The 144179-nt window shown below is 41.2% G+C and overlaps 3 protein-coding genes across 5 annotated transcripts in view; 2 read left to right on the top strand and 1 right to left on the bottom strand.

Moving 5' to 3' along the window:
- Positions 1-66125: 66125 nt before the first annotated feature.
- AP1S2 (adaptor related protein complex 1 subunit sigma 2) lies at positions 66126-98609 on the top strand. Of its 2 annotated transcripts, none has more exons than XM_075727816.1 (5): positions 66126-66180; positions 67581-67759; positions 75297-75405; positions 76375-76512; positions 96644-98609. In XM_075727816.1, exons 2-5 carry the CDS (start codon positions 67581-67583, stop codon positions 96689-96691), a joined length of 474 nt encoding a protein of 157 aa, XP_075583931.1. In that variant the 5' UTR covers positions 66126-66180; the 3' UTR covers positions 96692-98609. The 2 variants fall into 2 exon arrangements, with proteins under 2 accessions (XP_075583931.1, XP_075583932.1); XM_075727817.1 differs by lacking the exon at positions 96644-98609 and adding an exon at positions 92968-93231.
- Positions 98610-98723: 114 nt separating this feature from the next.
- ZRSR2 (zinc finger CCCH-type, RNA binding motif and serine/arginine rich 2) lies at positions 98724-118833 on the bottom strand. 2 transcript variants are annotated; one of them, XM_075727814.1, is made up of 11 exons: positions 118776-118833; positions 116746-116825; positions 116492-116591; positions 116091-116199; positions 115684-115770; positions 113446-113484; positions 110820-110935; positions 107369-107582; positions 104953-105008; positions 104685-104794; positions 98724-104046 (listed from the first exon to the last, which is right to left on the bottom strand). In XM_075727814.1, the coding sequence occupies exons 1-11, from the start codon at positions 118820-118822 to the stop codon at positions 103565-103567; spliced, it is 1440 nt and encodes a 479-aa protein (XP_075583929.1). In that variant the 5' UTR covers positions 118823-118833; the 3' UTR covers positions 98724-103564. The 2 variants fall into 2 exon arrangements, with proteins under 2 accessions (XP_075583929.1, XP_075583930.1); XM_075727815.1 differs by lacking the exon at positions 113446-113484.
- A 6931-nt stretch (positions 118834-125764) lies between these two features.
- The window catches only part of CLTRN (collectrin, amino acid transport regulator), a 20191-nt gene continuing 1776 nt past the window's right edge, over positions 125765-144179 (top strand). Inside the window, exons 1-5 of the mRNA XM_009480647.2 lie at positions 125765-125831; positions 126196-126254; positions 131904-131989; positions 138638-138754; positions 141523-141717. Coding sequence (XP_009478922.1) covers positions 125765-125831; positions 126196-126254; positions 131904-131989; positions 138638-138754; positions 141523-141717 — 524 coding nt within the window. The remainder of the gene's footprint in view (positions 125832-126195; positions 126255-131903; positions 131990-138637; positions 138755-141522; positions 141718-144179) is intronic.

The raw sequence follows: 144179 nt of genomic DNA on the forward strand, positions 1-144179 counted from the left end.
CTTAAGAGAGCTTAACTCTCCTTGTTTACTTGACTGCCTTTAAGCCTGCTGCTTTTTAACTTCCAAAAAGTGTGATTCCCACGCTGCGTTACAAAAATCTGATGTAACTGCAGATGATCCTGTATTCCCTTTTGTACGTCAGCCCTTTAAAAAAGATCAAATGATGCCTGCCAAATTTTCTTCCTTGGCAGCTGTTTATTGCTTTGGGGACTGATTATCTCTGTGTACTGCTGTATGAGGCTCCTTCATGCATATTAACTGAGTGCAGTTCACAGGGAGGTAATTATTACCATCCTTCCATGTGCCGACACCCCAGGATCCATCACAGAGCAGGTGTTACACCACCTGCAGCCTGTGCACAGCCAGGCTGGTCTTTCATGGGCAGAAGGAAGAAATCCACCAACGAGGGGCTGGAGTGCCCAGCAAGGCTTTGGCAGCCTCTGGGAGCAGGGTCGGAGCTCTCCTCTTCCCACCTGGCCGTGCCCTGGTGACCTCGGGGTGGCTGCTGCTTGGGGCTGTGCATGGCCCCATGGGGGCACCTTCCCGGGGCAGGTACACGGCAGCTGCCAGCAGTGCCCTGGCACACATCCCACCCCTTTCCAACCATACTCAGGAAAGTCCCAGCCCAGACCTCCATTGCCAGCCAGGACTCATCCCAACAAATAGTAGAAAAGCATCTACTTCAAAAAGTACAGCTGCGATGTTTCGTGTCCCAGCAAGTCGTTTCTAGTTGTACATTTGTTTACCAGTGATGGTCACATTCTTGCTTTTCTGATTATATTTTGCTCACTTGGCACATGCAAAATTCATACAGCTCTGGAAGATAATGTATAAGGAAGGAACATTAATTGTTTTCCAGGGTCAGCAACACCCACAAAGCCTCCATCATTTCCAATTTCTGGATTGCTTTAGGTAGACGCAAATCACTTAAGGTACCAGAACTGCATGATGCAAACAGCAGCTGCACACAGTCTGTGGAGACTTTATTAAACACTAACAAAAATGGACAAACCAGGGAAAATGCATCACGATTTTTGGAAACAAGAAAAGTACTTAGAGGGCTGACTGCTAGCAAAATACAAGCGTTCTGCTTGTAATTTGAGTTAAGTTCTTAGAGGAGCTCTTGAGACAGAGCAAACAGAACCTCTGGGTATTATTTTTACAAAATAATCACTCTTAAATTAAAACATTTTGGACAACAATTTTACACTAACCATAAAATTGAATTGTTATGAGGAAAGGCAAAAGCAAGGTAGAACAAGGCAAAAGACAAGGCAAGGAAAGGCAAGGAAAGGACAGGGATTTGATACACTGCAATACAAGTGCAATTATCCCTCTCAGTCTGTGAGGAATTAAAAGGGAAGAAGAATCGTAAGATCTACACGCAGACAGCTGGTACTCTGGAGTATGCATGCCTTTTGTGCCTGCTCAATGCAGTCACCCAACATGCATAACTAAAACTGTCCCTGTGTCCTTTCTCCTAGCTAAAATACGTTCTTATATTGAGTCACAGCTCCCTGACTCGGGCTGACTCGGTCCTGCTGGAATCAACCAGGTTACTCAGGGAGAAAAAGTTTCAGACTTTGCTCAACTTTTAGCAAATTTTCCCTACTTGAAAATGCATTAGATTTGGTTCAAGGGATGGGAAATAGTCTGGGCCGACTTTTATCTTCTGGAGATGAGTTTATTCATCCTAGTGAAAAAAGGTGAGTCACTTCTTTCCTCCCTCAGATGATAAGCCATAGACTGTGATGAAAGTCAGCTGGAATTTAGCATCATACCCACTAACAGTAGCATAATTAAATGTGGTTTTAGTAGGAGGTAGCAGACAAATACACAGTAATAAAGCAGGGGCAGGCAAGAAAAAAATGTAAATAGAATATAAATTGCTTTTTACTTTTTAACATATGTCTTGCCATAAAAGCAAGTTATTTTTCATTAAGCGTTTTGTCTCCCAAAGCAGAAAACAGCAATAGAGTGCAGACCATGTAAATTTGTTTCAGTACACCAATTTGTGTGCCCTGGCATATGCTCAGGTATGTGCTATGTGAACAGTGCCTCAAATCTGCCCACAGAGTCTGATATCATACAGGATCTGAAGCAGAACTGTGCTTCCACGGAAGTCCTGCTATGGGAATTTTATTACTGTAGTTAAAATGTAAATATATTCTGTAACAAGCAGGCGTGTTAGATTCTCAGACGAGAGTTTCTGGGGTGAGTAGTTGAATGGTGACTTTATTTGCAGCAGAAAATGAATTCTGTTTGCCTACTGTATTCCACTGGACCTTTCACTGACAAGGTGCAGCGACTACCTAAATTCTGCAGAGCATCTGGATTTGTCACCTGCAGAAAATACCCAATGACCTTTTTTTCAGCATTAAGTTCTCCCTCACTTGGGGAAAATATCTTCTCTTTTTCTAAACAGTTTAGCCGGAAATAGCTACACAAGGACATCTTCTTATCACAGTACAACAGTCCTCAGAGCAGTTTAATCACTGAGCCCTGTATTAGGAAGCTCTATTCCTTTTTGGTAACTTGGCCTGTTTTGCTTTCTCCATCCTTCAGAAGTCCTCAAGCACCTAGGAATGAAACAGCTTGAGTATTCATTAGATCACCTGCTTTAGTGTGGGCCCTATCTTCTCTCTGAGAGTTGGAGAAGCCTCTTGGATGGGAGGAAGGTGGTTTTGCAGGCGGTGCTGGGAGAGAGTCCCACTGACACAGCAGAGCTCTCCAGGCCCTGGTGGCTCAGCCCCACCAGAAGCAGCCCACAGCTTCTCCTTCACTACTTCTGTTTTTAATACCGCTATGCATGCAAGCTAGGAAAGCTTTGATTTGTTCCTGTCCCCCAATAGCCACCAACAGCTAAAGTGAGACACACACATCTCAGCCCACAATGGCTAAATGTCACCAATTGTTTAGCCACAGATCATTTCTGTTCCTCCTTCTGGAGCTGAACATTTCTTGATCATCAGGTACTTAATTTTCACCTATTTGTTACTCAAATTCCATCTGAACTGGAAAAAAAGTTCAAAATTTTCTGCAAGCCAGAATCTGGGTGGACCTTGAAACCAATCAAAGAAGCTGAGAGAGAAGAAACGGTCCCTGCTTCCAGATACACATGACAAGATATTGCCAAAAGGCTGAGAAACTTTGCTTCCAGAACCCCAGGTCCAGACTAGACCTGCTTGGACATATGTGGTCCCCAGAGTAGAGGTGTTGGGCCCGGCAAATGGGGCAGGGGTCTTCTGGAATACTGCCAGACCTTCAGCAGAAGCTGGCCAAACCTGAGGTGTTTCAAATGACACCTTTTTGTCATTTACAGCCATCTCTAAACTGACTAGCTCAAATTATCATTGCTTCTGCACTTTATGGCTCTATCACCTATTGTCCTCCTCTCTTTTCTCTTCTCTAAAATTAGACTCCAGGTTACTTCACCATTCCTGTCATCTACTGAAAAATAGTGTATTATATATGAAGAGGCCAAATTCAATAGTCAGTTTCAGAACCATGTGGTAGCCAGAGCAGTATTTACTAAATGTGGCCTGGGAAGAGCCTTGGGTCATTCACGGGAAGTAAAGAGTGAGGAAATGAGTTGTTTGGGATGGATGGATGGATGGATGTGGAGGGCAGAGAATGGTATAGAATGCTATGAGTCACTAGCAGCCCCGAGAGAGGCATTGCAGGAAAGTCCTGATTTGCACTCATTTATGCAGGCAGGAAAACCTGCTGGTTTCTTGGGGGAGAATTCTAGTGTTACCTCCAGCCTCTGCAACAAAAGTGTTCACTGTACTCCTGGGAACAGGAGGAAATAGTTGAATTTAGCCAAACTGTAGTATATAAATGCAGTGCATAGCCTTATTCAACCACAGGTCTTAAAAGGCTAATGTACTGAACAGCTCTAGGTGTAAAAGACACTAAGCTATAGTTAAAACCACATCCCACAGTAGTGAAATTTATAGGGAAAGCGAGAATGAAAAGCACTATAAAAAATCAGTGAAGCGGCTGCGAGGAAAACAGCAGAATGGAGAGGATGTTGCTAAATCATAGAACAGTTTAGGTTGGAAAAGACCTTTAAGATCATCCAGTCCAACCATTAACCTAACACTACCAAGTCCACCACTAAACCAATTAAGGGTAGAGTATTCACACAGTACCAAGCCATGCAACAATTCCTGCAACCACAGCTGAGAAACACTGTTGGCACAGAGTGGTTTGCCCAAGTCTGACTACAAAATGCATTTTTGCATGAGTAAATCCATGCACATGCAGCCATGGCCATGACTTCCCTGCCTAAGGGAGGAACTCATAAAAGAAGGTGAGATCCAGACACTACTACCTATCCTAAGAGTGGGATGCAGGGCAAGTTTAGGCACCCAAGCCTAAGAAAGTGCTGCAGAAATCTGCTTGTCCAGCAATCACCTAGAGATGTCTGCATTTTCAATAGCAAAGGTCTTGGGGCACTTGGGAACACACAAAAACACCCTAGTCTAATGCTAGATCCTACAGAATGTCTCCTGTGATCTGGAGAAGAATTAGTGAGTCACTGAACTCTACGTCACTCCTGGGAGAGCCTTGTCCAGTAAACGTGCTTTTAAAATGCCTAATAGGCATGAATAGCAGAAGCCATGGCTGCCACGGTGACCTTCTTTCAGACAAGTGCTTGAAGGAAGGTCCCACTTTTCACGGTAGCCTAGTGGGCATATGTTGGAAGGAAAGCTCTTGCCACACCTCTGGATGAAACTAGAGCACAAGCAGAGGTGCAAGATTCAGCAAGCCAGAGGGAGACTAAGGCAGCCATTATGAAATTTCATGGTCCGTGATCCAGTCCCCAGGGCTGTTCACATTATTTGGTATATATATAATACTTTCCTTAGAAATGACATGCATGGGTCCCAATTGCCAAGCTGATTTGCTTGGGTTTTTCATTGCAATTCGTAGTCAAATAGGGGGGAAAAAAACCCAGAAGAACAACAGTCATAACTTATGATTACAAGCCAAAGTTAGCAGATTTACTTCAGACAAACTCCTCACTTGATCCAGACACTACTTCCTTCTCCATCTCAGTTCTCACTTGATTCTCTCTCTCCCCTACTCCCCAGCCTCCACACTGTTCTCCCATCCCTACGAGGCACAAGGTATTATTCCCTTTGGCCTCTTCTCAATAAGTGGTTTTGTTGATTTAAAACTAATCAGCATTTATTAGTAAACTGAATACCAGTTATCACTTACCAATCTCAGTTTGAATCCCTTCTGGCTGAAGGGGAAATTGACCATGAGTTTCATGCTTCCTGTTTGCTTACTCTAACCTAGAGGAAACTCTGCACAAAATGAGTCAGACCTTCCTAAGTAGGTACCTCATTTCAGGAAGGTGTCCATGAGCAAGACCTAAGCGTTTGCAACTCTAAGGCTCAATGCTTGGGTAAGGTGACTCCAGGAGGAGAGGGATCAAGAATCAATCATCGTACTTAGCAAATTCCATGGTAGCTCTTTGGTGAGAAGTTGAGAGCTTTGAAGGAGCTCAATGCTCACCAGGGACTGCTGAAAAGCCCTAGACATCTAAAGTCAGTTGCAGGATCCTGCTGGATCAGAGTTTGTAGCAGTTGGGCACTGCAACCCTGGGCTCAGAGGTATGCAGAATAAGCAGGTGTCCTCTTTACAGATAAGAAGGAAGAGATATCACAGGGGAGAGGAAAAAAAAAAAGGGCAAAAAACCAGAATGAAGACAGGGAAAGGAGAGGTAGAAACCTCAAGTCTTAGATCCAGTGTGGGTGGGATATTGTGCTGTATTGGTTAAAAAAGCAAATAAAAGGGAAATCTCAAAGGTGAGAGAGAACATTTTCTCTAGTGCTAGTGATAGGTTTTTAGACCTTGAAGGGCATTTTTTCCCTGGAAAGAGTGGTCTTCGAAAGAAGCTGACTGAATGGCAAGGTCCTCTTGCAGAGATTCGATGAACCACATAGCTATACGGAAACATGCAAACAGAAAGCTTTTCATAGGGAACCTGTTCAAATATAATTAAATCATGTGCAGTGAAAGACATACGCTCTCTGTAGCTGAGCAATCATCTGTTATATTATCTGAGGCCAAGAAGTTCTGCTATCTATATGCCCTTGGCAAGCATCTATGTGATTAACGGCAACTATCACCCAATTTGGAATCCACTCTTTTAATTAACTCTGTGTGGCATTTTGTCTGCATCTGATTATGTCCAAAAGAGAATCTCTTGGACCATACTAGCTCTGCTAAGCATCTTTTGACTTGTTACAAAAATGTTGCTCTGTTGTAGGAAAATTATTGCACTTGAGTGATTGTGCTCAGTTCTCCTTTCTCTAAATGAGAAATAAAAACTAGAGGGAAAAATAGATACAATCTGAGGGATCTATAATAGTAAACATGATATTTTTTCCTGATTTAAACAAAGACGTGCCTCTTACCATCTGAACTCCAAACTCACAGGACCACTCATGCTTTAGAAGTGTTCCTGGGAGTAAAAATTTTCAAAACTCCCGCCACATTTCTCTCAGTTGACAGCACGCTGAAGAGAACTTTGTTAAGGAGACCTGTATGTAAAGCTCAAGACACTCACACTGAAATGTATTTAAGCAGGTGTATAACTCTGGTATCTTGACCTAGTTTTGTTCAGTATATTATTCTCTTCAGCTGTACACATACGGAAACATGCAGAAGGGACCAGATCTGTTCTAGTTTGGCATTTCTGTTATTGAAGAAATAAGCAGGTGAAAAAGAAATCTTGAATGTGATGTTCAAAATTGTTCAAATTAAACTGTTCAAATTAAATTGTTAAAACTAAATTTCCAAAATTGGGAAACAACAACTTTGGGCTTATTCTGACAAGCTCTGTCAATGCATAATTTGTTTAACCTATACCAATATCAAGGTTTATTGATGAAAGTTTTCTCATTCAGCTAGTTCCACTTCTTATATGTAAAGTCTAATAATAAAATATACCTGCAACTCTGTATGACTTGCTAGTAAAGAAAAGAAGGGGAAAGAGACAGAGGAGAGAAGGAAGAAGGGAGGGGAGGGGCACAAGGAAGGAAGGAAGGAAGGAAGGAGGGGAGGGGAGGGAGAGAGGATAAAGGGGAAAGTAGACAGTTTATTCTGATTCTGGGTCACCTTGTCCATGAGATTTGTCTTGAAGAGTTTATGGGACACACCATGAGAAATGGACCAGGAATCATGTATTTTCCCTGATTATTAGCTGCTTTTTAACCACAGATAATAAATGCCAGGTTAGACTCAGCCTACTACATACCAGTTGAGGTCTGTGTTAGAATAATATTATTTGCAGAGAATTTAATTTTCTTTGTGTACATATTAGAGGTCAAGTACTGCACTTGCGCATAGTCCTTGTGTATGTAGTTTGAAGATAATCTATAGAATATACAATCAACCATTATGTAAAAAATACTGTATGTAGGTTATATATGGTATAACTGTTATGAGTGAAGAGACATAGGGACAACAAATGTCATAGGTGAGATGAAGTATAGCTCTCTCTACAAAAGTTTTCTGTAAGCATCTTTTGGCAAAATTGCAAATATTTAATTCTTTGTCTTTTTAAAATACATAAAACATTAATGCTCAAATAAACTTTTTTTTTCAAATATGATGTCTAATTTGCCGTTGTCATTATTATAACCAATTAAATGGTTAATCTTCCTTTATATGTCATTAAACACCAAGCTATTTCAAACATTAAAAGTATAAGCTCCTTCTCTCTAACAAACTGCCTTGATAATCCCTCCCATTTGCATTCCTAAAGCATGCACTCCCCATGCTTATACTCACACAAATATGTGTTGCACAAATGTTTTTTATCTATCCAAGTTCCATAAGGAACCTTACAACTTGCTCTTTTTTAATGCCCAAAGCATCTGTCTTGCTCCCTCTTCCTCACTACCCTGCCAAAACATTTAGCAAGGGTGACACCTTTTTCAGTCCACCTTGGCGAACTCAAGGTTGTGCGTAAGTCCCGGCTGCAAGCAGATGGCTACAGGCCCCTGCATGGCTCTGCCGGGGACCCACGCCACTTGGCGAGGAGCAGGGAGCCAGAGAAAAAGTCAGCAAAGAAGGAAGGTCTGCCGAGCAGTGAGGTGAGGGGGCCTTGCAATGGGGTAGATGGTCTAGGCATGGTGCCCACTTCCACCGCTCCTTCTGTATTTTACCCCAAGCCTTTCCATGCATAGATTTGTGCAGTGCCCGTAAAGAAGAGACCTGAACACGGGACCTCATCCATGTTGAACACCCACATCCCTGGTTACAAAGCCATGCTCCCACACATTCATTCCCTGTGAATCTTATCTTCTCTGCCCTCTCCCTCATCCTCCTTCTATGTTGTCTCTCATCTAGAAAGTGTCTTCAGCCCCACTCTGCCTTGGATGTTGCTCTCCAATTTCCCAGCAAATGCTTTGACCAAAGGGTATTATGCAAGCAATAGCTTCCTTTTCCAAGTTCTCCCTAAATTACCTGGCTTTCCAAAGGAACTACTGAACAAAATGGACCATTAATTTAATCTAAATGCACTGCCTTGAATGCAGGGAACATACGCTTTAGGTATGCATAGGAGTATGTATGAACACACACCTAACATACAAGACAACACAAGAATAACACTCAAACAATGGGCAAACCAAGAGGGGCAATGGTACAGGAAAGGTCAGGGTGATTTCAGCATCACAGGAAAAAAATCCAAATGTTTAGAAGTTTTCTCTTGTATTGTTGGCACTTAGGCTTTTTGAAAACTTGCTGCATAGATCAAATTTGTATTTAATTTAGTGACTATTTGAGACACAAAGAGTTTTATAACACCATTGCTATCAGCAATAATGGGTTAAAGCTCAGAAGATCTCATATTGTGTGTGTATTTTCCTGATGAAATTTCAGTAGAATATCCTGTCCTGTGTAGATAAGAGAGACAGTCAAAGGATGGATGTCATTAATTTCCAGGAGACCATGTTTTCCTTTCTTTTTTAATTATGACATAATTACTTTTTATTTTATGTATTTCAAAAAGCAAATAATAGCATTGAGTCAGTACCAACATAACTATGACTTAGCAACTTATTAATGTGTATCCAACACCACATGGCTTACTAGAGAGAAAATTTAAGAGTATTTCAATCTTTCCTATGTCTGTGTAATCAGATACTAGATCCTGCCTAGCTGTAGTATACTCTGTATCACACTTCATCTGTAATACATGAACCAATTACCATCCACCTTACTTGATATACTGTTAAAATTTAGGCCTCGTCTCTACTTCTTATTCTGCATTGTCTTCTTGTTGCTTCCCAGCTACAGCTTTTAAATTTATATTTCTGAACTTCACTAAAATGCCCTGAAATGGTCCTTCCATAACTTCACATCTTAAAAAAAAGTAAAAAAACCCCATAGTCATTATGCCTATAAATTAAATACATCTTATGACTTAGGATGTTAGTATTTCATATCAGCATTTTAACAGAAATGGAAAGGAGTAAGGTGGCTAAGTGTAAACCAGCAACACATCTAAATAATGGTTTTTTTTTCTTATAATGGAACAGCAGTCACATATAAAATGCATCCATGTGGAGCAGGAACAGAGCACAAGGAAAAGCCGGTCATGCAGCATCCATTTTCTGATCGCCACGAGGGGAGCCCCCAAGCTGGCAGTCCTGGACCGCTCTGCCACTGCTTTGCCGTGCTGAGCCTGTGCTGTGGCAGGGGAGAGGTGGGCGCGGCAGGCAGGGGAGGGATGCAGCGATGTGTGGGTACCAGAAACCCAGCAGAGCAAGCTGGCAGCTTGGAAGAGCTAGTGTCCAACGTGATCGTGCTAATGTTGCTTATCCACATTCAGAGTTTGCCCTGCCGGCTGGCTCCCGGCAGGTAGGAAGGGCCTTGAAAGGGCCCCTGCACCTGTGGGGCAGGGCAGGGAGCTCTGGCAGAGACCAGCAAGGAGAAGAGCAAATGGGCAGCGGGTCCTTGCAGGGCCCCGACCTGGAAAACCACTAATTACCTTGTGAGCAGGTAGGAGGGCAGGCTGTTTTATTGACAGTGAGGTATATTTTCTCTTAAAATGCTTTTCTCCTAAATGATGGTTTGCTCTAAGGAAGATCTTCAGCCACCAATTACGACTTTTCTTGTAGCTGGAGAGAACAAAATTACCAAATGGGAGCCTAAATCAGATTCACCAAGATAACCACGTTTTACCCCAGGGAGTGGCACCCTCAGAACTGACTCACAGAGCAGCAGAATCAAGTAATGCTGTTCTCAGAAAAAATGCAGAATCTGAGGGGCGAAGACCAGTGGGGTATGCCAGAGATGAGAAAGCATTGGAAGCGCTCACTTGGTGATTACAATAATTAGGTTTGGGGATATGAAGCAACCCTACATTCAGTTCATTTTCTTTGTAATTGTGGCTGCATTTTGGTGACAGAAGATGGGCAAACCATAGCATCTGGCATCGTCCTGCTGCACATAGTCCTGGGGGCCGTGGCTGCGGCTGACTGTCCGTGGATGAGATCATAGAATCATAGAATCATAGAATCGTTTAGGTTGGAAAAGACCTTTAAGATCATCCAGTCCAACCATTAGCCTACACTACCAAGTCTACTCTAAGCCAATCAAGGGTAGACTGGACTAAACCATGTCCCAAAGTGCCACATCTACCCGTTTTTTGAACACTTCCAGGGATGGGGACTCCACCACCTCTCTGGGCAGCCTGTTCCAATTCTTGACCACCCTTTCCGTAAAGAAATTTTTCCTAATTTCCAACCTAAAACTCCCCTGGCGCAGCTTGAGCCCATTTCCTCTCATCCTATCGCTAACTACATGGGAGAAGAGCCCAACACCCACCTCACTACAACCTCCTTTCAGGTAGTTGTAGAGAGCGATAAGGTCTCCCCTCAGCTCGGCCACCCAACCAGTTTTTAACCCAGCGAAGATGGGAGATGCAAAGCGGGGACAAGATGAACTTCTGCTCATTGCCCACAACTGCCCCAGCTGCTCCCCAAGGGGAGGTGGCACATCAATTTTACTCCTCCTGGCCAAATGACTATTGCAGCATACGGTTAGAGGCTCAAAATGGAAACCCGGGCAGCTGTCACGGCACCTCTGCCAAGGATTAGCCTGCCTGGGCTGTGCCATCTTAAGGTATTGCTCGAGCCTCCAAGACTGATCAGCCAGAGCAATCAGGAGAAACGTATGACCCCTTTTGTGCAATGCAGGAGGGGTGGGTGTGTATTGTGTCCGGCACCTCTGTAGCACGTTACTCTCTGTCACTTCTTACTCGGTCCTCCTACTCCCAGCCCCAGCTTAGGTCTGTACATTGAGCCATATATTAAAAATGTCCTCCCCTTCCCCCCTCCCTTTTTACCCAGCCTGTGAAAGAGCTGAAGTTGAGGTTTAAGTGCCTGCTGCTTACTGCAGGGGGGTTGGGCTCGATGATCTCTCAAGGTCCCTTCCAACCTAAAGCATTCTATGATTCTATGATTCTAATGTCACATTTGCCAAGCCTCCAAAGACTGCCAAATTTCTCAGAGGGAAGCTAGGACGTGACATGTGGTATTTGGAATGATTAAGTTGCCTTTATGCACCACAAAGGGCTCATACACCATTACGGACATGACTGATGCAATGCATTTACAAATCATTTTTTAAAACAATATTCACGAAACAGAGTGCTAACAAAACTACTTCAAAATGCGTGAAAATTACTCCAAATGAAAGCGTTGTGGGCAGATATGGTCTATGAAATCACTTAGAAGCTAAGCCCCTCTTAGGCCCATCAACAGCAGATGAGTTTAAGCAAACCAGTCATTTATCTTGGTTTTTACAGCCTTGGCACTCCATCTTAACTGCTGATGTCCAGTGTGTCTGCAGCCCTTACTGGGAAAGATTAATAGTCCTTGTCAGATGCAAAGCATTAAGTTTTTCTTTCAGGACCTAATTATTTTGTTTAATTTTAAGTTATGTATGGAATTTACTCTTAGAATCATAAAGAAATATCACATAAAGTTCAGATCATAACAATTACCTCTGGGGAAAGGAAAGCACAAAGTAAGCATCCACGAGACTGCCATTCTGCAGATATGAAGAGCTCGCTCTCAGTGACATTAAAATGCAGGAAATAGATGTTTTCAAAGATTTAAAGGTACAGAAGCCAGTCTGTGCTCCTAAACATCACCATATTCAAGGGATGCTGGTTTGCTCAGCAGTGCACCAAAGGTGCTCATCAGCCTGCAGATGTGTTGGTCTTGAGCATCCCATTAATAAATCCTTTTATGAATAAATCCCAGAGAAGAAATCTCAAGCTAGCAGGAGAATGAGCAATCTGATCTGGCTCTTTGCAACCCCAAATTTATAGAAGACCTAAATGATGTAGTTTTCCTACATACTGAAAATAAACTTAAGTTTCCCTTGCAGTTTTCTCCCTGGTATTTTGGCATGCCATTTGTAAGCAAGATAAGTGTTCCCACTAAAATGTATAGGGCTATTTCCAGACTTTTTAAATGAAAAATAGCACCAACCATTAAGAGGTTGTTAAAAACCACACTGGGTAGTAATGTGACCGTGTCAAGTCAGATTTTGATTAAGTGGTTTCTGCTCTATGAACTTCACTTACTGCAGTGAAAGTAGAGAGGGTTAAAAAGCAATCTAGGAAGACAATCAATATTTCATTTCTCCGGAGCTAAGTAACAGCCAAGATAAACATTTCTGATGAAGATATTTGTAGGACCAGTGCTTTTTACCAGCACATCCTGATGAATCCTCCCAAACTGCTGTGGGAATGGTCAAATTTATTCTCATCACTTTACAGGTAGCAGCATTGAAACACAGGCAGAATGACTGACATTTCAAATGCAGGTGTCTTAATTTAGGACTTAATCCATCTTTTGACATCTAAACAAAGGTCTGGACAGAAGTTCACTGAAGACAACTAAGTTTTCAGTGAGTATTTAACTGGGTCCAGAATAAATTCATATTGGTCATATAGCAAATGAGACATGCAAAATCCATGAACCTTTTAAGAAAATGAGCAGAGTCCTTGTGGAAATGCTGGTGTTAGAATTCAGATGTTTCTGGCTTTTGTTCCCTATTTTACATTTCTGGCATAGACAACAAAATCAAATAACACAGAGCTCAGAATCTTTTATTCTAAATAGCTACAGGAATATGCACCAAGCCCAAAACTGGTTTTAGAATTGGGTGATGTGCACAATGTTAATTGCTAATTATAATATGTTTGGTCAGAAATATTTTTATTTATTTATTTATTATTCAACCAGTTCTAAATGGTCTGCATTAAGGGAAGATCTACTGAGTACTGAAAACTAGCAAATTATTCTTCAAGACACATCTGCAGAAAAGAGTGCTGTGTTATTTAAACCCTTGAATCCTGAAGGTTCTGCTGCATCATCTGGTAAATCTGATCCCATTTCTACCAAACAGTGCAATTTAATTACAAAGGCTTGTGAGTATATCATACATAATGATATACTCACAGATGTTAAGTCAAGTCCATTGACAGCTTTCTCTGAAAATTAACAACACATAGCAATGTACCCAGGGGAAAACAGCAGGCTCACCAGTTTACTGATGTGTACACGAGTTTTTCTAAGACAACAAAGGCTTTTCTAAGATGTTAAACAATAAAACAAATTTATTCAAGCCTGTGTAAATAATAATAGGTTATAGTCTCAGATGTTGCACATCTCATTGATACTTTGAAAATTCAAAGGGTTGTTGAGCACTTAACTGTATAACCTTCAGTAACAATGATGAAAAATATGTAATTAAAATGCCATCTAATAATGACCTTTATGGCTTGTTTTAATATTTAATATTTAAATGTACGTAAACTGACAATTAATCTAGAAAATCCTTTCTGAGATAGATTTGAAAAAACACTGCTCCAGTATAAAAGACAAATATATTAACCCAGCTGAAGTGCTCATTCTTCTCCATAGTGATATGCATATTGGAGTTCAGTGACAGTTTCTTGCAATAGTTTAATTCTGCTATTAAAGGATAATTTAGAATCTGTATTTTAGAATAGTAACACCATCTCATAGTAAAAGATCTTTTCTGGTATAAGCACCGGATGTAAAACAAGCCATTTTTTATCAAAACTCTTCACTTCTGTTTTAGTATCTCAAGAAAGCGTTTGCAAATAAAACCCCATTAAATGTGTTGCAAATAAAAATGTATCCTTCAATCCCAGAATAGAAAGAGCTCAGCAATGATATTAGGAACTCCATAAATTTACAATGGCATAGAGGAGGTGAACAGAAAAATGACATAATTCAAGAACTAGCAAGAGTTTTAAAACAACCAAACAATTTTCCTGGAATCATGAATCATTAAAATGGAGAATTTAATGTTAGAGGTAATTCTGAAGGCCAAAAACTTGAGTGAATTCAAAACCAATTCAGATGAAGGAAAAAATCTGTCATCAGTAGCTCAGCATGAAGGTGCAGCTAGAACCTGTGCCTCAGGATGATCATGAACTGCTGTGAAGCTGGGAGATTATATCAGGGAAATGTTGCCCATTCTTAAAATTTAGCCTTTTTTTCTGTTGCAGACCATTATACAAATGAGGCTAGAAGGACCACTGGCTTGACTCAACAGGGTGGCACATTCTTACTGTTTGTAAAAGGTGCGCCACTGTTAAGCGGAATAACTTCAAATCATAGGCTAGCTATTTTGAGCAGTTCATTCCTTTGTGCATTCCATTGCTCTATTTTCTTGCTAACAGTTCTGGAAGACATACCTTCTCTGTTATAAATTGCATTTGCAGAGGTATTTTTTTCAGACAACAGAGGTAAACAAATGAAGATACAACAAATCATTCCAAGGAACCAGTCAGGGGTAGGAGGTCAAATTATTACGTTGACATATCCAAACTATCCAAACTGGCCAGAGAAAGGTGAATCTCTTGTGCAGACATCAGGTCATCAGAAAGATCTCCACAGCCTTCAGGATGGGCAAAGACAAGCCTTCGTACATTTACTAGAGTTTTGGTGGGTTTCATGGGCGCACAGGCTGCGTGCTGAGGTGAATGACACCCTGGGGAACTGGATGGGCTGGGTATGAACTCTCAGTCAGGTCTCCCATTTGAGGTCAATGCTTACGGCATCATTTAGATGAGGTAGAAACTGATAACCCCATGGATGCCACCAGGAACAGCAACCACCTATGCTATTTCAAATCAAGGGAAAGAAGTGGCTGCTGCACAATAACAATAATAGCAACAGCAAGAGATTAAAGCGTTGCTTGTGGTTTGGTTCAAATGTCTGCGTCTCTCCCTGGTTGGCAGCTGTGGCGTGATACCTCCCAAAGTAAGTGCTGTGGTACCAGGAGCAAACAGCTAGATAGCAGAGTTCAGTTGCATATGACAGTGTAAAAGCCTAATTCACAGTGGTTAAAACAGCTGAGAACTTTCTTCATAAACATTTTCTTCTGTGTAATCTTCTCCATGTCGGACTGGAGATACCAACAGGGTGTGCAAAGGAAAGTTTCCAAAGTAACAATGGGACATTCCAGATAACTATTGTCAGTCCAAAATGGGCATTGTGCAGAAGGACAGTAAAAAAAAACATGGGATAGCCTCCTAATTTATTAAATTATCTTAATTCTGACTGTAAGAGTGACTCACTGCTCCAGAAACTGTCTGGAAATAAAATATTTCAAGTGGATTCACTGCTGACCTATTGCCAGGTATGGCAATATTTAGGACAGAAAGAAATTACTGTGCTTATGTAAAGGGTACCTTGGAGATAGTCTGGCTGACCTTTCCTATTTTTTCCTGTCCCCGCAAATGTATCACAGTGCAAGGAGCAATGGGAGTGGCTGTGGTGACCTACTGAAAAGACCTCTTAAAAATTTTAGGTCCAACAACAGTAATCTTGCTCAAAAGTATATGATGGTAATTATTTTAACACAGTGAAATGAACAATACAAAGAAGCACTTGACAAGGCAAATTACAGTATTTGAAGTGTAAATTAGGCACTAGACCAGTAGACATGCAATTAGCCAATCAAAAAATATCACAAGTGGATTTTTGCATTCATTGTTTCTGTCTACCCGCAGTGGCTCTAAATATCCCCTGTATCTCAAAGTGGAGGTGGGAGGAATGACACTTATTAATCTATTCTCCTATTGGAAATCTCTGTGGGTACCTGTATCTATCAAGAATTTCTCACCATCTTGTAACGGGACCAGTCTTGGACTGGGGGGGGGTCACCCCTTTTTCTTTGCTGCAAAGTGACTACGCTTGCAGTGATGGAGTTTAGAGCAACCCCTACAGCTGAGGTAAATCTTTCCAAAAGGCTACGATCCGGGTCCTGAGCAGTCAAGTCAACCCACCAGCAACTACACAAGTTCAGTTTAGTTTCTCTGGCAGCCTTTTCTAGGAGAAAGACATTGTGGGGACAAGGGGACAAGATTTCCTTTTAGAGCTCTGAAAGAACCCACATATCTAACCCAGAAACCAGGAGGAGCAGTCACTGCACAAAAATTAGGCTTGCAAAGCAGGGCAAGTTCTCAAGATACTTGAAATGTAAACCTTTTTAAAGGCTTGTATAAGTAATATTCTGTAAATCCACTTAAACCCAAACCTTTTTTTTTTAATGTTAGCTCTGTTCTCAGGTGTGAGATCATCCCAGAAGCACATCTGTTCATTTAAATCTTTCTTGTAGTCCAAAGCTCCGTTAGCTGGAATTCTCTAGGTGCACTAAATCCCAAATAAGAGCAGGTACCAAGTACTTTGAGTGTCTGGTCCAGAACACTTTGTAAATTTTAATTTTTAATTAATTATGGGATGGAAAGATTGGACTGAGGTTGTGGAGGTCTATTTTAATGGGATTTTTTTTTCTTAAAGGTAGTACATAGTAAGCCAAAAATCATGTACTCGTGCATATGTCTCACAGGTTAAGACTGTGAATTGCTGAAACGTCATGTCAATTAGTAGCACTCAGTACCAGGCAAATCCTTATATAGTTTGTGATTTTAATATGGCATGTGAATTTAAGATACCCCACTGGTAGAATTCAGTGTTCACAAACACCGTAACAGCACCCACAAAATAGAATGGCAAGAAAATTATAAATTAAAATTTGCAACAAATAAATGTAAATAAGGAATCACTGTTCTCATCTTCTGGGCTCTAATTATATGTTTACTTAGGAAAAGATGGCCAAACAATATTGCAACCCATAAACGGGGTTAAGTCAGCGCTTAGCTGAAGCTCTGGCCTATAAAACCCATCTTGAAGCTGCCTGGTCCATGACTATGAATAAGGGTGAAATAGTATCTTAATTGTTAAGCCTAACGTATTGTTTAAAACTATATTTAAAATTATTAACAGCATTAAATGCTGAGAAATGTAAGCTAATGAGCATTTATCCTTGAAAAACATTACTCTGGAGGCAAATTTGTTGATGTTATAAAAAATTTTGACTACATGTTTTTAATAGATCTGTGGGTATTTAAAGTCTAATATAAAGGTATCTTAATGTATTTTTTAGTTCCTTCCTGTAAAATTTTAGTAAGGAACCACGGAATTACTCAATTCCCTGAAAATGCATAAAACCAAAATCAGACATCAAAATGGAGATGGCAAACTGCTAGTTTCCAAGCCTTCAACCAAAGCAAGTCCAAAACATTTTTTTTTTTTCCTGAGGCCTAAGAATTTTGCTTGTTCTTTTCTTATTACTTTCCCTTTCCTGGGCAAATATCATAATTCAGCCTTTCTTGGAAGGAGGCGTTCCAGGAGCACAGCAACAACAGCTCCTCAAGCAGACCTGAGATCAACATCTGCTGGTGCCTTTCTGCCGTTACTGATCGTACCGTGGCCAGGCAATGACCATTCATTCACCTGCCTTCATATCAAGTATTAGAATCATAAGACCAAACATGTCTGGTTTTCACCCTTTTCTGTTCTTGCTATCCTTTATTTCTATGTAATTTTCTCCTTATCTGATTCCAAATTATTATTGAATGTAACAGGCTTGTCATTCCTGCAGAAGTGGTATGTTGGAAGGGTATTCTAGAAGACACTTGGCAAACATAGTTAGTAATCTGACTGCTGCCCGTAGAAATATAATGTTGTAAGACTCGTTCTGATTTATTGTTGACATCATAAAAATGTCCTATGCCTGTTATGCCTTGCAGAAGAATTTTTGTTACAAGTTGTTTTGAAATAAACAGCGAAAATGCATCAATCTATACAGAATCATGGCAAAATCTTCATCATTTGCTTTCAGTTGTTGAGACAAATTAATAACAGGTGCAGACTTTGTCCATTAAGCCCTCATCCTGCAAACACTGATGTAACACACAAACAATTCACTAGAAGATTCGGTGACTACCTCCATGTTCACAAGGACTCTCAGGACGGGGACCTAGAGGTGAATAAAGGAAATGAACAGAATTACTTCACGTTGCTCAGTACACATCCCCAAGGCCAGTTCTTCTTGCCTAGCTCATGCCAAAACTCCATGTATTTGCTAAACTAACAGGGCTTAGTAAAAGCAGATTTCCCCTTGCTGGATGTGTATTCAAATCATATTAGGTAAATTCTGCAGTGCTGAGACTGCACTGGATAGCACCATTTTGCTGTCATAACTTATCCTTCCCCAGATGCTACTGCATAACCCACCTTTCAAACTCTGTCCTTTACTTAAGAATATAAGCAGAAATACTTGTAACCCATTTGTGGTTTCTCAGTTAAACCGTATTGTTGAAAGCTGTGTCAAGAGCTATTTATGTTGTTGAAACCCAAAGAGCCATCAGCCCCATATTTTTCTCAATGTAAGTACAAGCACAAAAAAAGTCCCTGCCCTAAACCAACTTACAGTCAGTATGAGGTATTACTGCAAAAACTGATTACGCTTAACTCTGAGGGCAGTACTAGGTAGTGGTGGTCCTACCATACAAACATCCTAATCCAGTGACAGGCTTTAATTGCATTCATATCTTCTAACAGACACTTTATGAAAAGTTTACACAGTTGTTTTGCTGTAACTAAGGTACACAAGAGGTCCTGGTGTATGCAGTTCATTTTCACAGAGTTTTGTTTCATTGCTTTATAATTCTTCCAGTTGGTAATATTTTCCTTGACATATACCATGGAAAAGTACAAACAGTTCTGAGTCATACTGCCAGCCCCTACCAAACTATGTTTCCCAGTCTCAGTAATTAGTACCTCTGAGATATTCCATCTTCATTTTTCTAGCTTAGTATTTTAGAGACTTACTTAAATTTTCTTTTCAAAGCTGTAGCACTTCTCTTCATCAATAACAAATGATATACACAGAAGAGCAAGAAAGCGTATTTAAAGCATTATATATAAGATGGGGTCAACACTTTCTGATAGTTCTTTTTTGAGATACTTTGAATTTTCTTCTCTAAGTCATTGTGCTTCCATTCACTGCTAGTAAGTGACATACTGTAAAGGGAGAAATGCTTTTAATGGCATCAGGTGTGAGACAGTCAAAATGTTGTAATGCTAAGGGTCAGTAAGCTCATTCATGGAAATAGTACTCAAATTAAAAAGAAAATATCTCAGCTAGTAAGTTTTATCATGGGTTTCCAGTCAGTCAAGAAAGAATTGGACATGCTGAGTAGATAAAAACTCAATAAATCATTTCCAGTCAATTCTATTTGTAATACATGTAAAACTTCCTCTCACTTTGAAGAAAGCTGGGTAGAGTATTAGAAGTGATGGCAATGGAAATGCACATTTAGCACTGCTACCAGGCTGCTAGTGAAGCAGCTTTATTTTAATTCCCTAAACCAGCAGAAAGGTGACTACGGTTTCAAAGAGATTCACTAAGGAAGCACTGAGGCACAAGTTTGATAAGAACAACAACAAAAAAATCAGAGCATTTAAAATAAAAAGTAATGGTAAATTTATGCATAAATACACTGAAGAACGTGATTTTTCTCTGTGGATGTATTTACTGAATATGATCTTCAGTTCTTTGTATTATCATTTTGAGATTTTTTTCAATGAGTGTCTAAATTAATAGAAGCTTTCAGTCTCTGAAACTACAAAAAAATATTAAGCCTCACCTGTCAAGCATTAAAATTTAGTGCACTGAATACAAATCATTCTCACTAAAGGAATGAGGCAAAAAGCTCACCTTAATTATTCACAGATTTAATATATTGAAGTATCATTAACATTCAGGACTCCATCTTCAAGTAATTAAAATGCATGAAGACTTAGGGTGGAGGTCATTTAGAAAAACACCTATACAGGGGCATGAAGAAGGAGGCTGGCTGGAAGAGAGAAGCAAGATATTTTAAGGGTAAGACAAATGCTTGTTGACTCAGAGGTCCAAAAATACCCTCAAAGAGCCTTGATTAAGGAGACATAAGGTATCTACACATTTTTATAAGGTGTTTTTTATCTGACTGCTTTGTATATAAGCTTCCTGAAACATCACCAGCGCTTTGCAGTTAGTAATGTGGTTTTTTGTACAAACCAATTCTGTCAAGCTCTCTGTGTTGTGTTTAACCTTGAACCGTGCATAAGGAAGCCATGTATCCAGCGCAGTGCCTCGAGCAGCTCGGTCTTGAGGCCTTCTGAAAGGGAGGTCTGGTTGGTAGACCTGGCTGAAAACTGGCATAAGCTTTGTTTCTGCAGCAAGTAACGCACACGCCACCTTCTTGTTTCCTCCAAATGCTGAGCATTTCTTTGAACCATTTTTTTTTTTAAACCTGGATTTCAAATTCAGTTTATTCAGGACTAAAAGTTTCATTTTATGGTCCTCTGACTCTCATCAGTTGAAATGAATACTTAGATAAATGAGAAATAATTTTCCTGCAGGACTATTTTCCTGAGATTAGAGTGATTAAAATTTCTTCAGCTAAAAAAACCCCATTAAGTACCTTATGAGCCAGTGGCAGATTTAGTGGGCACATTTGTCCCAATGCTGTATGACATAATTGTGACATCTGAAAGAACAATGTTAAGCAAAATGGTTAGTATGCAAAAAGGCTAGTGATGACAGTCCCACATAATCCACCATAGGTTTTCTCTACACTCAGCTTGTTCTTTCAAGAAAGCATTTAAATAAGTCCTCAGTATGAAAAGAAAGTATAGCCTTGTGATTAAGACATTTGATTTGCATTTCAATTTGAGTCCTGTTCCTGTCTTTTTCTTGCATCCTACTGCCCCACTTAATTTGCCTGTTCCTCATTTTTCTCTTCTATAAAGTGGAGAGAGTCAAACCTTGGTTTTCTCTATTGGGACTGGGCATTTCCAAAGAAGAAGTATGAAATGGAGGCTGATAGGGACCTCTTCTTCTGAAAAACGCTACAGAATCTCAACTGCTGAGAAGTGAAGTTTTGCTGTTCAGCCATCCCTAGTTCCACAGCTTTTGGGGCTAATTCTTGTTTCTTTTGTTAATCACATTTTTAAATTTTCTTATTCAAGGAGCTGAAGTAAACTAAATACAAGCTTTAAGTATCATGCTCTGTATTTGTTGCATAAGGCCAGGGAAAAAACACTTGAAAAATACCTCACTGGATTTACTCAGGTTCAGAAGTAGCAGATTTTGGCAGCAGGCTAAAGATAGCCGGGTACGATGAAGTGCAGCAACAGAAAAGGCTTTGATCTGCTGAAGAAAGTTGTTAGGATTAGGGCTAGAAAAGTCAGGATGCTGGTGACATTCTGAAGGACCACCCAGTGTAGGAATGACTTGCCACTCCGCCAATTAGCCCCAAGGCATTCCTGAGAGGCAGGAATTTGACTGTGACACCACCATGGAGCTGGTGAGTGAGGATAGTTTGTGGAGATGTGGATTCATGGATTCCTCAGAGCCCTGGCAGTTCATGAGTTATTGTGTACCAGCAGAGCAGATCTGCGATGCTGAAAAGGCCTCCTGTGTGCCAAAGCAAAATGTTAGCTCTTTGTAACTGACGTTCATTGACTTGGGTCAATGCCCACCCTGGCAATGCCCACCTAAAACCAAGTAATGGCATGTTTACACCACTTGGAAGTGTGTGTGATCCCGGGGTGGATCTGGGGATGATGGTCACTAAGCTTACCCCATGTGGGTGGGGATGATGGTCGCTAAGCTGGGCTCCCAGAGGAAGCATGCCTGCGCTCGTGCAAGGCTGTGCCCAGTCACTTAAACCTTGCCTTTCAGAAAGCTGTCTATCCATGCTCTTCCGGACTTTTATTGCAGCAGTCAGCACTTCACACTAAAGGTATTCGCTACAGTCTGAGTTTTTCCTGGACAAAGTGCTAAAAAAAGTTACAAAGGAAAACTGCACCACCACCCCTGGTCTGCTTGCTCTCTTGGAGTGTCACATGGACATAGCGGCTTTCTACTGTTTTGTCAGTATCTGCATCTGAACTGCAAGTTGAAATGGTCAGAAGACATTGACTCAAGTACCAGTCTAAGTGTGCAGTACAGATTTCATATCGGCACTGTTATAAAAACAACGCACGGCTCTCCTTCTCCCTCCCCTACAGCGGCACTGACTCTGGAGGGATTGAGTCCACAAAAGATAATCGCATGGACCACATAAATGGACAAAACTGAAGGTGATGCTGCTCACTCATGGGCTTGTCATCTGGGCACAAAGCTTGCCTAATTTAATAAATGCCAATTAGTACCCCATGCGGCAACGTGTCTTCAAGGGTATGTGCCCAAATACAGTGTGTATTTTTCTATCTACGCTGGCTTCACGTACCATAAAAGCCCATTCCACCTGATGCTCACGCTGCATTACAAGCGCTATGCATATACCTCCAACCTAACTGCAGCCAAGCAGTTCCCATGGTGTTGCATCGCTCTGTGCAGGTGTATCAGGTTGGACATTGAAGCAACACAGGTGGAAATTGCTAGGCAGGTTCCTCTAGCTCAGCCCAGCAGTGCAACACAGCTGTACGGCTTCTGATACCACCCGGCTCCATGCAGAAGCAGTTCAAGGGCCTCTGCACCGAGTTTGCCACTGCTCCAATTTTCAAGGTTACCTCATTTGGTATTTGAAAAAGTATTTGCAGTTACTTTGTCTTCTGTTGCTGTGATGTTAAGTGTGGTATAAAAAAACATTCGAAAGAGAATCCCAAAACATTACTCTTTGGCCAAGAACAATTTTAAGCATGCAATCCCTGTGAAATGTCTGTAGTGGTTATTTTAGGGTTATGCTCCTTTCTGGAGTCCTTTACACTTCTGTACAGAAAAGCCTTTTTGCTAGCAACCTTTGTTGCCAATTCCTGAAAGCAGGAACATGACCTTTACAAAAGATAAACACAAGTGGACCGCCAAGAGGTCTGACAGTGCTAATACCTCTCTATGAAAAACAAACTGTAATGCTAATTTACGGAGGTGAAGATCAAAAGGAGATGTATCCACGCTTAGACCATTCAAGAGTGGCAATTATTTTCAGATCTTAAACTGGAGCTTTCCCTTAAGCCAAGCTTCTATCTCCTTTCCCTCGCTGTGAGGAAGCTTTGTTGAGGACAGCTAGGCTTGTCTTGCAGAAAACGAGTCCTTTTAGCAAACAAAGGCTGAGTTTAAATCTCACACCCCTGCACACAGGGACTAATATGTCACTTCAGGGGCAGCCTCACAAGTGAGTGAGGGCAGTAGAAGTATGCTAGCCATCAGTGTTAATAACATTATTGTATTTTATGAGAGTCTTGTTCCTCCACACCTGAGTATGTTTTAAAAGTACACAAGTCAATGGAAGCTGTCTTTGTTGCAAACAGTAGGAAACATCACTAGGAGTATATCAGCTTTGGTGTAAACAGTGTGGTTTCCTCTGGTTCCATGGCAGCTAAAAGGTCTGCTCTCTAATACTAACTCCTTAAGAGTCTAATATTTCTCCTTTCTAACACAGAAGTGGACAGTGACTTCAGTGGGGAGCATGATGAATTTCACTATCTCTCTGGTTAATATGTCTTACGCTTCCAGTGTTCACACCACAGGATAAACAGCAGCTTTAAATCAATTAGTGAATGTTCGTAAAGTTCCTTACAATTTTAAAAGCTAAGTGCAAGCTATTACTGTCTTGTAATAATTTTGCTATCATTAATCATTCTGGTTTTTAGGAAGAGGACAGCTGACAACCTCCTTAAAATTTGATTAATTTGTATTAATCAGAACTATTATCCAAACCTTTCCCAGAGTGAATACATTAAATGCTGCCAAAATCTAATTGTTACATTATGCATATTATTACTCCTTTTGACCCAGTTGGTTAACCAAGTTATGGGGTCTTCTAGGTTATTTCTTTTGGGCAGACATAGATGGTAGGGTCAAATGCCCTAGAAGCAGTGTGTGAAACCCATGATTTTCCTGCACTAGGGCAATCCAACAGAAGGTGGCTATTTCTTCGCTTACAGCTACAAGCTGCTTTCAGCCAATGTTCAGCACAGAAGTCTTGGTGCACTTTTTCTGTACAGTGCTGCCCATGCTGTTTCACAGTGGGCCCAGTCTTTTCTTGATCTATTTGTCCATTTTTCTGGTGTTCCTCTTTTCTTCCTCCTTAATGAGATGCCAGGCTATTACCAGCCACTGTCCTCTATCATATTATTTCCTATCGCACACTGTTCCTGTGTGTGGTTTTGTTCAGGCCCATGCCTGGTTTTCCCCTGAGGTCCATACTTGGGTTATATTACATCTAACATACGTAGGACAACAGCAGAGACCAACTACTGAGACAAACAGAAAGCAGATAGTCAGGTCTCGGATGGGACAGTAAGAAAGACTTTTCTTAAGGACCCAGATGGGGCTGTGTGACTTTTATTACTTGAAGATGCTGGACTAAAAAGAAGAATGTAGGACTGGTGCCTCTCTTCAAGAATGGAGCAGGAAGGCAAAGATTTTTTTATAAGCCCTTTTAATTTCCGTTTTTCTGAGTTCTGCATTTTTTTTGGTTTAAGGTTGGGTTTGGTGGTTTTGTTGTTTTTTTTTTTTTTTTTTTTTCCCATAAACCTAGTTTCACATTTGATTTTTTTCCCTGCAATTTCTTACTTTAGGGAAAGGACTCATGCAGGTCCACATCAAAGCTCTGGGAAGTCTCACCACAGGTCAGTATTTATAGTGTGGTCTGGGGATGAATTTTGCAAGAAATTTGTATTCAGAAAAATTGAACAGGCACAGCACAAGACTTGGCCAGGATATAATAACTTTTCACTGTAATTATCTTAATGCCTACGCTCAATTGTCCTAGATGACTGGCTCTGAAAGGACTTTCATGAAAGAAATGAAACTGCCTTTTCTGGCAAAGCAGGATATAAACAGGAACTGAGGGAAAGGTAGGAGTGAGCATTTGGTGTGGGAGAAAAATAGATGTTCTTGCCCTCTTTGCAGACTTCATTTGAAAGCCTACTGTCACCCTGCCAGCTTGTCTGTCATCTGTCACATTTCCAATTTGCCTGTCAGCAAGACAGAAGGAAATTGCTTTGGATGAAAGTTATTGACTGTGTCTTGAGACACCTGAATTCAATCTGCATCTCTGTGCCAGGGTCTCAGGATGATACTGTGATAATCTTAAGATAGCTTCTGTAAAGGCATCCCAGGCTGCCCTCTGCTTGCCCACTCACTGAAGGGAAAGAAAACTTCACCAACCCTTTTGCTGGTGCTTTTCTCTGCTGTCACTTCAGAGGACATTGGTACATGCTGTGCTTACAGGACCTAGCAAATGCAGCCAAGTCCAATCTCCAGGGGACTTCAGGTGTTTCTGTATCACCAATAATTACTTCACAACAACTATGGAAAGTCTATATTTTCCCTCCATTTTACATGTGGACTGCAGATGGGGAATCTTTAATCTGGCAGTTTTGACAGCATGGTCTGATAGTGCCAAAATCTTTTGATATGTGCTGCATGTGACCCAACACCCATGGAGGCAGCCCACGCCATGTCCTTGGCATGGTACCTTTTGTCCTGGAGTGCAGTTAGCCCCAAAGGTGTAAACAGAGATTTAAACCAAAAAGAAATCAAAACACATGAAAGCATTAGCTGAGTCTTAAAAAAACTACAGTAGGACTCAGCAGACGCTCACTATGTTCATAGTCCTGAAGTTAAAGCCACGGGGGCCAAGTATTCAGGAGCTCTGTGCACCAGGGAACTTGTCCGTGTAGGGATGAGCTAAGACGGTGGCAAGCATGAATTTAAATGACAACTTCAGCCTTTGCAGCACTCAGGACAAAACCTGACATCAACACATGGTTGATTGTGACTGGAAAGAGTTAGGTTTCTTTCTCTCTCCACTTTTTCAAAATTAGAAAAGAGTCCTGTTGTTGAACTGGTAGGGCAGAGGCATACCAGCATCAGTCTGCCTTGCATGATATTTAACTTGGTGTTACCAAATGGCATGCAGGATATACTTGTGGTAATGCATGTCATTCCTGAGCATCTTCCCTTTACATCTCCCACTTCCACTTCTTCATACTCAAAATAATAACTTTCTGATTCACGTTATTATATTCCTATCCCCTAAAATCATATTGGCAGACTAGATCCATCTGTCTGTATATTTTCTTTAGTCTCAGAAAACTTTTTTTGAAGATTGAAGAGCTCTGAAAATACCTTCCATAATTTCTTTTTCTGGTTTCAGTTATGACATTCTCATTCCAGTGGCTTTCCTGACTGCAGATGGTGCTTACTGGATGTGCAGAAGTATGATATGTAATTTTAAAGTAAAGTAGCACCTTTAGATCCCTGGTTTCTTTTGATTTAGCTGAAAGAGGCATCTTTGAGACTTCTTAGCTCCCTTCTGGAAATTCTTAACAGTATCAGAGTGACAAGGTACTGCCATGTACAATACATGCAAATCCCTGGATCCCAGGTCTGATGAAAGCTGAGGTTATTGAGGCGGAGAAGACTCTGCCAGGAGGGGAAGGGAGCATTTTAACATCTTCCTCATCTTTTGTGAACTGCCTGGGCTCTTGTTGAAGACAGCTGATGCAGCCCACTTTTGATATAAGCACTGACCACAGTTCCAGTCTAATTACAGTGTGGTAAATTGTGTCTATATGCTTTTACAGCACTTGCCAGAATGGTATCAAAATATTTCATGGGGAACTTAGGTCTATAATGTTTCCTGATGGACATCAGGATCTTTTGATGCTTTGCTGGAGAAGCAGGCATTATTTGGCACAATCGTTGTTCTCTCTTTTCGTTTCTGCTGTATTAACCTATGGCAATCCACACCTCTTAGTAAAGACAATGGTTTTGCAAGATGCTCTGAAAAGAAGGCTAATCCAGACCCTGGTAATATCCTCTAAAAGTTTAGTCTGTAGCTCAAGAACAGTGTCTATAATTCAGACTCCTTGGTGCTGGGCTCCAGGAACTGCCCTGGTAAAGCCATGAATGAGTCATGAATGATGATGAGGCCAGTAATATAACTTTACCCAGAGCAGTGACCAACAGTCTTGGAAACTGGAACTAAGATTTTGAAATGACTGAAAAAATGGATGGAAAAATTTGAGCCCAAGAATAATGTAGTTGACAGTGGACCATGCCCCAGAGAAGGTAAAGAGCTGTATTCCACATATAGTGCAACGGTCACCTATGGTTGAAGTTTTTGCCTGTGTATGCAGTAATCTTACTAAGTACCATCTTATTTTATTAGTATGAAAGGAATTTTGGCATTGAAAGGCCTAATGAATTAAAGCCTTGTTGGGGTGCACAGTGGAAAGAGAGAAAGAGAGATTTACACTTGATGTGGACAGCGCTCTTTTTTTTCTATTTAGGGGATAGGGCAGTAAGCTTTGTAAGATGTTAATTTGTTAGAGCTAGAATGTGTTTTGACTAAGTGGAAAGAAAAGTTGCTTTAATTCTTAACATGGGTACGACATTTAATGAGACAAGTTGTTTTCATTTGAAAATATTTGATATATGTGTGAGAGATGCTATCATGAGCTAAATGCAAATGAAATTAAACCAAAACAACACAGGACACTAAGTTTACTGCCTGGTGATATATATCATCACTAGCTAATTAATAAATATGTAAATTAGGCAGGCTGAGGATAAAGAATGTGTCAAAGAATGACTTTCTGGAATGATTCCTCAAGATGATGTCATCATGGCTACCATTTATCTTGTTTCTACCACACTGAGAGTCTAAGTACGGAGAAGCTTGTCTGGTTTGGTAAAGCTATCTTGGATTTTAGCAGTAAAGACAGTTATTCCAGATTTTGTGTGACTATTTAAAGAAGCAAATCTCATACAAGATACAAACTTCATGAATTAGAAACTTGACTAAACAACAGGATTAATACATGAGAACCTTGAAGAAGATAAAGAAAATACGGGGAAAAATGTTGGAAGGAAGTATTGTTTACATCTGACTCAGAAGCTAAATGCAGAGTTCATCATCTTGAGAAGGAAGCAGCAAATGAAGCTTTCTTCCTATGGGAGAAAAAGGCAGTCCCTCAAAGTATCGCTCCCTGCTTATCAGATTTATCTCAGTCCTGCTTGGACTGAGGGAGATGCCTACATCTCAGTACCAGTCTCTCCTCAGAATGAGAACAACTTTGTATAGTAACATACTAAAAAGGAAACAGTGGTACCCAACGGTACCAGCAACCCATCACCAGCAGCAGAACTGACAGTGTCTCCTCCACTATCCGAGTAGTCTCATATTGACACTAAGGTGCAAGGGTTGAAGGTGTAGGTTTTGGGCCCTGGATGGGTAGACTCCCCGAGTAGCTTTCCCTGCATGCGAGACCCCAACCTGACATGCATGAGCCCATCACAACTAACTACGTACTAATAGAGCCACATGCAAGGGCTCAGCAGTGGTTTTTTTTTTACCAGGGGCCTCTTCCTGATGGCCTTGCCCAAGGAAAATCCTGGTTGAGCCATATGTTTATGTTCCCAAAGTAGTTCTGTTCTGCCCTGCACCTTGCCCTGCCTCAGCACTGACCTGCCATTGCTGGTGTGGGAAATGGTCTGCGCATGGAAACACGACAGCAGGGATGTTTCACTTGGGCTGGAGGGAGCTCCAGACCTGGCTGCCCTTGCCTCTAGTCAATCCCTGCTCAATAGGTGAAGCAGTAGCACAGCAGTGGGGAACCTCAATGCATGAGAAAACAGAGCAAGGCACATATTTCCCCGTCTCTCCTGTCTCTGGACTCCACCTGCTTGACCCCCTGTTTAATCAGACTGCACAGAAGAGATTCCTAAAGCTGGAGTCTGTGCCCACTGGACTTCCCTTTTCACCTTGCTTCCTATGACCTGACAGTTCCTGGTTCCAGTCCCACCTACTTCTGCAGAGGCCAAATATGTTTATTAACGTGACTGTTGGATAAAAATAGTAACAACTCCCAAACTCAGTAGTGAGAAGAGGTTGAGAGAGGACCGACTACATGTACCTGAGAGCATAATGAGAAGCAAGAAAGCCTGAGACACTCCACTCATTAGAGCACTGAAAACATACTGCCTTTCTTCACATACCTTATCAACTCCAGCCAGCTCAGAAGGAATGACTAGATCCATACTCATCCTGCAGGTGCTTAAAGTTAGGTTTGAGGAACGTGTGTGCATGTGAGCTGCCCATACTCCATGCTGAGGGGCTGCAGTGCTGTGGGCTGCTTGGGCTCACCCCAGGCACAGGTAGGGATGGGGCCGGGCACATTGGCCTTCCACCATGTGTGGAAACCTCTTGGCAGCACTTGTGCAGGGCATGCAACTCCCCTAAGTGCCTCATATAATCAGCCTCAAAACAGATAGTGACTTAGCTCCTACTCAGTCATTCTAAGTGATTTTTCTCTCAGTTAAAGTATGTTCAGAGAGTATGGCGTAGGCTGGAATAGGTAGCCCCTTTACTAACCTGTCTTAGTCCTAACAGAGCAAGATGGGTTAGCAAGGGGACTACCTATGGCAGGGCTACCTGCTCCTAATGGAGCAAGACGTATGGGGTTATTCCACTTGATCTGTGGGGCATCTGGAGTTGTGCATAGATTAGTAACCTTGTGGCTTGTGTGACATCAGACAGAGGCTGCCAGGATGAAAAGCAAGGACTCCCTGCACTTTTAATAGCACTTTTCATCTCTTTCTTTTTTATTCCATTTCCTAAAATTAATGTTTGCAGCAGATCTGAAGGAACGTCTCTCTTCCACTCCTCTCCTACAAGAAAGCGTGCAATTGTTTCCCTGGGCTTAGACATCTACAAACTTCAATGACTTTGCAATTAAGCTTTTACAAAGCTTGTTTGTTTGGTAGAAGAGCAAACCACCGCGAAACTGCCAGGGCTTGGTGGCCCTCTCCTGGCCACACTTGTGCCATGCACTTGTCCTCAGACAAACCCTGCGGCAGTGCAGTCCCAGACTGTGCACTGTGCGCTCTACCTTGCTTGGCAGCTTGCTGGCAGCAGGCAGCAGCTAAGAACACATATGCAAAATAAAGCAAGAAGTTGAATATATTTGCTTTGGCTTAAACAGGACGCCTTCATGTTTTACGTACTGGCATTTCGCCAAGTGGCATGCTCAGTATAACCAAAGCTCCTTGATATCACCTTCAACATGAGGCACTATTCATTACAAATAAATGTATAGAAGTATGTTGTTCATTACAGGCAGGATCCATCCCACCTAACTTTGGTTCCTCAGGTCTTTTGACACCTATTCTATGTTAGCGTCCTTTATAGTCATTCACTTGGCCTCTTTCAGGTCGAGATGAGATGTTTTCTAAGGATGTTAGCTCAGTTGGTTAGAGCATGGTGCTAATAACGCCAAGTTTACAGGTTCAATCCCTGCTTACTGCAGGGGGGTTGGACTCGATGATCTCTCAAGGTCCCTTCCAACCCAAAGCATTCTATGATTCTATGATGCCTATTTCTTGCCACCTCAGAGGCACATGATCAGTGCCATCCACTGGAATATAGTCAGTTAGCTTTCCTCTTTCCTTGTGAGAGCCTGGTTGTCCTCTTATTTTCATCAGGGTGGAAAACAGCTATTCCAGTGATGTCCATCACATTGCCTTGGCGTGGAAAACGGTGTAGATAAAAGCAGAACTGGGCCCCAAATCTCTTTAAGGATAAAGGGGATTTTTGCTACTACTGGAATCCTTCCCCTTCCTTCCTCTCTCCCCTTTCTTGTCCTCCCTTCCTTCCCCCATCTCTCTCAGTGGGAAAACATTCAGGGCTTATGAGCCTCCTCTTTTGTCTGGCAACATGGCAAATTCTTCCTGCCTTAATTTTAAATATTTAAGACTAAAATATTTGAAATACAGTACACTGACAACATGTCTTTCATAAAGACTGATAAGTCACTTAGCAGGAAAAAGAAATCAAAATACCCATTCATGATATATTGCTGATGGAGTTTACAGATGACAGAAAAGACTGGGCAGTGCTAATATAAAGTGTTAGATTACTGTTACGGTATAATCTGAATTGTTTGGTAAAGTGGAGAAATTTAAAGGCTTATGTTGTTATAGCACCACACATTACATGCATGTAGGAACACAGGAATTCCCATAGCATCAGGGACTCTGTCCTGAGAAGTTGTGACTGTTTCTTGCATATCTTTTCTAACCAGCTGAACTTGAGTACCCAGTGCAACCATAGAATCAAAAGCACCAACATGGCCCCAGGAGAGACAAACCGCCAGCTATGAGAAGAGACAACTGCCGCCTCCTTGGCCTGAGTAGGGGCCCGTGTACAACTCCACACCCAGTCCTGCTGCCCCGGCTCCACAGGGTGCTGGAAAAACAAAGCAGGTGTCAAAGAGGAACAAAAAACAAAATCAGAGAAGTGGAGAATGTGCTTTCCTCATGCAAAATGGAGGTATGAGTTCATATCACTTATACAACAGAGGGTTTGAAGGGTTTGAATAAAATTTCTAAGAACCCGCATGAGAACAAAACTCAGTTAAAAAGAGCTCTCAGACCTGTAGGATATAACAAGCTAGCAGGACTGGAAGCATAAGTTAAAAACATTCGTACTGAAATAAAAAGATAAATGACATGCCTGGAATAAAGAGAAGGAGATATAAAGGCATACAGTAACGTCCTACAATGAGATTGTTAAAGGCTTGTCGATATCTAAGAGCGAGAAGCAGCCTTTCTTGAGCATTTCAGAAGTGTGTGTGATGCCAAGATCTCATTAATTTGTCTCTGAAAATCCTACACTTGAAGTTAACTATGAATACATAATATAAATTGATAGCTGATCTAAACCTTTTTCAGCATAGCAATCACTGGGAAAGCCTAGCACAGAAAGAGCTTTGTGACCATTAATAAGCTGAATGTATCACTCTTATTCGCAGCAAGGTGATTACTGCCTAAAGGGTAGGCTCACGGTATGAAAAGACTGACAGCATAAACAGACCAGACTTGTCCCTGATCGAGAGCCAAGCCCCTAATCCTGGTTTGAAAAAAAAAAGATGTGCTCCCGGTGAAAGGCAATTGAGGACTGCCTTGGTAGCAGGCAGCACTGCTCGGCTGCAGGGCTGCCCCAGGCTGTGCAACCACGTCTCCATGGCTCCATCCCCTCTACAGCTCTTGACTGTAGCAGGGCACCACTGCGAAGAGCCACATCAGCTAACAGCATGCTAAGATGACTCTGCAGCACTCTGCAGCCTTGGAAAAAGAGTGTTAGGTTGGCTGATGATGGCTAGAGCCTGGTACAGGAAGATGCTTACATTTCCAATTTAGAACATTATTCTGCTGTAAATGTTTAATAGTGCTAAATCCTAACAGCCACTGTTACAATGAGCAACACGTTACAAAACTTGAACATTTATTACAATGCTTTTCTGGAAAAATTTGTTATCGTCTGTAGCATTCTTCTGAGATTAGTACTGTTATTACAGTCTCCTTTACTTCATATTTACCTGTGAAGGCAGGAGAGGTCATGTAACCTCCGAGACGACGAGACCTTTATAATATTGCCTTGTGTTCCTTATGTGTTGGCTTGCTCCAGACTGAATCAGTCTCACACAGGCAGAGCGATTCAACTGTTGACTTCTGTAGACTTTTGCTGCTGGAGGAAAAGGCAATTCCTGCACTTCCTGAATTTTTGAAGTCCTGAACTCTGAATTCAGAGAGACCTGGAGCTGCTTCTCAGGCTCTCTTGCTTTTCTACTTCTCCCATCACCTGTTCAGTAAAACAAATCTCTGTTCCTCTTTGGGACAAAGCACAAAGAGAGCTGTCAAATGCCAAAACATAAGAAGTCTTTGGACTGTAAGAACAAAGAAAGAAGCTGCCAAAATATGCATTGCCCTGCTTATAGTCAAAGGACTTCTGATCCACAGGTCCAAGAAGAAAGAAAAAAAGCACCATTTTAGCTTCCAAGGTGCTTTAGCCATTTTAAAATTATGTTTAGGTGAAGCTGAAAACAAAACTCCACTCTGAAATGAAAAAATTGGTATTTTGTTTAAGTGTTGAAAAATGCTCTTAATGTTTCTACCTTTCGCTTTTCCAATACTCTAAATGATTCTGTCAGTTTGGCTAGAACTTGCAAATAATTTCAGCCAATTCTCAAGCAGCTTTTTTCCCTCTCTTTTTTTTTTTTTCCTTTTGGTTTTTTTTGGCAAATAATGTGGATTCTTTTTATCTTTAAAGCAGGAGGTGGAATGGTTCTTCCCTGTAAGACCTCATTCCCTGCATGTGTACAGGCACACAGTACTGCACATGATCCTTTGGAGAGCGAGACGGGGCTAATACTTCCTTCAGCTTCAGAAAGAGAGAGCTGAATACTAATAAGCTGCTAGGATGTCCTTTCCCTGTCTCTCTCACTGTTGGTAACCCACGGGGATGTACACAAACCTAGGTGTCAGGGAGAAAATGTCTTTCCTTTTTCACCCTAAGCAACTGCATTTGTTATAGGTAAGTCTATCATACCCTGTCCCTGTATTTTTAGAGTATAGAGAGAATTAGTTGGCTATTTCTAGCTCCAAAACACTGGATTAGACAGGCTGAGGGTTCAGCTGAAAACAACCCCACTGCTACAGCCCTTAATAATGGCCTTGGCATGTCATGTATGCTCCTGCTAGTGCTGCAGAACAGAACTGCCGATTATTTTTTCCCAAGTAACATGCATATACCTTTAATTTCCCAAAGAGTCTTATTCCCCCATGGAATTACACATCACTACTAAATCATTGCTGCCGAGGACCTTTGTCCACCCTGGCTGTGGTGAGCAGAGCTGCTGATGGCCAAGGACTGACAGCAAACTGTCTGGGCCCTGGGAAGAGCCTCTTTCCTCATGCAAAAGGGCAGACGTGAGGGTGACAAGGCATTCAGTCTGACAGTCCTGGACTTTGCCTACACACTTTGTCCTGTTTTTGGGGGGATTGGGGGAGTATGTGAGGCTCATTTTCTTTTCTAGAACTGGAGATTTCAATTTTTCTCCTGTCTGAACCCTGGAGGGCTGTTCCCAACGGTCTAGTAAGCCAAGAGTTTGGTCCAAGCCATGCATCTTGAATCAGATCACATGGCCTTGTGGAAGGTGGGGATGTTTTCTGTTTCACTCTGGCAAGATATCTCTTTCTTCATATCATCAGAGTCAGTCTGCAGGGCTGAGCAGGATGCACAGGTTGTGTTAGAGAAGCTGGAGCAGAAGTGCCCTGACACAGGCCCATGACGTGGGGTCAGACCCACAGTATATTCCCCTTGAGCTGTGTGGTTAACTGGACACCTTAGTTTTTATTCTGACCTTGATGCTAGCCTCCAAAATGCAGCTATTTGCAAGGACTGCTGGAGAAAGTGATTGCTGAGGGAAACATACCTGTCTGGTACGGTCACAGGACGGAAATGTGTATTCAGTAGCAGAGGTAGCTGTTGTGGAGGGAGGATAAAGTGCTGTGTAATTTCATGTATGTGTTTGTAACACAGTCATTAAACAAGACCTTTGTAAGAATGGTTTTACATTTTCATGTAATGGCTACTGTAGCAATTAAAAAAAAAAAAAAAAGCAAATGTCGATGAGCAATAACAAAGTTATGGGAGGCATAGCAATTCAAAAGTTATTTAACTTGTGTAACTCCCAAATGAAGACCCAATAAAGCTGTTCAGACACAGCTGCTGGGACTATTGGTACTGTCAAAATACAGGTTATTGAAATAAAACACATTGTTAAAACATCGGTTTTAGGATGACAATATTTTCATGGGAGATGTATAGAGCAGAATTATTTTTCCATCATCTGACACCCTTAAATATCATCCTCGGGTCTGATCTGCATTATGCAAATTAGAATCAGCCACAGGGGTTGCATGGCCCAGAATGGGAAAAAAAAAAAGAACTATACTTTTTTCTGTTTGCAAGACTTCCTAGATTAACGAATCTGCCTTAAAATAGCCTTGAGACACACAACACAGAGCATCCCTGTTGACGGTGGGTGAAACATTTGGTCTTAACTACCTGTGAATAATTTAAGTGCTGAAAAGTTTGGTGATGCTGAGTAGGCCTAAGGCACTTAATTATCTAACAAGATATCCTAGGGAACTCCAATAGTGTTTTCTGCCTCATTAGGACAGAAATACAATTTTTCTCCTATTTCAGCAAACGCCTCCTCAACAAACAATAAAATGTGCAAGCTGGAAGTTAAAGACTGGTTAATGGTCCCTTGACATGATCATACTGAAGAAAAAAAGAGTAAAACCAGCATATGCTGTGTACACAAAAAAGACATTTCAGCCTAGAAATTAATATTTTAAAGAAAACATGCTGAAGGCCACAAAGAGCTCTGTATCTCCATGGATGGCAATTACAAAGTTTTGTTCAGCATCCATTTCTGTTTCTTGAGTAGTTTCTAATACCATATTTCTTATCATTAAAAGGAAAAGGAGGTGCTGTAAATCAAGTTAACAAGTAGGTTTTCTTGAGCTGTAAATGGAGTGCCTACTTCACTGCATGTTCACATACCAGCTGTGTGAGGGTGTCTTCAACCAGGCACACTATGGTTTATGACTTTCATTCCACTTATTAATAATTACTATTCTTTATTGTGGCTGTTTATGAGTACTTAGAAAGTGCTTTTTATCAAAGGACAGTGTGATGGCTAAACAGATTTTGAAAAGGAAAGCCACTTTTGACTTTTTCTTTTGCAATTTATTGAAGGAACCGAAGACTGCTTTTCAAAAACAATGGACAGCAGAAGGCCTTGAGCTTCCAGCCTCCAGGCTGCTGGAGAGCTGGCTGTCAGAGATGGTGCCTATTTCTTGTCCTCTGCTGGTATCATCCCTAAATTTGATATTTCAAACCTGACTTGTCTACCATTTGTCTCATCATTTATTTGCAAATTGCTGGCAGTGGAAATGATGTTCTAGAGGAAAGACAGATTTGAAGATCATTACTGGCAGGATGAAATGTCATGTGCTTAATTGTCAAGAAATGAGGATGTTTGCAAATGAAGTGCTGAGAAGATGAATCTCTTAGGCTATTTCTTTAAAAAGGTCTTCAAACATGAGGAAGAATATGAAAATGTCTCCACAGAAACAGACCTGTGAGAAGGGGAATCACACTGAGGAAACTGAAGAAACTCCTGCTGATTTTCTTTCAATAGAAAACTTGAAACAGTAAAACTGAAGTCAAGGTTCGCTATTGTTTAAGTATCCATTGCTTCACTACATCATAAAAAGAATGTTCTTGATAAGAAAATAGAATACCTTAGCAAATAAACTGAAAATGTAACATTTCATTTATCATTTGTGCAGATAATGTCTCTGTTCTTTTTTACATCATATAACAAGTGATTAAGCCCTTTTGGTGAGAAACTGTATCCTCTGCTTTCAACAACAAATGTACTCAGCCACAGTAATATCTGCCAACAGATGTGGTGCCACTCAATTGCTGGCAATGTAAAAAAAAATGTTCACTTGTGGGGTATTTCTGTTCTTAAAACAAGAAGCACTAGCTTAAATAGTGATGGTTTCTGGGAAGTCTCAGGGTGTGTAGACTAGCTGGGTCCCCTCTGGTTTATGATGTAATAATTCAGCTGCACAGCTGAGCTCCTGGTCGCTCTTTCCCATCTTCTCCTTCCTCTTAATCATCCATCTTTTTCATCCATTCCTTTTCCTCTTCCTCCTTTCCTCTTGCTCAGTTTCTATCTTCATCTTGTCCTTGACACTTCTCCACTTGGTATGTTCAAAGAAGAGTTCAAGACTAAAAGGCACCAATTCTTCACCTAACGTTATTTAATATATAAAACTAGCTATAGACTGTCACCCCAAAAAATTATATTAGGTGCAAAATAGTCAAAGCACACTCTTTAGAGACAGCAAGCCTGGATAAGATACCAAAAGCAGTAAACTGAATGCTTCCTTTAGGAATTTGTTCCAGCGTTTTCACTTCCTTTCTCAGCACCGTTGCCTGATCTTTTATTTGAATCTGGCTTCCTCAGATGTTGTTACAGTACACCATTGAATCTGTTTCTCGGGGATCAAAGACTGCTTTAGTACCTATCATTTTCCTCTTGTGAAAATACTTACAGAAATCACATCATCCATAAACTTGCTTTTAGATAAGAAATAGGCTGAAAGATTTAAGCCTTTCATTATACCACATTTTCTCCAGACCCTCAAAACTTCTCTCTTTTCCATTCTCTTCTCCTCCCTTGCTACATATTCCTGCTCCCCAAAGTCTCTTTGCTGGGAGAAAAAATAAGAGGGAAATTCTATTTCTGCTACTGGATGAAGTGAGGATGACAGCTCATGTGATCCCAGGCCCATTCCAGCTCCAATCAGCCTGGAACACACTTGGGCAGGACAGCTTTCTGAGGATAGAGTTGAAAAGCCTTCAGCATTTGCAAATTTATACTAGTTGAAATGTTGCAACTCGGCAAATGTGGGCGATTTTTCAAAGAGAAAAAAAAAGATATGCCTCCAAACCCAGCGTGAGTTCTCTGCTCTTGAAAAAGTCCAAGTTCCTGCTCCAAAGCATGAAGATGCCTGCCGACACTCCTGAAAGAAATCGCTTGTAAAACTGCTTGAACTTAGTAAAGCAATCTGTTCTCTTCTAATTTCAGTCCTGAAAATGGCCAGACCACTTTTACTGAAAATTCCTCCCCCCTGGGGTCTCCACCCTCCTCCCCCCCCAAAAAAAATACCAAGACTAAACACCTAATTAGCCTACAAACATTCAGCAGGTACATCAAAGTTGTATGTAAACAGCAGCAGGGTAACAACATAACATCCATGCCAGTTGTAAAGCTGCACTATCCATTACCCTTTTCCTAGAATTATTCTTCCATTAGATTTCTATATGAGTCTCCTTTTATTTTGGTACTGAACATCTCAATATTAGTCAGTGGAGTTAAGGTGCTGTATTTAATGTATATTTTCCAATGATATTTGGAACTTAGTTAAAAAAACAGCTTGTGTATCTTTAAATACAAGCCCCAGTTTACTTGATATATCCATACACATGTTCTGCATTCTAGTATACTGGCTATAAAGTCCAGTTTGAACTAACATTGTATTACATGACTGTCACTCATGATTACACAGTCCCCTCTGCCCCTTGCTTTTCACAAGCGTTAATATCTCTAGAACTGTAGAGAGAAAGGAAGCCCTGAAATACCTTTGTTGGTTTTTCATACATTTCTAAAAAATTTTGCAAAAGGAGTTATGAATATTTATTACAATCATATATTTAAATGGCTCATAACATCTTTATCTATAAATGAATACTGCATAGCACAGAATGAATAAGAAATTGCTGAGTATACTGGAAATTCTGTATGACTTCCTTTGCTGTTCTAAAGCTCCCCTTTTGCTTTGCCATAGAAGAGAGTTACTGAGATCTGCAAGCAGCTGGTTCACTTCACACCACAGAGGAATACATCAGTCCTGAGTAGCAAAGCAGAAGATGGACTGTACTTATAAGGAAGGCTGGAATTGAGCTAAGCCATGTTAAATTAATGGGTAAAGCTTTCAGAAATACCATTTTATACATGAAGCTTTGCTACTTTCACAAGTTGCCCAAAGCAAAACTCCTTAGTTGAATTATTCACTGAGGGCAGAGAGAATTCTTTTCTCCCCTGAGAACTGATTTTCTAACTCCCATTGAGTATGTATATTCTTCGGTCACGGCACTCTCCTCCATGCTGGATGAGGCTGGATTGATGCTCTGCAGCTGCTGCGTTCCCTGGTAAACTTGCCAGGACAATCTTGACAGTGTGAGGCCAACTGATTTTCCAGCTGCTATTCTCTTGGCTGATTTGCATTTGCTAGGAGACACCAGATTTGTACAAGTTGTCATCAGCTTTTCCCAGACCACTGCATGATATAGCATCATTCATGCTTATTAATCTTCGTGAACCAAACAAATCCAAACAGGGGGCAGGTGCCAACCTCTCCCCAGAGCATCAGCTAGCGCTGAAAGCAACTAAGGTGGACACCCAGTGACACAGGTTGAGAAAGGTTCAAGGCACCTAGCACATGCTGGATGTAAGCTATAACCTGTATGAACAACACTCATAGCCACACTTTTCCTTTTTAATTTTTACCATAATGACACCTCTAGTTTTCAGGAAGACTCCAGGAACTCTGCTGGTCATCCTGACTTCTTGCAAGTGTCATGGAGCAAAACTGGCCAAAAAGTCTCCGCTTCTCATGGCAGCAGGATATCATCAACCAGAGAGTCCCTGGTACCTTCCCCCTGTTGGGGCTTGGTTCCTTGAGCACGCCTTGCACAGAGCTCTGCAGGGCACAAAACCTCCCCACGTGGGGCCAAGACTGGCAGCAGTTATTGATTTGTTACCTGTAGTCTTGTCAATGAGTTACCACGGAGCCCGAGGTTGTGGATATAATCAGGTATCAGCACTGCGAATCTTTTTTCATAGCACAGGCTTTATAAAGCTCTGGAGCAATCCTGGAAATGATATGAAAAGGAAGGAGGCTCTTTAAGCTAGAAAAGATCTGCTTGGTAAGGACTGCAACTTCAGTGTATGTGCAGAGGAGCTGCCAGGACTGGGATGTGTCCCATTTAAAGCCTTTGTAGCTTGAACATCAGAACCCAATTCCAAGGGAAGGGAGAGGAAGATGGGTCCCTCTGCTCAGGAGGGAAGATCCATAAATGATCACAGGCAGGTGGGATAGAAGAGCTCGGTGACACTAAAGCTGTGCTGAAGAACTGAAGAAAAGGTGGGAAAGGCATCCTGCAGGCTGACAAGACAGGTAGGGAGAAGACTAGATGTTGGACAAAAAGAGAAAATACAGTCACAAAGGATACTCCTCGGTGTTGGGGGGACTAGACTGTCAGGCCCTCATTATCTGAGATGCGGGAGCAGCTCTAATTGCTGAACCTCATGGCAAATTGCTCTTCATAGATTTATTTTTCTCTTTCTTGTATGTATTTCTAATTCCAATTTCTGTAATCAAATGACATAATAATTTTCTTTTCTAGAATAAGCTTGCTGTTTTGTTCTTAAGTTTATCTATTATCAAGACTAAGTCCCTCCTGACAGATATTAGGCTGTGACCAACCAGTAAGCCACAGCTTTAGGAACCTCACATGACATGAAGGGAGTTATAATAATAAAAATAAACCTTCATTCTGTTTCTTAGGGGATGAAGCAGACATAGGAAAATTGCACGTGTATCTACAAATGAGTGGAGCTCTTAGAAACCCTGGTGTCCTCTAATTATCATTGCTGCCATTTCTAGTGGGACTTCTAGACAAATATCACTTGGTGAATAGCCCTTTATTTCTACACAACCTTTCTAGAAAACTCTTACTTATGTCATATTTCATATCATCCCTATTTTGTCTCCAGCTATGCTGGCAAGATGCAAGTTTTCCTGATTTTCAGAAAGTTGATGGAGAAATACTTCAATCCTGATTCCAACATCAAACCAATTTAATAATCAAACAATAATTTAAAAGAAAATAAGTATCTTAAGTCAACTAGACAAGTTCATCACTGTAACAGACAGCTTTTTTTTACCTCAGTTCATAATTTTAGTGTATAGCATTTTCTATTAAGAGATATTTTAAAACAACTGGACCTTATGCCTTCAATAGTTTCACTGAGCAACTTGGGAAGATGCCAGGCAGAAGGTGTCCATTGAGAAAGAGTAATTATTTCCTGAGGTCTCTCTGTTAACCTCTCAGGCTTCGTCCAGGGGTTTGGAAGCATATGGAAAAGCCTTGAGCAAAAATCATTCGGACTTGGCAAGCTTTCCTCAACAGCAGCCTGTGAAAGAACCTATTAGGGAATTTAATGATGGACTACAAGAGTTCATCGGCCACAAATTGTATCAGTCCAAAACCTGGCAGAGGTTCCAGTTAATGTATTAAAATACTTTTGCCCTCATGAATGGATCATGGGGCCAGGGCATAGAAGAATAATGAGCAATATAATATCTACTCTTACTGAGCAACCTTTGCACAGCTATTGAGTTTCAAGTGTCAGCTGTCGACGGTGTTTGTATTTTTCCTAAATTGACTGACTTGACCTCAAAAACGCCTACTAACTGGGCTAAATAAGGGAAGGAAGGCTGATGTGGGAAAGTTGTTTTGGAAGTAGATTACAGCTTCTTGTCAGGCTGAAAGGAAAATGCTGTTTCCGCAAACTCTCAGCAACACCAACATGATGATCACTTTTCCCCAAAGTTGGGCTGTTCAATCCCCTGCCCCACTGCAGCATGCTGCGCTCTCAGTTGTGCCAAACGAGAAGTCCAGCTCCAGGCAAAGTATAACCCTTCTTTGCATTCTTGACCAGGGTTGTTTCAGTGATCCAGCCACAGCTCAGCCCCCACAAAGACCTTGGTTGGCAGAGCTGAGGGGAACAAACGCAGGGACAGCAAGGGCTGGGGTGGGCAGGCAGAAAGCTGAGGGGTTGGCTCTTCAATGAGGTTTTGTATTAGCAGGTAATGTAGGTCTATAGGAGCAGGTCTCTAGAGTGAGACAGTTGGTGCTGAGGACCTGACGCCTATGCTATACCTATCCTACATGGGACGTATATCAAGCTCTAGTCCAGCCTTGTAAATCGAATGCCCATCTATGGCTGTGATGCATTTGTTGCGCTCCTGAAGCACCTCCGCCCCTTCAGTTTCCCCAGTGAAATCCAGTCCATGCAACCCAAGAGTGCTCTGTGACCACTGAACCGATGTGCAGAGGGAGCATCTGGGCTAGGACTCCTGCTTCAAAAGCTCCCCCTGAGCCGAACTAATGCACGAATGGGGGTGCGCCCCACAGTGCTGCCATAGCCCCGTTCAGCCTCAGCTGCTGCCAGCAGGGCGGACAGAATCGCAGAGGGAGGGTCTCAGCACGGTCACAACACTGTTGCGTCCATGCCAGTGGCCTCCTGGGCTTGGGTCCAGGGCCACCAGTGGCCTCTGCAGCCTCTCAGCTGCGCTAGCTACAGAACCAGGTAGGCGTTGATCAATTTAAACTTTTCACTCCCGTTTTGCTCCTCTTGATTTTATCATGCAGCTTCCAGAGGGCTCCTTGCACCTTGCTTATCTTCCCTGGTCAAAAGCAGTCCTTGATCTCCACAGCTCACAAACCAGGTCTCCAAGTGACACGGTGCAGCCAGGGCAGCGTCTGGCAGCAGGCGGGGTCAGGAAAGCTTCACAAACAAAGCAATCCAATGCACTTTTTTCTCTTGCCCAACCATCCTACAAGAGGAACACCACCTCTCCCATCTCGGCACAGGGCAGGGTCCATAAACACAGTGGGTGGGAGGAAGGAGGATGCATCAGTATTGTGTATGTCCTCCATCTTAAGGGCTCGAGTGATAACTCACCCTCCCTGCTAACAGCAGGTGGGGGAAATGTATTCTTGCATTGTAGCCTTTGTTTGTCCTATTACTGTTAGGTAATTTAGGTATCCACATAACCTATTCAAATAGTTCGCTCACTTCCAAGACTGGAGAAAGAGAAATGCCCAGTACAGATTCAAGGACTGGATTCCACAGCTGCTGGTTCCATAAAAAGCCTGAGGACAGGTGTATGCCATAATTAATTAGCCTTTTTTTTTTTTTTTTTGCATAGGACACATAAATGACAAACAGATAAATTAAAATGCCTTTCGGTTTTGTAAAAATGCATTGAAGAGCAGAGCAATTTTGCTTTCATTGTCACATTTTGGACACTGTGCAATTCCTATGCTACAGCTACACAGAAGCTTCTATAGCATTACCAAGCAAATTTACTGAGATTACCATTTTTACAATGGATGACCAGAAAATTAATAAAGATGATGCATTTAATTTATGTGCTCGACAGCAATATACTATTTAAATCTATTTAGAATTAGAAAAGGAGCCTGAGACTTTCTTTACCTCAGTTTTATTTCATGGCTTATTGTAAGAAATAAATTCTACTGTTCAATTATTTACAATCCTAATGGTGTTGCTTTCCTTTAATTGCTGAATATAGATAATATTTTATTTATAGATAAATATATATTAAGTTTACTCCGGAGTTAGGGGAGAGCAATAATTAAATATACACAAAATATCTGAATAACTGCTAATTAAAGAAATGAATAATAACTGAAGAGATAAAATTATGTTTATATTAGTAGAAAAATTATCTCCTATTTGTGACTAAATTCTGCCAATAATATATTACTGCTGTCCTCATATTTTGCATTACGAAATTAACTTGTCACTTCTGCAGTAATTCTTTATGAAAGATGTATTAAGGTCATGTCAGAATTCCTAAGTAATCAAAAGTATTTCACAAAGGCAATGATTAAGTGCTAGAAATGAAAAAAGAATCCAACTACAGGATTACTTTATAAGCAACATTTTTGGCTACTGGATCTGAGCATGTTGGAGCCTGTTAAATATTGACAGACAAGTGGAAAGGATCAGTTTGGATTGTGAGTGGGTACAGGGAGAGGCAATCCCTTCTTGCGGGGTCTGAGTAGAACTGACAGTGCAATATTTTTTGATACCTCTGAGGTGAAAGCAGGAAAGTGGATGCCTATTTGATGTTCCAAATGGACAGATTTTTTTGTCAGAACATAAAGTGGTAATAAGAGGAATTTTTCCAGTTCTTAGTATTGTTCCCACATTTGGCAGTTACAAAACACTGTAGGTAAACATTATTGAATACAATTTTTAAAAAAAATAAACTTTTTTTATTTTACTTGGCCAAGAAATCTGAAAACCAGTTTGACGGCTATTTACCCAGGAAATCTAACTAGTGGGAACAAGTCGGTTCTAGCATGTGGGAGGATGATGATGGCCTCGTGAGTTTTCAGTTAATCTTTGTCTGCTGTTTTGATCTTTCCAGGAGTGTCATTTCAGAAACTTACTGAGATGCTGCAGCAGTGTCTTGTTAGTATCATCCATGCTGTTAGAGTTGCAAAATAATCCTGCCCAACTTCTACAAACTAAACTGTAAGCAGGGCTGGATCTGGTAGAAGCTCAGTGACTATACTTAGAGCAGTTATTTTGCCACAGGAATCCCCCTTAGGAGGTGCCTGGGTGCAAGAGGCTGTCATGTCCTGGTGGCAGTCAGATTTAAGTATTTCTCTCCATTTTTGGACTGCTAAAAGCTTCCTAGGTGACTAAATATGGGTCATGCAAGTTTTCATAGATCATAGAATCACAGAATGGTTTGGGTTGGAAGGGACCATTAAAGATCATCTAATCCAACCCCCCTGCCATGGGCAGGGACATCGTCCACTAGACCAGGTTGCTCAAAGCCCCGTCCAGCCTGATCCTGAACACTTCCAGTGATGGGGCATCCACATCTTTGCTGGGCAACCGGTTCCAGTGCCTCACCACCCTCATCATAAAAAATTTCCTCCTAATGTCAATACTTAAGTTTGAACTCGTAGTCAGTGAAGGATTATAGTGATCCAGAGACAAGCAGAAACTTAAACTTCAGCAGAAACATCCGAGGAGCTTAACCTGCTAGACCACCTGGGACCAAGATGTGTGCCAACGCTCCGGGTGACCAGCCAAAGGAGGACTGAGGATGTCAGAGCAGGAGGCGAGCTCCAGGCCTGGCCTGGGGACAGTCACCCTGCTGAAGGCAAGTCACGCTTTGGAGAGACTTTTCAGCCACCCTGTTGGAGATGCATCCATGTATCTGTGTCAGCTGAGTGAATGGACTGCTTCTCACAGAAAGCAATGAGTCGAGAAAGGGCTTGGCATGACTATAACACAGGAAAACCAGGGCATAAAAAGGAATAACAGGCTAGGGCTGGAAAGCGATCTTGCCTCTGTATGCAGCAATTGTAAACCTGCGGCTAGAATAGTGTGCCACCAGGGAGGATGTCGGAGAGGGGGGAATCAAAGGAAGGACACAGAAAATGATCCAGAATGGGGAGGGGATTCTTAGGATGCAGGAGGATTGAGTTATTCACCTTGTTCAAGAAAGGGTGAGAGGTCTTACAACCATTTTTGATGGCTATTTATACATGAAAAAAAATGCTGGCTTGGGGGTTACCTTTACATGCATGAATGCATGGGAAAGAGGGAGGAGGAGGACCTCAAGAGGGTTGCAATCGACTATCGGCACTGGTCAGGGCTGTGCATTTGCTTTGTTAGTGATACAGGAGCAACAACCACACATTCCCCCTTCCTCCCCCGGAAAGCTGCACAGCTCCTCCAGCCCCGGCTCTTCCGTCCTGCAGACAGCAGCTTACCAAGATTCAGTAGCTAGAAGCTGAACTCTGCCAGATAAATTCAGCCTTGAAAGAGGACACAAATCCCTTGAAATAAGAAAATTAACAGCTGGAATGATTTACCAGGGGAATTGCACAGCCTTTTAAAATGAAATTAAGTGTCTTTCTGAACTGGCTGTCATCCAGTTGCAGAGAACAGCTCTATGTCCTCTTTATAGAGAAGACCAGAGCGCATGAACACAGGGGTTCCCTTCACCCCTACAATCTATGAAGGATACACCTGATGTTTATAGATACTTTGGTTCCTGATCGTGCTGACTTCGCAGCAGTGTGCGCTCCTGACCTGACCTGAGGCAGATACGGTGCTGCTCTATTTGCTACTTGTCAAATTTGGCAGATACAGAGAGGAGGGAAATGAATTGCTTGCAGAAAAGAAAAAATGCATTTTCCTCACTTTTTTTTCCTAATGTCAATCAGTGTAGCAGCTGATTAAAAAAAAAAATGAGGGCAGAGAGAAAAGAACCAACATCCAGGACAAAATTTCACACCTGTTTGGTCAAATTTTCAAAATAAATGTGTGGATGTAGAGAAATTCTGCCTTTGCAGGCAGGAGTACCTGTACACGTCACTCATATCCCAATAACCACCTCCAGCAGTTTGCATTTTGTTCAGCTCCATCCCTTTTGGTGCGGCACGTCTGAGCGAAGCCCGCAGTGCTGCTGGCTGTGCCTCAGCTGACATGGATGAGAGCGCACCTGGGAGGAATGGGAACGCCATCAGGTCCTCAGCTTTCTTCTCTGATCCCGATGCCTGCTGGCTATGAAATGGTGGTGTATCACTTCTGCTTTACACACGCGCTGGCCAAGCCTTAATGTGCATTCAGAGCAAGCTGTCTTTCTTGGGCATGCCAGCTGCAATGCAGAGTAAAAGGAAAGGCAAACAGGCACTTAAATGGGCTTTGAAGCCCTCATTGCAATGCAGTGAGAATAAAAGCCTCTTTGCTGCCAAATAAAAATCAATTGGCAGCGGTACAGTCTCCCTTTTCACTGTATCCCCTGCTTACACTTGCACCTTTACTCCATTATGTTCTTCCACAAATTGACAACAGTTAAGACACGGCGGCACACGTCATCTGGAGCTATTCCATGGCTGGCCTGGGAGAGCTCCCCACTCCTCTCTTCTCGTAACTCTCCCTCATCGCCTGCCTTGCAGCACAGAGGTGGATACGGCACGGGGATGGCAACACCTCCCGCGTCCCTCTGCTCGGCCAGGGTGTGAGGCTGGGTGCTGACCGGGCCGCCGGCACCACTGGGACCCGGCTGCAGGTTCCCCTTGCCGCAGGTGGGTTTTGGTCACAGCACTGCCGCAGGCTGGCTCGGCAGCTTTGGCCAGGCATTTCCCATCACTGAGCCTTTGCTTTCCTCCCCTCCCTCATCCTGCAAGCTCCTCAGGTCTGGTGCTCTTTTCTTTCGCTGGGCAATGCACAGTACTGCATCAAATAACAAATAAATAACCTGTAACAGTCTGTGTTGCTCCGTTCCTCCCCCGGCTGCACCTCCAGGCACAGTCTGGCAGTGAAGGCAGCAGGGTGGCCATCGCTAGCGGGCAGCGTGCCTACAGCTGCCTCCATCTGCAAGCCAGATGGTGAACTGGCACGGACACAGGCTGTCCCACCACGGTCAGTCCTGATGCCCAGGGAAGCTTCTGGGCATGCTTCATTTATAAAAGTACAGACACGTGGACACGGTCAGCATGCCCGTGAGTTGGATAGCACTGACGCAGCCGGTGTCTGTATGCAGACAAGGCACAGCTGTACCCAGAGAGCGGGTCCAACAGACGCAAACACTGTTTTTTAAGACCAAGCTGGACTGAACTCGTAGCCTAAGAGGAGTGGGAGGTAAAGTGACTTCATACCCATTTTATTGCTTTCATTCCTCAGCTGTTCCAGACACTGGAGTTGTGTCTGACATAATTAGGGCTCCATCCCTCTGCCTATAATGCACCCTGTACCAGAGCTCATGGTACAGCCCTTGGGAAGAAACCTCGATGGCAGTTATCCTCTATTGCTAAAAGATTCCTGCAATCATACCCTTGGCTTTTCCTTCATTTTCTGAAGAGTCTGGAATAAGAAAGTGGATCTTTATGTTGTGCAAAACATACCAGAGCATTGGGAATAGCGTATCAAAAGCAATAGATTGTATCTGAACTTCATGGGTAATTCTTGAATAACCAACTGGACAAAAAAAATCTACATTTAAGTTCTTCCAAAGGCTATAAGTTTTGTACTCCAGGCAGAGTTTGCATTTTGGTATTCTTGTTACTCGGCTTTGTACCTGAGGTTGAGAAATGATGAAATGTGGAAAATAGGAGGTAGTCCTAACAGCTATTTATATCACCCTAAATTATGGAAAACATAAGCTTTCCCTTGATTAATGCTTGCACCACCTTTTTCCAAGCAGCTGCACAAAATCATTACACTTTGCAAAATTAATATGTTTGCTTGACTTTGGAAAAAATAAATTGCACATATCAGCACTTTGTTTTGATAACTGAAAAAATGATTGTTATCTCCAAATGCCGGTTTCTCGGTTATGAATAATAGCTGACAATTGTACTTTGAAACTGTCCAGTTTTTACTGTAAAAGCCTGTAGGTCTTAGTGGAGGACTTGGGTTTATAATGAAATCTGAAAATGCTGGTTTAGTTATTTTGCATCCCCAAGCTGGAGGGATAATTGAACTAGTTTCTCAGAAAAGCAAGCTCAGGCGCGTGAGATGAAAATCCGACCACAAGATGGCATCTCGTTCTCACAGTAACATTCAATAATGGGCAGCAATAGTTCTGAAAAGAAAATGAAGCGGTGATGGGCATTTCAGTAAACCAAAACCATTTTAGACAGGGCGCTTGCTCATTGTGCTGCCCAGCGTGGTACAGGACTGGAGTAGCAAACCACAGAGCAACGAGCATCTCTTCCTCTCACCCCACCCAAATGGCTGTTTCCTCCATTCATGAGTCCTAATGGAATTTTGACCTAATGTTTTTAATTGCTGTAATTAGAAAAAATAATCTGGACCCACCGTGAATATAATGCAGGCACTCTGAGGCTTTTAAAGGGAAGGTTGATCATTAAAACAGATTTGAGAACCTTTTGATTGTGAATTACTCCAAAAGACAATCTGTGGCTGATTTTCTTGACAGCAAAATACTTTGTCACTCTCAAGGATGAGACAACTGTTTTCTATCATTCTTAATTTCCAGTACATGCCTAATATTTACAGTATGTTTCCAGTTACCAAAGAGTGATGAAACACAAAATGAGGCTATGGACTCAGCTGAGAGTTACTTTAGTAATATTACCACAGGGAAAATGTGACTGGCTCTGGAACTGATACAGTATGAAAGCAAAATTTAAAAATACACACATTTTAGCTGACACTGCTGTTTAAAACAGAAGGCTTTAGACATTAAATGTCTTTTATTTCTTATGTGCCCTAGTAAGTAGTACCTTTCCAGTCTCCAAGCACTGTATAATTAAGGACCCAATACATGAGTGTGGATCCTCTCCAGCCTCAGACGTTTCCTCTCCCTGAGTAACGCTGTGTCCCTCTGCACCAGCGAGGGTGCCCCAGGGACCCCAGAGTGGAGGGGGAGGAGAGGCTGTAGGGCTCCAGACTGCCCTCTGCTTTGTGGCATCATCATCATCATCAGTGCATTCACCACCATCTGGTTTCGGCTAGGGTTTAAACAGAAGCCGTGTGATGAGGGACGCTGTAGGGAAGAAGTGTTTGGCTGCTGGCTAGAAGCTGCCTGAAATCTCCCTCTTGGCCCGAGTCCTGCCTTTCCGTGCTGGAGGCAGCCGGGATTACAGGCGGCCCTGAGAGCAGGGGAGCGGGGACAAGCAGGCAGAAAGCAGATGTGCTGCAAGGTGGGTATAGTGGGCTATGAAATCCCCCAAAACATCAGTCTATTTATTTGGACAAGAGTGTCTTGTAAATCACAGTCCTTCCGAAGGCTGTTCTTCTAAGGACGCGTGCATACACCAGTCCTTGCTCAGGCACGCTGCCCTGCTCGCTGTCACTGTTCTGCTTGCTCTGAAGTGAAATATCTTGTAAATGTTCTGTAAATCACAACCTAAGACAGCGAAAAAGCTGCATCCAGCTGAAACTGCAGGGAGAGTTTCAGGAGTCAGGCTGCTATCATCTGTACAGCACCTCTTCACAAAATTTGACGTGGGATCTGTAATGGCCATGAGAGGTCATGAACCCACCACAATGGCTCATCAGGAAGACAGCACCACGTTCCCCAGTAAAATACTGAGGCTTCAGCTCATCTGCTGAACCGTGAATATTGACTGCTGCAGCACCTTTGTCTTATTGAAGGCTTTCACCAATGCACTGGAGAAGCATCCTGCTGCAATTAGCATCTGAAATCTAAGAAACAAAAGCACAGCTCTCCTCAGCTGTGGCTTGGAGGAATGCCACATCAAAGTTTTCCCAAGCTCTGTCCCTTTTGTAGATGCATAAGAGGCTCCTTGTTCCAAAACATGAAGTGAATGATTGTGTGCTACTCCCATGTTTATTAGTGGGAGGCAACACTTTCCAAAGCCTTGTCTGCTTTTGAACCGAAAGAACTGTGCAATTAAAAAAAAAAAAAAAAAAAAAAAAAAATTATGAGAAGTGTTCAGAAAATACCAAAGAAAATATAATTGAAATTGTCTTTTTCTTTCACACATTGAATTCTGTGTCATTTTTATCCAGCCTGTTTAAAAATGGTTCTGTTCTGTTTGCAGTAGGAAAACAATAGTGTAGACAATTTATTCAGAACAATCACTTATTTGAGATCTGTTATAGTCAGAGAGCTTCAACAAAGCCTGTGTCATCATGGAAGCTCATGAATGCTATTACATATCCGCACACACCTAATGTGACATTCCTGACACTCCACTGTTATCTGAATGGCTGCAAAAAAATATACTTTAGGACACACTTCAGATCTGAGAGCATCTTGCAAGAGGTTCCACAATTTAAAACACAGAATCAAGGGGGGGGCAGTTGGTAAAATTTATTAAGAAATTTGTACTCAGAATTCTCAATATTTTGTTTCTACTGCTGTGGCTTAATTTCAGCTTTTCTCCTCTGCATTGTTTTCACTCAGGAGAGCTATTGCTCCATCCTGTGCTGCACCAAACCCCTGACACTTGGAGAAATGTCCACCTTGAATGCTGGCAGAGCTCCCCGGAACTGAATATCACTCAGGTAGACATGACTGCTTTGCCTACATACCATGAGTCTGAGCTTCCCAAGTCAGAGAGGGAGCAAGACTGACCCAGATTTGAGATCTTTCCACATAGTCTTGGGACCAGCTCCTTCCTTTACTAACACCTGAGAGCTGGGACTTCACAATAAAACTGTTTAGCCCTGAAGGTTACCACAGCTTCTACCTCTGTGACCAAATCTGGGAGCACACTTTGAGTTCTGGTACCCGAACCAGAGCAAGAATCAACTATGAACTGGCCTTTCTCCTTCACTCTGGTTCCCACAGGCAAAATGATCAGATGAGAGCTGCAATGTATCTGCAGGTAAGTACATGTGCAGCTTCCGTTTAAATAGCTTAAACTGCAGGTTTTCCCAGAGTTTCAATAACACGAGTCCATGTTCTAAAAGACGTGACACATGTAGCATATAATACATGCAGGCTTCTCGGATTCCAAAATGTGTGGATCTTCACTAAGATTATGCAAACGGTACAAAGAGATAGATTAAGTACATGCAACATGTACATCCCTCATTTAGTATTCCTTCAAGTTGGAACAGGATCATCTAAGATATTCACACAAGTCCCATAGCTCCCTTTCTGACCATTATGCTGCTTTTGCCATTGAAGGTCAGCATACCTGACGTGGCAAGTCCTGTGATTAAAAGATGTTCCCATTCATCATACCTCCTACCAAAAGAGCCCTCCTGACTCTCTTTCTCCCTTTATCCCAAAACTCCTCACATGGCTCCATATGGTACAATCTCCTCTAGAGTTGTGACCAGCACACAGTGAGTACTGTGTTCAGTGAGACCTCCCAGGGTCCAATGTAGTCATGATATCCAAGCCTTACCATGAATCAGAGTTAATTCAGATTTGCTGGTCATCATTGGGAAAGGAAGGGAAAGGAAGCCATACAATGCGCAGTCTGTATAACCTTGGTAATGCTGCCTTTGTAGCTCCTGGTTTTATACTGGTATCACAAAACTGTCACAGATTATGGTGAAAAACTTGGAAGCCACAGGTCAGAAGACAGTCTTTCCTACCTACTTACCTACAGCTGCAACCTCCAACAGCCTGCCAACAAATAATTACTTATTTAATGGGGCTTCTTTTTTTCACCTAAAAAACCATCCTCCACACACATCTTCCCTGGCAGATGTTTTATCTAGACGCTTATTTCTACAGAGAGCTTGTATTTTTCCTTCCTTATGCATCTATTCATTTGTGGTATAAGGCTTGCAAAGGTTTTAATATTTGTTCTGTTTTTTACATGGTCCATAAGCACATTATGGTGACACAAAATAAATGTTTCAGTTCAGAATGTATATAGCCTAGGGACAGATCACAGACACAGATGCACCTCAGATATACGTCAGAGACTGGTAACATTCACTGTTTGGTCAGCAAGAAAATTTTCTGCTTACAGCAGATCCTTCCTACCTTGGCTGCAAAATTCATTTGAAGAATGGGATTTAGGAGAGGGTACAAATGCTATGGTTCACGAACAAACAACAAATTTAAGCCTTGAACATTCCTCTGGTTCCACGATGAGTGGAACGAATCAATTAGTAAAATCAGTAACATCCCTTCAAAATGATGTTAAGGAATTCTTATCAAATGAGTATTGGTGGCATCATGGTACACAGAATATACACGGTACATCTGCAAGATCAATTGGCCTATAATCTTCTCTTTTCCCTACGAAACAGGGAAAGGTAGCATCACAGTGCCAACAAAAGAAATACTCCAACGTTGCTATTTCCCTGTTATGTCCACCACATACCATTAAGGAGATAGTGATGTCAAAAGACCACTTTAGATGGAAATTAAGAGAACTATTCCCTCTGTTTCGCTTCCAGCTGCCCCTACTATGACTTGATTTCTGTGTTCAGACTGCAGTTTTCAACCCGAGGTGCAGGCGCTGCTCCAAAGCGGCGGTGAGGATATCCTGTATGGTGCTCAAGGGATGGGAGCGGTGACCGCAAACTCTATGCAGACTTCTGCACTCACCCACGCAAAACCAGCCTGGGTCCAGCTGGACACCACTGGATACAGATGGAGGGATCGGACCATGAAGCCCAGTGCTCTCGTATCTGAAAGCGAGGTATGAAGACATTTAAGTGAGCCCCTGATTTAGCCTGTAAGCATCCAGACTGTATTTGCACAGTGCCCAGTACACTGGGCTTTGGAACCTTTAGGGATCAGAAAATAATAATAATATTTGTTTTCTAGATAGGATTTAAATAAGCATTATAGAACTATTTTAGCAAATAAATAAATATGCATTAATGTGCTGGGATAACGTCCTCGAGTCTAAATTAAAATGACCTAATAAAAATATCCAAATGTTTCAGTCAACTCACGTTTTTATCTATGTGACTTAGAAGAGGATTATCATGTGGCCATATTATTTACGTATTTTTCAGGCACGATTAAGAAAATGTAGTGATTGGAAAAGTATCCCAATGGGGACAGATAACATTTATGTGATACGTGGGCTGATTGGAGATTTAAAAGTGCTGTTTGTTATGCTACAGCCAGTTATGAAACAAATGATCTGGCTCCAACATAAACTGTTAAACTGAAAACATGCCAGAGGGAGACAGCTGTCAGTACATTAAAAAGTCATTTTCTCAGACAACAAAGACTTAAACCAATCATTTTATAAACATATTTCTTTGCCCAACCAGATTTCCGTAACTCTAATGGTTCGTCTGCTGCATGGAGAAATAAAGTAAGTTTTTGCTCATATGATTTGTCAGGAATTTCTACTTGGGAAGAACAGATGGTGCTGAAAAATTGAACAAGGATAACAGCATTATCAGGCTTTCAACTACAAAATCCATTCTTTATACACGCGTTTAAAATGGAAGCAATGCATACCACAAACCTTTGACCGCGGCCAATCCGCAGTTTGCATTTAAATGACACTGTTCCCAGTGTCAAGGATCACATTTTGGAATAATTTTCTCCAGATTTGTGACAAAGGCTTTGGATTATAAATTAAAGACATGGCCAAGTGGTGTAAACTCGTATATCTCTATTAAATCAGTGGATGTAGGGATTTATACAGCACAAGGATCCAAAGTCACACTTTCCGCAGAATCTGTGCCATGTTTCATGCTGACCCAGGTGACTGCCTGCACAGGTCTTAGGGAGGTTGTTCCTCCAGACAAAGCTCAGAGCACTGTGTTTTCCCCAAAATGATTTTGTACTTTTGTAGCATTGCCCAAACAATTATTCCTGGATCCCCCACTGTCTTAACTCCTCTTCTGAAAGATCACCTCTGCAACCCTTGGCCACCTAGAGAAACCAGAGATCCCGAACGACTCTGTCCTTCAGCACCTGCATATTCAATAGCCCAGAAAGTAAAGGTAGCACTCAAGTGGAAAAGCCTGAAATCCCAGCCCTCTCACTTCAGAAAATAAAATAAATTTCAGCAACCAAGGTAGTCCATTACCTGGCCTGCTGTGGGTTAGAGTCCCAAGAATCACGAGTACTGAGGGGACAAGAAATCTCAAGTTCACTAATTCAAGCCGGGGGATTTATGAGAAGCGAATGGGGTGGCTTTACAACCCTGTTAATGTCTGTGCTGGCACGGATAATTTTGAGCTGACAAGATCTTGCTGGATAAAATATATTCATTTACTTTGCCTTTCACTCTTTTTCTGCGAGCCAAGTTTTGACAGAGCTATTCTCTCTGGCTTTATGTGAAACTTATTTTACCTGTTACTGTTGTTAAAGGCACAGTTCTTGGCATTGTATTGTAGAAATAATCTTTTCTTCTTCTTCTTGCTTGCTATTCTTCCCTTTTTCCCTTCTCCCCCTTCTTCTTCCCCTCCTTCCCTCCTTTCCTTCCTTTCTTCTGTCCTTCCCTCCCCTCTTCCCTCCTTCCCACACCTAAAATCTTAGCCTGCTGTAGAGAGAAAAACGAAAAATGACCTGTATGGATGCTAAAGACCCAGAAGCCAAACAGCAAGGAAAAGGAACCCTCCAATGTATTTATTTCTAAATTGCATAATTGGGGGCCAGGCTTCCGTGGGCTTTGAGAACATGGAACTGATAATAAGGTCACCCACTGGGATTTAAAACCAGGGCTGTCTCTACAGCGCAGTACTGAGAGTGGCAGGTGGCAGCCGTGCGCAGATACAATCTGTTAAAGCAATGATAATGATTACTACTCAGCGCTCCTCTCCAGAAGCAGCACCGCTAATGAAAATGTGATTTGCTGTAACCTAAATATGTCATTACTAGCAACTCCTAAGGCAAGCCTAATGGCACCGGTTGCACACACCGCCAGCAAGGCCCACGGCGTCTGCTTCCTGAGAGAAGGCGAGGCACTGGCTCCACTCTGTGGCACGGGGGGAAAAGAGGAACCGCATAAATCTACCTGCCTGGCATCTCGCAAATCTGCCTTTTTCTCAGAGGCGGACCCCGCGCATGCAGCTCTGCCTGGCTCCGGAGGCGTCTGCCCTGCGTGGGTGGGAGGGCGGCTGTGCCTGTCCCCGGGAAGCAGGAGCGCCCCGAGCCCCGGAGCTCGCCCCGAGCCCCAGCCAGGCATGGCCCCATGGCGCAGCGGCATCCTTCCCTGGCATCCCTCCCCGGCCAGGTGCTGCTCACCCCAGCTGAGCGGGATGATTCAGCGCTCAGTGGAAGGTAAGCATAGGTGCTGCCAAAGCCTCCTCCAGCATGGTGATGTCTAAACTGGAGCGTTATTCAGGGCTCTCAGCCAGTATTCAGCCTGCACCCATCCATCATCCACTCCTCAGTCTGGTGATTTCGGTCTGGCACTGCTTTAAGGCCCAAAACTGACTTAGCACCCGTCTGTTTCTAGGACTGGGTGGATCTGCAGCGAGGATGAAGGCAAGCCCGGGTGCCGGTGGCCCTGCCCCCCTGTCCCCCAGCCCCGTCACCCCTGGCCGTGCCAGGGCTCCCGCGGGTGGCACAAGGGCAGGTCCCGGCACACAGGGAGCCACCGTCTCCGTGCTCCACTACACACAAGTGGGTACAGAAACAATGAGACGATGGGACCATCAGTCAGGCCGTGGCATGGAAATGCTCCCGCGCTGGGCTAATGTGTCAGGTCACAGCTGCTCGCCTCTGAGGGAGGACCTCAGTGAAATGCACAGTGGGCATGTAGCCTGCAAGCATTGGATATAAACATGCACATCCTGGTCTTAAATAAAACTTGCTGTGCAACGCGTCAAGTTACACAGAAAGAATCTTTTAAAAGCACGCCACTTCATTAAGGAGATACTCTCATAAAAGTTGTTTTGAGCATTTACTACATATAAATGAAAGATAGGAAAGGAAAACCAATTGCTTTTTTCTCAGCTTCTTAATATTCTTAAGGTAATCAATTAAATCAGCATAAACTACACCCATTTCCAGTTCAGACTCCACCTGTTTTTTATGATGTTGCATCACCACTGTACACAGAATTTTCCCAGCAAGGAACAAATGAGCGTAGTCAGTACCTCTTTCAATTTGCAAGTGTACAGTCAGTAATCCTTTCTCAGACACAAACGCACACGCACACATGGACACGGACACCCTCGGCTCTTGCTGAATGGAGGTTTCTGACGCCAGGCAGGCTGTGAGGCCAGGTCAGACAGTGAAACGATGGCGGTAGTACCCTCTTTTCTGGGCCATCTACAGCGACATTCCTCTTAAAAAGTCACTACCCTGTTCCTTGCCACTTGCTCGAACAGGAGCAGGAAAGTCAGCTTCACAGTAAATATTTACAAAGCAAGCATTCATGTTTCCATTTTTAAATCACTGTTTGCTCATTATATTGCCCATCCCTTTTACAGTGATATAATTGATGATTTCTTCTGTCTCCACTTTGGTATCACAAGTAGTTCCGTCCAGCTGCCTATGAAGATATAATCTTTCCTCTTGAATTTTTCAGTGAATTAGGTATCCAAGAGGAACCCAGCTGAATTAAACTGTTTCAGTAGGAGGTATACAAAAACTGTATATCCTGTATTGACAACTCTAGATGCAGTATTCTTAGGTGTGAAGCCTTCTTTTTGAGAAATTCAGCTGAGACCCTCCATTTGTATTTATTCTCTTTAGACAGTATTTTTTAACCAATATGTATCATAGGCATCCATTTGACTAGCCACCATCATCTGTCAGTCATCACCTCATCTTAGCCAGCTTGTGTGTTGCATGAAAATAAAAGGGGAATGTGGGGAAAAAAGCTGACTAGTTCAGTTCATCTGCTAAATATGGTCTCTTAAAAAGAGAGTGGCGAGATAAATTATGTCTATCTAGTAGCTAAGGTAGCATCTGCACCTGTAGCCTCCACAAGCTTTAATAACCAAGGTACACTGTGCTCAGGAGAAGAAATCTTCTGAAAATGATCTTTTGTGCACAGAACTATTGCTCAAAGCAGACATCCATGATGGAGAAACCACTGATCTCTAGTTCTGGACAACCATGCTGCTTCCCTGGTTTTGCACGTGCATCCATTTCCTCTTTTAGTTTAGCTCTGTGATGAACTGTAATGGGAGTTGTTCTGGGTAATGCAAGTAAGAGTAGGCTAAAGGCCGCGAGCTGCTACATAAATTGTGCTGTTAGTTACAGCTTTTAAGTTGCTTAAACAGCCATACCCACGAACGTTGGTAACCATCTGCTACCAACATTTGTAAATAAATATAAACCAACCTAAACATTCCCTGGCCTGTTGCTCTGTTTCAGGCATGGGCCTTGTTTGGTTTTTTTGTTTGTTTTTTAAGGTCTATATGTAGTTTATGCACAGACTTAACTTCTTCAGACTGTTTAGCTGCCTGGGGGTGATTTCACTATGCTGTTCTTTGGTACCCCTCAATGCAAATTACTCATGACTGAACAGAGAGGAAGGATGCCTAATTCTGATTATTCAGTGGCAAAGCAAGCTGTAAAACTGTAATTTCTTCATTGCAGACTGGGAAAAGAGATTAATTATAAGCTTTCTTTACATGAGCTTCTTTTGCAAATCTGAGCAAGTGGGACAAACCTGTTCTACTTACAGAAGGAAGATATTTCATAGCATTCAGGAGCCCCACCCAAAACTCAGCTGTGTTTGGCTCTATAGAAATAAGAGCCGGAATTTTGAAAGTTTGAATCTTTAGTTTTGGTCTTACATCAGGGTCGACTGTATTATACACAGCAGCTCTGGAACACTACTCATTTCAGCACATCCTCTCTCACCCATGCTTCCTCTCTGACTTCTGATCATACAGTATCTGTTTCCACAGCAGTTGCTTACTGGGAAAAATAATATTATGAAAATTGTACTGGAAATCAGCTATTGGATACTTCTTCAAGTATCTACCACAATAAATGTTACTTGTTGACTGTTGCTATCATTTTGCACCATAGTGCCCCAGGGAAATAAAAGCTGCTCACTCTCAGATCTGATTGCCCTTCTGACAGCTTTGTCTCTGCAACAAACAGCACCTCTAAGTTAAGACTGCTCAGAGGGAAACTCACATTTTGGAGAAAGTGTTTAAATAAATTATGATGAAATGAAAGGACTTCTTGATAGCTGGATTTTCCTATTAGAGTGTTACTTTCTGACAACTGGTAGTTAAGTTTTACAACATGATTTTACAACTCCTCCAACACATCAAGTGCTGTGCACGTTTTAGATGTCTTTTCTTCTTTTGTTGATCCTCTGCATTGAGTTATTATCTCTTATTGAACACGACTTCTAAACAGTTTGGTGAGCTGTAATATAGTAGAAACGTCTCTTGACTAATTTTTTTAGAAAAGTTTAAGCATTCCTTTCCCACTAGAATGCTAGATCAAATATGAACATAGCTGTATTATTTTGCACAAGCCAATGATCTTTTTTGCTTCCAAATGACCACAATGCTTATGAAAGCTGCCAGGATGCATTAAAATCATTCATGAATTTGTAATAAGTGTCTTAGGTTCCCCACAGCAAGTATTTTGCATTGCCAAAGGATTCATCCTTGTTAATAGCACAGTCTGCAGTTTTGAAACACTGGCCTTTAAGACTTAGGCAAATAAGTGAATCTCCTTTTGGCTTTCTTCCACCAATGACCTGTTGGAATAGGGCAGAATCCTGAAGTCAGAGAGTAAATGGGGTCTTCTTACTGGGACAAGCTTCTAACTGTATTTGATATGCTACTGTACAGATGGAAATAAGAAATGAGGCTTGCAGTTGAGGAACAAAGTGTTCAGGGAAAAAGGAGGAGCTACTTGGCTCTCTTGCAGTGATTTGTAACAAACATTAACATCAATATTAATGGAGTGCATGTGCATGTGTGTGTGTAAGTACCAGAAGAAGCAGTAGAACACCTATTAAAAAGAAAGGTATGTGAATGAAGAGAAGGAACAAACTGACCTAAAGGTAAGGTATCAAATGAAACAAAGAACAAGTCCAGAGCCATAAAATACCCAAAGACAACAAGACATTAATGAATTTGTGAAGGATGAAACAAAATAGCAAGGCAAAGTATCCCAAATACCATATCCTCCTAGAGAGTATAAAACAAAGTAGTCCACAATCAGTTCATTTGCCAATCAAGAAACCCCAAGGCACAATGAGGACTTAACAGAGAGCATCCTTATGCTCTGTGTGACCTTGGCCAGACCATTTGAACGCACAAATTTTGGTGCTTCTGAGCATGTGGGTGTGAAAGTGTACAGAGAGACAGTCAACTGTTTACAGAGATTTTTGTTTATAAAATCACATTGCCCTTCCATAAGATCTCACAGTGAGCTTTATCACACTCATTTCCTATGCTCTTTAGTTCTTCAAAATCCTTCAAAACCTAGAGATCCCAGGTACACACTCTTTCAACCGATGCACACATCCCCCTGGCAAAGATGTTTGCAGTAATTGCTGTTTAGCAGCTTTAAGGTAGGACAAGGGTGGCACTGCAAAGACAGGCTTTACAAAGTAATGGCAACAGAGGGGGTCTACACAGCTTGAATGAGAATCCACATGGATAAAATTTTCTCACATGTGGCACAGCCAGCACAAAAATCTACGCATCATTTAAATTCTTCTTGAGCCTTTGAAGTTAGGGAGTAAATGGCTTACAGGCCGTTGGCTGCCCCAGTTTCATCCTCTTTAAACACTTAAGCCAAAAAGAAAATGGCAATAAACGAAGACATTATAGACCGCATCGTCCTTTTATGGTAGTGGCAAGAACTAGGCAGATCACGTAATATATTTTCTTTAAAAAGACAGAGGCAGTTGTACTGAGTTTTCCAGAAGGATTTGAAATGAAAGCTTAGTGTAATACCATAGGATCAGTGTGGAAGCTTGGGAGATTTAGGAGTCTGATTATAACATGGAACATTCTAGTTTTAGGTTACCATTTTAGATTCAGACCAGTTTCCAAGTCTCCATGAAAACTTTCTATCTGCTGAAAATTAGGACACACGCTATGCAAGTCTGTATCTTCTGTCCTGGTTACACAAAGCAACGTGACAATTGGGGAAAGTCAGAAGTTGGAAACTGCATTACCTCCTTGGTGCAAAAAGCAGTACCTTCTGAGCTATGTTAGATCAGGCTCCACACACAGTCGGATCAAGAGGCCTTACAGGATCATCAGTTGGGCATGTCTCATAGCAAGGACAGGAGAAGACATGTATGCCTAAATGAAGACTTCAGTGGATTTAGGGTGATCAAACTGTGTTCCAGAAAACGTACACACTGCCTTAGTCTGAATGTATCTGACTTCACAGGCATCCTATCCAGAGCTGTGCTCCAGTATATTAAAAAAATTCCTTATCCTGGGCAAAATTGAGCAGCTCCACACAAGCCTGTCCAAGAACTTCTTCATCAGAGAGGATGGATCCAGTAAGTACCTACTGCTTAACCTGGTGCTTAACCAGCATCACAAATCACAGTGGCAGCTACTGCTTTCTTAGGAGGGCCAGAGGATGAGCAATATATATGTGAGATGCTCATAAAATGAGCATTTCTGACGTCTCAGAAATCTCTTTCTTTTCCTCTCTCCCCCTTCCTCCCAGCATCTACCTTGTGAAGCTGAAAAGCCAGGTTTCCTCACACACTTGCTTCAGAAACCATTCAATTCTTTGCTGCAGCGTGGCAGAGTTTGTAGCAGTGGAGCAGAAAGAAGCATTAGGAGTCATGACAATTTCTTCATAAATGTCTGCAGAGCCGTTCATTTCTTCAGTTCCAGGGCCTCTGAGCACTACTCCAACGTAAACATTGAAAAATGAAAGATAAGAACATCACCCAAGTAAAAAAAAGAGAGAAACCTGCTGCTCTCTAGTGCAACATACACGATGCTACCAGCTGGCTTGCGCGCGTCTTATTCAAATGGCTGCTGTGCCTTGCTCAGGCTAATGAACACAGTAAATAAGAGCAAGCCCTTGCTGACTGGCAACTACCACGTTCCCTTACCTCATTTCTGCATATTCAGGTACTTTCAAAAGCAGGTTTTCATTTTCCAAAGCAAATGACACGTGTAAGCCATGGTTTACATTCTGTAGTTCTCATAACCAGGCTGTAAGATCACACTTCAGCTTCAAACTATTCTTTCAGCTCTGAAAATTCAACTTCAAGGACTAGCATCCATGATGCTCATTTTGTAGCTGTGCCTGCCACACATGTGGCTTGACATCCATGTTCCTGAGGGAGAGCCATATGTGACTGTTAGAAACCAATCGTATTTAACAGAATTTCAACGTCCAGAAGTCTCTCACAGGCAAACCTGTAACACCTGCACAGAAAAGACAGGCGGGTAAGGATTCCAGGCATGATCTGATGATTTACTAGCATCTAGCAATCAGGCTACTAGATTGCACTAAATAGTATTCATCAAGAGAGAGAGCTCCACGTAAAAAAAAGGAGCACAGCAATGAAAACTGTCATTTACGGTCTCATGTATACTTACTTTGGCTCCACTGAGGTTTAGCGTTCTGCATGAATCATAGTGGTACACTGACAGTTTGGCCAACGCTCAGACAGTACATCAGGAAGAGAATTGCATATAATAACGCAACATCCTGTTTGGAGGCTCAAGAGGCAAAAATCTAGCACTAATCACTTCCAAGGCTAGTAACTCAGTTCTTATTGCCTTCGTAATGACTCCACAGTTATCCAGTCAATGAAAATGGAGTCTGATATCGAGCATGAAGAAGATAAATTAACAATAAAATGAGTCTCACTCCTACATCCACCGCTTACTTTAGTGGAGACCTGCAAAGATACAGTCTGCACTTTTTAAGTATGTTGCCCTCCTCTTTAAGGCGCTGGCATGGTTGAAAGGGAGGCTGGAGCAAAGACTTTCTTTACTAAATACTGGGTTGCTTTCCAGAAGGAGAAAAAAAAAAAAAGCTGTTAAAATTTAATAAACAAGTTTTCCATTGGAATTAATAAATAGTTCATGTTATAAAGGCCTTTTGGTTTACCCATCATTTTGGCTAGCAATGAAAACACAACAAAATTCTTTTAGGGGATTCAGATTTGATACTAACACCACACATGAAGTGCCAAATGCCAGGATGTTGGCCTTATTAATTTTGTGATAAGACCCAATATTCCAGACAAGCCTTTTTAATTAACTAGAATATAAAAAACCCCAAACAAACAAAAAACCCCAAGCAACCAATCAAACAAAAAACCTCAAGAAATGACATAAATCATACCAGGCAAACCCAAGCAAATTTAATGTTATTTGATATGTTTCCTTCCTCCCACCCTGCCTCCCTCCCCAGCTCCAGCAGTTCTCTTCCGTGTCTCAAGTCATGCTGGAAATAACCTAGAGAACTAACTCGTGGCTCAGGACCCCAAATGTTTTATGGTCAATGGATATATCCCCTGAAGACTTGGCTTACATCTAAAATGGAATCCTAAGGATTTTACAACTATAGCAGTTGAAAAATCCATCCATAATAAACCAGGGGGTTATCATTCATGGCTTAGAAACCAAAATACTGAGCTCATTCTTTAAAATCCATCTTGTTAAAGCTGGTTACAAGACAATAAACAAAGGCTAATGAACAGAAGACTCATTGTGTCACATCTAAAATTAGACTGCATGACATCTGCATTGTCACGGGTTTGTGGAATACTCAAAGGCTACTGTATTATTGTTTTAAGCATTATACGTATCTTTATCAATTTGATAATTACAGCTAGTTCAGTATATTGCTAGTTCAATGGGTAAGTGACAGGATAATTTCTTACAGGAACAAACGATGGAGTCAGTATAAACAGGTGTAATTAGTATACATTGCAACACTGAAAAAAAAAAAAAATATGCAAACAGCAAGTCTTCTGAAGTTCCTGAAACAGCACAAACAGAAAGGACAGCATTACCTCTGCTTGCCACTGCCCTCCCAACAGAGGTACTCAATCCTGAAACCGATTCACTCGGTTGGTTATTGTATCCTCACCTGTACAGTCAAAAGCAGCCTTGCTGGCAATGCCCTGTGTGAGACGCAGCAAAGTGCCAGCACAGGAAAAGCGATGGGAACACGGAGCTGGCAATGGGAGGAGGGGGTGGGCGAAGTCGGGATTTAGATCATCTGAAACTGCCATGGAATTGCTCCTTAAACTGCTTAAAATGAGCGGGGTCATTTTGAGAGAAATGAGTTAAGGAATGATCATATGAGTGGCAATCTGGGCAGGCTTGAGAAAATTGCATCCTCCGGACGGAACAGTGATGAGGAGGCAGGACTGAGGAAGAGAGAAAGCTTCAGCTGAGCTAGACCTGGCTAGACCTGGTTCCCACCATGCCTGACATACCACTGGTCTCACATGCCTTATCATCCCAGCTGAAACTGCATATAGCAGCGTGATTCTGACCAGGAGGAGATTTAATTAAGAGACTCCAGGTTCAAGTCTGAAGAAATCCAGCCAAACAGACAGGAGGGAGAAAAACAGTAGAACAATTGCCCTTGTATCACTGGACGAAACCATAAACTGAAACTGAGCAGGAAATCTGACAAAATTTGAAACAAAGATACAGGATCAAAAAAAAAAAAAAAAGAATCGGTGGAGCTTTGAGACTTTGTCTTTATGCCACCAAAATAAATATATTTCTTGAACCATCTGGGTAGTTTGTTAGATTTCAATCAACTATGTGTTTGTAGAAAGTGTGGTTTGATCCACATGCAGAAATATTTCACTGAGCTGCGAAGTGACGAATCATAATACAGGTCTGGTGTGACTCCCTCAGAAATTAATTTCTGAGCTCCCATTACCATAATGATGCTAATACACTGGAAGCTCAGACGAAGAGAAACAAAGGTTGGTTGCTGGCTTAAATAATGATTTAGAAGATCTAGAAGCACCTGAAGTGTGCATGCACTCATAACGAGGAACTCATGGGATATATGATGCTAAACTCAAGAATAGTGAAGTGCAGATTAGGAAAGAGAACATTTATGAAAGCTTTCTGAACAACAGGGTATTTTAGACCATGGAACAGCGTCACAAGAAACAAGCGGAGCTGCAACGCATGGCAACTACTGAGGACAAAATAATACACTGGCATAAGGGAAGACTGTGAGATAACAGATCCATACACATCTGTTTCTGCGCTTGATGAAAGGCAAGTTCAAATGAGAACAGGATGGCTGCTAAACAAACATTAAATATGACAGGAACAAGCCCCTACAACAGCAGTTCTCACTTTCTACGTGACCTCTAATATTGTAATTGCCTTATCCATTCAGTTTGGTTTCACGCACGCCTCCTTGTCCTCATGTCAAGTACAATAGCATTCCTTGAAATGCCAGAAAATTGGGTTTCCTTTCAGACCATGCACACTTTTACACAAAAGCATTTCCAGCGCTGGTTTCTGCTGCCACAGCTTTTTTGTCGCCAGAAGAATAGGCGCTTTTTTTTAAGTATCAGTAATAAAAAGTAATAAAAGCGTGACACATCGCAAAGTGCTCGGAGCTACTCCTAACGGAGAGCTATGGAGAGGAGCACAATCTTTTCCCCTAGTGCTGTCAATCACTCTGTTACACCCTTACAGGATCAGCTGGTTGAAGTAATCTTTTCTGATTACTGCCGCCTTTAACGCTGGTGGGAGGATGAGCACCAATGCTGTAGAGAGCTTTAGGTCCTTAAAAGATTTTTTTATAAGGTACTCCAGCTTTGGCTTGAGGAGACGCAGCTCTAAATGTCTTTCAACTATAATTTCACCACGTATTTGCAGCCTACCTCCATCAGAACTTAAAAAAAGCCCACAACAAACCCACAAAAACGCAAAAGCAGCCAATAAAACCCCCAAATGAAGCTGTTTTGGCACGGAAAACCTCTCTAGCTCCACACGCATTAAAAAAAAAAAAATTAAAAATCGTATTTACGAAACACAGCACCGCGAAATACATAACGGCTGCTCATCCTGCGAATCTAATTACCGCTCGCAATCAAGGTGACTTTGGGGGGGGGGAACCCCCAAACTTTCCGTGGAAGCGCGGTGCCGCCCCGCACGCCGCGGCCACCTCCGAGCGCTCCCCCCCGGCGGGGCCGCCCCCCCCGCCCAACGGCTCCCCGCGCGACCCGCCCTGCGCGCACCTCCACCCCCCAGAAACGCGGGGCGCGCACGTGCTGGAAGGAAACACGGCGCGGCGCAGGCGCGAGCCAGCCCCCCGCCCCCCTCGGGGATGGAGAGGCCGAAGGAGGCGCCTCGGCCCCCGGCAGCCTGATTGACTGATGTCATTTCCCCAACTCCGTGCCTCGCCGGCCCATTGGCTGTTTGCGGACCGCTATCTGCATTGCGCTTCCTGGTTGGCTGTTGCCGCGCCGGTCGTTGCCCTATCCTAATTCGGGCCACGCGGATTAGGTTCTTTAACCCCGCCTCCTGCCCCAGCCCCTCCCACCGCGGCCGCCAGCTCCTCCCCCGCCGCCTTTTCCTCCCTCTCATTGGTCAATACCGCGCTTCGCTCCTCCCGCCCGCCGCCGCGCTGAGCTCCCCGATTGGGTAGCGGCGAGCTCCCTCAGCCCCCCCATACCCCTCCTCGCCGACTGCGCATGCGCTCGTTTCGCGCCCCACCATCAAATACAACACCCCCCCCCGCCCACCCCTCCGGCCGCGAGCCGGCGAGCTAATAAAGTTTTGTTCGGTGAGGAAGGGGGGAACCGGCGGCGCCCCTGGGCCCCGCCCCCTGTCTGCCCCCTCCCCTCCCCCCGCCCGGGAGCAGCGTCCGCGAGCCCGGCCCCGCCCCGCCCGAGCGGGGGGAGGAGGGAGGGTAGCTGTTAGGGGGGCGCGCGCGCGCGCGCGCGCGCCCTCGCGCCGGACCCGAGCCGGCGGCATCTCCCCTCCCTTCCCCTCAGTCCCGCTCGACAGCCGCGGCGGCGGCAGCAGCAGCAGCAGCAGCAGCCCGGGGAGCGGTGCCGCCTCCTCCGCCTCATTTTGTTCGTGTGTGCGTGTCCCCCCCCAACCCAGCCCCGGGGGCACGGTGAGCACAGCCGCGTGGAGACGGGCTCGCCCTCCCCCCTCACGGCGCCGGGACGCGGAGCCTGCCGTGGGGAGCGACGGGACGCGGGGGGAGGGGGTGTGTGTGTGTGTGTGTGTGTGTTTTCCCTGCCCCGGATTGCGGGACCCGCCGCTCGCCAGCCCGCCCGGCGGAGCGGCCGAGGGAGGGGGCGGCCGGCGGCGCCCCCTCTTGCCCCCCCACCCCCCAACATCCAGACACGCTGCGGCGAGCGGGGCGCAGCGCTTCCCCCCGCTCCGCACCCCGCGCTGGGACGGGCGGCGGCTGCCCCTCGCCCGGCGGAGCTCCCCTGCCGGGGCGGGGCGGGGCGGGTCCGCGCGGCCGGCGGCGCCTCTCGGGTCACCCGCGACCGCTCCCGCCTGGCGAGGAGCCGCGGCGGCTGCTCGGGGCCGGCGGGGAGCGGGTGTTGTGGCGGCGGCGGTGCCGGCCGGAGGGGAGGGCGGCTGCGGGCTCCGGGGGCTGCCCCCACGGAGGGAGCGCCCCGGCACCGCCGGGCTTCGGAGGCGCCGCTGCCGCCGCCGCCTCTTGCCTGTGCTGGCGCTGGTGGGACTTGTCACCCGGGACTAGGCTGGGCTTTCTTATCGTATTTCACGTCTGTCGTATTGCCTGGGAAACTTCCTCAGCCCAATGCAACTTCGAGCAAAAATGGGAAAGAAAAAAAAAACAAACCCAAACAAAACCAACGAAAGCCATTCCCTTTAATGTTACGGCTGCTGGAAAAGACAGCTGACAAGTTCCTCTTAAAATATAATTGCAACATCACTCCTTTAGAGGAAGCGAGACCTGGAACATAGGACTGCAGGGAAAGCACTTAATCTCTACTCCTTTTGTGTAATGTGAGAAAAGACTAGGCTTTTCTATGCCGTAGGACTCTCCATTGGGAGATCTAATGCCTTTTAAAGTATTCCGAGGCTTTTCGGAAAGATCTTAAGTACAAATTGCTCCTGCTGTAAGGCTCTAATCCGGTGAATTGAAAATGAGTTTGGGTATTTGAGGATGCGGCTGCACTGGTTTTTTTGCCATTTTCTGTAGTAAACGCAAATGCGACCGCACCAGTGCTGGATATGGTTTGTCTGAAATTTGGGTGTATTCGCTCACTACCTGGCGGTTCTGACAGCCCTTTCTGAAACTTGTGTATCCTTCTACTATCTTTGCTTTGACTGACCTTGCTCAGCAGAATCCTTTTTGCATGATTGGTACTTCCAAATCTTGTGTAACATCTGCCACCGCTATAGAAATACATAATGTAGTTAGGGTTTTGGATGGCTGTCTTGCTTCCTGTCTGTTTTTCCTCACAGAAGTGTTTTTAGAACTAAGAGACTGAGATGAATCCTTTTTTTTTTTCCCTCCTTCTAATTCAACAGATGCAGTTTATGTTGCTTTTCAGTCGCCAGGGGAAACTGAGACTTCAGAAGTGGTATGTCCCATTATCTGACAAAGAAAAGAAGAAAATCACAAGGGAACTTGTTCAAACAGTATTAGCCCGCAAACCGAAAATGTGCAGCTTCCTGGAATGGAGAGACCTGAAGATTGTCTACAAAAGGTTGTTCTGTCTCACTAACCTCATAATTGCCATACATCACAAACAGCTTAATAAGTAGCAAGAAAATAATGAAGGTTGATTTTTTTTTTCTCTTTTTTTTTTTGGTTGGTTTTTTTTCCTTCCCTCTGCTGGTTATGGAGAAGACTGACTTTTCCCTTGAATCGAATTTGATAACCAAGTAGGAATCATTCATGTGTGGAAAATCACTCATGCGTTTAGAAATGCGCTGAAGAAAAGAAATGAGGTTTCCTACTTTCATAAGGAGTGGTGGTTCTTGGTTCTCTGTTTAGATTCACACAGTACATAAATGCATACAAATACGAAGCATGTAAGATTTAATAGGTGATAAAAAAACCCCTAAATTTTATAAATGTTTACCTCAGGCAGTGACTTTATAAATCACTTGAAAATGTAACTTGCTTTTAAAGGCTAATAGAAATAAGGAAATCATTCTTTCAGAGTACCTAGTTTTTGGGGTTTTTAAAATTTTTTTTCTTTTTTTTTTTTGCTATGAATACAAAAAGGCATTTCTCCTAATTGAAGAAATTATGGCTAGCTTTCTTTTGGTGGAAGTACTGTATCATTTTCTTTGCAATAGCTTAATTTCTCAGTTGTTCCTTAACTTTTCTAGGAGTATTTGGCAAGCATTTTTTAGCTTTCTGCTGATCTTTAGAATGTGTTACAACATAGAGGTGTGAAAATAAGTTTCTTCACAAATAACTGTAATCCTCATCCTGATTTGATAGGCTGCATCTCTTCCAGCTAGAGCTGGTGCTATGAAACCTTGAGTTATCTCCTTTCCCTAGTTAGTTATAAACTTCGGAAGGTTTATGCATTCTTATTTTCTCTTTGAGATGGTAAGTAATTTGTGCCCTGTGATAAATATTGTTGTGTTCTGTCTGTAGGGAGGACAGAGAACTGGAGCTGAAGTGAAGAGCTTGTAACTCTTTGCCAGCGTACCAAATGGGTAGAATCAAAAAGGTTTAGATGTTTTAAGTCCTGGGTTCATATATACGTTGGTGCATGTAACATCGTGCACATGAACGTTACGAGTCGCACATGAACGTTACCAGTCTATCTTATGCATGTAGTTCTTTAACACAAGATGGAGGAGGAAAGAGGAACAATGTGTAAGGCTGTGCTTAAAGAAAGCATACACATTTTTTTTCTTCTGCCTCTCAATTTCCTAACAAAACTTCTTGTACATACTGGTAGGCAAGCTTGCTCAGATGCTTTGTGTGCTCCCTTAAGTGATAATGCTTGCAAGTGCTTTCAGCTGGGCTTTTATGGGACTAGATCAGAAAAATGAGGCATGAGTAGGCCAGTCTGTTCCCTTCCTTGCTCAGTCTTGAACAGCAGTAGCTGTTCTGGTGGTGAGTTGATTCCATGCAGCTGCTTTCCCTTCCTTGTCTGTTTATTGCTGGTTACAACTACTTATCATGTCCTGTTGTGTCTAAGGAACTGGTGGAAATTTGGGTATGACTGGGTTGCTGAAAGTTGCGGTGTTCGTGCATCTCAGTAGTGTGCTGTGGGTCCTGTGGTTAAGGAGAATGAAGACATTTCCCAGGAGATGTATCTAGACCATTTTGGGCTGGACGTAGACTGCAGTCCATCTGCTAGACTGCTGGTGTGCACAGCTGACTGCAGTAGCTTATTTCACTGTCTGCAAACCAGTCTGGCACAGTTGGGCTATGAAATCTTGCTTAAGATTAGCTTGTATCCAAGCTAATGCACATCTCAAATCTTGTTTTACTTTTGCTTTTTCGGCAAGTTTCGTTAGGCTAAAACATCACCGGAAGGACTGGGTGTAAGAGGTGGTAGTTTAAATTCCTGTATCTGATAACATTAACAGCTTTTAGGTTTGTGGGACAGACTTTTTCCAGTCATCACACTGTAATTAAAGTTGACGAGTACCAACTAGCATGATTTCTCTGAAAAGGGAGATCTGTTATAGCTCAAAAGTAGATAATCCCGAGAAGACAACCATAATAGTCAAAGTCTAATACTTTCTGAAAGGTGGGTGGCTAAAAGAGAAACACACCCGCAGGAACTTTGTGCAATTTGTGAAATTGCAAAAGGTCCTCCTAGTTGCTCACAAGCAAAAGACTTGAGCATCTCTACTGAGATCTGTTCTTGTCTGCTCTATTACTGGCAAGGATCTGAACCTCCTGGTGCAAATGTTTTTCAATATAAGCTATAGAAGTATGTGCATAGTGCTGTTGTACATGTTGCATGTGCATATTGTTATTATGAGTCTTAAATTGTGGAAATTGATGTGCTATTCTTGTTTTTAGAGTGTATTTAACGTCAACATGTAAGAGAGGATTGACCTAGATACTGCAACTCAAAGCATGGTTGGCATTATTAGAAGTATACTCGAGGGTCTCATTGATGTACCTTTTTGCAAGAACAGAATGAACTCAAATGCAAAATTGGCAAGCCAATAGCTTTTTTTGCCTTCTGATACTTAACATTTATCAAGAAAGCTGGACTATTGTGATTAGCCTCTTTAGCTCTGTAGCATTTCATCCTTATAGAATGCTTTCTGAATGAAACTTCAAGAAAATAGAACTAAGTGTTTTAAAATCTGTCTGAATGTGTGACTTTTATTTTCCTTGGTTTCGTACACATAGCATTGATAATGGTTGCAAAATAGGGTTAGTTGTTGCAACCTTAATTTTTTCTTTAGCGCTACAAAACACATGGAAAGGTGCCCTGCTTTTGACATGGTTCATGAATTGGGATGTATGTATTCTGTAGCTGGTTTGGAAGAGAGTTTTTCAGGCTGGTAGACACCAGAAGATTGAAAAATGATGCGAGCTTCCTGACTTTGAGATTTGAAGTGACTTGCTGGGGGAGAAAAAAAAACCAAAACAAACTGAAATGTGGGAAGGCAACAACAATTGCGCTTTATGAGAATAGAGAGGGAGTCATCTGCAGACAGCTGATTAGAAACTTAGCAAACACAATGATCGCTCTTCACGTTTTGTCTTTTTAAAAACTAACTAGTGGTATTGGAGCATATAGGGTAGATGTTCATGCAGCTTTCCTCTTGTGGCATATAAATGTGTTAAATGTTAAAACTTTCAATTTTACTAAAAAAAGGAACTTAAGATAGGACTTTTTTTTTTTTCCTTTTCTTTGAAGATCTCAGTTGTTCACCATTTTAGCTTCTGGCAGTATGAGTTATTCTTATTATGTAGTATATTGCAGTCAAAATCAGAAACTGCAGCATAACTGATTTTTATGTAATTTTTACTTCGTTAGCATTTGGTTAACTGAGATCATGGGACTTGGTTATTGTTGATTGGTAATTTGATTAAAGATTGTGGCTTTGCTTTTATGTGCCAGTTTGGAACTGTATTTGCAGTATAAAGTTATAAAACTGTCATAGCATGTGCTGCCCTTAATGTTGTGGCAATCATCTTTTACTTTAATGTAAAATGACCATAATCATAGGTTACGTTAAAGACTTAGGGAAAAATAAGTTTTCTTTTTACCCTCCCCCCACTGAAAGAAACAATGGAAGAGCCCATTCTGCAAGCAGTGTGCCTCTTAGCTCAAAGTATTGTGAACCCAAAGTGCAGTCATGTGGCTAGTGGTGTGTGCCCAGCAGTTGACATGATCCTTATCTTTCTTTATGTAAAACTTAGCTGCCAGTTGTATCTGTTAAAAATGTTACTATGGTGTTGATTAGGTGGCTCTGTAAAACTGACTGAATGCAATTCAGTGAATTAGGTACTTGAGTTTGATGATTTTAACTTTATCAGATCCTCTTTGTACAGGATTCTAGTTCACATGGCACTAGGAGGACCTCGGCATCAAGAAGCAGCAGCTTCTTGGAGGATTACCAGTACCAAGCTTTTATTCATTTCTGAAACTACTGGGGGGTGTAGCCTTGCTGAAATGAGAAGCTGTAAAAGAAATGCTTAACTTCAGTAGTGTTACTGTTGTTGATGTCTGTATCCTTGACTGAATAGTGACTGATCTGCCTGTCCTAGAGTCTCAGAACTTCTTGTTTTATTAAAGAAAAGTTTAAGGGTTTTTTTTGGAGGAAAAAAATCTTTTGCCAAGCACAGCTTCAGTGGTCCCAGTCTTCACTGGGTCAGCTATCACCAAACCACAGATTATTGGGCTCCCTTAAGCACCTGTCTGTCTCTTAAAGGTAGCTTGGTTGTTATTTGCGGTTCAGCTCTGCTCCTGCCAAACTCTGAGCTTTAAATTTCTGCAGTTAGGATCTACATGCAGACTGACTTAGATGCTGACAGACTTATGGCTTGCTTGCAGCTTCACCTGGTGACAGACTTCCAGGGATGACTTCACGCAGGTGTTCCCTCATCTAGTAGGAGAGCACCACTGAACTAGCAGGATTTGCAAGTTATGCTCTGCCCGCAGTGACCTGATCTCCCAGCACAGTTACTGAACCTGGTTGTGAGCAGAGCAGTAGCGGAGACTCGGAGCGTTGCCTGCCAGTTGTGAGGTTTCCCACTACTGAACTATTGCCACTATTGAGGGGGAGGTTCATGAATTTGTTTCCTGTCACAAAAAAACTATAAGGTCCTCTGTCTAAAGGCAGGAATTTGTATAAGTATTTATACCTTCCCTGTTTCCTTTTATTCTGTTTTACATTTTGCGTTGATTTTTCCAAACTGTTTTTGATGTCTCTGTTTTTGGTCTCTTTTCTGACAAGTGGAGGATGTTTATCATAAAATACTTCCCTAAATGAGTGTAAGCGGCTGAGGTGGGTCTGAAGATTCTGCTAATAATACCCACTGAGAACACCCCTCCTCCCCCTGACGATTGCAATAGGAATAAAAAAGGGCAGAATGTTTCTTACAAACTGCACTACATTTGCTTTTGTGTGATGTGGCATACTTTACTATCAGGATTTGCCTTTTCATTGGGCGCATATGAACGACAGGTTTCTGTCAGGCTCATTAGGAAGAAACACGGCTTCTGCAAAGCAGAAATCGTACTTTCAGCCCAAGTACAGTAATCTACTCGTCTTTGTATGGGCACTCTCCATGTAAGCCTCTACAATTGGCAAAACCTCTAGTTTATCTGCTGTAGCCTATATGTGGACACTTTTTTCTGACACCCTGGCCTGCAGAGGAAAAAAAATGACAATAAGCTATTGCTGTTGAAGATTTGGGTCTGAAGAAAGGTATACCTTTGTAGTATGCTCATGCCCTTTGTAATGATGGCTGACTTGTTTATGCTCTTCCACTATTTGCCACATAGGCTTATTGAATCGGCATTTGTGGTGTTGAGTAGTGATCCACTAGTCACAGTAGCTACTTAAAAAATACTTTGAAAAATATTCTCTGCATATAATGATAGATACCCTGGCCTCCATTTTGTGTTAAGATGCCCACTGAGTAGTTTTTGTTTCTTGGTATTCTTTCTCCAAAACTCCAGTTGGCAGAGCTTGAATGTGTAGTCTACTCACTGGCTGCCAAATAAAGCCTTTCAAAAGTATGTTACGTTTTGTTTTAAATGAGGACAGTGAGAGCAGACCACTTTCAGTTAAGTAGTCTCCCTCTCTCTTCCTTCACACCCCCTCCCCCCCCTTGCGGGTATTTGCATAAAGTAGTTCTGTGCATCAAAAGAGACTCTCAAGTAATAGGGAAGCACAAAAGGACTGTCCCATGTGAATAAATTTCAAATATTTGAGTCATATTTGATTTGATAAGGTCTGCTGGTATGTGATTCAACTTGTGTTTAAGGACTGTAAGGGAACAGTTTAACTACACTTCATCGTAATCAGTGCTGCTCATCTGAATATGAAGAAAGCTTTCTTTAGATGGATTTGGCCTGAGTGATGGTAATTAGCGTAAATGTCAACTAATGTGCCAAAGCTCTTTTTTTCTACAATGAAATATGATAACATGGAGTTTGACTTACAAATTCCTCAGTGGGTTTGAAAACATGTTTTTTCTCTATAGTATCACTTTCCAATACTTCTTAAAATAGCTTTGTCTAAGAGATGCCTTATACAGATTGAGTCTTGCAAGCTACTACAATGACTGTAAACGTCCTTGAAAAATTAGTGAGGCACAAAAACAGCAGTGTAAAATCAAAAGAACTGGGCTTGGATAGGACTTCTGATGAGCTGACAAAGTCACCATGGTGAAGAGAGAAAAAAGCAAGGGAATCAAAGTGTTAAGCGCTTCAATGGAGGTGTCTTCCTCTCATCCCTCCCCCATTGTGCTTTGTGGTAGGATGGAAAGAAGTCGTAGGCAGTAGTTTTTTTATAATAGTTTAAAACTCTTGAAAAACAGTTATTAGTTATTCATGATGAAGCCATAGCAATTTGACTCTGCTAGAGCACAGTGGGGGGCCTTTCAGGTCATAAATGGTGCTAGGTGAGTGGCTGGGAGACAAATTTGAACATGGTACAAAATAGCATTTTTTTTGCAGGACTTCTAGCCCCAAACCTGAGAGTTTCTTTGAGGGGCTTACAGAGTCCCAGCTGATAAAATATGCGTAACATTTAAAAGGTGTATGCGATTCTGTGTATGGGAAACAAATATGCATCTTAAACTTGGCATTCACATCTGAATGACTTCTTTTTCAATAGGGCTGGCTACTCAAAGAGTGCTTAATGTGGCCAGTTGTTCTCTTTAAACAGGCAAACAAAAGCTGTGTCTGGTTCATGTAAATTATCAGTTACAACAGGTGTTACTTGAAATCTCATTTGTGCCATGTGTGTCTGTATGGCATATGGTTTTGGCACTTCAGAAAAGACTAAATGAGTTTTTCAGCTTTCATTCCTGTTTTGTTTTTGCATCAGCTTTTTTAAACATGACTTGAACAAGTGTATGGTAGAGCACAGTATAATTGGATGGGGTTTTTTTGTTGAAGTGGAACTCAAGATCATATCTGAAGTAAAGAATTCCCTGTCTTGCAAGGTGGAAGTGGATTGCTAGAACCTAGCTGATGGCCTCTCGTTAGTCTGGTACCAGGACAGTTGGTAATGATTGAGTTCTTGGCTTAACAGCAATTGCGTTTTATGACATTATTGTTAGTTTTGGAGTTTTTTGAGCATTTGTTAAATTCTCTGTAAGGACCAAATCCTAATCACTAATTCAGTTTATCTTTCCCAAGGCATTTTCTATAGTTTTTAATATCTGTGTGTAGCTTGTGTGATAAAAATTTAAGATTGAATCTGTTGATTGGTATACCAGCATTTGGATGTTAGAGATAGTAGAGAAGATATTTTGCCTCAGAACTCTGCCAGGAGGCCAAAAAATCAAATACATTTCCTTTTCCAGCCACCTCTTAGGCTAATTTAATTCCATCAGCTGAACGATGGTGAAGACTTAAGTCTTGCTTGACTCAAGGAGGCAGGTCCCTTTTGTACATGTGTATGCCTGCTGGTCTTTCAGCCATTCTTTGGTAGAACTTGCAGGGCTGTTGATTTAGAGTTAACAGTACACTAAACTTGAGTATGAAGGACTACTGAGAACATATGCCTCAAGTGTATTCATTTTGCTCATGTTCTTGTGCTAACATCAGGATTATTTTGTTATTACAGATATGCAAGCCTCTATTTCTGCTGTGCTATTGAAGATCAGGACAATGAACTAATAACTCTGGAAATAATTCATCGCTATGTAGAACTTCTTGACAAGTATTTTGGCAGTGTGAGTTAGTAATTTTTTTTTAATTTTTATAGATTCACAGTCTCTTTATTATGTCATTTTGTTTTATGCTCACAGCACTTTCAAAAAAACATAATCAACTAGCTGTTGAAAAGGTGCATCTAACACATTTTATGTTGCTTGCTTGGCCAAACTAAACCGATGGTTGCCTACATCACTGTTAAAATACAAAACTAAACTATTTTGGGAGAAGAACTGTTATTAATTTGGTGTTAATTGCCTGTATTTATTTCATTTTGTAGTACTCTCACTTGAGGTCAGATAAAATCTTACCCTTAGCTTTCTGTCTAGGTGCCCAGCTTTCCTTTTCCCTGGCACTGCTCTAGTGTGTGAGCACTTCTTACATTTGCTTCCAAAGGAGGCAGTTGGCTGTGAACTAGCAGGAGCGGTAAGGAAAGAAAAGACAGACATCTGCTTACCCAGATAGCAAGCACAAACAACTGTAGTAATGTACATTAGCACTCTTAGAAAAACTGCTGCTCATCCTTCTGCCTTCCTAGTCCTTCTGACTAGGAAATGCACAGGATGAATAAGAAATTTGAGATTATTGTGTTTTCACATTTTTCTGTAAGATTGCGTGATCTGCCTTTGGATACTGCAGGCAAGAAGAGAACTTTTATAGGGATACTCTCTTCCCTCATGAAGAGCCACGTCATACTGACGGTTGTGAATTGAACCCTTTTTAACAATGAAAACGTTTTCCAAAGAGGTTGCTATAACTGTTTTTAACTGAAGCAAAAAAAGAGTTTTTTCTTTTTTTTTTTACCTCAAAGGACTGTTGGGGTTTTTTTTTTGTTGTTGTTGCCCAATTCTTAAAAGGTTCTAGCCTGAGGCTAACATCTTGATTTGGTGAAGTTTGGTGAAGCTGTGAACAAGTTACATTTTGTGAGAGGATATACTTCAACAGATAGTATCCTCCCACTTTGCAGTAATCCTTGATGTTCTTTTTAGGTGTGTGAACTTGATATCATCTTCAATTTTGAAAAAGCCTATTTCATTCTGGATGAGTTCCTTTTAGGAGGGGAAGTTCAGGAGACTTCCAAGAAAAATGTTCTCAAAGCCATTGAACAGGCAGATCTTTTACAGGAGGTAAGCAAATTCAACTTCTCTGGCCAAAGTATCAGCATGGTAGGCTGTGACTTGAAAAAGCTCCTGTTTCTCTAAGCTTGTCAAAGGTGCTTTTTAGCATGCTTAGCATGTAGTTTCTAGTTAGTTGTCCTAATTGTGCAACATGATGATGTTATCTGCTCTTTTCAATTTGTTTGCATGTCTGTATTGTAACCTACTGTCACTTTGTGTTATGCTAGAAATGTAAGTGGCTGTTTTATGTGTATACCTAGATAAGTAAGTTGATGCTGCTTTGACTTAGTTTTTTGTTCATGTGTCTTTCATTTCTTCTTTTTATTAATCAACCATTAGTTTTTTGTCACACCTGATGCATGTTCACTTCTTTACTGTTTCATTGCTGAAATCCAGAAGCTAGACTCTCTTCTTTGAGACTCATTCAGGTATAGTTCTTACTCTAAAGACCTGCCTTTCTGCTATAGATTGCTTACTCTGGAACATTTCTGTCTTTTAAGTTGACAAAGCAGTAATAGTAGTGCCATAGAAACATACAAAATGAAGTATAAGAACATTTGCTTTTTCACTTTGAATGCTTTTGTTATTCATTACTAATTTTGAAGAAAGATTGCATCTGTACCATTTTTCTTTGGAAAACATGTGATGGGAAGGGGGTCAATGGTATGGAAACACTTAGTATCATTTCCCCATGTTTCTCCATCCTGTGCTGGTCCTTTTGTTGTTTGGATTGTTTTTTTTTTTAACTGAATTGCTGTAGTCTTGAGGTCAGTGTTAAGACTTGAATGTCTAAATGGAAGTCACAAAATTCTGGTGTGCTGGGAGAATCGTCAGTCTTGTGTGCGAGTCAGTGGAACATACAGTTTAACAGGGATGGTGAACCTTTTTTTAAATGTACTGAGGTTCACTGGTAGGATTCTAAGCTCCTATTTTTTTGCCTTCGTGAACCTTCAATTTGTTATTTCAACCTGTGAGTTAATTGCTTAATTCTCATATAAACATTCTGTGTTCCACTTGGTACTCTCTTTTTGTTGAATGTGGTATTAATAGGATGGGGAAACACAAAACGTTCTTTACCCTTGTAGTTGTGTTTGTAGTCCTTTGAGAGTACAGGCAAATCCACAGCACATTAAAGTTCTTGTCTGTCAACAGCTGGTTAGCGTCATGAGCAAGGTCAGCCATTACACATGGTTTTGCTACCTTGTTTTTCTAGTTGTTTTGTACTGCTTGTGTCCTGATGTAGTTTTTGTTGAGTCCTTCTTTACTTCTAGAAAGAATTATCTTAACCAGAAGTCCTGTTGCAGTTTACAAAGAGGGGGGAAAACATCATCTGTTTATTGTCTTAAAATCTTTTGCTACTCTATATATGAAAACAGATATAGCAGATTAGTTATCTGTTCCAGTCTGTCTCCTGCAAATGCACAGTTAATTATACATAAAATAGAATTACTGTATTTTTTTCTCATTCTCACTGGTTTTGAATTTTATTTTCACCATTTTCTTAGGGATCTTCTAAAGCAAAAATGCATTCTACCTCTAGGAATCAATTACTGATTTTTCTATCCAAACGATTAGCATTCTGTTTTTACACTTTATGCAAAAGGACGTATCACTTTTTTAATGGGAGACTTTTCCCTTGCCCTGATAACTTTACTCTAATTACCCTTCCTTTCCCCATCTTTATGAGATTTTCTGTTCTGTCAAGGTTTATTAAATCTTTCCTGATTAAATTGGAATGTAACAGATTATCACAGCACCACTGTAGTCTTATGTTTGGTTTTTATGTTTTTATTCTTAGTTATATTATATTGACTGTTGATCAAGTATAAAACTACTCTATATATCTGATTTTTAGTTTACAAAACCCGTAAAAGTCTGAGTTTGTATTTAAATTGAGCTTCCAATAAAGTTGGACTCTTTCTGCAGTGGTTTGTTTTTGTATCAACTGCTGCTATGTGCATGCTGAGTTTGATGAAGAGGGTTGTTAAAATAATAGTTTGTCACAACTGGAGACTTTTTGGTACTTTCAGTTAATTCCTGCTTCCCAGAATACTTCAAAGCTACTGGAATGAAATGTGGTTTGATTCCAAATGCAAACCATTTCTAGCAGGGTTGTTGTGTGTTTGGTTTTGACCATGTCAGATTCTAATTATGTGCAACAAAAGGACTTTCATTTGGCCCTGAATAGTCATACTGCCTAATTGAAAAATTATTAATCAGTGTTGAATACACAACATTATTAATTAGTAACACTACATACATTAATGTATGAAGCACCTTAAAGATTAAAAGCTGTACAGAATGCTTACACAAAGGAAAAATCATTACAAATACATGAAGTAGCTCTTTGCGTGATGTTAAAAGAAAATATGCGGAGGCATAAATTGCTGAATAGTGAATTAGTTCTTAATAGCCTTGCCTACTTGTTTTTTCTGTGGCACTTTTCCAGGATGTACTTCTGTTTCTGAGCACCTTCTTCAGTTTGTCATTAAGGTTTTGGTGCTGTGCAGTCCCCTTACTAACTGCTAGAGTTCATGTGACTGAAACATACTTTTTAAGCCTTTGTCACCTTCCCTTTCTTGTTAGCTCTTCAATAATGTGCTCAGTTCAAATATTCATTCCTTATCCTCCCGCTGCTTACTACCACCTGGTAGCTCTGATAACTTACCAAGTCAGTTGTCAATACTGTGTTATCCATATGAATGGTAGTAAAAACTAAATATGCCAGTGCTTCCATGCTTCCTTGTCAATCTGTTGCTAGAAATACTTCTGTTCAAAAGAATGCTGTGTCGTGTCTTGTTTGATAATTTTGTATCTTGTTTGCTATAGAAATTTTAAATACTTAACTAGTGATTACAAAGGCATGCATTTCTGAATAGGTGTATTTTTGCTTGTGTGAACAACTCGATTATACTGAGAGAAGAAAATGGGCAGATGCAGTATGGTGTTGCATGAGTTATATACATGTGGTGTGTGGAACATCTAAAAGATAACCCTGTGCATGATTTCATGATACTTCAATTTTTTAATGCATGAAACTAGCAACAAAATACAGTCTATGCGAAAGAGAGGATCTGATTTTTTTTTTTCCACTTGAAAGTCTAATTGCTGTATTTTTATTTGGTGGTCCAAGTGATTCAATATGGTGCTTGGAAGTTCATGGTCATTTACTGTGTTAAAACACTAAAATCAAGGAGTTAATAATTCTAATATCTAAAACAGGCGGTTATGTATATATTTAAAAGCAAATCTGTACAGACTTGCTCATCTTAATTTGAAGTAGAAGGTGGTTCTTAACCATTGGCTTTGAGTGAAAATTCTTTTTGTTATTCATCCTATGTAATTTTTATAAAAGTATTTTGGAAATTATCCCCATTTTGTCCACCACAACTCTTTTGTAGGGTGTTTATGTATTCGTTCAATAGTTGATTGCAGAACATCTAAAATACTTAAAAATGCATTTTTTTTTTTTTTAAGAGGTATCAATAAAAAGGCCAGTGGAGCTATTGACAAATCACAGTTGTTTGTTTCCATCACTGTTTTGGTAATGATCAAAAATCTAAGCGCTATGTGAATGTTTTTTCTCAGGCTCTTGCAGTTTGGCCTCAGGTAGTATTTACTAGTCCTTCCACATGAAGAATAATAGATATGCTATCAATTAACCTTATTTCTTTGCTATTCCAAGCCCTCACCTCATCCTATATCCAGAAGGGTGCTTAAATTGTTAAAATCAGCTGACTTGCGCTACATGCTTAGGGTTGCTATATAGATTGAAGCTTTTAGTTTTAGAATGAGCAGCTTTGGAAATGAAAATTTGGTGAATTTCCTGCATATGCCATGAAAATTTTCTTCTTGGAGATGAAATGTGCTAACTGGAAATTCTAGGTTTGAAGGTATGCATAATAGTGGAGAGGGTATTAGCTTGTCCCTCAGATATGACAGAATAAATGAATGTTAATGTTAGCAATGACAAAAGAAAGTCCCTGATACTTAAGCCTGGAGTGGGTGGGAGTATAGGGTTTTTGTCTGGTTTAGGAAACAGCCTTTGTAAGCACCTGTTTCTTACTAGTCTCCTGAGAAACTTACCATAATTAATGCAATTAATTCAGTCCTCACTTAATGTTAGCTCTTAAATATAGACTACTGAAATAGACTGCCTTCCTAAGTTGGCAGTGACATTATTTGCCTCGGCCATACCTGTATTCCTCTCAATGTGAAACAAGAATAAATAATGAAGTCTTTACTATAACGGAGATCTGACTGCCTTGATTGCCGTCTGTTCTTCATGTGTAACTTCTGGCTCGGTTTCAGGTAGTCAGCTTGGTTGGTCCGTTTAAGACTGCAGTTCTTAAGACGTGTATGTGCTTGATTTTAGGCACAGATAATGACCTGTAATTACATTTTTTAGAAGATGTGCATGGGGAGCTGTAAGAGTTACCATGAATGAGAAAGGGATATGTTATTAGTTCATTATTTAAGGATTAGGAGATAGCTACAATCCTTGTGGATTTGAAATCCTTCCCAACTTGTAGAAGATACTGTAAGTTGTGGTAGCGTTTTGGTAGCTGACACTTCTTTGTAAAATGCATTTCAGACTTCGGTCCCTGAAGGATGTTGGATATGTAGCAGGAAAGAGGTTATAGTGCGGTTAGATTGTTTGATCTTTTGGTTTAAGTATGAAGTGTATGCATTGTCCATTTATATTGAAGGTATTGACTCCGATACGTTGATCAAAAATAAAGCAAGCTTGTTTATGGTATTGGTTCTAGACATTATTTCAGAACCTGGAATGAAACTATTTCTGGTTTTATGTGATAGGTAGAATCTATACATGAGCAGAATAAGTAAGTCCAATTTGGGAATGTGCATTCAACATAATTACTTTCTTTTTGAGGTATTGCCGGTTTTCTTAATTGTGTGTTCAAAATGTAGGTGCTTTTTAAGTAGTAGGTGAGGAAATGCATGCGTTGAGGAAATGCATGTGTGTGGAAATGGCTTTGTAAGGTACTTCAAGTGTGAGAGGTACCTTCCCTGCCCCCCGGTCTTGGGAATAAAAAGTTGAATTGCTTGTTCTTAAAGACTGGCATAGTTTGTGACAAAACATATTACTCAAAGATAAGATAAAGCATATTGGGCCTAAGTAAAGAGGTCACTTGCTTTTGTGTTCATTTTTCCACATCAGTTGAATAGATGGTTGTTATTTTGTGAATGAAATAAGCCCGCTTGACTACAGTGGTGCTCTATAACATTGTATATATAATATGCTTCACTTAGGAAGAATTTATTTACACCTTGTCTTAGGAAAATTTGTTTATTTGTTGTTCAGTTATGATATGGGTTATTCTTGTGGTCATAAAAACTACACTGCTGCTTAAATTCAGTGCTCGCAGGATGGAGAGCAAGGAGGTACTAAAGTTATAAAGTGTTGGATTGTGTGGAACTGTGGAAGTGTGGTATTTCCAAATGTGTCAGTTAAAGTTGCAAGCCTTGTCCTGCTATCATGTATTCTTTGTGTATGTTTTGTGTTAATTACTTTGCTCTTTGTAGCATTCTGTTCAAGTAAGAAGTGACTTAAAATCTTTATAGAATTGCATTTCTGACTTCATATATATATATGTGTGTGTGTTTATGGCTATCTTCCTTATCTTTGACTGTACTATAGACTATTGAGTTTATAAAATCACTGATAAAACCTGCCAAAGTTTTTTTTAAGAAGTCATCATAGCTTCATAAATACCTAATATAAATTCAGCTGGACTTTAGATGGAATGAACTGTAAGAATACACGTAATCAGGAATCATAGGAACATTGCCTTTTTTTGAAACAAACCTCTAAAGACAACTAGTTGCAAATTTTAACAATGACAGGTCTGTAAACCTTGATATCAAAGGTGTTTCCATATTTTTAACAGGTATTTTTGAACTGTCCTCCTTGTACTGTGGAGTAGGCTTTCCTGCAACTACTTACTAAATCATACTCTTCTGTTTAAAGCAATAGGCATTGGTCCAGAAAACTTCTAAGAGAACCTGCATCTCTGTTATTCTCCCAAGTAGGAATGGGGGGGAGGGGAAGCTGACCTCTTCAGATTTAAATGGCTTCTTGAAAAAGTGGCATTGAGCATCCAGGAAGTTACCGTATCACACTTCACCTCTTTCCCATTCTCAGACTGCTTTTTCTTCTGGTAACTTAAATATTTTACTGGTCTGTATGTAAGTCTCTTAATTCTTTTTGGAAAAATGCAGTTCAGTAGCTCTTTGTGAAGTTTCTTGCTTTTCTGGATGTGTCGTGATGCTGAGGACTTACAGATTTGCAGGCTGTGATTTCTAAATGCTTTAGAAATCTAGTTTTCTTTCCAGAAACATGTGGTCAAATCTTCATCTATCCTTGGCATTATGAATTGAAAATGACAGAAAGCAGTCCGCTTTTCACCTGGGGAGCTTTTGTTCAGACCTTTAAAATACCATTTTAGTAAATCTGTCTCCATAATATTCTCCTTTTTCCCTTACTGTTTTGTTTAGTGTGTATGCATGTAAGATGTGAGTAATCTTACTCTATTAAAGAAATGAAAATGCTGATTAGAAGTTCTTAAGACTCAATGAGTTGTGAGGAAGGAGTCTTCCATATGACTATTAAGTATGCATTCAGTCACCTTTGCAAATTGAAACATTAGAAAGTTTCAATTATAAGTAAGACAAATTAGTATAAGTGAAGTCCTTGCTGTCTGATAACTATTCAGTACCTTCTCTGATGTGAATTCTGATACTGACCAACACCTATGAAGTTGATCGTTCATCGATGTAAGCAATTCTTGTAGAACTGTTGAGGGTATATTAACAGTACACCAAACTCCTCATACATTATAATTCTGTTAAGGGTATATTTATTATCTGTACACTGAACTGATAGATTTTTCTCCAGAGGTAGTCTTCTGTTGCTGTCTGTAGAAGCACTGCGTCAGGGTGATACGATTAAAATTTTAGCACTGCTGCATATGCCATAGCTGTTTTCAGGAGCTTGGTCATGTGCTTTTGGTCAATAAACACAGTAAATTCAGTGAACAATTGCAGGAGACTGCTTGACAGTAAGGAGTATCTTATCTTCAAAATTAGATGCTCTTTCTGAATGAGCACATTAATCTGCATTTTAATAGAACATATTCCCTGAATCTGGCAGAATGCTGAAAAGAGCAATGTTAATGTTTGAACCTTGAGATAGTGAGGAGAAAATTCCATTTTTACTCTGGTGTCGGAGAATTGTCTGAGATGATGTGTCATGTTGCAGTGCTACTACCGTGTCCTAAAAGTCTCACTACCTGTGAAGATGGCTTTAGAGTGCCACAGAATATAGGTGAAAAGAATATGAATGCCCCCAGGGGGCATCCCATTGTGTTTGGTTTTTAGATTCTCATTTCTTTGTGGTCTTATCTCTGTGTTGTACAGATGTCAGGCACATTGCTGGTATGTGTTTTGGGGGTTTTATTTATTATTTTTAAGGGAGAAGATATGTTTTTTGTTGCCAAGCTGTCTAGCAACAGTAGTAGTTCTGGTGATGGATATCAAGATGCATTAAAAGTGTATATATTTTAAATCTTATGCTGAAAATTTGATTTTAAAAAGGCAAAAAAAACCCTCTGAGAAGACCTATTGTTCACAATTCTTTGAGAAATCTAAGTATGTTTAACAGATGGATTAAAGTGAAAATGTTCAAGTTTTTGCACCAAGCATTACTACATGAAAATGGCTTATCACATACAGCTCAGCAAGTAACAATGATGACTTAATAGTAAATATGATTACATAGCTCTTGAATCCCGTTGTTTAAATTACTTCAGGGATGGTAGGTAGGTAAGTTGAATGAAAATCTTAATTCTCTTCATGGAACAAATCTTACTTTAACGTCGATGTTAGTAATAATACTGTGTGAAATGGAATTAAATATATGCAACTTTGGTAGCATCCTATTCTATTACACTCTGAATCTGTTGTAATAATGACCAACTGATCTTAAGTTCTCTTTTAAAACAAATCTTTGAATTTATATTCCTTCAAGCACAGGTGAAGCTTTCTAAACAACTCTAGAACTTATTCTTTTAAGGTACTAACACCCTTTATCTTGTTAAGAAATAAAAAATCAACTTAAGAGGTCTTTTAATGCATCTACTTGGAGTCTTTGAACAGATGTTTTTTACCGATGCGTTTGCTTTCTTAACAGCGGAATTTTGATAGGACCTAATACAATTGTATTAAAGTAACAATACTTGAAACACATTTGAGTGAAATAACTGAATTTATTCTGAATTTACTTTTGTATATAGTTTAGAATATTTTCTAACTTTTGTTTTAAATGGAAATAAGCTGTAAATAATTGGGTGGGTGTTGGGTTTTTTGTTTCCTTTTTTTAATTAAGTAGTTGGTATTACATTTTCACTGCTGCTTGATTTTGTGTTTGTAGAGCCAGAATGAAGACTGGGGAGGTTTGTCTGAGGATATCTTATGATTAAGAGCAATCTAAGGCATTAGCCCTTTTGACCCCCATCTAAATGATTGGTAACTACCAAGTTTACCATTTTGGTGGCATGGATTAAATGGGTGCTATGCAAAGACTGCTGCACGTGTAATTAAGTCCTTGCAAGGGTAAACAGAAAATGGGTGATGGGCTTAACTTTCTGCCACACTTGCATGATGGTCTCTGAAGAGTGCTTTGAGTGTTCCCTTTTATTTTCCTTTTTTGTACTAACCGCATCAACTTGAAGTGTCTGACTTCTACTAGCTTTCTTTGGTGTTGATAATTAAGTGGGATAATGCAAGTTAGAGAAATGGATACCAAAACTAATAACTAAACAGATGTTTGGCTTTACTTACAATCAACCCATGTAAACGTGTATTTACTGGAAAATGAGCTGTTTACATCTGGTGTGCAAATAAAATGGGCCCTAAAAAGACTGGGTGCTGCTGCAATTGACTGTATATCAAGTGCCGGATGCTGCATGACAGAACAAAGCTTATTTGCATATATAGTGCATTGCAACATATTTTTGTCCAAAGCATAAGTGGAATACATTGTGGCAGTCCTGCTAATAAAGGTAAGATTTTATTTTATATAAGGCAAGCTTAAAACACACATGAAAATGATTTGCTGGAGAAAACTTAATTAGTCTGCTGCTTATTTGATATCATGATAAACAAGTAGTTCAGTAAACAAATTGGCTTTTATAATGTGGAACTGCAGTAATAGATCCAATTTTATATGCAGCTTTATAAACATTGGGATTTAGTTTCCAGACAAAAGAAAATTATAATAGACAAAAATATTTTGTAACGTGTTGAAAATCAAATTCACTGTTGGTGTATGGGTATTTTTACCATTTAAAAGTTACCTAGTATATGATACACTGTTGATCTGTGTTGGGGAGTGGGGAGTAGTTAATAACCTGCTTGCGTATTAGACCTGTAGAATTAGGGAAGCCAACAAGAGTCATTTGCTCAAAATAGAATTTCTTATGTAAGTTTGGACATACTCTAAAACAACGATAAGAAAACCTAAATGCTCAAGCTTGATTTTCTTCCACAGTTTTTTTCCCCATGTTTATTGCTTTTTCTTTCCTCTTTGTGATAACAAGTTCATGTACGAAGAGTGTGATTCTCATGGTGAGGTTAGTATTAATACTGTGACTGTAAAAGTTTCCTTGTGATTAAAACTTTAAAAAGTATTTATATAGTCTGGGACCTATACTAAGCATAGAGCTTTTACTTAGGAGTGTTAATCTTTTTTGTTGTCTTAGATGGCTACAAAGACCAATTCTGGAACATGCAAGCTCAGGCTTAGAGAATTCTGTGTGACTCCAGTTTACTTGTCTACAGTATGTCCCTGATGAATTCTGTGTATGGGCACAGCTTTAGTTGAAGAAGTGTGCTTTGTCCCCATTTATTTAAACATAGTGGCATTATCAGATGCCCATGGGATGCTTCTTCCTGGCCTGTACTGTTCCCTGGAAGGAGTGAGGGAATAGCCGCTGTGTACAGAACTGAATTTACACAGTTGTCATGACGGAATATGGAGAAACATGGACAGCATCTGCTGGGGTGAGTGGAGAGGGACAGATAGATGGTTGCACACAATAAGAGATGGGGATAGTTTGCCTGCAGGAGGGAACTGTAGCTTGTATATAGGAATGAAGATCATCTGTGGTAAAGAAAGATCTCCTGAGGTAAAGAAGGTTGTCTTTGGGCAAGGGGAGGAGTTTGACTCACGTAACTTCCGTGCTTGGATTAACCTGATACTTAACTAACAGGTTATACAGCTTCAAATTACTTAACCTGTGTTATTCTATCAAGCATAAACAAGCACTAAATGAGTAGAATTTGGGGTTTTTTGAGGCCTGTTTCAGAGAGATTTGCTTGTAAGCTAGGGTGCTGAGTTCTACGTGCGCTCTATGGCAAGTGTAATAAGGCACATACTCAGAAGTAGTCTATTCCATATAGAATTTGGTTAAATTTAAGGTAAGCCTTGAATAACGTTGAAAAATCTAAGTGGTATACAACTAGACAGGGTGAAATCTTTTTATTGTACACTCAAGTTCTTCTGAATAGAACTTATGCTTTCTATCAAGAGCAGTTTACAGGTGATAAAGTCATGGTCTTGAGTCAGGGTGAAGTGTCCTCATCACCTAAAACCATGCTGACAGTGACTCTTGAGAAGGCCAGATCCATTCCTGCTGCTACCTTTATGGTGGCACTTGTGTTGATCCACTTGCCCTGCGATTACGTTGCTTCTAGCTTGTTAGCTAAAATCTGAGAACATGCAGGGCAGCATGAGGGAAGTGCCAGGAGGGGGAAAGCAGCGGCCTTGAAAAGGGAAGTAAAAAGCAGCTGCTTTTGGTGGCTGCCAGGACTTTTGCTAAAGCTAATAGTGTAACTTAAATTGCGTTTTATTTTTAACAATTCCCCACGTATCAAAGTGTTTTTAAAAAGCCAGTGTTCTCCACATAGCTTGTCTTGACTCGTGTCTGCTGTGAACCCCCAAGTCAGCTAGCATAGTTAGGTAAGTTCTAATTTACCTGTCTTATGCTGCACCCTTGCTGTTGGCCTGAGTCATAGGCGTATGGCAAGGAACTTCAGCAGCAGTGCTGACTTACAGAGTTTTCAGTTGTCCTTTTCCTCCCTCTTTCCTTTGTGCCAGAGAAACTATTTATATGACCATTCAAGAACTGGATTTCAGATCCATTTAAACTGATCCAATTTAAATTGCTCATTTCTAAAAACATACAGTCAGCAGCTTTTCTGTGTTTACAACTTGGCCCTGCAAACCACTATAAGAAGGCAAAGCACTGTAGGACAGGAAGGGGAATGCTTAAATGCCATTGCCATGGAAGCTGAATGGTATTGGATGTGACATGGCTTGTTAGAGCAGTATATTCTGGTCATCCCTTCTAAGATAAAGCACTGTGGTTTAATGGTTCCTTAAGCAGGGGGGAATAAGTAATGCAAACCTGTAGCTGCAGTGCTGGAATAAAATGGAAGAAAACATTAACGAATCCTTATGTGCATAGTTTGGCAAACTGCCAAACATACAGACACTGTAGGATTACCTGATAAGAGTCGAACTCAGTGGTTTGTAGTAATTTTGGTCCTAGCTTCACAATACAAAGTATTCAGCAGTAGTATTTGCTTAAAGCGTTTGTGGTTTTTTTGTGGTGGGGAAGTGGAGCCTCCAGTGGATGCTTAGAACCATCCTTACCTTTAAAGATTAGCCTGTCAGTTCTTCATTTGCTACACAGCGAGCTGTGATTGGCAGGTATAAAGCACTGCCTCCCAGAGCGATTATCACCTCTGATCCAGCAGACCAAAATAGCAACTAAGAAGCTGGAAGCACCCACTACTATCCTGTTACAGTACGTGAAGTTTCCACTGATATTTTTACTTCTGCTTTTGAGAGAGAGGGAGGCAGGCAGGCTACTGCTGATCTTATGTCATATCCTTCTGTTCTCGTCTGTTGAGGTGATGTTTTAGAGCTGAAGTGTGTGCATACGCTAGGATGTCTTGCTGAGTAACACTTGCAGGATGACTGTTGCTGTTTCAGACTCTAGTTAAGTATTGTGTTGACTGATTTGCACCAATCTTGACAATTTCTTTTTTTGTCCTCTGTATAGGAAGCTGCAGACAAGATCTTGACTTGGCATTGATGTAGGATTGTCCTTTGGTTTTGAACAGCATCATAGTTAGTATTTGTCTTTGAACATGTTCGAGACCTCATGGGTGTTTCTAGGTTCTCTGAGAAAATAACTTTGTTCTCCTTTGAAAGTAAAGGAGAATTTTCCCAATAACCATGTAATTGGAGTTTCTGAATAGTTAGCTAGCCAAAGATTGGGAAACACATACTCTACTATTTTGAAATCCCTGAAAGGCAAGTGAACAGCAGCAATTTCCTAAAGCAGCCTTTCATTAGAAATATTTCCTCATAAAGATTCAGAAGTAGAGTGTAAAAGTAATTGCTTCTGAAGCGTTGCTAAAGAAGTGCTTGTTAAATGTTAACCTCTTCCTGCTGTAACAACTTAGTGTTTCTAAACAGAAACCATCATCTCTCCTCTCTCTCTTCCCCATAGCCTGTTTCTGTAGAATTTTTCCCAAACTGCTATGCACTCCATGTTCCTGCATCTTGTCTGTTCTACCCTGGTGTTTGTTTAGAAGCTGGGGGAAAAAAAAGCCAAGCCTTTATCAAAAGGTAGCAGTTGTCATTTTTGCCTGCAGTTTAACATGGCTTTTCTTCATAGGCTTTATGCTGGTTTTGATGGGGAAGAAGTAAAAATAAATCTTAAGCAAACTTTACCTGAAAAAGAAAGTGTGCCAAGTATTCATGAAGTCTATATGTCACTGCTATGTGACCTCAGTAAAATGGCAGCGCTGCAAAACACTGAACTTGAGTCAGTTTGGTGTAGGCATAAAAAACTTATTGTCTCTCTCTTGCCTGAGGAAATAGACTGTTTTCTTGTCCACTACAGACACAAAATAACTTAAATTGCAGCAAGAAAATAATTTCAAAGTAGATGGTAGGCAAATTTTCCTGTGGTGATGATAATGAAGCATTTAAGTAGATTGCCTGGAGGGCATTAAAAAGTTTCCATCACAGGATGCCTTTAGCAGATTAAATATCTTTCAGGAATGTTACAGGTACACTGTTTGGGGGACTGGATTAAAGTCCTTTCTAATTTTAGTTTGATTATGATTTTTAATTGGGTTGGGTCATGACAAAGTTGGCTGAGAAAAACGTCAGTTGGGTTGGGCTAGCTAAATATTTCTGTTGATTCAAATCAACTCTACCATTTTTCTAATTTAAAAATCTCTAATGACTCAGGCTGACAAATTCAGAGAGTATTACTAGCTTTTTAAAAGGAGTTGTAAACACAGATGTCAGTTTGAAAAAGATGGATTCTAGTAACTTTAAAACATTGTGGAATTGCTATGTGCAGCTTGTACTGTAGAGCTATTACTGCTTTGGCAAAACTAGGATCTAAGACCTAAGTGTTAGATAAACAATTTACATCCAAATTTTTAAATTAAGTGATGATTTTTCAGAGGTAACATTAGTTACCTAACATGTTAGTTTGCTATTGTATTGTGCTGTAAGGATACGATTGCTTCTTTCCTAGCTGCTAGATCAACTCATTTAAAAACTCGTTAGATCCAGAGAGATAGCTGTGTTAAGGATATGCTTCACAGGCTCGGATGTTGTCTGAGGTCTGCAGAGTCCCACAGAAGAGGAAGGCAAGGTAGTCTAGGTACTGACTGTAGGTGATGACGTCTGTCTTTCCCTGAAATTGTCTTTTCTGGTATTCAGACCAGCAGGCTAACTGCTCTGGAGACAGTGTGGCAGGGAACACAGTAAAAAAAATTAACAAATCATAGTTGGAGCTTGTGCGATACTGTAGTTCTATGATGGCAAATAATTTGTCAAAACTTTATTTTCCTTTCTGTTGTTTGTTAAGCTGCCCACGGTGCCAGACCCTCTGTGCATGATGGTCTCAGACATCCTTAGTGGGGTACAGAGGTCCCGTTGAAACGGCAATGTTTTCCATCTCACAATATTGCTGTGTTATCGCTTCGTATTTCAGTTACTGTTGTCTTCCATTTAATCTTCTAGATTCACCTCTACAACATCAGTTTATTGCTAGCCTAGTTGCAGGTGGTGTTTACATGTTCTGTAAGCTAAAAAGCTGCCAGGAGTGAAATAACCACTTTGTTCCTATTGTTTCTTCCTATCTTGCTTTATCAGTAGATAATAAGTTTCTGTCCAGATGAGACACTAATCCCATAACAGAAATTTGAGTCAATCATCTAATTTTGTGTACTGGGATTTTCACATCAAAGACAGTTAATTCCTCAAGTTTTAAACCATTGAAAATATGAACAGGGCGGGGAATACCCCGTGGTGTGTGGAAGAGTGGAAGTTTGGAAAGTACTGAAAGGTATCAAGTGGATAAACCTGAAGCGCACACTTCCATGTCCTTATTTGTCAATACCAGTTGTGTAAAAGGGAACATAGTCAGCGCTTCCAGGCCAAAGAGTGTGCAGCCTGGGATAGTCTTTGAACACAACAGTGAATGGTAATCAACCTCATAAGAATGCTAGAAAATGAGCTGCTCTCATTCTTCTTTCTGTCCAGAGAGCTATTGTAAACTTAAGGAGAAATCTGTTAGGAGATTTGACAGGCATTTCAGTGAAGACACCAACTTTGATGGCTCCAGGTTTCCAAGAGTGAAACACTGGAAGACATGAGGTTTTTTTGAAGGAGGAGGAGAATCACAGTCACAGGTGTGCATATATGTTTCAGGTAAAAACTGAAAATATGAAATTGTAAAAATTGGGCGTTTGAGATTGTTAACAATATGCCTGTTTTTCAGTTGTTGTCTTCATGAATCTGTATCATGCCAGCAGTGTTAAGTAAAGCAGAAGTTTTCCAGAAGTATCTCTCTGGGAATTTTTTGTCTGTGGAGTCTCCAGCAGTTCTAGAGTTACTATTTTCTTTTTAGTCAAAGCTTCTGCTCCTTGGGGCTAGTACTGTATACCACCATCATGCAGTTCTTTTTCCAGTTAGGAATATGCCTCAGCATTTTGTTTTTAATGTAGGCTGACACCTGACTTAAGCAGTAAGAGAGGTTTTAAGAGTTAAAACTCACATTTGTAATTTTCTGTTATATACCAAATTCTTCTGAGTTCTACCAAAAATCACAGCAGACTTCATACAACTTACTTGCAACTGTCACGGAGGTATAGGTGCTATTATTTTGAGAACTACTGGATTCGTAGTTGGCTTGTTCAGAATAATTTTAACCACTGTGGAATAATGTTCAAATTACGGATACTGAAAAGCAGTATAAATCCTGTAAAGCCTCTACGATATTCTTGTTGTGCTTTTTTGTAATTGGAGATGAGAATTTAAAAATATACAAGCTTGAACATGTGAATGAACTGAGATGGCACAGAGGAAATTCTTAGGTTTAGAAGTCATGGGAAGTTTCTCAGTTCTGTGGTAAGACTTCTATAATTTTGAGGGGTGGGATACTAAAATAGATTGAAGATTTTAATTGGTACACCATGAAAGATAGTAACTGATATGCAGAGACTTGTGTTTTAGTTGTGTTTTGTCCTTTTTTTTTTTCTTTCCTCCCAGAAGATATGTAATGGGCATATGTGGAGCTGACACTCCTAAATTGCTATTACTCCATTAAAAATGTCCTCATCTGTCTTCAGGGCGCTGATTTTAATACAAAAAATTGAGTATTGCTTGCTTTCTAACTCATCTTTCAACAATTTGTATACTAACGTTCATGCTAATAATATAAGAGAGTATTAAGTTCAGCAGCATAATTGAAAAGCGAAGAAACCTTTGCCTGCTGTGAGAGGTGTCTCAGATACCTACCATTTTTTTAAACAGGCACTCTTTGATAGATAATGTTTGTCGCAAGTAATCCCACTGCTGTACTACCCTGGCACGGTGCTGCTCACAGCTGTGTTCTAGAGGCTTGATACCAATGTGTGTTTATCAGAGCAGATAGAGTAGGTGATGTCAAAAGTTCACTTAGCCCAGTGCCCTCTCTCTGACAGTAGCCAATAGTTGATGTCTACTGAAGGGGCTAGAATGGAACAAATATATTGCGCAGTCCATCTCTGGAACAGTATCTCAGCTGCAAACAATTTTTGGCTGAGAAGAAACTCTGAGCTTACATAATGCAGTAATTATGATGTGAAGCTGTCCTGTATGTTGTTGGGCCCAGCATGCAAGTAAAATAATGGTTCTCCCCTCTCCGCCTGCCCCTGGAGGTCTAGAGTAGTCAAAAATACAATATTGTATTTCTGTATCAAATGTTCTTTTCGTGTCAGAGATACAATAGTGAGATAATCTTTTTGTTTTCTTGCATATCTGTCCACCTTTTATTATGTATAAGAATATGTACATTTCTTTTGTAGCCACGTCATGAATACTTTAATGTCCCAGTGTACTAAATGGCTTCACTCATCATGCATGCAGAATTTCAGAGGAGATAGACCTGTGACTTACTCATGACAGAACATTATCATCAGCTTGGTGAATCCAGTCATCTTGAATCTAATAGAATACCACAACCATTCTCTGCTGTTGTACTTTCCTCTTCCCCCTGTGTTTTACAGTGTTGTCTCTTCACGTCTCATTTCAAAAAAACTTGTGCTTGTTGGCATATGGTTTAACTTTTTTATTGTGTGTAAGCTTGAAGTCTTATGCTTAAAAGTTCTGTAGAATTTTCTGAGCTAAACATCTATATACTGCAACACCTATACTGTAACATTACTTGACCTGTGTTTGTCTTTCAAATAAGTTGTGGTGGTATTTAAACATACACTTAAAACCTGTAGATGAAGTCAATATTTACAGAGGAACTAGTGAAGGAGTAGTAGTATGTGAAATGTGTATACACACAAGTATTAAATGATGTTAAACACAATTCTACACAGACCTCGATCTTAAAGATGCACATACCAGTATCGTTTCCTGAGACTGGCACGATATTGTGACTTGCCTTATGAAGAGGAGGAAGGCAGAATTGATTAGGGCAAAGAGAATGACTTAGGTAAATCTGAAATTAGAACACTTGTATTTAAATGTTCAAAAAACTCTTGTGAGTAGTTGAACAATTACTGCTACTGAAGGAGAGAGTAAGTTGGTTAGGGTTGGAAAGATTTTTTTTTAAGTCAATTAACAGCATACTTGAAATATGTCTCCTTCAATTGGCATTTCCAGTTTTAAGTGCAGGCTACCTTGTATATCAGAGGACTGCCACGAGGATGAATATGATTAAGTACCTTTCAGTTAGAAAGTGTGGGCAGAGTATTGCATCCTGTGTTTGCCTAGTAGAAGAGAATAATTTGTAACCTAAAACCAATGCTGTTTTTGAAAGTTGTTCAATTAGCAAGGAGGTGGTTACTGAGATTAACCACAAACAGCTAGTTCTATGTGCTATATGTGGTAATGCACTACCTTTCAAATGTTAAACTGACATAAAAATGGGAAATTTAGGGTATTAGACAAAAGATTTGATTGGACTTGCAGCATTCTGAAATCTTAGAAAACAAGATCATAGGAGTGGTTTTCCATTTCCAAGTTCTCCTTTTTTCTGTAAGACATTAACAGTGTGTTTGAATGTCTGGTTAATGCTGCTTTAGCCTGCATTATTTCATGCCTGTTGGCTTAAAATGCTGTGCATTGAGCTGTAATGAGATGCTGTTTTTCTTGTTATCTGTATACAGCTGCTTGCTTCTAAATGACTAGGTAATGAATTAGCTTTCCTGGCATGTTTGAAATAAAGTATTGCATGCACTTTTGTCTCATGTGAATGACTCTTTTTCCTGATCTGTGTTCTGATATATTTCAAATTTGCATTGTTTGCCTTGGGTGATTCTGAGCTGCAGGTAGTGTATAATACTGCAGAATGTTTTCCAAAACAATTGGATAAAATGTTTGACACTTTCTAAAACAAATAATGTGAACAAAATGTAGTATGATTAATTCTATTTGTTTCTTAAAAGTCATAATTGATGAAATTATTCCTCTAGCAAAACACATTAGCCTTTAGGTGTTCCTTTTGAGTTTGTATTGTTGATGTGCACCTAAGAAGGCATGTCTGCCTCAAGGTTACTGCTGTAGTATTAAAAAATTAAAATCTTACCGAGTTTTACTGGTGAGGTATCTGTGGACAAGTAGCCAATGTCCTTGAAATACATTGCAGTAAATTAGCCAATGACCTTGATTTACTTGAAGAAATTTAATCTTTATTTAAGTATATGCGTGTTGAAAATTACCTACAAGTTCGAATTGGCAGTGGAGACAATACTAAATTGCTCTAAAGATAGTAGCAGCAGCGCACTGTATTTCTTCATAGCTATTGAGCAACTTTTTTTTCAGGTAATTGAGTAAATATCCTGTTTCACCACTGAGTAATTTAAGTGTCCACTGCTGTCTAATCAATTTAAAACTGTGAAAAGTAGTTTTATCACAAATATTTTCAAGACCCCAAAATGCTTGAGAAGTTACAGCGCTAGAGTACTCCGAGTTCTGTTGCTATAGTTAAGAATGTAGGATTTTTTTGAGAAAATTGCTTTAAGTTGGTGGATAGGGGAGATGCATGTCCTGTAAAATGAATGCAACAAAGTAATCTGGGAATATAATATGACAGATTATATTAAAAATGCTACATAGCCTTTTCTTCAATTAGTGTCTCCTTTTGGGGGATTTGTGTTAAAATACACACGTAAATCTTTAATCCTGCTATCCTGTCTGGCTTTATCAAGGTCACTGCAGTTCCAAGAATATTTAAATATTGCATCAGTATGTCTTTAATACACCGAGTATCTTGTTTCCAGTTTTAACTTGCCTTTTTCTTGCAATTTCTTATTTGCTGCTGGATTTTGGAAGCCATCTTGAAGTGCTCGGAGGTGGCCTGTTCCAGGCACTGACTTACTTTCAAGTGAAGTTGCCTTTAAAAATATCATAGCTTGTTCCTTCAATTCTATATCACCCTGTACATGAACTGAATGAGGACTGTAAACTTGATCATGTTGTGCTACATAGTCAGGGTTGATAGAGACCACGTTCTGGTGTTATCTGTAAGATTTAAGGCATTTAATTACATATTTTACTGACAAATTTTAAAAACACTTAGAAAGCAGTTGAAAAATAATTTGTTTGCTGCCTTAACTATTATCTGCTTTTTTTTTCTGCTTCATGACATGTCTTGTTTTAGGATGCTAAAGTAAGTTTATTCATACTCTGGATACTAAACCAGTTTATGTTTCTGTAAGGACACAGTATCCCTTTTTATTTACTATGATATGGTTAATAATTGTGGAATAGGACAGCCTAATGTTTCTAATTAAACTGTTATTTCTTTTCAGATGTTATAGGAATAATGCATACAAAACTGATGATAACCCTTTGGAATTTTGTATTAAACAAGTTGCTCTGAATCTAAACAAAGCTTTTTAAGATTAGAATTAACCTAAAACTTTATGCCTGGTGTGGAATAATACAGTTCCAATCCTGGCAGTTCCTCCACTTCTGTAGGGGTCAATTTATTGACACCAGGTGTACCAAGGTACCTTGATCTGGTTTTATGAACTAAGCATGGGACTGGTGTAAAAAATCTAGACTCTTCTTATAAAGAGCTTAAGGGATACTGTATCTTAAGTTGCATCAGTCATTTCTTTCATTCATCCATTTATTCATTCTTCCCTAACAGATCCTTGAGACCCATGAAACAATTCACCACAAAAATCACTGACTCCACTGCAAGATGCTTCCCCCCCCCCCCCAGTTCCTATCTCTGTTGCTGGGTTGTGATTTGTTCCCTGCTGGTACATCTGAATTGCTTTATTTTTATTACGCTTAAGGGCAATAAAATCTGCCAGCTATTCCTGTGAACCATGACAATCTAATTAACAGCTCTTTGGAAAGTGCAGCTAATACCATGTTTGCAAACTGCAGTACTTTTATATTTTCATGTCTTTTGGCTTTTCTTTTTTAATTAAGCATCTTTCATACTAACTCATGTATGGTACTGCTCAGTAGAAGCACAGGGTCCATTTACCACTGTCTCACATTTTCCCTCCATAGGAAGCAGAGACCCCACGTAGTGTACTTGAAGAAATTGGATTGACATAAATCTTCACTTCAGCTGATGACATCTCAGTGTTTCATACTGTAAATGTTCACTGCCTTCATTGTAATGTTTAGCTAATGGTGTAAGATGCTGTTTGTCAGTATTACTGTTTTGCTAAGCTGCTTCATTCAGGCCTACAAGAAAAATACTCCTTTGAAAAGGGAACAAGAAACTAAATTCCAAAAATCATAAATGAAAGGGAATTAGATTTAAATTGACTCAGTGTCTCCCTTCACTGCATTTATAGGAAAATTGCATTTGACTTCAATAAGTGTACTGTTTTTTATAAGCAAACTTGACTTCAGGAAATAAAAGCATCATTATGACATAGCATATCTAAATGAAAAGAAACTACATGGACAACTCCAAATATGAAATGCTGTGGTGTAGAAATTGTGTTTATGCAACCAAAGACTTTTGTTCATCTACATTTTAGTCACCACTTGTGATAATTCTGCTTATTTCAGTTGATGCATAAAGATTGGAAATACCTGTTTACTACTGAATTTGTCATTATACCAAAGAATCCTGCTAGGATCTGCATATCAAACTGGTTAAAAACTGTTAAGGTGATACTGCTTTTTGCGAGAAAACTGCAAACTGATTGACTCACTAGAAAGGAAGGTGTATTTAAGTGTAGCTACCTTGAGCAAAACTCTGCAAGTTACTATACTAAAAAGGGAATGCATGTAGTAAAAAAAATCCAAATAAGGAAACTATTTTTAGCTCTGATGTTAGCTTGCTCTGAACATAAACACAAGAAAGGAGATAGGCTTTCTGACTGTATAGAGAGGTGCATAATGAAAATTGGATACTTTTGAAGATGGGAAAGGAGGAGCTTTACAAAAGGGATTTTTTATTATTTTCTTTCAAACTCTACAAATTAATTTGTATTTATTGGTGTTTTATAGTTATGCTTTAATGGGTGTGTAGGTACCTTTAAAAAAAACCACTCTAAGCATCAATGTCATTTTAACTGCTTTTCTTGACTTACACCTTTAACATGTGACACATCCCTTGTGTAACTTCTGCGTGATGTACAGTTCAACCAACTAATTTGCAGTGAGAGCTTTTAACTACTAGATTTGTATAGTGGATTCACTGCAAATCATGGAAAGTGATATCAAGTAATATTTTGACACTTCTAGCAGACTTTCAGTAATTACAAACTAAACCTGTTTCACTTGAGGAAATTTGATTTATGTATGCTTTTGAGTTTCGAAGAGGTGGTGCCACACTTGGGAGTAGCCAAGTTCTGCTGTGTGTCTGCATGGTCACTGGGAAGGTGGGGTGGTTCCCCTCCTGGGTAATGTCACTCTAGGAGCCCATGTTTTACTTGTTCACTTGAGTAAGTAGTGCCACGTTTTCACAAAACTTAGCTTTGGCGTTGTTGCTGGAAGCAGTCACGCGGTGCTAGCGTAAGCATTTACACAGCCATCTGGAGAGCCAGGCTGTGGGCTTGATGTGATCCAGGTTAAATTTAACCCAGCGGGGAAGGCTCAGCATTGCCAGATCCCAGTATGAGTGCTGGTGGTAGCAGAAGGGCCAGCTGCGCCGGGGTGGGTCTGCACGCTTCCGTGGCGGTGCCAGGGTGGAGCCTGGGAACTCCCAGCCTTACAATTTGTCTACTTACGCTCTTTCTGGGATTTGAACACATCCAATTGCTAGAGACCATTTTTAACCTAGGGCTTGCAAAAGCAGCGGGGTGCATTTCCCCGGTGCGCAACGTGCAGGGGTAGATGAGGTATACAGGTGGTAGCAGAATGAGCCCGTGTGTGCGACTGAAGGGGTAAAATTACCTTAAGTCAAACCCGAAGCAATTTTCTATGTATTAAACACGTTTTTAAAGTTTACATGGTCACTTGTATGTGCTTGGCTGGATTAAGCTTTGTTGTGATTGTGACAAATAAACTGTTTGACCTCTGTCTGTCACATTGGTTTAGTTGTAATAAATGTTCATTTTTACACCATTGCTTTGTGTTTATATGTAATTAGTTCTGTGTTTTGCAGAGGAAAGAAGAGGCTACTCAGTGCTAGCTTAAAAAAAGGGAAATTTTATTACAGTGCTTAACCTGTTCTTGAGCACTTTATTAAAAAATGTGAGTACTGTGTCCAAGATTAGTTATTTACATCCATTTAAATTGTACAGAAAGCAATAAATTAGCAAGTTTTTGGAAGGCTTACCACATTAAACATGAAATTTATTAAAGTGGATGTTAAATTGATGCAGTAGTGCCACTTCATTTGAACGTTAAAAGAAACCACGTGTTGACTGAGGGTTCTGGATAATACAAACTCAATATTCAGTTCCTTAAATGGAATTATGAGCAAGTCAATGCAATGTTCACAATCCTAGTCTCAACCAAAAAATTCTCAGACTGATCTGTTCTTCAGCTTTCTAAAAGAACTGAACTGGTTGATGTTCTCGGTAAAAGCATGGGGAAAACTTACCATCTCAGGGCATTTCTTCAATCTAACATGAAATAAAAATGTGTTTCTTAAATTTCCTTTCTTATGGGGAAGGTGGGGGGGGAGCTAAAGAATCAATTAGAATTTCTGGATTGTTTAGGCAAGTGATTGTTGGCTCGAGTTCCTTCAACTTCATCACTGAATCTGTGTCTTTAACTTGAAGAGGCCCTTCCTAAAGGTCTGCTGTTCTTCTGAGTTAAGGCCATGATGATGGTCACCCTGTGGCCACCTCTGTTAAGTTGCCATGTGCCACGAGTTACAGCTGCATGGCTCGCTTTGTGATCTGTCTTACAGTTGCCTGAAGTGTAACTTGTCACTGTTACCTTTGGTTTTGTTTGTTTTTTTTTAAATCAGAGATAGCTACTGAATTCAGCCGATACATCAGTGTTGAATAGAAGGATATGTGGAATAACAGGGGTTTGTTTTAATTACAACAAATGTACAGAGAAAGCAAAATCAGCTGCACTCTTTAGATGATGTAAGAAAGTAAATTAAGCTTTTAAGTTATTAACTAGCATAGACTTCACGTTTTGCAAGAAGTGCTGATCCAACACAGGAAGCAATAGCATCTTTAAGCTATTTCTTTTGAAAAAAATGTTTAGTGCACATGAATGTCACTGGTAAACTTCAGGGCAATTTCTGATACAGTGGATGTGGCAATACAAAACTGAACCTGAGAAAGACAGGCTACCATCAAAGGACAGAAAACTGGGAAGCTACTTAGGACACATGTCAGACCATCTGCCCTGTAAGCGAAGGAAGGGCTGGCGAGGAAAGGCTTTTCCACATGTGCTTGCTCCCCATCTGTAGCACACAGAAGCCCTGCACTTGGGACGTGGCCCTTCGGCCCCTGCCATGGGGGTTCGCTGCTCTGGGCAGGCAGGAAGGGGCAATGGCGTGGAAGCAGCCGCCAGCCAGAACTCGAGGGCATCCTGCTGCTGCTGCTGCTGCTGCTGCCAGGGGCAAGCCCGGGTCCCAGCTGCCTAAAGGCTGCTGGGCAGTAACACTAACCCCTGTGCTCACAGCATTCCCACCAGACTGCCATTATTCCTCTTCGGCTGCGGGAAAAACGCGACCTTGCTGCCCAGCGGGGCTGCATTCTCCCTCCCGCACGAGAAGGGCAGGAGCAGCGCCTGCTCCCCATCCCGTCTGGCAGGAGGGGCCCCGCTGCTGCCCTAACCAACTCCTTGCAGCGCTGTGAACGCCTGCTTTCATCATCGCTCTAAAGCACCTCAGTGATCCTTGCAGCATTCACGACTGAAAAAAAAGATTTTTGAAAGCTGCTGTTTTTAAGCAGTCATTAAAAACAAAACAGAACTTGGCCAATATTAGTTCACGTTCTAAGGCCCTTTTATGTGGAATATGCAGAATAACACACAGCGAGAACAAGCTAGTCCTTGCAAATTTAAATCCTTTCTGTGTTCTTCTGGGGCTTCTCCCCTTTGGAAAAAAAGAGAATTAAGCTTAACATTTAAGAACTTCTAGTCTCTTTGTCTCTTCAGAATAAATAGCTCACTCAGCTAATAAGGAAACACAAAACCATGCATATAACACTACTTAAGATTATGAAGTAGGGAAACAATACTGAAACATATGAACTCTGAGGTTAGAAAACTGGTTGAATTCCAGGTTTCATGCTAACAAATGCAAACTAAATGTCAGATCTACAGCACTCAATTTCTGTGTAATAAAGAGACTGCATGTGAAAGTGGGTAATTACAGCTACCAGTCCCTACACTGCGCAGGTACAGCCAGCAAGTTTGGGTCCAGACCTCAAGAAAAAAAAGCTGAAGCTTCAGCCATTATAGTAGCAGAAATAAAGCATATTTAAATTTTTACATGCATCTCTGAGCAAGTCTTTTTTTTTTTTTTAAGAACTTTTTTTTTAAAAAAAAAAATACAGCAGCTCGCTTCCCAGATCCCATTACAAAACCATGGGGACAAGGAGCCTAATTACCTGTGGAATTCTCACGTGGCTCTTAGTTGGCACTTGGTTTCTAATCCTACAGAGGCCTGCTTTGCTCATTTCACCGACTGGTCACAGGTTCCCACCACCCATTCCACCGCTTCTGGTTGAGCTGGGCAACTGATTTCGCTGAGATACTGCTCAGCCACTGCCTGCCGTGTGACGCAGGACGTGCAGTGTACTGCAGGCGGCATAAGCCAGCTCTTCCACCCGGCAGCCGTGACCAGCAGGGTTCGAGGGACGCAAGGCAGCACCAGTGAAAGGAAGATGTTACGGGCCCGCTGGTGGCGCGTCTCAGCAAGCAGAAAACGCCAGTTCAACTCTGCTCCAGGGACCTGAGCCAGAGTTTGCCACATTCTGCCCACGTGACCCAACTAGACAAATGAGCATCTATGAAAAAATAGAAACCTCGGGGGAAAAAAAAAATCTGTCTATAAGGTCTAGTCAGAAAAAGATAACGTTATGAGAAACTGGTGGTCACAAATTTCTCAAATGTAATTTAAAACTTAGTGCTGTCTATCCTTGGAAATACACCTTTCAAACAAAGTTATTATTTCAAAAGTTATGCTATTACAATTCCTACATCTGTTAATAACTAAAACATTTAATCAAATTAACTAAGCTACAATTCTGCCTACAGTTATGACAATATATAGTGAAAGTCGGGTTCGAACTGAACATCAATATATAGCACTTTTGTTGTATTACTCCATATTGGACAACAGTTACACATGAAAGAAGGAAAATGTATAATCGGCATGCTAGGTGCAGTATGCATTTAGAAAAGCAAAAATATATATATTATATCCAGAAGCAATGTTCATTCACTCTGAACTATCCTGGGGAAAAACGTTCTTGCTGTGAGGAATGCTATCGTAAAGTTTGGATACCCAGATTTTCTACGGGACTTTATGTTGTATTGTTGAAGTTATAATGAGTATCAGTTTGGGAGCACTTCATGTCTGCTTTAGGCTTCTAACTTAGGTGGTCTGAGCTGTACACTAAAGGCAGGAGCCCAAGTTCTTTGGAGAGGCTAAAGAGAGGGAGGTGTATCTGCAGACCGTTCAGGGCACCTGCACCTTCAGTGCCACAAACCGCTCTCTCCAAGCCTCTAAGGACACCTAGGTGCCTAAGTTAAATACCTGAAGTTGAGCAGTTTGAAGTACAGTCCCTCTAACAGCACAATTCTTTCCTTTAAAAGTGAAGTGTATGTAAGGATTTATCTAATTGCAGGTACTTTGCTAATATAGCTGTCATTTCAAAAAGATTTTGTCCCAATAACTTTATGTACCCTCCACCTTGACCGTAGGGAAGCTAGGCAGTAGGGTTCCTTAAACTGTTTGTAAAATAAACCTAAAAAGGCTTTAAGTGAAGTCCTCCTCTCCAAAAAACCTGAAGTATTGTTTCAGGTATAGAATCATAGAATGCTTTGGGTTGGAAGGGACCTTGAGAGATCATCAAGCCCAACCCCCCTGCAGTAAGCAGGGATTGAATCTGTGAACTTGGCATTATTAGCGCCATGCTCTAACCAACTGAGCTAAAACCTTCCGTTTCTTTAGCCACTCTGCAACCATCTTGAGCCTTCACAACTACATGTATGCATCTCCATTTACCAGATGTACATTTTTCCACCACTCCATCACAGGTTAGGCAGGTTGTTTTCAACTACAAATGGTATGCAGCCAAGAGGTATGCAAAGTATTTTCTATCCTCACTTGAGGATTACAAGTGCATGGTCTCCACTCTTACTTGAGGATTAAGGTACTGAATGAATTGATTGTTTTTCTGTGTACTCCCTACTTGGTTTTAGTCTCCTGCAATCCCTACAGGCAATTAGCTCAGCAGCTCTGTCAGGGGAGAGAGAAAAATCCAACACTTATGACCACAAAGCTCCTACTGGGCAAGTATTGTACAATCAAACAGTGATGTCTTTTAGATCCCTTTTCTCCAACTCATAACATGATTATATTTACTTTGTCTCTAGAAAGAGCTTTCCCATAAACAGACGGAAAATATAAATGGCAGTCTTTTACACAGACTTCAACTTGCAGTATGCTGTGGTGTGAATTTACAGCACACTGGCTGTTCTGTACTAACTCCTTACAAGGACAGTAAACACTTAACACACACATAACACAGAAATAAGCATATACCAAATAAGCTTTACTTCTCTTTCTATTTGTACTCAGTATGCATCCAGATGTTGCAGCAGTTCAGAGGGACAGAGTAGCTAGAGTACTTGACATTCACACCTTATATAGGACTGAAACTTTTAATTTTCTGAAGCTTAGCACACAATAAACTAGGTTCCTTTATTAGGAAGAAACATTTTAATGTGCAAGAACACTTTATTTGAAACTCAAATATATCTGGTGCCCTATTGGAAAGATTTCTTTGTCAGCTCTACGTTTGATCAATTAGCAACTTCTAAAAGTAATTCTCACTTTGTTTTGGGAGTTTCACTATTTTTTCCTCTGCTGCTTGATCTCTTTTTACCCCTACTCCTGGATCGAGAGGAACTCCGACTTCTGCTCCTACTGCGTGTTCGACTATGACTTCTGCTGCGACTGCGGCCTCTCCTCTTTCTCCCCCTGCTGCGAGACCTCCTCCTTTCTCGACTTCTTGACCTGCCAGACCGGCGCCTTCTCTTGTTTTTGCGGCGATTCTTTTTTCTCTCAGATTCTCCATTTCTCCGGTAAGAATGATCTGGGCTCGGGCTGCCCCTTCTCCTTGACCGGCTGTAATAGTCATCACGATGGCTCGTTCTGTTTCTCCTTTCAGAGTTTTTAGACAACTGATTAGTCCGTTCAGGAGAAATACGTATGTCTCTATTGGCCTCCCAAAACTCATTGTTTGGATTTTTGAATACATGAAGAAAGTTGCAGTGTTTCCCTCTTGGACACTTCTGCCTTTCAAATAAGCCTGCAACAGATTAGGGTTTGCTTTTTTTTTTATGAACCAGACCTGTTAAACCTCTTTCTTCATTATGTACCTACTGGAAAGAAACTTACTGAACTGAATTTTGCTTCTTCAAACAGAAAAACATGCATCTGGCCACCTATCAATTCACGCAAGATTATTTTTCAGGATGTACTTTTCTTGGAATTAACTTTTTAACAGCTATGAAGGTTTTAGCTTAAAGCGATTTTCATAAATAGTTTTACTACCTTAATCTAAGAATGTAAATATAGATAAGTCAAATGTGATAGCTACTGCTAAGAACTGTTGATGGTTCAGAAACTGCTGTTGCTTTTTAAAGAGATAAATTACTACTTCCGTAGTTCCATCTTAAGATTATTATTTCCAAAGCTAGGATCCAAACTTTCTTTTCCAGTCCAGGTAAATCCACTAGAATGATTCAGGCACTGACATGACATGGTATGAATATTCCCTTTCTTTCCTAGACCTACACAAGCAAGTTAGCATAGCTGTCTTCCAAACAGAAATGAACTCCAACATTAGGCAGATCTGAAAGCTACAGGCTAATTCCCTCTTTTGCACTTCCATAAGTACTCTTTCAATAAAATGCATTCTCTTTTCCAAGTGTTTATGTGACTCACCACATATAGCAGTTTTCCACCTTGTCACAGGACAAAATTCACAATGAAGCTGTCGGCCTGCATACCATCGTCCACTGAATAGAGCAAGAGCTGCCTGACAATCCTTCTCCCTTTAAAAAGTAAAAATCACACATACCATTATCATCATACAGTCATTTCAGATGTTACTTACCAATTTTCAGCTCCCATTACAGCATGAGAATGAGTCACTTGGATTATACAAACAGTGTTCACAGTTCTAAAACCTCGCAATATTGCGAATACTTACGACTGATACTGGACATACACATTTCCTCGCAGGTGAGGCTCGTAGTTGCAACTGACCTAAGGAGATGGAAACATCAAGTTAGTGCAACAGAAGGTTTATGCTATACAGCAGCTCACGCATGTTGAGATGGCAGCTATTGCAATTTATGACAGCTCATCAGTATGAACTTGTATGTGATTTTCTTCTGAATGCTTAGTTTTAGCCAAATAAAAGGTTTTGAAGAAAAAAAAAAAAAAAAAAAGGAAAAAAAACAAACCACAAAACCCTAAGCCCTTCTGGCTTATGTTTGACTGTTTCCAGCATTATGCTTTGATTAACATTGGGACCTCTGCTTCACTTAAGACTACAAGACAGCTTCTACTCAACTGGCTCACGCCTGTCTGGGCCAACCCCACTATGCAGCAGCCAAATCCTGCTCTGAAAACAATTAGTAGTATCCTCATGTGGAAATGTGGGATTCATTATGGTAACAGAATCTTTAGAGCAATTTTGTTTCACAGCATCCCTGTGAGATGAGTTAGAAAAGCTGAAGTCACTAGCTTCCACTGTACAGTTCTGAAACACCTTTCTTTCATAATAATTTAGCATTCAGAGTATATCTAAAGCTCCCAAAAATACACAATTTAGCTTCCAAAAAGCTTGTGGCTAGTTACAAAGGATTCTGAAACGAGCAGGCTGAAGCAGGCTAGAACCCAGTTCTCCAGGGCAGAACTGTGAGCCCAGCCTCTTTCGCCCCCATGCCTCTTCCGATACCCGCACCAAATGAGGCAAGTGGCTCCTTTCGTCACTGAATCCTGACTGACCCTCAGAGAACACCTCTCTGTGCACTGGGGTAGGCAGGGGCTTCAGACACAACAACAAGCAGTTGTATAATTAAGCGTTAATGAATAAGCAGTCAAACTATTTGAGATAAACAACGTCAACACAAGAACAAGCAAGAAGGATTTCGCCATGGACACTTTTGGGTGGGAAAAGAAGCGTGTTTTGTAAGGATCTGCCAGATTCTAGAGTAACTTCCCAGGAAGAAGAGCAAGAATAAAACCTTAGGCTGCATTGGAAAGGGAAGTCAGCTGGGGCGTGTACAATCTGATTCTAAATGGTAGCAGAGACTCAACTCAATCACAGCTAAGATCCCTGCAGGCAACACGTAATTTCTAAGCATCTCTAATATAATGAAAATGCCCAGGAGAATCGTATTAAAGCTGCACAATTACTTCAGAAGCTAAGAAATGCTGCACTAAAAGCTCTTACCCTGTTATTAGTCATACGGACCCAAGTATGTGCAACTTTGCACAGCTGATATAACAACAATACAAAGTCGAGGATCTGAGTTTGATGGTAAGACAGCATTTCAACCCACGCTCCACTGGGAATCTACATCCCGTCTTCCAGGATGGAGCACAGCTTGCTAATATCCCATGAGTCAAAATATGGAGGGGTTACTCCTCCAAACAAGTGAAGGTTTCTTCCCTATAAAGCTCATTATACAACTACTGAAAATACACTTTTTCTACTTTCTTCTTGCTTGAAATGCTAATACAGTCTCAGTTCTGAGGCAGCTGTCAGTAGGTGAAAACAAAAGGAGAAAAGGCACTGCGTGCCTCCTGGTGACTGCAGGAAAACACTCAGGAATGGCAAGCAGAAAGGGATGCTGCAGTAGGTTCTGCTACAAGGAGATTTCACCATCCGAGCTGCGTATTTTGGGGCAACATGGGACTGTTAACACACATCATTCGTCTCTGAGGTCTCCATTTACAGGTCCCTCTTTTTCCCCCGTAAGAAATCATAATATAAATGGGAAAAATTCAGGAAAGAACATTCAGCAAACCAAACGCAGAAACTAAGGATGGATGACAAATCTCAACACCATTTACGTAACTCACCTTTTTGTAATTCCTCCTACTGAAATATCTACTACCTTTTCAGTTCATTGTCATTTGATTTTATTTTATCCAACCAGTCCTAAAATGACATTGTTTGGGTGTATACTCCAAATACATTTTATACTCCCACTATTTCATTCCATAGGCACAAATACAATAGCCCAGATATACTGTCTAACAGTCTTAGTGGACCCTCTGGGGCTTATCACAGGCTAAGTAAAGAAGGGACTGTGAGGTAAGTGGACCGTTGAGCAGTATGAACAACCTGCAATATGAAAGCACAAGTTTTTATAACAGTTGAGGGGAACAGGTGAGAAGATTCACCCAGAGTAAGACAATGCTCTGTAACAGCAGTGACAAGTTTACAGGTGACATGAGAGATGCACAGTTTGCTGTAAGGACACTGTATAGTTCTCTAATGTACATGGGATTTAGCTAGGGCATGCTGGACAGAGTTCCTGTTAAGGCTAGTAAAACACAACTTACGTGGTATACGTTACGCATTTAACAAGCTGTTACACTCAGACGCGTACCTTGAATTGAACAACCTTCCCTACATTCTGAAACTCAGGGAGCACATCCTCGTAGAACTCCAGGAACTGCTGGTAGGTCTCCTCGTCACTGTACTCGAGACTCGCGTCCGTGTCATAGTCATCTCTCCGGCACTGCTCCATACCAAAAGTAATGAACATCCCTCGGACGAGTAGTGTCTTGCTAGATGTTGGATAGTTATGCTTGCGAGAACACCTGGACATTTGTAGTAAAGGAAGAAAAGTGAAAAGATCAGCACTTTCAGCAGAAGATGCACTTGTTGAAACTTCAAACACTTGCCATTTTGAGTACCAGCTATTGCAAAAGAAAATCCATTAGTGGCAGATCCACATATTTCAATTATCAAAACAAATCTTTTGGAACTGAGTTTGCGTATAATGTTAATGCTTTCTGCCATGCACAAATACATTCTTGCTAAAAAAGTACATCTACAAAAGCTATAGATATCAGTAACGTAATAAGAGCTAAAGTAATTTCTTTTAGGCTACTAGGGTTAAATGTGCTCTATTTTTCTCTATTCTTCTCCCAAGTAGTTAGCGATAGGACGAGAGGAAATGGGCTCAAGCTGCGCCAGGGGAGGTTTAGGTTGGACATTAGGAAAAATTTCTTCACAGAAAGGGCTGTCAAGCATTGGAACAGGCTGCCCAGAGAGGTGGTGGAGTCCCCATCCCTGGAAGCTTTCAAAAAACGGGTAGACGTGGCACTTTGGGACATGATTTAATCTAGTCTACCCTTGATTGGTTTAGTGTGGACTTGGTGGTGTAGGTTAATGGCTGGACTGGATGATCTTAAAGGTCTTTTCCAACCTAAACAATTCTATGATTTCTGAAGGGCTTTACAGAAAGACTACTGACAACCTTTAAGACATTTTAAGGTGAGTCCCTGCTCTTCTTTTTGCAAACTGAACAACTTCTACTGAAGTTGTTCTCATCATATGGGGAAGTGGGGAGGGAGGAAAAGCACATTTAGACCTGAAGTTGGATGAGTATGAGATTGATATTTTTCCACTTAAAAAAAAAAAAAAAAAAGCTTCTTATAAGTCTTATCTTAATCTGCATCTTCTCGGCAGCCATAGAAGTATTAGATCTCCCTCACCATTCATCACATTCAAGCTACCTCCTTCACATGTTGAAATACAGTTCTCGCCCACAAACCTTTAGATTTAGTAAGAACATGGATGTTAGCCTCCATGTTTACGTCACTGTGCTTTATGATCTCTGTTTCAAACACTTCCCCGAGCAACTGGGTCATGCACTCTCCAACACATTTCCCTTTTCACAACATGATCAGAAAAATAGTCAGGCTAGTCTACTCTCTTCATCTAGGACTGGGAAAGCACAGACAAATTGGAGGGAGGTCAGGTCTCAAAACGGGCAATTACAACCTAGACTTCAGATAGGAAGTTTCGTTACACATCCAGGCAGTCAGAAATTGACTCTCATTTTCTGGTCGGCACCTTAGACATCAGAAAATATACAACAAAAAAACAAAACTCCAAAACCAAAACCCGAGACAATTTGATTTTTTTTCTTTTTTGCATTTTAGAAGGTATCTCATTTCACTGTTCTATTTGAATGACAGAACTCAAAATATGATACCCAACCAATATTGTCTGTACACAAAATTAATAGCACATGACAGAACAAAAGGAACCCCAAGGAAAATGAATGACCCAAAATCCAGTTTTACTACAAAATATTAGGGTTTGAATTACCGGGGAAATTTATAACAGTGAACTCAGCCAGTTTTAGCTGCTTCATGACATAGTGAGCTTTGACAAGATTCAACAATTATTTTGTTGATAACACTGGCTCTCAATTTTTCCCCATTGTGATCCATATCAGCTTCCAACCCATTCTTCCAGTCCTTACCCTAGCTGTATCTCAGTCCTTCAACTTATGGTCAACACCAGAGGTTAAAATGACCAGAATATGAAGGGAGCAGGTATGTGAGGAAGAAGGAAGATGAAGGAGAAGTAGCTGAGATCAGCAACTACAGGTGAGAGAAGAAGGGCAGAACATGATGTTTCTCAGCGTTTATTTACCAAGCCTATTCATAGTTCACAGCAAAACTGATTTTTATCCAATCCCTAATTAATCCAAGGAGGTCATCTCCATTAAATATCACTGAAACAAAAATACTGCAAAGATTACAAAGAACTAAACATTTGAAAAGCAAAAATGCTGCCTGCAGTAAAATAGCTGGCCAAAGTTTTACTTAGGCATTCAATACATATTTCAGAATAGAAAAAAAATGTGGACTTGAAACTTCCATAGAGCTGAATTATCACATAATTATCCACAATATACATCAAACTAAAACAAATTACTTCTAGGATAAAGAAAACTACAACAGATGGACCACACATGTTTCACTGATATAAGTTAATAAAATAGCCTTACTAGTTTATGCTGAAGATTCATGTAATAAGATTCAGAGTCTTTCCCCGCTGAGCTAATTTTCCTCCTTAACATACAAAAAAATTCAGGGATTTTCTAGCCAGATGCTGCATTTGGGTCATCATCTTAAATGGTCACCGATGAACCTCTACTCCATAAACCCATTTATACTTTTTGCTTCCTCTATGTCCTCTGACAAGAAGTTTTGCCATTTGTTTCATATGAGAAAGGTTTTTTTTTAAAGCTGGTAAACACTCAGGGACACCCAATTAAACTACGTCATGATAAAAGCAAATAATCCTTCCCAGCCTACTCATGAGTTCCGTGTTCATCTACCACAGCCCTCTTCCATCATCTCTTTGAAAGTAGAGTCTAGACTAGTTGTTAGCCATTCCTGCTACAGAAGCTGTTCCTCGTCTCTGATCATCTTGTCCTTCTCTCTTCTTGCCTTTTACTATACTTCCTTTCAGAGATAGGGCACCCGTAACAGTATTAAAAAACCAACCAACCAAAAAAAAAAAAACCCCAAGAATGACTGCATCACACATTTAAACAGAATACAAACAGGACAATTCTGGAAGCTACACAGCAGCTTTCTCAACTATGCAGGTGTACCTTAACTTGCTTTAGTCCATTTGAGATTTGATTTTATTTTTTAAAAGATGCAGCATATCCAAATTAGAGAAGACAAAAGACAATATCTGACATATCAGGCCTGTATTAATAGCAGAAATCAAACATATTCTGTCTGAATGTATCTGTGCATCTGTCAGAGCTAAGGAAAAGTCAGTTTGACGAATGTAACCAGAATGCACCATCAGTAATATACCATAACAATAAATAGTTCAATTCCAGCCAGGCAACACTTTTGCTCTCAATGTCTAGGTCCACCATGAATAACAGAACCACATCCCAAATGCATGAAAGTAATTTATATAGCAATTTTTCTTCAGTTTGCATATGACATAACAAGGTTGCTTCCCTTTCACGTCTCCAAAATAACTTCTATGCTGGTAAATATTCAATTGATTACCTGTCTCCAAATCGGCAGGAACCTGTTTTAATATAGAATGGGCAATTCGCTCTATCCTTCTCTGTTCCTATATTCTCTGGGGGCTCTGGGTTATGCCAGGTCACGCCATTCTCCAGCTGTGGAAAAAACATTAAAACACACAGAAGTTAGAAAAGAATAAAAAGATGTAATGTCAAAATAAAACCACCAGTTAAATCCACATGCAGTTATGAGCACTGTGTTACTACAAGGCAAGCTGAACCTATTTTAAGCATTGTTTTATAAAGCTGCCCAGTGCCTTAGGTCTCTGGTGATGGAATCCTCTTTTCTTGATAATTGTTCAGTTTTAAGAACAAGTCTATATTCATGATTTCTTTTTAACAACAACAAGAATCACCAAACTGGATGTCGTCTTTTGCTAAAAGAAAAGCTTCCTCAGATTTTATAACCAAAGGAGTTGCGATAGTATTTGCTCCTCAAACAATAACTTCATTTGTCACTTCCGAGAATTTAGTGGTGGATTTGGTAGCGTTAGGTTAATGGTTGGACTGGATGATGTTAAAGGTCTTTTCCAACCTAAACGACTCTATGATTCTAATTACAAATATTGTGACAGATTCTTTCCATTCAGTTAAGCCTGTTACCTATTTCACGCCAGGACCCAATGAGCAGCACTTTATATACCTGGCAGACAGAAAGCTAGAACTATTTACTTATTTGTCTTTGCAACAGCTCAAAGCTCAGTAAGGTTATCACTATCACTTTTTATGCAGCTAGAAAAGACTAAAATAAAAGTAACCTGCCCAAGGCCAGAATTAGAAAAAATTAAATTCATAGTTAGCACTGGAATCAAAAGCCTCCGTACGGCAGTATCTTGGGCCATTAAGATTTCTATAATTTAAAATGGAATTATCAATTTGCAAGCATTGACTGACTACAAACAAAACACACATTTTAAAAAGGGAATTTTCATTTTGTTAGCCAAAAGATCTGTAAAGCTGACTAGCCTAAGTTCTCATTTTAAATCAGCTGAAAACTCTATTTACAAGCAGCATTTGACCCTGCTACCAGTTCTGTTCACGACTCAGCCATAATTTTCTTCAACAAAACATCACTGTCATTTCAACAGTGTCAACAGTAAGTCACTGAACCCTGAACTGATACTATAATGAAGTCTTAACATACCATGTTTCTGCCTACTCCCCTGCAGAAATGGCTGCTAATAAATACATCTTGTGCTCTGGGCAGGTAATAGTTCAGAGCATTTTTCTACCCATATTATGAAATAAAGAGTTAGATTTCCTACCTAAAAAAACTGTTTAAACATAATTTGGAACTGAGTGCAACTCCAATGTAGCTATGGCAATTGACATACAATGGGTTAATTAGGTTAAAACTTAATTTTCAGATTCACGCAGTGGTTTAAGCAGAGCAAGAATCTTCACAAGTTTAACTGTATGACAGGCTGTCCTGGTTTTGGCTGGGATAGAGTTATTTTTCTTCCTAGCAGCAGGCATAGTGCTGTGGTTTGGATTTAGTAGGAGAAGAATGTTGATAACACACTGATGTTTTAGTTGTTGCTAAATACTGCTTATGCTAGTCAAGGACTTTTCAGCTTCCCATGCTCTGCCAGGTGCACAAGAAGCCGGGAGGGGGCACAGCCAGGACAGCTGATCCAAACTGACCAAAGGGCTATTCCATACCATATGACATCATGCTCAGTATGCTGGGGGGGGTTGGCCGGGGAGCAGCGATCGCTGCTCGGGAACTGGCTGGGTATCTGTCAGCAGGTGGTGAGCAATTGCATTGTGCATCACTTGCTTTGTATAGTAGTATTATTATATTGTTGTTATTATCATTATTATATTGTTGTTATTATTATCATTACTATTTTACTTTATTTCAATTATTAAACTGTTCTTATCTCAACCCAGGAGTGTTTCTCACTCTTACTCCTCTGATTCTCTCCCCCAACCCATTGGGGCAGGGCGAGTGAGCGAGCGGCTGTGTGGTGCTTAGTTGCTGGCTGGGGCTAAACCATGACACAGGGATAAAAAGCCAAATTATTCTTTAAGGCAACAGGAATGACTGAATTCATCCTCTCTTAAGATTCAAATGAAGACTGCACTTTTCTTTACTACACACTACCAGCTTGAGATCCATGCTCTTCCAGGTACCGGAGCAGTCAGCTTCTCCCTCCCCCACCTTTCTTTTTTTTTTTTTTTCTTAAGGATCTGTGCCCTCCTCTACTGCTGAATCCTTCTATTTACAGCCTGCCATCTGCTTAAAAAGACAAGTTTGTCTTGCCACCCAGAAGGACTGACAGATTTATTTAGAATTCTAATTCACAAATAAACCATCATGCATAGTGTTTAACAGCACACAGCAGTATTCCCAGATTCATTTTGACTCAGATCTCCTGAACAGGAACGAGCATGCACAACTGCACTGCCACCAACCAGCCAGAAACACACTTAATTATGTTCCACCCAGTAAATAATTGTTTACAGCTCATGCAAGCCACTACATATTAAATTTATTCAGGCCATTAGGTTCTTGAGAGCAGATGGACAACATGCTAGAAGGCAAACACCGGATGGCCATTAAATTACTTTTCAGTTTGTTTTCAAAAAGTCTCTGAGCATACCTGGCTTTCAGCTTGATCCAGCATCCTCTGCACAGCTGCCTATAAACGGTGCAAACACAGGACTAGTGAAAACCCTGAGGACACGCAAAACATCTGGTTTCTTTAGTTAAGAACCTAATTCACAATACTCAACACTTATGTGTAATAAAAGTTTGATGGCGTTTGCTTTAAAAAACAAAGTTTTACTTCTGCTCTGTAGCAATTCATGTACTACAAAGCTGTTAAAGGATACATCAGACAAGACCCTCATGCAGATGATTTTTCTCATCTAAATGCTAGACAACTTAAAAGTTTCATTTTCTTCTTTTTCAAAACTATAATTGAACTACTGAATACTGAAATTATCTCCTGCGTTAGTACTCAGTGTGGTTACAGTTACATTCATAATTTAGTTGCACTAAACTTTTTATCTTAGAACATTCTATGCATTCTATGTTAACACACACAAAAACACACTGCTTAGTGAGCCTGTTAAAGCAAAACATATAACTGTTAAGAAACTTTAATATCGTAAGTTCAATATATCTAGCCTTCCAAATACAGGAAAACAATGAGGATATTCTTTCCCTTCCTTCTCCTAAGTGGGCTGAGCAAAACAATAAAGTCACTCTCCAAAACTGGACGGAAATTAATTCTAACAAATTACTCTAAGGAGTTCCAAGAAAAAAGACATTTAAACTTAACCAATACAAGAAAATATGCTAGCATTGTTCTAATTTGGAAGAGAACTAATTAAATTTAAAAAGAGGAAGAGCAAATAAAGATAAAAAATGCAATCCAAGATGAGGACCCAGACAGCAATCTGGTAGTAATCATCAAGTATGTCAGATATTATCCACCCTATTAAATAAATAAATAAATAAAAAAAAATAAAAAACCCAAGAAACACCAAACCAGAAAATCTGTCTTCTCATCTTAGGGAAGAAAAAAAGATTTTTTTTTTTTAAATCAGGAAGTCAGAATTTGAACAAACTGCTGTTTCAAGAGACAGGCCAAATCAATTGAACAATTCTCCGCTGCTGAAATGGGTGGCTCCACTCCCAGCTGGGTACTCAGTTTCCCTCTGGGTGTCAGTGCCCTCTGCGAGCCAATCTAGCTCACTAAACCAGTAAAACAGTAACCCAGGAAAAAAACAATACAAACAAACCAACAACCAATGAAAAAGAAAGCGGCTTCCATGTAGTTCAGGGAACCAAATTAGCCCACTGAGGGCTTGGACAAACGCAGGCACAAGGAGAGGGAAGGAACCAAAGCCCGCTGTTAGCATGGTTCAACTCTTGCAACTGTATCTCAACCTTAAATAAAGGATGTGACCATAATTTTCCCTCCCTACACTGCAAAGAGAGAAATGGATACTAAGCGCAAGAGGAAGTAAGACAGGAAATACAACTGCTATTCTTTTTCATTCCTCATGCAAACGTTATGCCATCACTGACACAACCAACTATTAAATGCAGAAGACAAAACTGTTTGCTCCTGTCCCTCCTCCTGCTGTGGCTGCCAGACACAGTGGCAAGACACGTCCCAATGAAATGACTGGAATCTTTTGTGATTGTGGAGAAGCTAAAATGACCGGATCCTAGAAAGCTGCAATCGCCCTTTACTGGCGACAGGCCAGTCCTCACGTTGGATTTCTGTACAGGACATCTTACATCAAGTCATTCAACTTCTAAAACTTAAGAAGAATGTATCGTTAGTAGAAATGTTATCAATGACTAGTATCTTCAGTATCATTTTTTCTCCACCCAAGGAGCTCTGAAAAAAGATACGTCCTGTTGGATGAGTCAGGTAAAGAAGAGCTGTAATATATCTTTTGATTAAGAACTGTGTTAAGGAACAGCAGCAACATAATTCCATATCCTCATTGGGCATTTTCTTCAACACTAACTGTGTTCAGCTGGGACATTAAGTAAGGATTATCTTTAATGCATGATGCAAAAAGTGCCTATCAGAACCTGCATTCACAGTGTGCCTTTGTATTTAACTGATGTAAAAAATTACATACTACGAACAACAAGACGCGTTAAAACTAGTTACCCTTCTAGGTACACAGATTCACTAGATTCTCTTTAAGTGTGAATAGTTTCAGGAATTTAGACAGAATGGAGAGAAGAAGTAACTAACACATTTACACATTTGCAAATTAGAATAAAATCCCTCTTCAACATGCATTGACTGTTGCATCTGATAATGTAAGAGGATATGGAACATGTTTATCCTCCCACTGCCAGGAATCACCTCTCTCTCTCTCTTCTCCTGTTGCTTCTGCTGTGCTGCTTCTCTCTCTTTTCTTTGCTGCTCTTCCCATTCTTCTCTGATCTTCCTCTTTATGATAAAAAAATATTTTAAAAAATTATTTAAGGAAACAAATGCTTTATAATAAGTCAAATTCGAAACTATCATGTTGTATTACAACTCTTTGACCATTAAGTTTTCATCTGGTCACAAGCAACTAAAAAAAAGCCCTTTTGAAGAGTCTTTTTTTTTTTTTTTCCAGTTTTGCTCTTCTAGAACGGAAGAAACAAGAGCTTATGCTTTCAAACATATCAACATCAAGAAAACTATGGCCACTACAGAACAGTAAAAGATATGACACTGTCTACCGTATTGCCAGACACAATGGTAACACTCAGTTTCTACATCACCTCTTCTTCTTCTTGACGTTTTTTTGCAGCCTCTTCTTTTTCTTTCTTAAGCTTGAATTCTTCTTGGGCCTTTTCTTCTCTCAGCAACCACTGCTCATGTAGTTTTTGTCTACCGAGGAAACCAGATACCACTTAAGACAAAATTTAATGACTACCCAGAACTGACACAATTGCCACACATACAATTCAAATTTATTAGTTCAACAGTAACTACAGCTTATCTAATCTTTAAAAGAGAAAATTCCATAGGAATAATTCAGGCTTTAGAGAAAAACTGTGTAGCCTGAAATATACAAAAAGGATTATATTTTACAGAACATATTGGAACTTTTCAAAGTATCAGAAATGGAATTGATTACAAATGTATCTACTACATATATGCCATTTTCTAGACTTTTCACCTTTCTGCTTCAAGTTTTTTTTCTTCTTCTTCTTCTTCCTCCTCTTCTTCCAGTTCCTCCTCTTCCTCCTCAGACACCGATTCATCTTTTTCTGTAGCTTCTAAGAAAAAACACACAACAGTGCATCTCAATAACTGGATGTTATAGTCAGCAGATAGACAAAATTACATCTTTTTTTAAAAAAAAAGACAAAAAAAAAAAAAAAAAAGAATTGCTACTAGTTCCACTGACAATACAAAACACTTCACAGTTACCTGAGTCTCTTAGTTTGGCAAGCGCCTGCCGCTTTTTTTTCCGCTTTTCTTTCTTCAGAATAGCTCTGTATTTTTGATGGCTGAAAATGAGAGAATATTATTTATGTTAAAACAGTCAAACAAAGGATTTTTACTGTCATACGTGCACTCAATTTACATTAGCAGTAAACCACCCCAACCTGCAAAATTAACAGCTATTCATACAAAACAGTAACTCTACAGGGACATCTGACACGACAATGAAATCTGTAGCTGTGCTGTTAGAGCTGCACATGGACAGCAGCAATGATCACATCTGGACACAACACTGAGGGTCTCACCCTTCTTGAGCTCGGCAGTACTTGATGTTATGACCAACTCCATGAAATCTCCCTTAGTTCCTGAAACTGCCACTAGATTAAGATTAGGGAGAAAAATTTGGGGATCTCCCACCCTATAATTTTGGCACACCTTTCAGCACATCCTAGTCTTCCTCTCTTTTACAGGGTATGAAATTTTAAGTCCCTTCCCTTCTCCCTTGATATTCTCTACAGGCAGCAATCTTAATGTATACATAACAAAAGCACACTTAACAACCACCACAGATAATGCTCAGGTCTACTCTTTTGCTACTGAAGCTTGGCCAGACTGATCCTTGCTTGTCTGAGAGCGCTGCAAGGCTGCCTAGAAACAGCACCGTATTTTCATTATGGTTAAAAACCCTCTAAGTATCAAAAAGCCTTTTCATATCAACCCCTTTTCTGTCATTTTTCATTTTAGCTCTCTTCTTTCTAGCCAGTTCCTAACAAAAAAGTAGGAGGGAGGGATGATCTTCAACTCTTGTCATTCTGCCATGCCAAATACTGACGGAAGATCAAAATCTTCCTGTTTCAGAGTATGTAATTTTGTAAGATTCCATAGGCGTAACTCAGCCAACATCTCACCCACATCTCCAACCCTTCCATTCACAGTTACTCACAATCTCACCTTCTGCACACCTGTGCATGCCATCAGTAACACCGTGGTGGTTATCCTGGCAGCAGAGCGCTTGCCCTCAAAGACCAATGCCTGACCGCACATCCTGCCCACATCTGAACCTTCTACTTTTGATCAAGCAAGCCTAGCGACTCCTCCTGCAATGTCACCTGCCTGAAATGACTCTCATCTGCTCAGCCAGTGCCTAGGGCTGACAAGCGAGGATAGCTCTCTCCCAGTTCCTGGGCTTTCTTAGGTGCTCTTGAAGCCCAAGGAAGGAAGGGAGAGAGCAACTCCCCTCGCTCCCAGGCCACAGCAGCACATAAGGACGTGGGCTGGCAGCTGAAGGGCCGGAAGCAGCAACGCCCCAGCCGCCTCAGGGCTGGGCCTCGCCCCCCGCTCCAGCCACACGGCACCGGCGAGCCACGCCACTCCAGCAAGCGGGCAGCGCAGGCCCGGACCGGGCATCCTACCACCGGCGGAGCGGGCCGGACGGGGCTCAGCCCAGGCACGCACATGCAGGCTGCCTCCCCCCTCCGCGGCCTTCCCCGAGCCTCACACCGCCCCACGGCCGCCACCGCCCCGCCAGCAGCGCGGGCGGGCAGGCCCCAGCGCAGGCCCAGCGCCCGAGGCGCAGCAGCGCCGGCTCCCCCCGCGGCCGTGCCGTACCGTGCCGGGCCGGGCCGGGCCGAGCGGCGGCCCCCGCACCAGCGGGCGCCCCGCGCCGCTGCGCCCCCCCCACCCCGCCCCGCCCGCTTCCGGCCCCGCCCCGCGGGCGCCCCCCGCGGCCCCGCTCGCCGCCCCCCCGCACCAGGCCCCGCTCCCCCCCGCCGCCCCCCGCAGGCGCCGGTGACCCCCCGCGCGCGGCGGCGGCGGCCGGTCGGCCATGGCCGCTGCCGCGCGTAGCTGCGCCACTCCCAGGCCCGGCCGCGAGGCGGCCTCAGCTTCGGCCGCCGCGCAGCCCCGGCGGCCTCGGCCGGGGCCGGGCCGTGCCCCTCCGCGGGGATCCCCGGGCCCTTCCCCTTCCCCCTGGAGGCGGCGGGGAGGCCCAGCAGCGGCCTCAGCCTCGGCCTCACCTCAACTTCCCCAGAGGGGACTCGGGCAGCAACATGGGCGCCGCCATCTTGCGTTACCAAGGGGATGTCACGTGACCCCGCGGCGGAAGGGCGCAAAATCCCTTCCGGCAGCCGAGCGGCGGCGGCGGCGGGTGGGCGGTGCGAAGGCACGCACGCACGTATCCGCGCGCGCGCAGTGGGCGGCCATTGGGGTGCCGGGCGTTCGAGCTGCTGCGGGGCCTCAGGCCCCGGCTGAGGGGAGGGGAGGGGAGGGGAGGGGAGGGGAGGGGAGCGGGGCGGGGCGGGGCGGGGCGGGGCGGGCAGGACAGGGCAGGGCAGGGCAGGGCAGGGCAGTAACCGGTACGGGACGGTTGCGGGGCTGGGTCGTTGGTCGGAGCGGGCCGGGGCACCGGCCGGCCCTCGGCAGCCCGGGCCCGGTGGCTGAGGAGAGCGCTGGGAGGCCCAGGGGCGGGTGGCCTGGGGTCGCGGTTTTCCAGCCGCCGTTCGGGCGGTTGTAGGGGCCATCTGAAGCGACGTCTCTAGCTGGTTGGGTGGCGAATGTGGGGGAAAAGAAAACCCGCTTTGGGTGATGACGTAGTACAGCTGTTTTCAACGTGCTTATATGCTGTTAGAGCTACCTTCGCAAAATTTCAGAAAACGAGACCAGAACAACTCATACATTAAAAGAGATGGGCTTTGTGTCATTCCTCCTGTCAAAAGCATTTAGGATTCAGTGAATGCACTGAAAAGTAGCATTTTAAATTTCAATTTACTAAACTCTCTCCAAGAAAGACCAGAAAAGATTCAGCCTGCTGAATCTTTCGTTGTGGTATCTATAATTTTCCCAGCCCTTCCGAGTAAGGCGGTGTATGTAGTGCACACTTGCAGCTAGCCTGGTTTTTATCTGCACAGTGCAGCATTGGTGCTATATGGATGCGCCCCGGCTGTAGTAACTAGCTGCTGACAGCTTGTGCTCTCTAAGTTGCGTCGGTTACTTTGTGAAACACGTGTGGAAATGTGAGGTGCACTACACCCGCCATGAGGCGAGCTCCAAGTGTGTTGTAGCTGCTGTGAACACGGGTGATGGATGGCTGCCCTGGCCTACAGCCTCTCGAAGAATGGCGGGAAGTCCCAGCTCCAGCGTAGCAAGGCCATGCCAGACAGGTGTATTGGTGAATTTAAGCGATACTGCTGATACAGTCTCATCGTCATCCCTGAGGCATGCTGCCTGGCTTGCTTACAAACATATTTCGTGGCAGGAAATGAGTTACAATGCACGGACCGTTGTGGATATGATGGGTTGAAATATGCAAGTTGTCAGTAATCAATTCCTCGCTGGCATGCATTATAGATTGCAGCCTTCAGAGGCAATGAATTTGTAGGTTTTATTTGGGCATGTTTTGCATAGCCACTAATAATGTACATTGTGTATTGATCTAAATTATTGCCATAAACCACACAGTGTGGGAGCTTACTTTGTATATGCTAGAGGTAGTATGTTGCATAAATAGTCTGAGCTGCTGGTAGTGAAGCATGCCAGAGCAGGCTTTGTCAAGATCAGACTAATTGACTGTGCTGCTCATTAACAGCATAATGAGTATCCTCTTATTTATTCTGAAGATCAGTGAAGTTATTCAAAGCAAGCATGTGACTGCTATAGTCGGCAGTTACATTTGCTATTTGACCAATCAATACTCAGACCATGACCTCTCTGCTATTACTTAACCATGTTTCAGATTCTAGATTGTCTTTTAAAATGGAGTTGACATCACTATTACTCTTTGCTTGTGCAGAACATACATGTAAAATAACACATAATTTGCTGCTTCTTAGGTACAGAAGATGTCAGTATTGTGCATTTTAAAACTGCTAAACCGTTGACACCCATGAAAGTTTTGAAAAAGCACAACCAAATGTGTTTCATAAATCTTCTTAAGGAATTACAACTATAACACTTCATCCTCCTTTTAATAGAGTAAGTGCCGTAACAACAACCTTGCTTTATTTATAAGTCAAAATTAAGAAATTAAATCATTTCTTTCATTTGTATGCTGCATTTCATTATGGCATTTTCCCAATATACTTGGGGAAAGAACCGTCTTAAGCTTCTATATTTGAATAGCGAAAAGGAGGATCTCTTTATAAGAAAACACAAAATACATCAGCTATATTACAGATCCTCATAATGATTCTGGAAAAAGCTATCATGCCTTTTTGAAACAGGAATACAATAATTGTGTTTTTCTCCATGTTGTTTATTGTCATTAATTTATACACATAACAGCAGCTTGACATTCAAGTACAGGTGCAGAATTCCATACAATTTAGTTGATACAGTGTGAGAAAGAAACAAATGTGGCCGTTCCAGGCAAGAGCTATCACATATCCAAAGTAACCTGGCATTCTGGTCAGTAGTTGTTAGCCCTTACGCTGAGGGCTAACACTGTACAGACCACAGGCCTTTTGAAGCATAGTTTATTTTTGTGGAAACCTTCAAGAAGTTTGTGGAACTTGCTCTTCCTGTGTTTCCTAAAGAAAAATATACCTGCACAGTATGGTGCTATGTGAATCCCATCATGCAAAGGTTGATACCAGGTGCACTGTTTACGCTTCACAGAATAGCACAGAACAGAGAAACTTTTCTCATCCAACTTGAAGTTACATACCATATTCCATTATAAGTCTACATGTCTTGCAAGATCTATTCACAGAACTATGCAGGCGCAGTGCACCGGCTGTGAGCAAGAGTACAGGTACTCCGTTTAGCATACATTTGCACTTCGCTTCCACGTGGTTCTGGTTTCCATTTCTCTTGTGTTTTCTAAGTGTGGACTGATATAAGCAGATAAGAAGTATTCACTCTCTTTGTTGTACGCCCAAGCCCTGTGGGAAGAAAAGGTGTGTTTTATAGGCATACAGGTTATTTAGCAGTTGTCGTCATCATCATTTTTGCCATATGCTGCAGTAGAAGAGCAGTGCCTTTCCTCATGGAATCATACAGCTTTTACTTTCCTGGCTGAAGAAAATGGAGGTAGGAGAATGTGTGGATGGCAGTAAATCACTAGCGTGGATTTGGTTGACTCAGAAAATAGGTGTTGATTAGGAGACATTCAGGAAGCATTGGTTTGTGATGAGAAGCAGTCAGTTTCCACTGACGCTTCAGGGCTGTAGATTGTACTACAAACTTACTAGAGAGGTGGCGGCAGCAGCACCATCCTTCCCCTTTGTGCTGGAAGTTGCTGTCTGTTCTCAGTGCCAGCCCCGTTGTGGGCGATACTCGGTGCCTTCCACTGCCAAGTGCACGTTTCAAGGCAATATATGTGAACTCTAGAGAGTGCATCTTTCCCCCACCTGCTGCCTGATCGCTACACCACTGTCTCAAGAGGTAAATGATTTCTCACTGTCTGCTTCTGTGAGCACTGATAAAACACTCAGTGACAGCGTAAGTCACTTTTGCGTCGTTACAATGATGGCAGTGGTTATGGGCCTCATTCAACACCCTGTTCCCCCCAAAGTTATTGGAAAAACTCCCATTTACTGGGATTTAGGCTGGACCTGTATCAGCCAGCCTGGTCGATTGGATGATGCTGACATTCGCTTAGATCCTAATCTCACCGACTTCTGAAGTCTGCAGCGGACGTGCAGCGTTCGTCGTTTCCATTGCACCCGGGGTAGTGCAAGGCACTGTGTACAATTAGACCCTGCAGTTCTCCAGGTACATTTCCATGAGCGACTAATGCTGACAGTAGCACATTGACTCTTTCCTCATAAGAGTTGAACACAACTACTTAAGACTAAAGATTAACTTCCTCAGAGTTTAAAACTGTTAATTTGTCAAATTTGAAAACTGAGGTTAAGTTTGGCCATAGCTGTTAATTAACTTATATGATAGCTACCAATTTTTTACTTTTCTGGGATTTTCCATTTCAAAGACATTGAAATAAACAGAAAAGTACATTGCTAATCACATTGAGACGATGGAAGGGTTTTGTTTGTTTTACTGAGTCATATGCTTTCTTGAAATTTCAGTCCTCTCTTGATTTGTTTGGCAGTCCAAATTATGGTATACTGTTAAGTATATACATACAGATAATACATGAACTTCTGGAGGTCACAAGCACTGAAAAAAATCATAGAGGTACTGTTATTTTCAACCATGCAGACAAATTCATTTAGTACAAGAGGGAAATAGTTCTTTGCACTAGTTCAATGATATTTCTAGGATGCAGATCATGTATGAGATTCTGCATGGCTATACCCTGTAGCTCAACAGTACTTAGGAAAAACAAAGTTACTATAAAAGAGGAACTATTTAAAAATCTAATACCTCATAAAGTACTGAATTAAAAACATACCTTGCATATATGTATGTAGATTGTCATTTGTTCAAGCAAACTGATGCCTGACTGATTAATCAGTGACAGACAAATGCAGACGTGCTTAAACAGTGCTACATATTTCACCAAAATGGGAGGAAAGAGGCTGGGCAGAAAGTTATCCATGCATGTAGATTTATTACAGAGATACGAAGTGTCAAAATGTCTTGTCTTTTTAGATTATGCTGATATACTCCATTTGTAACCTGAAAAGTTACAGTGCTTTTTAAGACAGTATTTAAAAATGCCATTGATTTGAAGAAAAGTTAGCTTTCTACTAACACCTGGTCTGGGCTTGCTTGTCCACCTGGCTTGTTTAAAAAAACATGCCGGCTTTGGAAAAAGATTTATAGATGTGCAGCAATCAGTTGCCTATGTGCAGTGCTCTGTGCATGTACAACCGGATAAGCGCATGGGCAGTCAGCTGGATGCATTTGGCATGCATCCAAGTTGCTGTGCACGTATATATCAACTGCACGGTGCTCTCCCTGTGAGCTCTGAGCTGGGGTGTTTATCACACCGCTGCTTCTCCTGGCCTCCTCCCCTCTCCGCTGGAAAAAATCATTTGTCTTGCTTGCTTGCCAGCAAGACAAATTGGGGAAAATCAGCCATCCTGGCTGGAAGTCAGCAGCCCTGATCAGGGTATCCAGTCATGTCCTCTGAGGTTGTTCCTGCTGGGCGTCGTGTGCCTTCGATGTACTTTGACACCGGCTCCATGTGATTCTGAGGGCAAGAACTGGCTCACAGCGGGGAGAAGTGGTGATGCCACGTATCGACGCTCAGTTCCATTTGCCTTCTGGCAGCAGTGAAACAAGGCTTGGCATTTCCGCTCTGTTCCTATGTTCTCCAGTATTTTCCCCAAAGGTGCAACCAAGTTCAAGTGCTCGTTATTGAAGCAATGCACATGAATTTAGCATGAAACTGATAACATTCACATTCTTTTAAGATTTTTTTAAACTACGAATTTTACAGAAAACTGGTAGTCTTTCATACATCCGTACATATTTTCGTGCTCTCTTTTTGATGCATGTACATACAGTGTGTTAATTTAAGCTGTTATTAGAAATGAATACATCATTTTTTTGTTTTCATAGGCATACACTGAACGTTAAGCAGATAATGTATCCAATAGTTTTGTACTCAGAGCTGGTTGCCTAGCAAGAGTAAACAGATGCCCAGGAATCAGCTTGATTTAATGACTTTTAAAGGTGGGATATCAAGTCCTTTGACAATGGCTTCTAAAAATAAGATTAAATTAGTGAAACAGTAAGTTCTCCGTTACCTGAAAGTCCAAGTGTTCTTACATAGTTAAATACTGGTTATTGTTTTCCATAAATTCAGTCCCACAGTTAGGTAAAATTTTCTCATTGGTAGTCATTCTTGTGAAGGTCTTCGGGTTTGCAGTCTCAAGACACACTTCTCAGTGCTAAAGGACCAACTGAAAGTAATTTTGAAGGGATCTTCAATTTAGGAACTAATCATTAATCAGAGTGGCTACAGGGGGAGTACAGCAGCAGAGTGGAATAAAATAATCTTGTCTTGCTGCCTAGATTGAAAAGACTGTTCAAATACTTGCGACACATTTCAGTTTCTGAATTCTTTCTCCTCTTCTTCTCTGCATTTATTTCTTTGTCTTAGTAAACATTTGGCTAATAGTGTAGAGTGCATCATTAAAATAATAACATACATGTGTGCGTATATGTATACACAGCATGTCATGTATATGAAACAAGAATATGTCCTTATTCAACAAGCTTCCTATGAAGTCCTTTTGTTGCACCTCTTTTTACTCCAGTTGCTACCGTAATGATCCTCCAACAGCAAGAAACTAGTGCTCCACCTTTATAACTGTTCTTTTCATGCAAAGCAGTGCCTCAAATGTGGGTTTTTTTTTTTTTGTGTGGAATGAGGTGTTTGTTCTGCCGGGCTCAGACAAGCTCCTGAGCCAGGATATGGGAGTGGTGCTGGGGCGGGGATGGGGGGACACGGCACGGGGGCCACCAGGCTGGTCCTTCGGAAGTGCTGCGAGTTTGAAGGCAAACGAGGGGCAAATCTGGAGCCCCGGGTTGTGGGTCCGGGGCTTCGGAATTCGCCACGCATTTCTTTTGGAGGGATGGAAAGGGTGCCCAGTCTTCCTTTATCCTCAGGGGCCCTCTGTGGGGCCAGCCAGTTTTCCAGGGAAGCCAGGTAGCAGCTTCCTTTGGGATCTGGTGGCAGCCAAGCTCCGGATTCACCTGCTGTGGGTAACAGCATGGCGTCCCACCACCGCATTTGCCAGCTGCTCCGGTGCGACATCCCTCAGACATCTTTTGTGCCTGTCTGACATCGCATTGGGGGGGAAAAAGGTTGGCCTGGAGCACTGTGTGAAGTTTTGTATTACTCTGAAAAGGAAGAAGGAAAATTAAAAACTTGTTATGGCCTTTTCTTTACTACAGAGAAAGGTAGTAAATAACTAACAGAAGACAGTTGTTTCTAATGCCTGTTTTAGCTAAAATAACGGGGGTTAATTATTAAACCTTTTACTTGGTTGCTCACTTGTGCTGCTGATGCTTTAATCCTGGGTCACAGAAAGTTTAAGAGTGCTTTACAGGGGAGACTCACTTCTTTTTGCCTCAACATTTCCATGCTGACGGGATGTTACGGGTTTTGCTGCTTACTCTCTCTGTAGTTGCCGTTGCTCATGCTGAGCTCTGCAAGCCGGGTAAGTTTTGGAGCTGATAAATGTAGCTATGAGTTTATGCCTACAAAGCTGTCAGCTTCTCAGATTTTTATTTTAGCTGGTTGTCTCCAGTTTGAAGATTGAAAGGCTGAGCATTCGCTTCTTTTATCAGTTTGCAAATTAAGTACGGAAGTTGATCTCATTTTAAAGAGGTCACGGTAAACCTCACTGAGACTCTGTAGGGCTGCGGCATTTGTCATGCTAGTAACTTCTGTTCTCCTAACCAGGTGACCTGTTCAGACACATTTAGAAGCTGTGATTTGTGAAATAACTAGAGAAGTAAATGATTTTAAATCCTATTTTGGCTGACTATCAATATATGTTTGCTTTTTTCTCTTTGTGTCAGATGCGCAGAATGCTTTCAAAGTACGGCTTAGTATCAAAACAGCTTTGGGAGATAATGCAGTAAGTAAAGTATCTTCACATATTCTTCCTAACTGAATATCTGCCAAAATAGAGAAGTAATATATACTGGTAAATTTCTGAAGACGGCACAAGCAATTTGTTCTGAAGTCTTAATTGTAATAGCTTGCTCAAGCCATGATCCAGGCATCCATTTCTTGACATTTGACTAGCCCACTCCTTAAAATGGCATCCTTTAAGAGACGTATGAAGCTTGGCTTTTCATAAAGACAATTTTCTGTCAACGATTCCCCCCCACCCTCTCCCCCCCCGGAAAAACAGTAGAGATGTTTACACTTTATGCATGGGAGGGGCTGCATAAGTCTAAGTCTGTATTTTGCGAAAAGCACTTCTGCTTGAGAGTGCTAATTGAGAAGTCAAGCATGTCTGGGAAGAGAAGCAGGAAAAGATTGTTAGGTCTTTGTGAAATGGGACTTTATGTCAGCCTCTCAGATCGGTAGAGATCTCTCAGATCGGTAGAGAGCATATCTCGTCAATTCCCTACTAATGCAGGGCTTCGGACAGTGGCCTTTCTTCTCTGCCTGTGGTGCACAGGCTGGTCTCATGAGGACTGAAGTGCTTTGGCTTAATTCGAGTCCTTGGGCTTAATGTAGAAGTACTGGTGTGAGCAATAAGGGTCTGTGATACGTAAGAGATTGGGACATTAGATGACCGAATGGTCCTTCCTGATTTAAAGTGCTATGAAATATAGCAGAGCCCAGTCCTTCATTTGCAGTTTTGAATGCTTAAAGCAAATCTGCAGCGTGATACAGGGCTCAGCATAAAATTGGATATGAAATGTCATGGACAGTCACCTCCACTGGAAGTCTGGTGTCTGATTATGTTAGGAGCCCTGGGAAACAAAAAGCAGTAGGTTACATGTTATAAGAGATTGCAGATAAGAGATCTCCCTATGACCGTAGAAGCCATTCTAAAATTACCCTGAAATATCAGGTAATTTAAACTAACATTAACAGGGACCTAATTCCACTGGTAGCTTCATAAACCAGGCAAATTGGGAAGAAACATTCAAGATACACGCTAAAGTATTTGCCTGTGGAAATTTGTATTGAAGTCAGTTCTCTTGGGTGAGAGACTTTAATTAAACAGTAGTGCGAGCCTTGTTTGCTTACAAATTTATTAAAAATAGGGTAATCCTATGGATGAAAATGTCAAAATCATTATTGAAGCTCCTCTTGATGATGACTGCTAATATTTTGATTTAATCTTGGTTCAAAATAGTAGCAAAGAATGAAAATTGCAGTTCCCAGTAATGCTCTTTCTTAGTGCTTTTTATTTCTCCAGCTATAGTAAAATAAGGGGGTTTTGTTTGATCATTTGTGATTTTTTTTATTTTTCATCCAAAAAGGGTATGATACAAATCATTAATCTTAAAACTACTTTATACTACAAGAAAAAAGCGATAACTGAGGCATTTAGTGTTTTTTGTAGATAGATAGTAGTTTATTTCATATAACAAAGTGTGTGAAAGCCCTAAGAATAATCTAGAACAGCATTTTAGAACAACACGCTGAAAGTGGTGTGATACCTCACAAAATTACCCACAAATAATGAACAATTTATTACACGCACAGGTAGTAGTTCCTTTTCATAGCCATTGCAATCTTCTTTGCAAATGACTGAAATCTGAAACTACTATGAAACTGAAATTCATTTTGGTTGAAGAATTTGGGACACTTTTTTATTTTATTTATTTATTTTAGCAAAGAAAAGAGCAATACTGTCATTGTATCACAGTAGGACACAGCCAGCTTAGAATATCTTGGTATGATGCTCTGCTACTGAGTTCCGTTTCATTCATTTCCAAGTCACTTCAACCTAGGTGATAACAGAAAACCCTGATACTGTGGGCATTTTGCTCTAGGACTGGCAGGATAACTGCAATGTATATTCAGGGGCACAGGAAATAGGTTAGTGTAGTTTTCCACATGGTTTAGTTCATGCCACCCACTTTGTGTGAGGCTGATAAAGACAGGACACCATTTTTTAATTTGTTCACAAGACAGGCTGTACTTTGAGGCAGGGAGTGCCACTTAGTGTATTTATATAGTTCTTATCACAATGGAGCTGGAAAGAGCAGCTAAGATACAGTGAGTATTTAGCTGTTATCATTTTAATTGCAAATAATGGGTGTACTTGACAGATACGTTGTTTGCTAAGCGGTGGGAGGAAACATGGTGTCTGTAAGCCTAAATGGAAGGAGGGTGATTTATGAGTCTCTCTGAGAATGGTGTTAACTTTATGAGTGGCTTCTGGAATAGCTGCTAGTCACTAGTTGCTTCCTACTCATGGAGTTAGCAGAGTGGTAGAGAGTTAATTCAGAAGGGCCAAAGACAACTAGGGAGTGAGCAGAAGTGATGTGCACTGAGAAGTCTATGTAACTCTGCATCACCACTCAGTTCAACCATAAGAGTCAAGGAGCTGGCACCTCAGGGGCTGCAGCCAGGTGAAGGAGAAGGTGCGCTTCCCTTCTGGCCCATGTATTCAGGCTGTTTCCAGGGTAGAGGATGAAGGGGAGAAAGGCTGACATGCACCTGGTATCTTGCCACCAACTGGGACCCAGAAGTGCGTTCATGTGTCTGTAGCCGCACTGCAGTCTGAATGGCTGTCTAGTTAAAACAGAGAACCATTCAGGAGGGAAGGGACCTTGGACTAGTCCCCTGCTGCTCAAAGCCAGGTCAACACTGAAGTTGGATCAGGTTGCTCAGGGCAATCTTGTAGTATTATAATCATCTTCTGCTAGCTTAAATTTTGTCTTCCTTAGAGCACTACTATAGCATTTCACCCCATCAACAACCTAGGCTCATTATCTTTTACCCATTATCTCATCAACCTCCTCTTTCACTAACAGGCACTTAAGACTGGCTTTCACAGTCAGCTGTCTCTAATTCTGCTCCTCCTTAACGTATAAAGGATGGCAAATGCAACCGAGCCAAGGTCTTTGTTCCTTTGTAGAACAAAGATGATGGTAAACATTAATAGTTCTGATACCGTCATGTAAGGTTTCATTGATAACAGACTTCTGTTCATAGTGTGTGTGGCTGCAAATGATACTTAATACATTTCCTCTACAGCAGCACAAACCGTGCATCAGTAGCTGCACTGCATGGGAACATAAGATCAGAAGCAACATCCTCAGTCATCAGCTGCAGTCCAGACCTTTGCAACTGGAGGATAAAGATGAAACTGATAAAGCCCCATAGTAGTGATTCAGGTTTCTTTGCACCTATCCCTCTGACTGGAGAAAGCTGATGATAAGAAATTGGCTTCTGGCAATTCGTGCCCACTTGTCCTTAGTTAATACAGTTTATTAGCTTAAAGGTATTCTTGCCATACTTTTCCTCCTCATTATGTTGCCTCCCCCCTGCATATTCCTGTGTCCAGTCACGTACAGAGGTTCTTGTTCATATGGAGCCCACAGCCATCTCCATCTCCTCTACCTTCGTCTGATCACTGTTTTCTTGGCGCTTCTTGCACTTCTGCCCAGAAGGTTGTCTGCAGCATCTTCTCCTCACTCAAGCAGACCCCTGATTTCTGCAGAGCTTTCTCTGCCCGTCTCCTCCACCGTTTCTTGCAGCTTTCTGTTTATTCTCTTTTTTTAAAGTACTTACTCTTTCAGCTGGAGCTGGGGTTCCTCACTAAAAATTATTTTCCCTGTTTTGAGATACCCTTTTTGTTACTCTGACTTAAAGAAGCTCTAGGCTACTGCAGTTTATGAAAACTGAATACTTAATAGTGACAAATTGTGCATATATACATGTACTGCATGAAACATAAACATATCAAGTACATATACTTGGTAGCGCTGCATTGCATTTGTGTCTATGTAAGCATGAAATGCAGTGTGCTTCATCATTATCCATTTTCAAGACAACTGATTAAATTATGTCTACAGCTGGTTTAATCCACTGGATAACAACTGATTTTTTTCTGTCCTTTTGGACCTGTTCTCGAAGACTGCAGATGGCATGTAGGGATTCAGTCAATAGTACTACACACAAAAAAGGGAAGATCTTCCCTTCTAGTGCTGCAAATTGTGCTCTGTGGTTTAAATACAGATGTCTTTAAAATTACAATAAATAGTTTCATGGCTCCCATCTGTATTAATTCCTCTACTAGATTATCTCTTTTTCTTTTAGTACTAGTTGCTATCATTACTGTCACGTTTTCATCAGTGCAGCGGGATCAAAATACAGGCTTTTATAATTTCATTTCAAAGAGTCTCTCCTTTTTTTTTCACAGTTTAAGTTCCCAGACTGGCATGCATTATCACAGCATGCTTACATCTCCCTTCATTCACAAGGCAAGAGTGGTGAGTCAGAACCCAGATTCTCAGCACTGCATCTGGATTTTAATGCTACTCAAGTTGTCTGTTGCTCAGCTTTGTTGTCCCTGTCCTGCCACATCTCAGAGAGCTCATTTCAGAACTCATCATTTGTTTAGGGATGATAAATATGATCAGTATGACTTTCTGCCCCTTAAAGGACTGCCTCCTTCCCTGATGAGGTTCCCTGTCCACAGGATGTCAGAGCAAAATGAGAGCTGATGCCTGGAATTTGGATTCCTTCTTTCTGCAGAGAGGTTGCAGGTCCATGCATCCAAAATCAGAATTTAAAAACCAGAATTAAAATTTGGCATTTTCAACGCTGTTTACGCTACTGCTTTTTTGATGTTGTCAACAGGGTTAAGTATCCACACCATTGGGTTTCTGGTTTGGATGATTACAGTGCAGATTTTTTTAATGCTGAAAGTTAAAGATTAGATTTGTGTTCTGATTGACTGAAGAAAGCTGCCTCTAACCTCCATTAATATAATTCCAAGAAACTATTAATCTTTGTAATCTGCTGAAAGGGGAAATTCAATCAGTATGCCTCAGTCATGGCTCTTTTTATAAAAATGTAATAGGTGCAGTTCTAACAGATCATTAGAATTGCATATGTGAATGAAAGCCCAGAGGAACCTAGTGAAGCTATCTCAGAAAACTGAAATTACAGAAGCATGATTTTTCATCAAGACAACAGAGTTTTTGGAGCCTTTATTTTACTTCTTAGCTATTTTCTTTCTTTCGTCTCACGTGCAATGTAGTAATTTGTACTATAGTTGAGTCTGTCTCCTTGTTGCAAGGATGCCGTGCAGCAATAAGGCCATCATCTCATTTTATTTCCTGGTGTCCTGACATCCAACTCCCAAAGACTGCCTTCAACATTAGCTTTTTTTTATTTTTGGGCAGAGCCAAATGGTCTTTGAGAGTAGATTTAAACCTTCTACTTTAACAGGGTTTATCCAGCAAAAGAGGCAAGGCCGTGGGTGCAGCTGCGTGGGGACAATTCTAGTAACATGCCTAGTCTTTGGTACAAGAAATTTTACATCTACCATTTGGTCAGGTTTCAGAAATATTCAATTCATTCAGTTTTTGCAAACATTCTTTGCACTTTATATTGTGCTTTATAACAGCCATTAGAAAAAGTCCTTTGTGCACACTAAATAATGGGCAGGAATTTATTTTCATAGCACAACCAGAGAATGTATTCATTTTCTTGATCAATATAGCATTTCAAATTTGGTGACTTTTTCCTCTCTGTACTGCCAGCACTAGTGCTGAAACTGATTATTTTCCATCTTCCTTTACAGTATGTGTGGGATGCTAATGAAGAGTATCTCTTCAAAGCAATGGTGGCTTTTGCAATGAGAAGATATTCCAGCAAGACCACAACTCAGTAAGCATCTACTCTGATTTGCCTTATACATATTAACAATGCTTCATGTCGTGGCGCATTCTCTGCTGTACTGAACTGTAGAAATCATTATATACAGCGTCTAAAACCAGACAGTTCCAGTATATTTCTTTGACACCCAGATACACGTTAAACATCACACTCTCTCTGTCTTAAGCAATGTTCAATCTTTGGACCAGTATCCCTGTTGATGTGTCCTGGTTTTGGCTGGGATAGAGTTAATTTTCTTTCTAGTAGCTGGTATAGTGCTGTGGTTTGGATTTAGGATAAGAAGAATGTTGATAACACACTGATGTTTTAGTTGTTTCTGAGCAGTGCTTACACTAAGTCAAGGACTTTTCAGCTTCCCATACTGCCCTGCCAGCGAGGAGGCTGGAGGTGCACAAGAAGCTGTGAGGGGGCACAGCCAGGACAGCTGACCCAAAGTGGCCAAAGGGATGTTCCACACCATACGATGTCATGCTGAGCAAAAAACCTGGGGGGAGTTGGCCAGGGGGTGTGGCCGCTGCTGGGGAACTGGCTGGGCATCGGTCAGTGGGTGGTGAGCAATTGCATTGTGCATCACTTGTTTTGTATATTCTTTTTTCATTATGATTATTTTCCCTTCCTTTTCTGTCCTATTAAATTGTCTTTATCTCAACCCAGGAGTTTTAGCTTTTTTCTGATTCTCTCCCCCATCCCACTGTGGGGGAATGAGCGAACAGCTGTGTGGAGTTTAGCTGCCTGCCAGATTAAACCACGACATGGTGTGTGAAGTGACACAGCTGTGGATCTCAGTGGGATTGTGCCAGTTCACTCTAGCAGAATCTGGCAGTGAGACATGATACCTTCTGGAGACCATACTGGGAGGAGGTAAAGGGACACATTGGCAAGTTCAAGAAATGCAGTACAGATCCTTGAATAAGCAGCTTTGGTGCACATTTTCTTAGAGCACAGCTTCAGCAGTATGCTAAAGATGAGCTGACTCAGAGAACTGGAAGGTGGATAGCTATGCTAGTGCTGTGTTCTGCTGGGGGTATCTTTCCCTAATACTGCAGTGGTTGAGTTACCTAGCGTCAAGAAGTTTCAGATGTTGCAGTTCAGACATAGATCAGCCTTTAATTGGTTTGGGGATTAAATCTACCCTGAGGTATTGAATATTCTTCTCAGGCTTCTGATCCTTGCTACTTTCGAAATTAGATACCAGATTAGACAGAGCATTTAGCAAGCTGTATTTTCAGTATGTTCTTACCTTCCTTAAATGAGAAACCTGGTAAGTGTATTTCTGTAGGCCTATTATTTTTTTCATTGTTTTTCAATCTTAAAGGAAAGATTTGTGGTTCTGGTAGGCTAATGAGGATAAGGTTCTCAATTGACTTAAAAAAAATGCTTCAGGCTGTCATTGCATCAGATGAAGCATATTCCACATTTGCGAAGATATTAGTTAACTTTAGTCACGTGATGATTATTGTGCTGCACTTTCCACACTCCATGTAACAGGAGTGTTTGGTTCCTTGCTGTTTCATTTTTATACCTCAGAAGTTGTCTCCTTTAGGCAAGAGAGCCATTACACCAAGCTTAACAAAACCAGCCAAGTACGCTACTGCACCCAATTAAAATGACACGTAAAAAAATGAGTTCAAGATACAAGCTAATTAAAGGTGATTATTCAGGGCTTTTTCTCAGGTTTTCAAATTAGCAGAGTTTTCATCCAGTATCTTATCCATAAAGAATCGCTTTTGTATACTTATTTTAGTCCCAGGTCCTTTTTTGCTTCAAAGTCATGGTCCTTTCACATAGCAAAAACCCTGTGTCAGAAGCCAGTGATCATCTTCCTCCTCAAGCACCATGGATCTCTGCAGACTCAACTAATATTAGAAAGCTTGGTGCAGGAATGGGAAAAATGTCAAATCAGTGTGAAAGGAGTTATCTCTCTCCACTCTGGGAAATGACAGAATTTATGCTCACTTAATTCAGTTTCCTACCAAGACAATTTTTCCTATCGGCAAGTACGATAATGTCAGTGTTACTCCAGTTTGGAGGTGGAGTTGCACACATCAATAATTTTCTGCTACTATGTTTGTCAGAGGAGAAGTCGGTATAATATTTGGAAACAGCTAGGTGTGGGCACCTTTACCTCTTTTTAAGATGGTAGACTTCCTCATGGGGTATAACTTGTTGGGGTGTACCTTGGAGGTATAACTGATAACCTTCTAGGCCTTCTAGATACCTTTGGGGTCATGTGTAGACAGCATGTCAACCGAAGGACAGCTGTGCAGCTTTGACATCTGGTACAACTTACTAGGCAACAGGCCGAGGACTTCCCTATCTGTAGATCTCTCCCAAATCCCAAGGGACCTCTGAGTCCCTGTTCAGTGATGGAGAGCTAGATGAACGTCCCAATACACCCCAAATAACCTGCCTGTTACATGGGAGCAGGAAAGCTATGAAAGCCTCCACCCTGTTAGAAGTCCTGGAAATAATGCACTCCTTGCCCCACCCGTGTGGCTGTCAGCTGGAAGGAACTGGGTATAGAGGAAGGAGTGCGGTCCATCTCCATCCCCTCTGCAGTGGGTATGGAGGTGTGGGAGCACTCAGCATCCCAGAGGGTACAGCAGCATGCCGTGCACACAGGAACGGCATTCCCGCATATCTGGTAAGGATAGTGGCAGGGGCTTGCGGTGTGGTGAAGAGGGAGGCAGTTGTGGCAAATAAATGACATTACACTACAGGAGCCTTTACAGATAAATGCCAGCAGTTTTTCTTCAGGAGCTGTAAAAGATCAATGATCAATTATTCTGTCATAAAAGAACAAACTAATTGCTTGTGACTGCATTCTGGTAGCATCTAAATTTACCCAAATTTTGCATCTGGTTAATTAAAGATTTTTGTCAAAATGAAGACTTATGAAAAATTCACCAGTATTTTACATAACCAAATACTGGTTCTGCCAGGGTATAAATTCTGCACAGGGCCATAACCAGGATGTGACAAACCTCCCCTTTAACATCCCATTAATTTCTAACACACCCACAGCCCTGCAGTAACTCACAGCCGCGCTAACTCCCACTGGAGACCAAATGCCATTAACTTCAGCAAGCTGGATCAGGCCCCAAAACAGTTTGTCTGATGGATCAGCATAACCATTGTTGCAGTCTGTCCCATCATTTTTGAGATTCAAAGTCACCTTTTGTTAGGCTTCTGAAGCTGGATAAAAGCCAGCCTCTAATGACAAGCATTTGAATGTGCTGCTGGAAACAACAGTTGATGCTGTTGTTGCCCTCGTGTAACCACCGAGGGACCCAACGCAGAGTGGACAGGGTTGCACATTACATCTCGAGTTCTCTAAAGTTAATTTCTAAACTAAAATTTAATAAAGCATGGAGCTGTGTTTAATGTTTGAAAGGCTTGTCAAATTTTCAAGTTTGTCTGAAACAGAAGAAAGACACAATCCATCAAATTACTCAGTAATTATTAATACAGATAAAATAAATTCTTTCTCAATGGAGAAATAAACCCCCTTTATTTCCTGCTCTATATATGGCCTTTCAAGTCATTCTCAATACATACATTCATGAACTATGTAAGCCAACCTTTGATCTCTCAGTGTTAAAAAATTATTGTCTATAGTCTGTGTTAGTAACCGTGATTTCTCTAATCTGTGACTCATTTGAAATAATATGCATCTCTTTTGGGCCTGAGACTAGTTAATCTTTAGAGCAGAAAGAAAGTCATCACATTTACTTTCATTCAAGTAACAGAACCTACTTTTGGTACATCTTCCACCCATTTGTGGATAAAAAAGCTGCAGTTTTCCTCATGAAGTGACCAAAAAAATTCATCATAGAATCAACATTACCCATCTTCCTAAGACAGGCTATTTTGATACTAAAAATATTGTGACCATTTAGAACAACAAAATAAACTTCTAGAGTTAAAGCTGTTACACCAAGGTGACCTCATGGCTGCTGTTCACAAAAAGGAAGAAAATAACATCCCTTTACAGGAACAGCTGCACAGCACTGGGTTGGAAGTGGCCTGATGCTTTTGGGAGAGCTGGAGGTAGGTGCTTGGGACTTGGGGACTGTGGTTCTCCCACAAGCTAATGGCCACTGTAGGCACCCAGCTCCCTTTGAGTCTCTGGCAGCTCTTTCTTACCCCTAAATAATCCTTTGAATGTCCATAAGGAACAACAATGGTGTTTCAGGCCAAGGAACCATCAGGGTTTTCTGCACTCTACTCACTGGTGTTCACTTGTGTCTATTAAAGGAAATGCAGTTTTGGACTTTTGCTATGGTGCCATAAGGCAGAACCAGGATCTTGTAATTTTGATGATAACAGTCTCCTATAATCCCCATGACAAGTCTATCACCTGCTAAGGAAATAAAAAGATGTCCACATATATGTTTACAAACACACTTTACCGCAGTGCATGGAAAAGTCAGGTTTCTCAAATCTAAACAGTGTAACGACATAGTTTTGTAATGCTTCTGCATGCTGTGAATCAAACCTGCATGCAAATAGCACAGGGGAAAAAAAGGCATACCTGCTGCAAAGAAATTGCCACATTGGTGCTTGTTGAAGCAGTCTGTTTGGGTATTTACTCAATCCCCTTGGAACTTCTCATGAGCAGTATTACTCTCTTTGAAGCCTGGAAGAATTTACAGCATTCAGATTCCACTGATGAAAAAGTGGTGGCAGTGAAGCCAGGTTTTGGATGATTATAATTGAGCAAGGATTTTAGACACAACAGGGAGCAGAAAGGAGGCAAAATTTACGTATCCTGGTGTAAGCCTTGCTGCTCAATTGATTCAATGCTGTTTGTTGTAGAGGGAAAGAGAGATCCTGTCCCTAATGATGACCAACTGCCCTATCGCATGCTGACAGCCTTGGCACTGTAGGGAATACCCCAGGTTGAAGAGTCTCTGTGAGTCTCTGAATGAGAATGAGAAAGTCAGGGTGTTCTGCTGGTCTTTATCTACCAAATTTATCTTTCTCTTTGGGGATCAGACTTTCCTCACTCACGCCATTTCAAGAACATCTGTAGGGCAACATGAACCCTGATTTTCTACCTGGATCAGTTTTTGACTGCGCCACAGAAATTCCAGCTTTAAGAAGTGCAGTAACATGAAGCTTTAGGTCCTACTGTTATAAATACTCCTGATGGAAAACTTCTGCAGATACAATTTTAGATACTCCGTGAAGTCAGCAAAAGTTTGTCAGCCACCAGCCAGAAGTAGACTCTTTTTTTCCCTCTCCTGTAAATTTTGTGCTTTGCTTTTGTTTTGGGAGGAATAAATCTGCTTCCATCTTCTGACTTGCCAGCAAACTGATGTGAACATTTTTTCAAATTCCAGAGGATGGCTTTCCTCTTTTATCCATAAAAATTCTCTGTATTTGCAAAATTGACATTGTTCCAGAGAGGTAAAAGTGGGTATTTCAGCTCTGCAAAAGCATTGCTTTCCATTTTATTGCATATTTCTATGGAATATATACCTTCTCTGTAAAACAAAAGGTTGCACTACCCAAGGCACCCAAAACACCACCCAAACAAGCTTTCTGCAGTAAGTAAAATATTTCTGCAAAATATCCATAATGGACTACTATGATCAAGCCAATGCCTGTCCTGCCCTAAAAGCGAACTCGTTCTTTTTTGGATGGAGACTACACATTCATCATGGCTCCCGTACATTCCTTCCACCTCATGCTTCCTGCTCCTCAGGCCACTGCAGAGGTCATTTAATTTCGTTGTAATTAGCCAGCAGATGGCACTGCAAAACAGAGCTCTGTGGCAGGGGAGATTGCAGCTGGGGGATTTGTCACCCTGAGCAAGAGCACAGGCTGGAAAGGAAATGTTAAAACTTGCATTTTGATGATGGACAGGCCAAACCTTACGACCAATTATAGTAGTTAGTAATAGGCATTACAAACATCACTGCAGTTAATTAAAAGAGGGGCTGCATTCTTCTTCACTGGCTCACCGCAGGGTTTCCTTCTCCAGAACAGCAGGTAGTATCTGAAGACTGATCATCCCAGGGGTCTGCCAAGACAGGGTGGCTGTGTTGTGTTTGTGGCCAGGTAGACCTTCTGCAAAGGTGAACCAAGGCCAGGCTGGCTCTGTGCCTGACTCTGTGCAGAAAGATGTCAAAAAGAGTAACACTAATTTCATTACTCTTCCCTCCAACACATGTATTGTGTAGAAGGACTGCACTCCCTTGAAAATCGTGTGGGCAATCCCCCATGCCTGGCTCCTGTGGTATTAGCTGTCAAAAAGTAAATTTTCAGTCCCTCAATGCATTTGCTCCATTATATATGGCCTTTGTACAGTCCTGCTGATTAAGATGCAAATATGTGGTTTTCCATTTTATTATGGTAAATGTATGTTCAAGACCAGGCAAGTTTGTAATAGATTCAGAAATTTGTTTGAAGACTCAAGTTTGGTCTCAATAAGCTTGAATTTTTGAGAGTCATATGGGGAAGTGGGAAATGCTGAGTGATATGTCTTCCTTGGGCATTAACTGTTGTTACCTTTTCGAAATGTAAGAATTTTTTCCCACTCTAGATGAAAGCAATATTTTAAGAAAATCTGAAATATTTCAATAATTCCTTCCATGCTTCTTTAATGATGATTTTTATTTTAACCATCCACAGAATTTCCAATGTGCTGCTCTGCAATGTGACAGATCGGGTGTCATTTTGGTTTGTGGTCACAGATTCTTCCAAAAATGTGACAACTGTTCCTGGAAGTGAGGTAGAGGAAGCCATCAGGTACAGTCACTGCTTCTGCAGCCCATTTTTCCTTGCTGACTGGGGAAGCTTTCTTTCCTGGGCCTTGTATGAATGAGCAGTGTGCCTCTTTAAGAACAAACTAGTCGTTAAAGTAGTTAAAACACCAGGAGGTTAGTACTCTTTCATGCATGTAAGATTAGAAGGATTTTTAGCAGTCCCACAGAATGCAAAGCATATGAGCCTTGGAATTATAACTTTGGAATGAGTCTCTCTTAATGCTGGAGCCTCAGATGAAATCTAGTCCCTTTCCAGAGACCTACCTGTAATTTGCTGTCCAGTGTGTGGCACGTACGCTGCTCTCCTCCTGCTGCTACATTTCCCAGCGAGAGCGCCTTCTTCCTCAGATGATGGAATTGCACACTTTCTGGGTGGGATTTATATCATTTAACTTTCATTGCATGCCACATGCACATCTACACCTGGACTAATGACCACAGGCTCCCTTTCAGACCTGCTCAAGTACAGTTCATCTGACTTACTTTAGAAGTCAGCTTTCACATGAGAAGAGCTCGTGTGAACTCTTCATGAGCAGAGCTGGCTGTGTCCCAGCTTGGCTTAAACAATTTTATGCTCACATTCCTTTCATACCAGCTCTTTATAGAATGCCGGTCACTATCATAGCTGAGCATTGCTTTTACAAAGTACCATGCAGTACAAGTCAGTTTGCTTTCTACTAAATACCACATTCTGTAGCCAATAAAAGCACGAGTGTGGAGCTGAAGAGGGAAGAAGAAAAAATAGGTAATCTGACTTCAGTGGTCCACCAAACCTACATAAGGGGTTTATGGCGATGACTCCCACAAGCAGCATAACTCGTACATTTCTCAAGCATGGAGCGGAAAACAGACCTCTTTGTTTTTAGACATTCTGTACTTTGTCTTGAAAATTCTTGTTATCTCTATGGAGGTGTAATGCCTAATTCCTGATGAATGAGTATGCGCTCTTTTGGAAAGATTAACTTTTAAGCTTATGAGCAGATTAAACTATTTCCTACAGAGACACCAAACAATAGCTTCATAGCATTAGTGGAGGAAGGAGATTATTTATTCACTGAAGCTCTCTGTGAGAGTGCTGGAATGCAGGGTTTTTGCATTTCTGTTATTCTTTGATACGTTCAGTAGCATAAGCTGATTTATTTTTTTATGTGCCCTGTTTGCCACAGAAATTGGATGCTATTATAGTATGTTTGGTTTTTAACTGTTGTCTGTCACCTGATAAAGAAGAATATGCTATTTATGAAAAGTTTTAATTCCTACCTAACTTAGAAACAAGAAATAAAATGGTCTATCAAACTACAATACTTCTTATTCAGTTGCTTCTGATTGCAGGCTTCCATACTAAATCATTATTCTAATTCTTCATACTACGGTAGCATATAAGAATGCTGTCAATGGACCAGGATTTTATTGTATGAGGTTCTCTACAAACTAAGAATAAAGAGGAAGGCAAACCTTCTCAGAGCTCTGAATGAGTCCCAAGATCTTGCATAAGTATACACAAGATACATTTTTGCATATATGAATACAAAATGCACCTGTAGTTACCTGCATGTGTTTCAGCACATAATTCTGTAACTCCAGCCAGTTAGATGAGGGTGGACAATGTTTATTTCAGCTGTTCACAATGACTCTTTTATATCAATAAGGATGAAAATCTTTTCTAAATCAAAAACGGCTTACCGTATTATGAGTCTTATAATATGCCATGGCTTTCAGTCCTCTTCAGGAATGCTAGCTTTCCATTAAGGCTAAGAACTTCCCATTTAAGGCGTAGGCAAACATTATGATTTCCAAGAAAAGAAATTTGCAAAATCTTACCTGTATTTCCTATATATCTGTTCTTAGGAGATAGTTGCTCTATGGTAAATCAATTGAATTGTATACAAGAAAGAGCTGCTGTAAATCATACAACTGCAATCAGAAAGAATCTCTCAGGACCAATAAATGTAATACATTTTCTCAAAAATTTCTAACATTTTGAAAAAGCTAATGAAAGATACTGCTAAAACCTTTTAAGGCTGCTTAGATTCAGATCCAGAAATACCTGCAAATGCTTGGAAGTAATGATTGTGGGTGAAGATATCCATTAAAGGGTAGCAGCTGTACTACTCATATGAAAAAGTGTGTTTCTCAGACTTAGTTTCTCATAATGGAAAAAATGTGTGAAGTACAAATCGCTTTAGCTGCGTCCCTCAGGGAAGAAGGGTATGTTGGCAATAGGGATTCTTCTGGACCAAATCATATTCTGTGCCTCATGGACCTAAGAAAATGTACAGCAACAAGAGCAGATGTTAGGTTCAGTTTGAAGAACGAAGGGGCACCGGTAAGTAAATCCTCTGAGTGTTGCAGGGTAATTCTGCCACTCCCATGCTAATCTTGAATGCTGTGTGAGCAAGACAACGGAGCCACCCTTACAGACTACAACCTGCTATGTCTTCAGCACATGGTCCAAACCAGAAACAAGTAATAATACTGTACTTCAGGTCTCATCTGTATTTCCCAGTTTTTCAGGTAAATACATGTAGAAGTCTGGTGTTCAAAACCTTCTAAGTGTGTGGGTGTCTATGGATTACTGACAGGGTCTATGTTAAGTGAAGGGCTGTGTAATACTACCAACGTCATGCTGGATCAAATTTCATCCCTGCCAGACTTGCAACACATACATGAAAATTTCTTTTTTTGTTCTATCCTTTTAACTTATAAAATACCTTTATAAAGAGTTGTGATGTTCTTTCTGTTTTTATGAAGGATGAACCGGAACAGAATCAACAGCGCCTTCCTGCTGAGTGACAAAACACTGCAGTTCCTGAAGATAACCTCAACCCTATCACCTCCTGTTGAACCCTCCACGCCTGTCTGGCTTATCATATTTGGTGTTGTTCTTTGTCTCATTGTGGCTGGAATTGTCTTCCTCATTGTTTCAGGGATTCAACAACACAAGAAGTAAGCTTAGATTTTCTTCTGTTTTAACTGAATATTAGCAAGTTAAGTCAGCTGGGCTGGTTTTGCTTTTCAGATCAGCCTCAGAGAAATTATAGCTGTGCCCCCGCTCCCTCCATAGGTAAAGATAACCCATGGGTCCTTTTCCAAGGAAAGGGGTTAAAATTTTTAAGTATAAACACCTTAGTAATGCTGGGGTGTAATGAGGAAATAGGGAGTGTAAGAATATGATCCTGGAGGCCACCTAACTAGAGATGATAGCTTTACAAAGACATTTGCTGTCATTGTTCTCAAGGTTTAGCGTGCCATAGGTAAGCCTCCTCTCACAAACTACCCAAATAGCTACCAAGAGGGAGAAGGCTGGCAGTGACTGTGCCTCTTCCAGGGCAGTAGTGTCAAAAGCTGGCAGGGCTAAAAAAAATTTGCTGCTGCAGTTTGAGAAGCCTCAGTAGAGGACACAATAATCATTAATGTATGGCTGAAGAGGGCCTGCTCAATGGAACGGTGCATGGTCTCACCTACCATTCATGACCTGATGAGTCCAAAGTACCTAGTCCTTCACAGGTTCATGACCAGATCTCCCCATGAGCCTGTGTGTTTGCTGTTTGGCAGCAGGGTAGGAGAGAGATACTCTGTTTTCCTCTCAGTTTCTGCCCTGTGGTGGCACTGGTGAAAAAAAGAAGGCTATTCATGCTTCCCTAGTGGGAGCACGTTGGAGCAGGCCAGAGAATAGGTAGAGTTTTGGTCCTGCCATCTCCATTGGTTCAGAGTTGGGCATAAGGAATAGAAATTTCTCAGCTGAGCTGAGATTCTGCCATAGATGTTCAGCGTCTGCCATGATTTAGGCTGCCACGGATGTTAGGTTAACACAAAATTATGACTTCAGCAACAGAGTTGTACAGGAACAGCAGAAGAACTGAAAAAGGGTAAATTTCTGCTGATAACTAGATGATGTTAGAATTACTGGATGTATGGTAGACTCTATCACCAAAGATATCAGATCAAGGTATTCTTATATGAAAAGTGGTGTGTTGCAGAGACTTTTCCTTTCTGCCTCCTCATCACCTTGAAGAACAACATTAAAAGACCTCAGAAAAACAACAGTTTTTGTGAAGGATAAGTGGGTGTCATAGAGAACCCTCAGGAATGTAGTCAGAATCCCGTCAGTTATACTTTGCATTCAGAAGAGTTGCATGAATTTGTGAAACCCCTTTCTGTTTTCAAAAAACAAAATTCAACAAACAATAGATGAGAGATGCTGTTGGGGAAAGAGTCTGGGCAGGTACTGGAGACCTGTGGATAGTTTAAGCCCTGTTGCAACCTTCCATGTGATATGGGCTGAGTTATTTTATCCCCTGAAGGTAAGCAACCTCTTCTGTAAAACTGAAGAATAATGTTGCTACCTGAAGCCATACCTGCCCTCCGTGTAGTAGCATGGCTCTGTGTGTCTGTGTAGCACCTAACTCAAAGGGGGTCTTTGAACATTTCAGGTAAGTGTAACATACATAAATTATGCTAAATAGCTATATTTTTGCTAGCTAAAATAATAATTAATGCTTTATATCAGGCTGAAAGACAGCATTTCTGTGTCCAAAATAACTCAGCTGAGCTTGAGGAATTCCCCTCAATATGGTGTAAACTACATGCTCTTATCATCATACCACCAGTAATATGGCTTGTTGCTGCCTGCCTATGGTCACTTGGCATCCTTTCTGTCTCATGCTTTTGTTGTCCTTTTAGTTGTTTTGCTCCTTATCGCTTCTCCCTCTGTTTCCCTACTCTGCCTTTACGTATAACTTTTCCTCAGAGCAGATTCATCTGTGATTGAACTGTAACCCTCCTTTCACATCAATGGCATCTGCAGGCAGGGGGCAGGGGAGTGAGAGAGAAGGTAAACCAAGTATATATTTCTTCTACCTACTGTTGCAAAGACTGGAGAGGTAAAAGGGATGGTCTGGGCTATTTGGCTTCTCAAAAGAGGAGCCAGACATCAGAGAACAGAATTTTGAAAGTGCTCATCTCTTTTTCAGGCACCAAAGTATGTGACCAGGTTGGCAAAGACTTCAGCACGTCCAGTAATGAGTTTTCTTGGAAACCTGTCCAGAGCTGACATAATGGCAGCTCTGTTGCCTAGTAAGCTGTGTTGGAAATCTGGCCCCAAGGACGATGTTGACTTCTCATAAATCTGGCATTTTGTCTTTATGGGCCTTTAAAGTACCAGTTAAATACCTTGGTTCAATTAAGCCCAAAAGCACGTGCTGTGCTGTTCATACTCAGGGTGGCAGGGAAGCACATGATTGGCCTGTAATGGAGTTTCAGTAATGAGTTAGACTCATGTGTCATTTCTTGAACTGGAAGATTTTCTTAATTAGGTCTTCACTGTGTATCACTGCCAACATGTAAAATTCCAAGCCGCAGCTGCCTGCAGCTTGAAAAGCTCCATGTGATTGTCGTCCTTGACTCTA

Source organism: Pelecanus crispus, chromosome 1 (assembly GCF_030463565.1).
Source record: "Pelecanus crispus isolate bPelCri1 chromosome 1, bPelCri1.pri, whole genome shotgun sequence".
Taxonomy (NCBI): Eukaryota; Metazoa; Chordata; class Aves; order Pelecaniformes; family Pelecanidae; genus Pelecanus; species Pelecanus crispus.

Coding starts and splice junctions, on each gene's coding strand:
- ZRSR2 (XM_075727814.1), bottom strand. CDS start 118,822: ATGGCGGCGCCCATGTTGCTGCCCGAGTCCCCTCTGGGGAAGTTGAG. Junction 116,592..116,745: donor TGCCAAACTAAGAGACTCAG/GTAACTGTGAAG, acceptor GTTTTTTCTTAG/AAGCTACAGAAAAAGATGAA. Junction 116,200..116,491: donor AAAAAACTTGAAGCAGAAAG/GTGAAAAGTCTA, acceptor TTTCCTCGGTAG/ACAAAAACTACATGAGCAGT.
- AP1S2 (XM_075727816.1), top strand. CDS start 67,581: ATGCAGTTTATGTTGCTTTTCAGTCGCCAGGGGAAACTGAGACTTCAG. Junction 75,406..76,374: donor TTGACAAGTATTTTGGCAGT/GTGAGTTAGTAA, acceptor TGTTCTTTTTAG/GTGTGTGAACTTGATATCAT. Junction 76,513..96,643: donor AGGCAGATCTTTTACAGGAG/GTAAGCAAATTC, acceptor TTCCCTCCATAG/GAAGCAGAGACCCCACGTAG.